This window comes from Marmota flaviventris, chromosome 8 (genome assembly GCF_047511675.1).
Source record: "Marmota flaviventris isolate mMarFla1 chromosome 8, mMarFla1.hap1, whole genome shotgun sequence".
NCBI classification, from domain to species: Eukaryota; Metazoa; Chordata; class Mammalia; order Rodentia; family Sciuridae; genus Marmota; species Marmota flaviventris.
Genome location: NC_092505.1, coordinates 8,061,734 through 8,205,912, shown reverse-complemented (window position 1 = coordinate 8,205,912; position 144,179 = coordinate 8,061,734).

The window sequence follows — 144,179 nt, the reverse complement described above, 5'->3', positions numbered from 1 at the left end:
ACTCTTGAGTCCAAACCTACAGGAAAAGCACACAAGCTTGGCACCCAGGCAGGGTTTCCATGCGGCAGTCCTGAGGAATCCTTGTCCTTCTTTTTTACAAAGCCTCAGTCTCTGCTTAAGGCCTTCAACTGACTGCATGAGGCCCACCCACATTATGTCTGATTTACTTGATAATCAGTCACATGATGTCTGAATTAATTGATTAATTACTGATTTAAATGATAATCACATCTTCCAAATACCTTCACAGCAACATTTAGATTGGAATGAGAAAATAACTGGGCACCACAGTTTAGTCAAGACAACACAAAATTAACTTTCAGTGTATTTCAATTATAACTCAATTTCAAAAAATTCAATAAGGAAACACATTATTCAGTTTTTTAAATGAGCCAAATATTTGGAACATAGCCTTAATCAAAAAGTTGTGTAAGGGTAAAAGAAATTGAAGTTAAAGCGTAAAAATTAAAGGGTAAAAGACCGGGTGTTGTAAAGTTTCTAAGCTGCAAGGTCTGAGTTAAAATGTAAAGGATTAGGTATTGTTAGGTTTCTATGTTACCTGCAAAGCCTGAAATCCCTGTAGCTGTTAGGACAATACTGGAATTGCCCAGTAAATATTCCCACTGATTCCCTGGTTGTCCAATAACTAGGGACTCTGTGTAACTGGTCACGTAGTCCTCTAGGCCCTAAAACCAATCAGTTTGAATGTGCACCCCATTTAGAAATGACCTATCACTCCAGCCTGACCTGTTCCCGTCAATGAATGAACTAGTCATGTTTAGGAGTTGTTGTTTGATTTTCCTGTGGTGTATAATGGTTTGTTAAAGGAGACTGTGATGTATGTAAAACCCCCGCCCTCCCAAAAAAAAGTGTACTTAAGCAGTGCTCAGCCCCTGCTTGGGGCTCTGGGCTGCTTTCCCTTCTTGAGTGGGCACGGAGCCCCAGCATGCTGGTTCAATAAATCCCCTTCTGCCAATTGCATGAGTAGTCACTTGGTGGTCTCTTTCTCCGACGTTTCGCGGGACCCTTACAGTTGTACAAATGGCAAGCAATCACATGAAAAGATATTTAGCATCATTAGGAAAATAAAGACTAAAAAGAATGCTCACGCCACTTTTTTAGAAACCTGAATTCAACCTTAGCTGATCTGAAATGGACTGAACGATGCCCTGTGAGGCAACCCAAGCCACCAGGAACACCCATGTGCTTCTCTCCCTTCAGGCCTTAACACAACCCCAGCAAATAGAAGCTTCTTGACAGTGAGTATGGATCCTGGTTTTCACTGTTGTCTTCCAGTACAGAACCAACATCACCACCCGCTGAGTCAGCTTCATGATGAGCAGAACCCTTCCCACTGAAGCCTCTCATTTACCAGCTTCCGTTTGGGTTGAAGGTTTGGTTTTGGATTGTCAGTTTCAAATGTCTCTTGTCTTCCAATTGTTGGTCATCTGTGGTGCTGCTGGTCCTTGTAAACCCTGTGCTGATAAGGAGACCAGTCATGTTGGATTAGAGCACACCCTAAGGACCGCATCTTAACTGTAAAAAGCTGCACAGCAGATGTTTCCGGTTTTCCTTCAGCTATTCACCTCTGCCCATGACGACACCAAAGCCAGCACAGACGAGGTGTAAACATCCAGGTCTGGCTGTTCTAATAAAGCTTTATTATATGTGGTGTATTTGGTGCACATGCCTTAACTTATTGATGCCCCTATTCATACAACAATCCTATTTGGTTTTACTTTCCTCATTAGAAATTAAAAGGGTGACATGATGTGTTTGTATTTGCAAGATGCCTGATCATTGTCAATTTAGTGGAAAAGGTACAGTTTGGGCTTTAAGGAAGACACAGAAGACCCGCAAAACCAGAGCCAGTGGTCCTCTCACAGAGTCATTCCACACGATCACTAATGACACTGCCAACAGGGCCTGAGTGCCTGGCAGAGAGGAGATGCTCAAATAAATATGGGTATTGTTGTTATTGGGCTAGATTAGTACAGTGTGTGTTGCTGAAGTTGTTTCAAATATCATGATTAAAGACAGATACAAATATTTTTTAATTCAGCTTATCTCATTCATTTATGGAACATGAATTGCCAACTCCCTTTTCAAGAGGAAATCTGGTTAAAAACAACCTCAGAAACCAGGGATTCCCCGTAAAATGAGAAAATGGCACAAAGTTTCAACCCTCACCAAGTATGGGCATGTGATGGGCCCTGTTATGGCTGTTCAGCTATTTTGCCCAATAACCACTCCTTTTATTACAGCAACATGGAACCCAAGTCATCCCTAAACTTAAAATTTCTCCTAGTTCACCTAAAATTTCTCCTAGTTCATAAATTTTATATGGTTTTTATACCCACATTTTAACAGAAACTACAGGCACTGGGGAGCCCCAGAGGTTTGGGGGATCCCCAGTGCCTGTCCTTGCTTTGCTACCTGCTGCTGTGCTGTCTGGGTGAGTCATTTGGATGCTCTGGGTTTCAGTTCACTCATCTATGAGTAGATAACAATACCTATCATGTAGAAGTATTTAAATGCTATGGACTGAATTGCATCCACCAAAAAAGATAAGTAGAAACCCTAACCCCCAACACCTGTGAATGGGACCTAATTGGGAGATGGGGTCCTCATAGAAGTACTTAAGTTAAGATGCGGTCCTTGGGGGTGTGCTCTAATCCAACATGACTAGTCTCCTTATAAAAAGGTGGACCTAGAAACAGACATGCACCCAGGGAAGACTGTGTGAAGTCAGAGGTAGAGATTGGAATTAAGCTGCCACAAACCCAGGAATGTCTGGGACTACCAGAAAAGCTGGAAAAGGCAAACTAGGGATCCTTCCTCTACAGGTTTCACAGAGAGCATGACCCTGCCACTACCTGGATTTCAGACTTCCAGACTCCAAAACTGGGAGACAATTAATTTACATTATTCCAAGTCACCGGTGTCTGTGGCATTGTGTCCCAGCAGGTCTAGCAAATTTGTACAGTGAAAATTCAAGTAAAATAATGGAAAGAAAGTGCATATCCCAATGCCTGACACGTCAGATGCTCCAAAGTGTTTGTGGAAGACATAAATGTTCTTTTAAAAGTCTAAATGTCATTTATTGTACACCTTGTATGTCATCTATTAGGATGTTTCGAACATGTTCTCGTCTGTAACTCTCACCATGGTGCAGTCATATACAGAGAATGACCAGTCTCACCCACATTATAGACAAGGGAACTGGAGTCCAAGGAAGTAATTTGCTCTTGCAAGGGACCCTGTTTGGAAGTAGACACTGAATATAGCAATGACATTGGAAGAATCAAGGAGTCAGAGTTGTTTAAGAGTTTTCCCTATAAATGTAGTGTCAGGGCTCTGTGTCACCCTCACACCATGACAAATATTCCCTGACCCTGTGCTAAGAGCCATAGCCAAGTAGTATGATGCATGGCATTTTTGGTTGAAAGGTGACGCCAGCAAGCCATTGAGATGATATGATTATGTTAAGATCTGCATTCATATGGATATTAGACCCCTGCTGTCCACCTCGGGCCAGCTAGGGACTCCTGGAGAGTTCCCATTGGTTGGGGAAGTGCGGTAGGAGGGAATTCTGGAGGAGGGATTTCCTGTTGCGATCCAGGAGAAGGCTGCGTGTGTCCGTTGGCATTTTTTCCCCCGGGAGCGTGTGGGGCATTGGCGGGAAGTTTCAAAATAAAGTTTGTTCCTGTTTGAGTGGCTCCTGATTTTGTGCCCAGCCAGACTGCGGCACCCTGTAGTGGCATACTTTGCACCACAGATTTCTAGAGGTGTTCTACAAGTTAATTTCACCGAAAGGATCTGGAGATGTGCTGTCACCCAGATCTTCCTTCCAAGGAGGGCTTGTGGCCACAGCTGTCAACTCCTTTATTGTTGCCTGAGCTACAGAAAGCCCTGAGCCACATCATTCCTGCAGGGCAGTCAATATCCAATGGCTCAGCAAGAGGGCTGGCCATTTCAGGCCACAGCCAATCCAATAGAGGACACTCCTTGCTCCCCCTCCCCGGTGGCTGAGGTGTTGTCAGGCCTCATCTTATGTAGCTATAACAAGGTTAAGACACCAAAATTGAGTGTATGGTGAGGATCTCCTTCCTGCACCTCACATGGCAGAAGCTGAAGGGCAACAGAGCTGAGGGCTGCGTGAAGCCTCTTTCTAAGGGTCTTTATCCCACTCAAAGGGAGGAGATCTTGTAGCCTAATCACCTCTTAAAGGCTCCACTTCCTAACACCATTATGTTAGTATCACCTGAGTTTTGGAAGGGACACATTTAAACTGCAGCAACTGGTATACAAGTGGGCATCTCCTCCCCAATCCTACATCCCCCTGCCCTTCTCCTTTTCTTAGGCATTGTCTCTTAAACGTACACTGCACCTCAAACTCCATCTGTGGGTCTGCTTCCTGAGAACCCTCTGAGCTCTGCCTCTTCCTTAAGCTGTCAGAGGCCATACTGGTCAGACAAACCAGGAGCAATAGGACTCTGATTTCCAGAAGGAGGAAATGGAGTGAGGTGCAGAGCCAGGATTTAAATGTCTAAAAATTCTTCACCCCGTCTATGAACAGATTTGAGGTCAATTGACTTAAAATGCAGAAGAAGGGATCTCCATCAATTAAAGCTAAAATGTAAGAGCTCACCTTCCAGGAGTGTTCAGAAGAGATCCCTCTGCTCTACTGTATGTTTTAAAGGAATGTAAGATAAGAACACAGAAGCTCAAAATTTCAAATCATATGGATCAATTCCACAAAATATACATGTTTAGCTAAGAATAGCCTTCAAATGGCACTTTAAATTCATATGGTCATTGGGGGGAAAAGACATCAAAAGTCTCGTGATTGTACAAAAACTTCTTGGAAGGTGGTAATTGTTTCCTAAGAAGATATCCACATTTCCACCGAAGGTCAAGGACAAAAGAAGATATGTAAGGGGAGGGGGAAGGAATAAGTGTTCCATAAAAATTTTTGAGCTGATCAAAAATGTAGAGAAAATGCTCCATTTCCAACACAGGCACCCCTCAATTTTAGACCTAACCCCGCCTTTCAGGCTATCTGATTACCCTTTATCAGGGGCCATTAGAGTCTGATAACAGCAATCAATCCAGTGCTCCGTCTTAATACCTTAAAGAAAGACCCCCTCCTTTGGATGAAATTTTCCACCTTGTTTATACAATGTACTGATGCGAGGAATAAAGACAGACTTACAGCTCTGGCACCAGACGTGAGATTGCCCCCTATCGATCCACAAATCCACCATTCAGTGTCTCTATCACAAAGCAATGGCAACTTCTTGCCCCAAGCTTTGCTGACCAGAAAAAAAAAAAAAAAAAAAGATGAACTGGTGTGTAATATTTATCATGATAATTACAAACTGGGTGGAATGCCACAGGCAACAGAGCTGTGGAGATCTCTGGGCCCAGGCTCTTCCTTCCGCAAATCAGGAAACAGCCATCGTCACAGAGGGAAGCAGAGGTCCAGTCTAGGTTTCTAATTGACACACGAAGTTTATTTCTGCTACAGGAGATCACCACCCACATTGTGTCGATTTTCCCCACAAAATGACTTGGGAAGAAAACTGAACCATTCAGCCTGGTTCACTCCAGAAAGTTCATCTTGCCTTTGCCATTTTATGCCTCATGACATTTATAGCCATTTTAAAAATAATTATGACTAATTGGGACCCATCACCAAAAAAACAGTATCAAATGGGGTAAAAATCCACCCTGAATTTTAAATTCTGAAGACATCGTTGTCGATTCTTTCTCTGGTTTCCATTAAAGAGGAAAAATGATACAGAAAAAAAAAGATATAGTAAAGCAGGGAACCTCACAAGATTAGTGTAACTAGGACTGGCAGACAAATATGTACCAGAATACGGAAAGAGAAGCCACTAATTACAAAGGTAAATCCAATACCTGTCCCTGGAGCTCTGACTCTCACCTGCCTCCACCCTTGGAAATGCAGGTCTCTGTGCAGCAGAAGGCAGCTCAGCCATGCTCAAGTTGGTGGGTGCAGGTGTTAGGCAGTTATAATCCCTTCAGAGCCTCCCTGTATACTTTTATCTCAAGGAGGAAACTAATTAAGTGACTCAGGGGGTGGGAAAGTGGGGTGAACAGGATGGGGCACTGCAGGCTGGGAGAGGCAGCTCCAGGCTATGGCAGTGAGCCAAAAGATGCCACAGGAGATGCTACGTGGATGCAGGACATTCTCCTGGACTTGAGCAGCTCAGTGTATCAGGAAAGCAAATGACAAAGAGAGTGTGTCCCCTGAGCAAAGGGCTCAGGGAAAGAGCAGGGGTAAGTGCAAATTAAGTGGCAAAAATTTAAAGGTTGCTAGTGAGACCAGGAAGAATGCAAAAAAATAACATTGGCCATCTTAATTAAAACTCTGCTTTGTGTTTTGTAAGAAGCGGACTAGATCACATAAAAGAGAGAAAGGGGATTTGGAGGGAAAACTGGGTATTCAGGATGAATGAGAGAGAAGATCTGAACCATCAGAGAGAAGATGGAGGCTGCCCAGATCAACTCCACCAACCCTAACATGAAATTTAGAAGTTGAAAAAACAGTTCTGACATTTGTGAAAACTTAAGAGAGTTCAAAAACACTTGAGTTAGTGGAGGAAAAGGTTCATTCAGCACCTTCTAGCCCTAATGAAGAGAGCACGAGACCCATGCTGAATGACCACCACCATAGGACTGGCTTCAGCTGGCCCACATTCAGCCAGAGGAACAAAAAGAGGGGACCCACAGCAGAACAAGGGGAAAGCAGCTGCAATCATCTCTCTGCTAACACTGGAAACGAAGAGAAAACACAACCACAAATTTAGCTAAATTTAAGCTAAAAATAGTTTATTAACAGACATGTTCCAAATGGTCAAGAGAAACCTTTAATAACAGACTTTTGTTATATAAAAGGACTGATGGTAGGTGGTCAAAACAATGTTATACAAAAGCTGACCAAACTAAATATACATGCAAAATGCCTGAAAAACGTAGTCTGTAAAAAAAAAAAAAAAAAATCTAATAACAATAATCTGAATATAAAAACCACTTTACATTTTTTAAATGTCACAAATGAGAAAGAAGAGTAAAAACATATTAAACCTCTTACTTGATATAGAAAATTCTCTAAAATTATTTTGTTATTATAAAAATATACATTTTAATGTTTTTAAAAATTTAAAGACCCACTAATAAAATTAAAACTAAAATACATCAACTCAATCTCAAGAGAATGAAGAGGTTTAAAAGAAGTACTCACAGAGAAAAAAAAATAGAAAATATTAGAGGAAGAAAAATTTTTCTTGAAAAGCAAAAATATTTTGGCAAAAAAAAATTAAAATATCTTTTAGGAGATGATCAAATTAGATTTTTAAATTAAATATATTTTGCTCCCAAGAAAGAATGTTGAAAATAAAATGACCAGGAACAGATTTTTTTAAATGAGCAGAGATTTATTAGACAAATATTAAAAAATGAGAAAGAAGAAATATTAAAAGTGATTAAAACTAGAAAAGTATAGAGATATTTATTTCTGACAAAGTTGACTTCTCAGTAGAATATTAAGCAGGACAAAGACAGAAATATTATATCAATAAAGATATAATCCATGAACCCATAATCATATTAAATATTTGCTAAATGCTTAGCAGCAAATAATATGAAGCATAGGTTATTACAAATACACAGTATTTAAAATAATAGAAGTTATTACATAGAAATTTATATACATTCCCCTACACAACTTCTAATTAAAAATCAAAACAAACTAATAAACAAACTAATTTTTAAATGTGTAAAATTTTAAAACTATATTATTAAAACTTTTGAGATAGGCTCAAATAAGCTCTTATAGGAAAGTTTACATCTAAATTCTCTTCAAATTAAAAAGAAAAGAATAAAACTAAATGAACTGAGCCCTCGATTTTAAGAGCAAATAAATCTGAAAAAGGAAGAAACACTTTTTACTTACTTACTAGATAAGTCCTGGACCAGAGTTTTTGGAAAACATACACACTAATACATATCTCTAATCACTCAAAGTAAGAAAATAAAATCAGAAAATAAAAACACACCCATGTAAATTAAAAAGTAGAAATGATCACAAATAAAAAGAAGGTTAAAAGATATTTTTACAAAAACATTTTGCATATGTCTTTGCTAATGAGATCATCTCCAGATGGCAGATTCTTCTGAGAAAATGTTTCTTATCAAAACAAAAGCAAGAGCATCTCACTTGGAAAAGCCAAAAACTAAAAAAAAAAAAAAAAATGGAAAAGTTACCCAGAATTCACCCCCCTAAGGCTGCACTGCACAACAGGGCTGTAGTCAACTTTTTAAAATAAGGAATCAATTATTTTTATGATATATAAACCACATGAGAATGCAGAAAGTGGAGAAAGCCTGCCAGCAGTTTACATAACTGTTTTAATCCTGAAACCAAAACCAGATAAGAGAAGAAAAAGGGAAACTGAAGAAAAGAAAAAGGAAAGACCAATCTTGTAACTATAGACACAAAAATTCTATGTCATATGCCACAAAATACCTTTCATGTTATTTTAGAAGAATAAAAGATTTACCGGGGGAACTCATGGACCATTCAATATGAAGCACTGTATTACTATAACATGACACATCAATGACAATTAGAACATGGCACTCAACTATGCCAAGAAAGTCCCTAACATCAGCTATTCACATCCTATCTAGAAAGATATTAAGTAGTAAAAAATAAATGTCCAGTAATCCCAGTGGCTCTGAAGGCTGAGACAGGAGGAGTCAAAGTTCAAAGCCAGCCTCAGCAATGGCGAGGCACTTCGCAACTCAGTGACACCCTGTCTCTAAATAAATAACAAAGTAGGGCTGAGAATGTGGCTCAGTGGTCAAGTTCCCCTGAGTTCAATCCCTGGTACCAAAAAAAAAAAGTCCTGATATTAAGAAAATTCTTTAAGAAAAAAAAAAAGGTCAAAGTCTAAACTATAGAGACTAAAATATTCATTAATTCAATAGACTATCATCTGAGAAAGAGAAACAGAACACTACAGACCATTCCCTCACTATTATGAGCAACAGAAACTCCCAGTTCCACCCAACACAGCCCCCAAGAGCTCCATTCTCACTGTCACTGGTCATGGGCCATTGCCCCTCTGTTAGGCCATGGATTCACGCTCAAATCCCACTCACACCCTCCTAGAAGTTCTTACTAATACCCTTTCTTCTTCTTTCTGCATGACCCTCAGGCAGAGGTCTCTCAGAATACTCTGTCCTGATAATTATTTCCTTGTCTGTCTCCCCAGACCACAAGCTCCTAGGGCCCTGGTTTGTGTCATATAATTTCATTATTCCACCCTGCAACACAGAGCAAGCACTCAATTAGTGTTGATCCTTTGTTTAATTAATCAATATACCAAAAATTTACAAGTACATATCTGTATTGATTTCTACGCAGCAAAACTGTTCTAAATTAATAATTGAGTTATAGTTTCCTCCAACAAACTCATCCAGAACACTAACACACCCATATGCATACATACACATGGAGCAAGTTTTAAGGGATTTCCTGATTCCAGCTTTTAAGACTTGAATCTGAGGAACAAAAGCTAAAAAGCATTCCACTGTCATTTTTCTTCCTGGTTCAGTTTCATCTGGGTAGACAATGAAAAAAAAATGCAACTAGGCTTATCTGGGTTTCCCATTTCAGTTACCTGCTGCCGAGGAAAAGTCTTCAAATGAAACTTAACCCAGAGAAATCACCTTACTCAGCCAATAGCCAGAATATCTCTTGGAAAATCCCAAGTAAATTCCCTTCTCTTTTAAGAGGTAACTTTCTGGGTTTTTTTTGTTTGTTTGTTTTCTTTTTCTGAACCAGATTTACAAACCAAGATCCAACTAACATGGCCACTTTGCGCTCATTAACCAAGTCTTCATGGGAGTAAAAAAAAAAAAAAAAAAAACTCTAAGAATCCTAACTACTTCACATATTAATTGCCATGGTGAGGAAGAGACTGTTCTGCTTCATTTTTCTCACACTGAAATTACAACATAGATAAAACCCCTGGAATCCACCAAGAAATTGACTGAAATAAATATTCAAGAAAATTGCAATGGAAAATTATTTAGTGCCTCAATGCATCCTCTGTTCTCTTGTTGGGTTTTGAAATCGATTCTCTTAAAGAATCAGACTAGTCTTAAAAGTTCAGTTAAACAGAAGGGAGGGAGATGCAACATAGGAGGATAAGACTGGATTGTCTAAAGAAAAGGTGGAGCAGACAGACAAGATTAGCATTAACAGTGAGACCGCATCATGCAAAGGGAAGAGGAGGCTGGCACGGATCCAGGAAACCTGAGCTACGAAGTCAGCAAATCCAAATTATTCAGTACAAATCCCCATTTGTAAAAGATGGGCCAGGTCCATAAATATATCCACAAGTCCGCTGGCTCAATTTGTAGACACATGCCTAAATATTTAGATTTGGAAGTGGAACATCTACTAAGTGAAAAAGCCATTTTTTAACCCATCTTTTTATATCACAAAGGAATTATTGTTCAGTCACCACTTTAATTTGTACTGACAACCTAATGTCAGATACTACTAAAGAAAACAAATGAAAAATAGAAAGAATAGTTAGTCTCCTGTATGATATATGTTTATGCCAAAAAAAGATTAGTTAAGGATCCATCTTCCTCCACCTGAATCCAGGGTATGTTTGAAGGAACTGTCAGTAAAATCATTACTAATGAAGTACCAGAATATGTGAAACAATGGCTAGAAAGGAAATTTAAAAGATAAATTCAATTGCAGCTGTCACAAATTTTTCATTAGTGGAGGAAGATGTTGGGAAACTTCACTTTTTTTGCAACAGCCTGGAATAATTGCAAGTAACCAAAGCATCGACTCTTATCCAGCCCTGTGATCCTGTCCAACTCTCAGCCTTCTCCCAGCCCTAAACTCCTCCTCCTATGTTTTTGCACTAGACCATTCCTATAAAAATTGGAAAGGAAGCAATTGTGATCTTCTATTCCTACCAAACCTACTTTTTGTCTAACATTGTCTCCAGTATTAATAAACCATCTGTCTTTGAATGACTCATGAAATGACCTGTAATTGTGCAGACCCTCATAAATCACCTGGTTATTGGAAGCATCCCCAAATCCCACCACAAGGTCCATAAGAAGATTATGAAAAGGATGGGACTTGATCTAGAGATGTACAACCACCTAACTCTCCAGCCACTGGGTTCTGGTGTGGGGCCCTGAGAGCAGTGAGCATCCAAAGACAGCATGGAAGAAAAGGAGCAGGAGTGGGGGGCAGAGTGTGGTAGTTTGTAGAGTGTGTCTGAATGATTCTGTCTGCACACAGACCTTCCCATCATGCTCTTTGTCTAGCAACTTGATCTTTGTAACCAGAGAAGGAGTCTGGCTCTTCTTCCAAGGAATAGTGGAGAGATGTCTCCATGAGAAGAAGAGAGCCAGAGTTCATTGTTCCCTGGACATCTCGTGAAACACTTTCATCTCAGTTTCTGTTCACTGCCATGTCAACTTGAGAAGCCAAATGAACTTCCAGCAGCTTAGTAGGCCCTCAACTCTCCTTTCACCTGACGTTCAGAGAGTGGCCAATGTTGCCCTTGCCCATTTGCTTGTAGTTAAAGAGAAGAGCAATTACTTATGATGCTCAGACTGATGAACGAATGAGTGACTGGGAATTGGTTTGCTCCATGTATACAATTCCTGAAAAGTATTCTTAAAAAATAAAACTCAACAAAGGAGCTGGTGAGCCTATAGTAAGGGACTATAAATCTGCAAACCAGCTCAAGGGCTCTGATTTCCTTTATCAGATACAAAAAAAAAAAAAAAAACACCAAGAACCAAAATTGCTACAGTTGAGATTGATTAGTGAAACCCTGAAGATGGACCAGCTTACAGGTTGGACTTCACCTCTGAATCCATGTGAAAAATATTCCTGTTGTATAAAGTACATTTTCAGTTAGTGGTACACTTTTTGTTTCAAATGATGGGAAATTGGGATTTTGCTTTGACCCAAAACTTATAAAGCTAAAAAGTCATTTTACTTGAGAACAGGGCAGAGAAATCTGCCAAGTACCAAGACCTAGACCTGGACCTGAGGGTTGTCCAGGAAGCAAGAAGAGAACCAAGGCTCTTGACCACAAACTCCTCCAGTAATTCTACCTGTGCCAGTTTCCAAGAGCCCATGGAGACAGGAGGATGCAAAACTCAGGGATACAATTTCCATGGGACGTTAGCAGACAAATCAGGAGCCAAGGAAGAAGTCTTACAAAGGTACTGCTCCCCCAGGGTCTGAGGAGAAATATGGGGAAAATAAAGCTGAAGATGAGTTTTCAGATGAGTCAGGCAGGATAGAGCAGTAAAGGATGGAAGTCATTGTAGGCCACTCGCCAGTGGAAACTGGCTGCTCAACACACTGTGAGGACAGGCTGAAGAACTGAGGATGACTGAGCCTGCAGACCCTGGGCTTTTAGCACCCACAGCTGAGCCAGGCTGGGATGGACAAAATCATGAGTCAGAAACCTAGAGGCAAGGCAGACAGCAGCCCGGGTCCACTTCACATCCAGGAGGAAGCTCTGCAGCCTTTCAGCCTGGAAGCAGCACCTTAACTATAGGAGCTACCAAGGGGCTGAATCCCAGGTTAAATGACGCATCTGCCTTCGACTAGAAATCACTACAGAAACACACTCCCTTCCTCAAACACCTACTGAACATGTGCAAATGGCTGGCCTCTGAAGTTGAGCTGGTGGTAAACACATCAACCCCCACAACACTCTAAAGGAGCACAGAGTCTGAGGCCCCACTCACAAGCTTCTTTACAAGGGAATCGTGGCTTGGGCGTCAAGGCTTACAGTGACAACAGCCTTTCCCAGTTTGGGGGTTCTGTTTTTAACCAAGTTTTATTTCCATGGTTTTTTTTTAAACTAAATTCATTTTACATGTAGTTTTTCCACTTAGCAGATTTTATAATATATTTCATACCAACTATAACAAGGATGTGTGGCAGGGTGCAGGATCTGATTTTCTTTTATAACTTAGCACTTTGGAAACTATACATAATTAATAAGGAAATTATATAATAAATGAGGATTTTGGTTGTACTTAGCATGTGGTGCCATATGATAAACAAGTACACTTTTACTTCAAACGTTGTCCTTGTTCATATAAGGCATGAGATGCATGACTTATCTATATAGTCCGATACAGGGAGTTTTATCCCCCTGAAGTTTGTGAACCACTGAAACAGACTTCTATAGGCTGAAAGCTTGTTTCCCCATTTTAGTCACTTTTTTTGCTGCCTTGACTAAAAGGACCCAAAGAGAACAATTATAGAGAAGGAAAAGTTTATTATTTTTTTAAAGAAGTGGGGTTTTTGTTTTTTGTGTTTTTTTAAGTTGTAGTTGGACACAATATCTTTCTTCCCTTCCCTTCCCTTCCCTTCCCTTCCCTTCCCTTCCCTTCCCTTCCCTTCCCTTCCCTTCCCTTCCCTTCCCTTCCCTTCCCTTCCCTTCCCTTCCCTTCCCTTCCCTTCCCTTCCCTTCCCTTCCCTTCCCTTCCCTTCCCTTCCCTTCCCTTCCCTTCCCTTCCCTTCCCTTCCCTTCCCTTCCCTTCCCTTCCCTTCCCTTCCCTTCCCTTCCCTTCCCTTCCCTTCCCTTCCCTTCCCTTCCCTTCCCTTCCCTTCCCTTCCCTTCCCTTCCCTTCCCTTCCCTTCCCTTCCCTTCCCTTCCCTTCCCTTCCCTTCCCTTCCCTTCCCTTCCCTTCCCTTCCCTTCCCTTCCCTTCCCTTCCCTTCCCTTCCCTTCCCTTCCCTTCCCTTCTCTTTTTCTTTTCTTTTCTTTCTTTCTTGTGCTGAGGACCGAACCCAGTGTCTCACACCTGCTAGGCGAGTGCTCTTTTCTGAGCCACAACTCTAGCCCAGAAACTAGTTTATTTGAGGGCTCAGGTTTCAGAGGTCTTGATTCATAGACTCCATTGCTTGGGGCTCAAGGTGAGGCAGAACATCATGGTGGAGGGAAGCAGCTCATGTCATAATGAGGAAGAAGACAGAGAGATTCCACTTGCCAGATACAAATATATACCTCAAAGCCACGCCTCCCCATGCCCAACTCCTCCAGCCACACCCCACCACTTCACTTACCACTCAGTTAATCTCTATCAGGGGATTAGTTCACTGATTGGGTTAAGACTCTCAATCATTTCTCCTCTCAACCATCTTACATTGCCTTACATGTAAGCTTTTGGGGGACACCTCACATCCAAGCCATAACACTCCCTGAAATTCATGTGTTGCGATCCTAACTCCCAATGCCATTGGGTATTTGGAGGTGGGGCCTTTGAAAGGTGAATAGGTCATGAGAGCAAAGCTCTCATGAATAGGATTAGGGCCCTTCAAAAAGAGACCCAGAGTTTCCTCACCCCTTAAACTATTTGAGGACTCAGTGAGAAGATAGTCATCTATGAGCCAAGAAGCAGGCCTCACCAGACATCAAATCTGCTGGTACCTTGTTTTTGGACTTTGCGGCATCCAGAACCATAAGAAGTAAAATTTCTCTGTTGTTTATAAGCTACCCAATTTGTGGCACTTTGTTATAGCAGCTTAAACATAGACTAAATGAAAGAACAACAAGAAAACCTCTCCACCCAAGTTCTGCACATCCAACTCATCTCACAGCTCAGACAACTGTAATCCTTGGGTTGACCAGGTCATCAGTAAGGAATTTTAAAGTGTTCTTGCTGATAGGAAGAATTTACTCATTCGTTTCTAATACTGAACTTCTAAACTAAACCTGTTAGTTGATATGCCCCTGTTGGGAGGTCTAAACAAGAAAACTGTGGAATCACATCCTGGGACAAGTATATAAAGAAAGCTGTCCAGCTACAAGCATGTTGATCCAATTCTGTGAATTCAGTGTTGAACTACATGCTGAGAGTATTTCCTTGTTTTGCTCATAATTAATATGCAAAAAAATGTTTTCCTAAAAACCCTCTTTTTCAAATAAAGTTAATTTGGTTGAAATAAACCGTTCTAAATATATTTACTGAAGAAAAATCAATCTGTTAAAAATCAAGGAAAGTATTTTGTGACTAAAGAAATCAGTCTATCACTGGTTGAGGATCAGAAGAAATTTATGGTGCACACTAACGGTGTCATGTTACAAGAAAAAGAATGCTTACATGTTAAGATAGAGGGGCTAAAAGTGATAACAGATCTGTCACCCTCAATCAAACCAAACCAACAAGCAGAATATTTGGTTTATGAAATCTTCCCAAAGACATTTTAACACTGTGTACTTGGGTCCTCATAAAGCAATATGACCTCTGTAATTACTCAGTCACAGAATCGAAATGATAAAACAATATAAATTGAGATAATAAAAATATAATAACATAATGACATAAAAATGATTGATTCTGTCAAATTTTTCCCAGGTTCTCCTCACTCAGCTCGGGCCTTCTATCACCAAGGGGAATTCCTTTTCACATATTAACTGCCTTTGTTCCTTCCAAAGCCACTTGGATCTAAGCATCCCACTCCCATCCAAGCTTCACCTGCCTCCGGCAGCTCTGTATCAACATAAAGGCTCCACCTACCCCACTGACCAGGCTGAAAACCTGGACACCATCTACGATGCCTCCTCTCTCCCTCGCCCCACATTCAAGCAGTTACTAGGCCCTGCTACCCTTCCTGTGGGAGAGCCCATTTCTCCAAGAATCACGACCAACCCCACTCTCCTGCCAGGTTCCTTCTTCATGACCCAACTCCTGCCATCCTCTCCCCACTCACTATACAGACCTGCTGAATCCCATGCTCTGTGACCTTGCAGGGGCTTCACATGTCCTTCACATGTCCTCGGCCTGGACTGCCTGGTCCACCCTGCCCATTTAACCAACTCCATCATCCTTAGTGTCATTTGCTCCTAGGAACCCTGAACCCTCCCTGTGCCTCTAAATGACTCCCCTGTTACAGCTTCTCGTGGTGTGTAGGCAGCATCATGGCCCCTCCGAGGATGTCCACACTTAGTCCCCAGAACCTGTAGATATGTGAGCTAACATGACAAGAAGAGTACAGATATGATGAAGAATCTGGAAATGAGGCAGGTCCCTGTATTATCCAGGCAGCCCAGTGTAACCAAACACGTCCTTTAAAGCAGACAACCTTTCTCACCTGTACTCGGAGAGAAGAATGAGGACAGAAGATGAGTCAGAGCAAAGTGACACTGCTGGCTTTGCAGGTAGAATAAGGGGGCCATGAGTCAAGGAATGTGGGTGGCCTCTAGGTGAAAAAGGCAAGGAAATGGATATCCCCCAAGAGCCAGTCAGGCCCATAACCTGGTTTTAGCTTGGAGAGACCCATGTCAGATTTGTAATTTACAAATCTGTAAGATAATAATTGTGTGTTGTTTTAAGCCACCAAGTTTGTGGTAATTTGTTATTCAGCAATAGGAAACTATGCACATGGTACTTGTCATTACCATAATATTCATAATTATTTTTGTCACACAGTGTTAAAAACACAGCTCTGGAGTCACACAATTAGGATCAAGCTTCTCCCAACCTACCACTGGCCACATGACCTTAAGTAAGTTAACCTAACTCACCAAGCTTTGATCTTCAAGAAGGGGATAAGGATGCTGCTCTCCAAGGGCTTTGTTGAGAATTAAATAAAATAATATACAGTATTTGGCACAGGGACTATGTAGTAAACCTTCACTACACATAAGCAACAATAAATACTGTGATTGTTTTTTCTGTGATTATTAGTTTTCCCCATGAGTTTATAAACTGTAAAGACAGACACCATAGCACCATTACTGTTAATTGACAATAGTTATAAAACTGAATGGCGGGATTCCACCTCTTGGGTCCCCTTCTTCCTCCGGGAGAAGTCTTTTCTGCTGTCCTTTAATAAACTTCTAATTTCTACTCTGAAAAAAAAAAAAAAAAAAAAAAACTGAATGGCTCTGTATGCGAACTTTTGGGTAAAGAGAAGCATATCATAGTTGATATTGCAAGTTGAGCAGCTATAAACATTGATGTGCCTTCATCATTGTAGTATGCTGATTTTAAGTCCTTTGGGTACAAACCAGGGAGTGGTATAACTGGGTCAAATGGTGGTTCTGTTACAAGTTTTCTGAGGAATCTCCGTTTCCAGAGTGGTTGCAACAATTTGCAACCCCACCAGCAATGTATGAGTATATCTTTTTTTCCCACACCCTCACCAACACTTATTATTGCTTATATTCTTGATAATTGCCATTCTGACTGGAATAAGATGAAACTTAGTTTTGATTTATATTTCTCTAATTGCTAGAGATGGTAAACATTTTTTCATATTTGCCAAGCGAAATAAGCCAATCCCAAAAAACCAAAGGCTGAATGTTTTCTCTGATATGTAGGCGCTAATTCACAAAAAGGATTGAGGGGGACTAGGGAAGAATAGAGTAACTTCGGATTAGGTAGAGGGGAGTGAAGGGAGGGGAGGGGTACAGGGGTAGGTAGGAAAGTAGAATGAATCTGATATTATTACCCTGTGTGCACATATAACTACACGACTGGTGTGATTCTATATCATGTACAACCAGAAGATTGAGAAATTATATTCCGTGTATGTATGATGTGTCAAAGTACATTCTACTGTCATGTATAACTAATTGGAATAAATTTTTAAAATGAAATAAAATACCAAAAAAATTAAAAATAACCAATGGAAACTATATTCTATTTAAATGAAAAGAAAATCACCAATAGGAACAAATAGTTCATGGTCTTCAATCAGGCCTATTGGGAAGGGAATGAGGCACAGTTCAGCTGGTAAGTAAGATAAGACTTGCCCAGACATTAAGTCCTTAGCCACTCTCTCACTTGGCCCTTTGCTCTACTTATGGAATGTACTTTCACTTTCAATAAATCTACATTGGGTGAGAGAGAGAGAGAGAGAGAGAGAGATCAACAGTGTGCACCAAGCAGCTGCTATGTATGTTAGACACTGTGCTAAGGCAGGGTGGGGGGTATTTTCTATAAGCTTATGGCAGCCCAGGGTTCCCACAGGTATATACAAGGTGACAGCAATTGACAGTGGGGGATGAGTATCATAAAAGTGACAAAGGTGACAAAATGCTGAGAAGTAGGAGGCATGAGCCTTCCAGAATCAGTTTGGACCAGTTTTTAGGTAGCTTCACATAGCGGCTAAAGTCTGTAAAATAACCCCTAAACAGAAAGGAGGGTCAGTGAAGACTTCTGAACTAGGAAACAGCAAAATGAAACAGACAAGAATAGTGACAGGACTGGGCTGGACAAACAGCTATCCTACATCATGTACTGATTGGGGAGAAATGTAAAAAGATTTCTGGAAGATGCTGATCTTTGCTTTCAAAATCTCTTTTTAATTTGTTTCCCGGGCACCATTTGGATACTTGCCCTGGATGGTTTTGACAACATGGTTTTGACATCTGCTTTGTTTGCTAGCCTAGTTAAGATTCATGATGCCCTCACTAGAAGGCTGGGTAGCTCTTCTGTCGGAGGTTTCCACAAGTGAATGTATTCTAATACCTCTCCCTGGGTGTGAGTACTTCAGTCTTGTGACAATACAGTTTGAGACCTCAGTCACACAAGGTGTTGAGAATGAAATGAAAGGTGGTCACGTCCTTAGTCCTAGACAAAAGCCCCAAATTTTTAGTCTGTGGGTGATGACCCTCCCCACAGACAAATACCAGCTGCCCTGCAAAAGTGAGTTTGAGTAGCTGACACAGATGTAGAATCCAAGGCCAACTCTCTCCTGAGAATCTATGCTCTCAAACAGGCAGGTGTAGATCTTTCTCCACTCTTGCTTTGAGATGCCAAACTCTATTCCAAAACATTGACTTAAGAAAGAAAGGTACCACACTGGAATTTATTTCTCTTACAAATAACATTCAAATATTTTCCAAATGGTTTCTGAAATCAATTGTGTGCACTTTTTCAAAGTTTTAAATGTTTCCAAATTCGTTTGAAATTCGAAGTGATTGATACAGGTTTTTAAGTTTAGTATTACTGCTCATGTCACATTTTCACCTGACTTCCAGTCCTTTGTGGTACCCTCGATCGGTAAGTCACTTGATTTTATCTTTTATTGAGGGCCTTTGAATTTAGAAAAATGCTGAAATGATCATCAATCATAATAAAAGACATCAAAGGGATCCAAGTTGAACTTTAGGATTCTGAAACACATATCAGACATTCAACTTCTTGTATTTCAAGTTCAGGACAATGAGTCTAGTGGAGAATTTTGCTAAAAAGACCTAATGAGCATGTTAGTCACATCCAAAAATCATCTGCTGTCCACATGTTCACATCCATATAATAGTAAGTGTGTGAGTTTCATCCAACATCCATTTATTATGGAGAAAGATATGTTTTAGGCTATTCATTTCCACCAATCTATTCTGTGTGCATCCGAGGTCATTATAAAAGAAAAATACGGTGAATTCCTTGAAGAGGGAGCCATGCCTGCTAAAGCCAGAGAAACTGTGTGGTACTTGATTACAGCTTTGTCTGTATGATTTCCAGTTGAAACATAAAATCAAAATCCATTAAATGATTGTTTTAAAATCAACAATTTAGAAACGTTCTTCAATCTTACTTACCTTCATATTTAGATATTTTGAAAACATATTCAACTGCATGTTTCCAAAGTATCTAAATGTTTGACTATCTTAAGTTTTAAAAAATATATTGTGGGTTGAATGCATTAATAATTATTTTATAAATGATAATAGCTTTGGAAACTGCTAAGAAAAGGCACTCTTCTCATAGCTGGGATCTGAAGGGACTTCACATGATGAGTCCATCTAAATTCCATCATAAAAGGTAAGCAGGATTTCACCCCTCAGGAAGGAGCCTCAGTCCAAAACTACATGGCCATACACCAGAGACATGAGACCAGATGGCACAACCTTCAGGTAGCCTGGGGACTGGAATTGAGGGTGTCATGGGGTGTGATAGCACCTGTCACTAAAAATGGTAAGTGTGGGTCAGGTGGTAGTGAGCTCCAAATGACATGCTGGGGAATGAGGTCATTTCTATGCAGGAAATGGGTCCAGAGAAGATTTTGAACAAAGTATTTTAGATAGATGGATCTGATGATACGCTAAAGGACACTGTGAAAGCTGGGGAAAGGAAGAAAGACTCACTGAGAGATTAGTGCACCACTCATGAAAACGAGGTGGGCTTCACCCTGGAGGGCCATGGTGGAGAAAGGAACAAGCAGGCAGAAGTCCATGTTAAATCAACACTTGTGACTGTTACCACGTGGGAAGGGGAAAAGGATTATTCAAAACTTTCTAACTGGGAGAAGGAGAAATAGAGGGATATAATCAAGGTGAAAATCATAGAGAAAATCAGATTTTGAAAACACTTAGGTAACCAATGTTTACTTTTTTAAAAAAAAAAAAAGTGATACTTGGTATGAGTCTTAAAGTTCCCTGGTTAAAAAAATAAATAAGAGGAGAGGGATGCACTCCAACAAGATGGGAAAACATGAGCAAAGCCACCAAGGTGAAATTCAGAAAATGTCAAGACAGGAGAATGGTGGCTGATGAAGTCAGGCACAGGAGCAAGAATGGTGACGAGGAAAGATGGAAAATAGTCAGTAGGCAAAAGCACTCACTCAGATGTGGTGGGTAAGAGAATCAGGGCATCCAGGAAGTCTCTTGTTCCAAGCTGAAGTTACCCCTGAGATTTTGCTCCCACATTTGAATTGGAGAACATATATAGAGAAGTTCACAAATCAGTGAAGATGGCTCGTGCCATTTGGCCATGTTGAGTTCAAGGTACCCGGGAGACAGAGGCAAGATGTACTCCCAGAGATGGGAGTGTGGTGCTGAAGCTAAGGAAATACAGGTGTGGTGTAAAGATAAAAGATGTAAGGGGCATCACTATGTATGCAGCAAATACAGCCCTGAGTAAGTGGTAAGGCTTTGAGAGAGCAAAGAGGAGAGAGCCCACAGTACCTCTCTGAAGACAAAACCACCAAAGACTGAATACCATTTATACTAGAAGAAATAATCTTATAGTGTGTCATAAGAGGTATCAAAAGACTAAACAGAACTAAAGACAATGGGGGCAAAGGACTATCTGCAGGTTCATAAACTTGCATGCTGCTTACTCTCCCACTGACTATCATCTGGTTGAGCAAAAATGTGACTTTCTACTGATGTCATCAATTCCTGCCAATGGAAATGTGTTAACTGTCTTCAGGATCTCTGGAGTGATGCATCCTGCTCTGCAAACCAATGTTCCACCTCCATCTAAGCCTCGGCATGTGGAGCATTCCTAAACGGCACCACAACCTGAGTGGCAGTGCCATGTGTAGACAGATTAGCAATCAGTCTACGTGAAGTTTAAGGGGTCTTGCTCCCAGGATCCTAGTAAAGAAAGCACAAGGGTTTAAGTGTCCTTTATTAACAAAGCCCTTACTTTGGAAAACTAACAATGTCCTTTTTCAACAGAGCCAGTGACACAGCACCAGGCTGACTTATCACCAGGATTTGTCCGTGGGACTCTCATGGGTTCTACCCACGATGCACAAGGAGCTCTCTTTTCAAGACTTGGAGAAACATAGGAAGCAAGCAGGAGACATCACCTCAAGCAGGTGCTCATTGAGGACTGATGTCACCTGTCACAGAAGCTTGTGAACTCAGCAGTTCTCTCTGCTCAACTTGCCAAGCATAGTCACGCGACATGTTCTGTTCCCCTCCTGGAGTTGTATAAAACGAGAGGTGGTAAGATCTTCATGTCATCATTGCTAGACAGAGCCACTTAGGTGACCAAAGTCAAATAACCTCATGGACTTGCTGCCCACCCTTTGTGAAAGACACACCCAATGGTCCATCCAGACCAGTATCACTGCTCGGGACCAGAGGCTAGAGGAGAGAGGGAGGGCGGGCGAGCCAGAGCTCCGCCACAGGCCAACCTCATCACAGGCAAGAACAGCTCATTCACGTTCCGGCTCCAGGTCCTCTATCTCCTCTCCCTGCCTGCCTGCCACCCCAGGGAGGTTGTGTCCTTCTTTCATTTCTTGTGTCGGGTTTCGGGCTGACACGTGGTAATTGATTCCGCTGCTGGTTAGACGGGTGTTAAGTGGGAGGGATGAAGTTTCAGTGAAAACAAATAGCACTTCATGGGTCTGACCTTTCTCTCAGAGCCTCTGTTGTGGTCGACTGGGGGTGTGCAGTTCAAACCTGTGAGCCAGTTGTGTCTATGTCTGCAGTTCCCCTGGTTCACCTTCACAGGCTCTCAACGTGCAATGACAGCTAGGTTGTCTCACTGTCACTTCTGGCTTGATGACAGCCCAGCAGCACGAGGGCTCTGATTCATACCCAAGAATTGGCGTCCAAGAAACAGATATGGTGGACTGTGGCTTTCCAGGATAGCATACCTTCGTGAAAAAGACTTCTTTTCAGGAAACAATAAGAACAAATCTTTGAATGACAGAACCTTGATCCAGGTGCTGCTTCCAGTTTGGGAAACAGCTTCAGCATTCTGCCCCTCCCACCAAAGGAGGGATCGGCACTGACTCTTGGCCCACATGAAGTTCAAAGTTCCCTCAATAAACCTTTGGGCTATAATTATGGCTATCCTCTGCACTCCCCATTCCCTCTTTTAGGACTGAAGGATGCATCTTCCTGGGCCTAGGAGGGATGTTAGGCAACAGCTCTCAGCTACCTATCCCCAGCTGACACTGTCTTTGGCAGAGGGGAGTCACCTTGCCCAAGGTCACACCCTTTCCTAGGATAGCTGATACTGATGACTGATTGGTAAGTCAGGAGCAAGATGGTCAGACCCTCTAGCCCCAACTCAGCATGACTGTGAAGGCCACAGCAGCTTCCAACAAGATGACAGTAGCACTGTCTAATACCTCCTCTGCCATTCCTGCTTCCTTCTTTCCTGATTACTGAGATGCCCCCTAGCAAGCATCCTGCAGGCCAATCCCCCACTCAGTCTGCCTCCTGGAAATGAGGATAGGATTTTGGAGCTGTGTCACTCATTGCCCAACCAGCAATGAAGACAGCATCACAGAGCCCTCAGCCCATCGTAGCAGTCAAATTAATGCTTTGACAGAATGAACTGTGGTGGTCTATCAGGGGCAGGAAGTACACAAGCCCCGGGCTAAGCATCAACTGAGAAATACATATAGGAAAGACTAATGATAAAGTTGGTGAAATTACAGGGCTATTGCTGAGGGCAACTGATGTCTGGGAGAGTAACAAGAAGAGCTGAGGACATTAACCATGCATTAAATGCAGTATGTAAAAATCCAGAGGCCTGGTTTCTACAAGAACCCAATTGACACACCCAGAAATAATATTTTGCCAGATTTCTGGGCGTCCCTTAATCCAGGCAAGTGGACACAGAACTAGTTATTAAACAGATGTTGGCAGAGATGGTTTCGACCTCTCTCCTTGATTTGTAGATGACCATCTTCTCCATTCTTCTTCACATGATCTTCACTGTGTCTGGATCTCCTCTTCTTCTATGGGCCCACCCTAATGACCTCACTTTAACTTAGTTACCTCTTTAGCAACCCTACTTCTCAATTCAGTCACATTCTAAGGTATAGAGCTTCAACATAGAAATTTGAAGTGGGGAGCAACACATCCCAATAAGAATCCAAAGGGGTGGTATTAATGTGCTGCCAAGATGGCTCTTAAAAGCTTGGAGCAGTGATGGTCACATTAAGTTAAGTAGACATGCCAGAACTACAATGGCAGATGGTAGAGGAAGAATCAAAAGACTCAGAGAAGGTACAGCGACAGTGGACATACCAACTAAAGCCAAAATATCCACTAGAGTCTGTTCCATGAGAACGTCAGTGGGTATTTTACTTACTAAAGTAATAATCAATAGGCTGGTAAGAGATACAAGGATGAAAATCTCAATTGTTGCCATCCTCTATAAGGCAGGGCTGATGGTGGGACATGCCCGACAGTGGGGATGATAAATCCCAAAATATTAAGAGACCAATTGGCTATGCTCAGCTACAGAAGCCATATAGACAATAATCCTCAGTATATATTGTGGGGAGCATGCAAGCAAAAATAAAAGATGGTTGTTAGGGAAAAGCATCCCTGAGGGGCCAGAAGAGCAGCATCCAAGGTATCACTCATTCTATGCCATCAGAAGAATTAATGTTGGTGTGATCAGGAGTCTGAAAACCACTGCCCTAATAATGATCCAGGTCTCAACCCAGTTTACAGACTTCTGTCACTTTTCAGACCCCAAAGACCTGAAGTATTCTCATGGCTCACTGTTACATGCCATTACCTCCCAGGTAATGAGCAGCATTCAAGCCCAGGTCTGGTTTGCAGTAGGTCTGCTGGGTGAATGGACCCATTCCACAGTCATTTCCCCAGTTCCCAAATGTGCAGTAGGAATGAACATACTTGGTAGTTACAAATATTCACATAGATAGTTTGGTATGTGGGATATCAGTGAGGAAGGCCAAGGATAAGTTTCTAGAAGTGCCCCCACCCCAGTCAAGATAATAAATCATAAACAATATCACATCCTAGAGTGGGGGCACAGAAGGTCATGATTTTAAAACTTAGAACCATCTTTAAATACCTAAATGATGCAGAGGTATGTCCCCTATCAGGTCAGTATTTAATCAAGTGGGTCCCTGCAGAACCAAATGGGTCCTGGAAGATGATAAACAAGTAGCAGCCACAGCTGGCACTGAAACTTTCCTGCCAGATGTTGTGTCTTCACTGAAGCATGGGCTCAGGTACACGGTATGCATGCAGTCTTTGATCTGGGAACTGTGTTCTTTTCATCTCTATCAAAAAGGACGATCAGAAGCCATTCGTGTTTGCTCAGAACAGACAATGGTATTCACTTACAATGTTGACCCAGGCCTATGTTAATGCTCTATCTGTCATAATGTAGTCTGAGGAGACCAGGACCAGCTGGGCCTCTGCAAAACATCACCCTGGCGATGACATCATGTAAACCAGACCTAAGTGGCAAGTATGCTGGGGGCCTTTGTAAGTCAGACTCTCACAATAAAGAAAATGATGAGCAACCTCTATGAGGATTCAAGAGTCTGCCACATCAGTACACTTTTAAAGATCCAGGATCTGTAACATGTCAGAACATCTAAGGCAAAGAAAAGAACAAATTTTTGTATGTTGCCCCTCCTAAATGAACAATGTCGCATACCTGGTAAGTTCCCTTAGTTCAGGAGACATTAATTCCACAGTTGGAAAATACTGCTTATACTCATATAACAAGTGATACAAAGGCTTCCAGTTTTAAATGGTAGCCAAAATAGGAAAAGGCTCTGCAAAAGGTCCAGGACGCAGTCAAGTAGCCCAATAACCTGACCATATGACCCACCGTCCTTATGATATTGGAGGTTTGGGCAATGGAAAAGATACTGTGGAGTTTCTGGAAATCCACATTTGGAAAGTCACAACTCAGATGACACCATGTCAACAACAGCAAAGAAAAATAGACCTTTAGAAAGAATGCTCATAGCATGCTACTGGACCCTGGAAGGTGAACCACCTGACCACAAGACACCAAGTAACCAGTCATTCATGATGAGCAGGGTTCCATCACACCCACAAAGCCCCACAGTCAGGCAGACTCAACAGCAGCCATTGTAGGATGGAGGTGGTAAGCTTAGTTTGCTTTATGGATAACAAAATACCTGAGACTGATTGACTTATAAAGAACAGAAGCTTATTTCTCTCAGTTCTGAAGACTAGCAAGTCCCAAGGTAAATACATCAACAGGTTTTTATCTGGTGAGTGTCCATCTCTGCTTGACCAGATGGCACTTGGAATGCTGTGTCCTCTAGAGCAGAGAAGTGCTGCAGTCTCACATGGCAGAAAGCAGAAGGGCAAAAGAGCAAGCAACCAAATGCTGCCTGAGCCTCTTTTATATAAGGTCCTTAATCCCATGCTCAATGGGAGGAGCCCTCTGGGGACATCACTCTTGATGGCTCTACCTCTTAAAACTATCACTTGTCCATCAAGTTTCAATGCCTGAATTTTGGAGGGAATACACTGAACAACAGCATGGTACATCTGGGTCAAGGGTATGAGTAAGCTACACAAGCAGCATCCCAGACTCTCCCATTAGTCACCACTGTTGCCTAGTGGCTCTCCTTAGCTCAGGTCTGTGTTCACATGGGAGGTCCCTTATGAACATCCACTGGAAGAGAAGAGAAAAGCCCAAGTTTGCTTTATCATGAGTCATCTGAGTTTAAGGATAAAGCCAAAACTATCCAGTGACTGCACTATAGCCTCACTTATTCAGGGGGTAACTTGAAAGACAAAAAAAAAAAAAATCCTTCCTGTGGACAGAGCTTTAGACAGAACACACTTTATGCTAAAGGGGAACTGAAGTTGCTGGTGTGCAAATATTGTTAACTTCTCACACTTTGACTAGTCTTGGATAGACAACAACATCCATGGGGAGTCTATGTCCTCAAATCTAACTGAGCACTAAAATCACCTGAGAAGCTTTTAAAGAACTCAGACTCCCTAAGTCCAACACCAAAATTAGTGAAATAAATGCCCCAGATATGGACCTCAGAAATCTACGTCTCAAATGAGATTCTTAAGTGATCTTGATATTGAACTGATATTTAGTCTAATGATTAGCAATGCCATAATGAAGGGAAAAAACATTAATGATAAATGCAAACACATATAACACTACATGCTGTAATAAAGCTTTACTTTCTAAATCTCATAACCACCCTATGATATGTATTACTATTAATCTCAGTGTGTGGATGAGAAAACTGAAGTTTAGTGACTTACCCAAGGTCATACTACAAGTGAATGATGTGCTCTAGAGACATTCTGTAATAACCATGACACCACAGTGGACAAGGAAGTGAAGGAAAGAGAAGGGAGATGACCAATCAGCTAAGCAAGAAACATACACTTTGTAGGGCCTGTCTCTATATTTACCTAAAATGAAGACAAAGTGTTTTTCCAAATAGTTTGACTTCAATACCAGATTCCACTGACAGTAGCATATGAGCACCACCTAGTGGCTACACGGGACTGCCTTTGTATTAACTTCTCTCTCAGATAAGCAGAATCAACTCACAAGAAAGGAAAAGTCGTTATGAAAATTTAACAGATCCAAGTTCCAATTCTAGGAGGTTGTATTCTTTGATTTCTGGGGTAAGTTTTAAAAATATAATGATCTAAAAATGAAAAATATCAGGGCTGGGGTTGTGGCTCAGTGGTAGAGCATGTGCCTTGCATGTGTGAGGCCCTGGGTTCGAGCCTTAGCACCACATAAAAATATATAAAGGTATTGTGTCCATCTACAACTAAAAAATATTTTTTAAAAAATGAAAATATCAAAACAAGTGAATGCAATAATAGAAGTAAGAATGATAACAGGTTTTTGAAATGAAGAAAACAGTAATAAAACATGAAAAAGAAAAAGCCATATGCAAGCCATTTTTAAATTTATATTCTTATGATGAATTTATTACAGTCATACATTAGAAATATTTTCATGGCTAAATACCTTTTCCAGGAATTATCCAAATTCAGCATCCTCTTCCTTCCAGGTGTTAAGACACCCTCTGCTCCAACCACTATCCATGAGAACTCATGGCCACTCAACAAGACGAAAAGTGCTGGAGGTTTAGAAGGTCCTTCTTCCTTATTTCAGTGAGAGCTGTTTTCTTTCAAGATCTACTGAACCCAAGTGTGCAAAGGCAAAGGGTGGCAGCCCAGGGAGGCGGAGAGTCAGTCCTGAGAGCACAGTGGGAGCCAGGCAGGGTGCAGAACAGGGGTGGAAGGAAGGAGCTGGAGTGGCTAGCAGAAGGCATGCAAACACCCAGGAATCCTAATTCAGGGCTGGAGCCTGAAGAGGCCTCAGAGTGGAAGACAAAAGGGTGGTTCCAGGAACAGAGGTTGGCCCAGCTGCCCAGGGTCTGCCCAGGCCTCACAGGTATTAGAATTCATCCCATGGTTTCTAAAAGCTCTTACTCAGCCTAACTAGGAGGAAAAATGACTCTTCCACAGGATTTATATGTGGATGGACCTCAAAAACAGGGTGCTAAGTGAAGGAAGCTGGACACAAAAGACCACATATTGATCCCATTTATATAAAATGCCCAGAATAGATAAATCCATCAAGAGAGAAAGCAGAAGGGTGGTTGATAGAGGCAGGAGGGAAGGAGGAGAATCTGCTTGATGGGCTCAGTGTTTACACTCCAGTGATGCAAACATTTCAGATTAGACAGAAGTGTTGTTTACACAACATCGTGGGTGCACCAAGTGCCACAGAATTGTTCGCCCTAAAGGGTTAATATTATTTGACTTCCACAGAGGTGAAATTCAAATTTAAATAAATTATTACATATTATGTATGTGTGTATATATTACGTGTATAATAGTAATTTATATTATGTATGTAATTATTGTATATTATGCATACATATACATACACATATAATTTCCTGCTATGGTCAATCCCAGAAATAGCATAAATAGAACAATTATTCTATCTCTTATCTTAGGTTTTTAGACCAGGATGTTCTAAACCTTAAATATGATGATGGTTGATTTGGGGATCAACTTGATTAGATGAAGGGATGACTGATAGATGGTAGAGCATTCATTACTTTCCGTGCTTCCATACACACTGAGCCAGTCCTTCTTCTGCTGAAAGGAGCCAACATAGTCTGGCATATGATTAATCAGTGGGCTGCCAGGATGTCTGTGAGGGTGTTGCCAGAGGAGATCAGCATGTGAGTTGATGGACTAAGTGGGAAAGATCTGCCCTTAATGTGGATACCTACCAGCTAACCAGCTGGGGGTCCAGGAAGGCTAAAGTCAAGCTCTCGCTTCCAGAGCCAGGACACCCTCTTCTCCTGCCCTTGGACTTCAGAATTCCAGTTTCTATAATCTTTGAACTCTGGGACTCACACGAGTGGCCCCAGGGCTCTTGGGTCTTCCACATGGGTCTGAGAAATTACATCATCAGCTTCCTTGGTTCTCACTACCAACTTGCCCAGCTCTCCAGTTCACAGAGGAATCCTGTGGGATCGCTCGGCCCCCATAATTGATGAGTCAACTCTCCTAATAAATCCCTTCTCAAAGCCCTCTCCCTCTCAAGACAGACAGATACAGACAGGTAGATGACACAGAGAGTTACATCTCGTAGGTAGAACCCTGGTTAAAACAAATAATCTCAGTTAGCCTGAGACCACCCTCCACAGCCAGAAGGTTTCTAGGGCCTTCTCTGAAAACAGGCTTTGACAGTGAGAAGAGGAGAAAGGAAATGAGCCTGGGGCTGTTGGGAAGGGAAAGAGAGCTCATCTTTAAGAGTGAACCTCTTTAAAGAAGCAACTAGAAAACAAGCTACTTCAATTTGAGATCCTTGCTAAGCGAAGCAGAGCAGGGTAGGCTTTCTGACATGAATCAAGAAGATTTGGCCCCCTTCTCTGGGAAGTTTCTAGGTTCTGATCCCAGGGCACCAGAAACCCGAGTCTGGACAAATTCAGGGCTTCGTCTGCAGGCACTTCTCTCAAGCATCAGAGGGAAATCAGCCCTCGGCCCACAAGCACGCATTCCAAACACACACCCAGTTAATGAAAACCACACTCAGGAAAAGGACCTTCTACCTGCCTGTGACAATCCGGACTGGGAAAAGCAGATGGAAAATCGCCTCAAGGACTTTATTCCGAATATGCTCCATCTAAGGGGGAATTGAGTTTCTCAAAAATAAAGCCTTTCTGTTTACAAACATACTGTTTTTGCCAAAGAGAATTCTTTATTTTAGGTGCTTTGGGAAAACTGCAGAGTCCTTGGGTCTGGGGCCAAAGACGCCCAAATGTTGCAATCCTAAACCTTTGGCAGTGACAAAACATGTTTGCAAGTGGAAAGTTTCTGGTGTGGGGCTTCTCATGCTGTTTTGTTTGGGTGTGTGTTTGTTGGCTTGGTTGGTGCCAAAGGATTTCCTCCACTTCTTCCCAGAACCAGGGAGTGGGGTCAGCACTCCTCTTGGGATGTTGGCCCCAAACCACCTGCACCCCTCCTCAGACAGCCTGTAGAGTTTGAGGCCCAAAACACAACAGCCTTCGAGTTTAGGGAGCCATCTTTTCCCCACTTCAAATCCTAAGTGAAGCCTTTGGAGAGGGCTAACCCCAGTCAACATTCGGGTCACTGTTTGGCTGTTCCTTACCTCATGCCCAAGCAGGCCACATTTCTAACCTCGCCTACTCCCTGTGCCCAGGTAACAGTTTGATACATTCGCAGTGACTTCCCACCTATCAAAACTAGTCATTCAGAGAAGATCCGCCCTGAAGAATGTAAAGACAAAAAGAAGTGAACTTTCCAGATAGCTCTTTACATTTTTAAAAAACAGGGACAATAGTTTGGAAAACCAAGATTTCGAATGAACAAAACTATGGCTAAGCCTGGTCCCTGGGTCTAAAGTTTTGGACATAAGAGAACAGAGGAGGGTCCAAGTACCACCTGACACTGGACAAGGACAGGTGGAGGGAGGAGGAAACACCTTCTGGATGAGGCCTGGGCCAATTTAAGAACCCAGAGGGATAGCACAGAGGGCCATCGGCACTCCAGCCCATCTGTCACCAACCCCAGACAGGAAGCTAGGAAAGAACACAACTGCACCCTGATTCAGCCCTGAGAGTCCAAGCTCTGCGTTCCAGGACCACCTTGGCTGCCTGGATAGTAGGACTCCCTCATGACTGAGACTGCACTTGGTCCACCCTTCTCCAATTCTTTTCAGCACCTCACACTCAGGAAACCCCAAACTGATGACTGTCACTTCTGCCCTCCCCTCTCCCACTCGGCCGACCCATTCCTCCCTCCCTCCTGTCTTTTCAGGATAAGCGCATGTAGCATCAGCTTTGCTGTCCCTTTCTTCCTCCCTAGCTCATCTCTTACCGAATACCACAGGCTCTGCCTCCTGGTGTCGGTTCCATCCATCCCTGGCTTTCATAACAGTATCACCTCCTGACTGAGGAATTTCACCCTGTCTCCATGGAACCAGTTTAATATTCACCTAATAAACACCCCTTCTGCCTCCCCCACGAGAATCCTCGTAAACTTCCACCCTCATTTCTAATCTAGTTGTTTATCTCTCTGGTCGTAGCCCTCTCTGCTCTCCTCCTTCCTTCCCATCGGTACCCCAGGTCTGTGCCAGAAAGATCACATTTTTCAGTGTCTCAAATGCAAGGGCGACAGGCTCAGCCCTTAGAGCTGTCACACAAACTGTTCTCTCTGCCCAGGAGGCTCTCTCCCATTTCACCCACTTATAGTCTACTCATCTTTCAGGTGGCCTGGATGTCACTTCCTCCAAGAAGGCTGCCAAGCTTTCATCTGAGTGGTAAAAACATTGATTCCCTCTGACTGAAACAATAAGGAAACAGAATAATGGAACCTTAAAGGCAAGGTGGGGTTAGTAGTATCATGGTGTCATCAAGGACCCTGTCTCATCCCTCCTGTTTCCTTGCTGTGTCTTTTGTCATCTTCGGGCTGGTGACAAGATGCCTGCACCAGGTCTAGACATTAAATGTCCAAATGAAGGAGGAGGCTTCCCTTTTGGACCTTCTGTAGAGACGGGGGAGACTTCCATGCACCCCTGCCTTCCCTGCCCCGCACCAAACTTCCCCTTAACTTCATTGGCCAAAAAGAGCCCACGTGTCTGTGGCTCTGCCTATCACTGGCAAGGAGAACTGTGGCCCTCTCCGCTGAGGGGCACAGCTGTGATGAGGGCGGGGCGGTGTGATCAATGCAGGGTTCCAACTGGAAAGAAGGGAACAACCGTGGCAAGCGGTGTCCTCTGCCCTCTGCCTTGGCTCTGTGTTCCCAGAAGAGTCTGGTCTTGCCTTCCCCCACCTCCCGAGCTTTTGATCACTTGTGAAAATGTGCCCCTCCCCCTCACCTTCACGTAGGCTCTCCCCTTCCCATCCTCTCTTCACAATGAAATTTCATGTCTTAGAATCCAGCCCCAAAGGCCTATCCCAAAATGAGCCTTTCTTGACCCTTCCAGCCAATTACTTATTCTGAGTAATGATACCATCTTATAACTTTTTTTTTTTTTTTTTGAGTACATGACTTCTCTGGGAATCCCTTAATGGCAGAACTGATAGGCCCCACTTCTGCCTCCCTTTGGCACCTGTCCCCTTGCTTTATATATATATGAGCTCTGAATGGGTGGACAGAACTCTGAACTCAGAGTCCGCAGTGGAGCATTTCTGTCTGGACTTAGCTATGCACCTACTGTATCCTGGACAAGTCACTGAGTCTCTCAAAAACAAAATGAGACTTTTAGATCAGACAGAGTCTTCAAGACCTTTTACAAGTCTATTTTTGTTTCTGTGGGCTACTGCTAAACAAATTGCCACAAACTGGGCAACTTAAAACAACACAAATCTATTTCTCCCTATTCTAGAGGCCAGAAGTCAAGGGGTGGCAGACCGGGTTCCTTCTGAAGGCTCTGAGCATCTGCTCCAGCCTCTTGCCCTGCTTCTGGTGGCAGCTGGCATTCCTCGGCTTGTAGACACATCACCTCTTACACAGTCTCCACTGTGTGTCTCTGTGTCTCGAACCTCCTTCCCTTTCTCTAATAAGGACACCAGTCAGCAGATTTAAGGCTCACACTAAATCTAGGACAGTCACACCTGAGATCTTGATGACATCTTCAAAGACCCCATTTCCTAATAAATTCATCATCTCAGTTACCAGGGGTTAGACCTGCAGCACATCTTTTGGAGGGAGATAATTCTACACATGGCAAGCTATATAGTCCTATTAGCAATTCAAGCCTGACTAGATATTGTATAGAAAACACAACTAAAGACTACTCAAAGCTGAAATGTTTCCTTCCTTCTTCTTGTTGTTTTAATCACCTATACCTCTACATTGTGGATTATTCACCAACCCTTAATCTGAAGGCTGACAGTTTTAAAGATTATTTTTTCTTTTCATCTCTTAAAATATTAGCAGTGAGTCATCTCCAATACTCAGGTGCTGATCTTGAACACCAGCTCTGTGCTACAAGAGCAGTCACTTTGGGTTCCATTACTGATCCACAGCTTAGAAGTCCCCAGCAGCACTGCCTCAGAAGATGTGTATGGGTCCCAGATGGCTCTTCATTTCCCAGTGCCTTAAAGTCCCTGACAATGAAGACAAGGACCCTCAAAAGGATCATCTGGAGACCTCATGTTTGATGAGCCCTGTTTAAGAGGAAGTGAATCAGTATCACATAGGCCACCAGAAGACTAGGAGTACCACTGTGGACACAGATAACATGATGCACCCAGCTCATCCCAGATGAGCACCATGTTTTAAATGCATCCACAATAGGAAAGTTCTATACCGAGCCACACGGAATGATGCCATTGATAGATGAGGTGGTTCATTCATCAACGAACAAAAGCAATCATTTTTCTTTCTTGGGGAATGTAGGCTGCAGGCTTCCTGGCTGGCAAACCAATCCTATAGAACCAGAATCCTCACAGGCAATGCTCCACCAGCAGACAAAGCCAAGCTCTGTGCGGCTCTTACGTTATGTCTATTTTAAAAGTTGACTTTGGCAGAGGTGTTGACCACTCACACAATATATCCACTCCCAGAAAAGATAAGGGGGGAAAATCAAACACTGAATTTTCTTTAAATTCTCACTTGGAAGCAAATACCTTGGCTTTTAAGAAGGAGTATAATACTTGCTTCAATGATGAACTAGTTGGAACACATTATAAAGAAAATATTGAAGCTATAAATAATTTATTTTTAAAGGATCTGTGTGCTAAAGTATCTTTTGACTAGCAAATTCTAAAGAATGTAAATCTTCAGATTATATTCTATCTGAGGCAATGTTTTTCTAGAACTATTGGAATGTGTCTAAGTCATGAAACAAACTCAATAATCATTTAAAGAGACCACTATTAAGAGGCTGAGTTCAAATGGCAAATGGTTGATCCAGCACTCACAGAGGAACTTTGGGCAAAGGAGACTGAGAAGTAGTTAGCCTAAGCCATCCAACGGGAGGGAGCTCTGTGGCCAGAATGCTCTGGTTTAAAAAATTAGGAATGCTGTGGTCCAGTGCCAGCTTTCTCCCTTACAATAATGAATGGAGTAAAAGGGTAAATTCAAAAGGGCTCTCCACAACCCTTTCTAGTGTCTATTCTGTCCTACCCTAATACACCTTAAAGCTCCACTGAAGCCCTTTTTCCTACCCCCTAGAATAAAAAAAAGGATTAAACTTTATAAAGTTGATGAAAGAAACCTGTTCTTAAGGTTCAACAATGTATTTTTAAACCAATAACGTGAATTTTTCCATGCTGAAGAATCATGTAATTAGGTCACCAAATAAAAAAAGACACAGCTGTAATAGAAACCATTTCTGGGGGGAAAAAATCCCTGACTAATCATAAAGTGATGCAAATTTGAAAGGAAATACTTAGATTGTATTTTTACCCAGCTGAGCAGTCAGATGTTTGGAAATGCCCTGGATTTTTCTAAATATTTCCTGCTGTTAATAGCAAAACAGCTCAGATGCTTCAGAAACAAAGGACAGACTTCAAAACTTTTTTTCTGTGTTCTCTCCTTAATTACAGCTGCTCATTCCAGTTGCAATAGGAGGTCTAACTGTAAAGACTCAAGCTAACATGTTTGCCCTGAGCTGCCACACAGAGTTATTTTTGTGATAATTATTAAGAAGTGTGAGTTAGGGAATATGCAGAGATCTTCACATGAGAGGCTGGGGAAAGGAGGAGGTGACAAAGGACTTCACACATTTTCAGTTTGTTTCTCATACAACCTGTGAGAGGACCCAGACAGTTGGTAGACTCCAGGAGAGACTCGGATGGCTGTACTCCAGGGAGTTTGGCAAGGCCCCTGGGGTAGGCCCAGAGACCTGTGGTGAGCTGGCCCGCCAGGGGGAGAAGGTGGTGACAACAGCAGCAGCCAGTTACATAGCAAAGGAGCCAGGAGGACAAGCTCTGGCAGCCCCTGAGCAGTCCCCTCTGGGCTTTTCTTCAAAAGTAAAGATGGAGGTGTCTGGTCAACCACAGGTGTGGTGGCAGTTCAGGGTGAGGCCTGTGAACTGTCAACTCTAATGAGGACCAGATACCCAGCAGTATTTGCAGACTCTGCAGGAGTGGGAGTGAGAAGCAGAGCAGCTGTCCTCAAACCACCACTGCTTCTCTGGGCTGCTGGGTCAGGGTGGCGGGTGCACATATCCCCTGGGACTCCCAGGGCAACACACAACATTAGAGATGCAAATTCAGAACAGGCTGTGGGGGCTTGTGCCAGGTTTTGCCCTGGGTGACTGCTTGGCTCTGTTTCCAAAATAGCATATGAGACCTGTGAAAAATGTACTCTGGCCCCTTTTAGACCCTGGCCCCGAGGACATGAGGGTGAGAACTAGTGGATGTGCAATGGCCTTATCACCATTTACTGGCATTTGTTCCCTGGCTTAAGGCCTAGGCCTTCAAAATGGAGGTGGGGCAGTGGGAAAACAGCCTCTAGCATGGAACCCAGAGTTCCATCCTGGGACCCTGAGGCCAGAACCCCTGTTGAGGACACAACAAGCAGAGGAGGGACCTACAGGACTCGTGTCCTGCCCAACAAGAGGACGACTTTCCAAAGATTTCACACTCAGCTCTTCCTGAAGAGTATTTTTGTAGATAGCTAAATGCATCCATCTTCTAGTTGAAAATGCTATAATCAAACTCGGCAACATAATTTTCCACAGCATCCTATAAAAACACTAGTGTTGGGGGCAGTTGGAATCCCTTTTACTTCTTTAGAGGGAGGGAAGAGAACTTGTAAACACAGATAACTGTACACCATGTGACTCCCTCATTGTTCCCACTTCAACAGGGCTGCTGGCTAGCAAGGAGGAGAGGAGCAGGGACAGCTCAGGAGCCCAGGGTCACTGGTAGAGGTTGAAGTCCTAACCCCCGGCACCTCAGGATGTGGCCTTATTTGGAAATATAGTCACTGTCAATGGGATTAGTTAAGATGAGGTCATGCTGGAGTAGGGTGGGCCCCTAATAGCAATATGACTGGAGTCCTTGCAAAAAGAGATGTCATGGGAAGAGACAGGCAAGTACAGAGAGGAAATGATGTGAAGACTCAGGAAGAAGCGGGCCATATGCAAGCCAGCAGATGCCCAAGAGTACCAAAAACTAGGAGAGAGGCCTGGAACATTCTCCCTCGTGGTTCTCAGAAGGAACCAGCCCTGCCAACAACTTGATCTTGGATTTCTGGCCTCCAAAGCTATGAGACAATAAATACTATTGTTCAAGTCACCCAGTCTGTGTGACTTTGTTATGGACGCTAACACAGACACATATGACTTTTCTGGGCCCTAGGCCTTTGGCCTTCAAGGGCCCCTTTGTCCATAACAAATATTCAACTGTGTTGATATAATGACATAAAATCCAGGCTGAATCTCAATTCATTTTTATCTCTTATTTTAAAAGAAACGAAAACACCTTAATGGGTCTCAAAAGATCTCATGGTCCTGAGCACTGTACCTCCTGCATTTCCTATAGAAACAGTCACTAAAGTTCTCAGAATTAGTCAGGTACCTTCCTGTGCTTCCCCTGTCTTGGTGCCATATGGAAATTACCCATTATGGTACCTCATGACGCCCTCTGTCCCTGGCTCAGCTTACTCAAGCAACGAGACTCTGTCTCATTTACCTTTGCAGCCCTGACATGGGCTGGCAAGTAGTAAGTGCTCACTAAATAACTGCTGAACCATCTTGAACTGAATGGATAGGAACCTAGGGTTACTCAAGGTCATTACTGAAACATAAAGCAAGAAGAGTAAAAGAGGGAAGTATTGGCAAGAACAGAGCCTTAACAGCTGGAGCCTCGGCTCCTGGTAGCAGGGTGATGATCTGGGAGCTCAGCCCAGGAAAGTTCTTGAATCTGAAATGAGTGTTTTATAATCATCCATTCCAGTCCCCCCCACCACCACCACTCTTCAGCTTTGAATTTTGCTTTTCCCTCTAGCGGGCTTGGGGGGTTATTTGCTTTCTTCTCATGAGGGTTTCTGCCAGTCAATCTGGCCCTCCTAGACCTAGTCTCACAGCTCCGGACAAGTTTACACTGTAGGTTGTTCTCACAATTTCCCCTCTTCCTGATGACCATTCTTGACCTGTGCCATATATCAGCAAGACAAAAGTTATTTTCTCCACCAGGGACCCACACTGACAAACAAGCAAGCTTTCTTTAATCCTCTTGCCACCACATAAAATTTTTAAAAATAAAGAAACATTCCACTGAACACGGGGAGAGATTAAAAAAAAAAAAAAAACAAAAATCTAAAGACAAGACTTCTAAATTTCTAAATTCCTAATGGTGTGTCATGAACTCCTAGAAGAACATTCCCCCCTAAAAATTGAAAAGGATGATAGTAGTATCATGTAAGTGAACGGTTCTAAGGACATAAATTTGAGAGGTTCATGATTAAAAAAGCAAGTCCAGTTTCTCTACAGAACTTCTCACAACCTTTAGCGCATGAGCATACCAGTCTCCACAAGGCAAAAAGAACAGTGGGCTCTTCATACATCAATGGCCACAGAATCGCTCCAGCCAAGGAATGGAGTACAGGAATGGAGTTCAAGAGACAGACACATGCTCAGAAATACTCTTGGCCACACTAGCATAGCAATGATTAGTTGAGTTTACATAACAGACTTTTGCATAAGGACTAGTCACTTGACTATCTGCATAAGACTGTTAAATGTAGACTGGTGGAGTGTCTTAAAAAATAGTATGATTCCTAGGGCTGGGGTTGTGGCTCAGCAGTAGAGTGCTCGCCTAGCACATGTGAAGCCCTGGGTTGGATCCTCAGCACTTCATAAAAATAAATTAATAAAAAATAGGTATTGTGTCCAACTACAAAAAAAAAATAAAATATTTTAAAATATATATATACTATGATTCTAGCTGAAATTGCACTTGTAATCTCAGCTCAGAGGCTGGGCAGGAAGATCACCCTATGGAATGATCATAAAAGTCAAAAGAGCAGGAGCTGGTCATATAACTCAGTGACCGGGCACCCTGGGTTCAATCCTCAGTACCTCCTCCCCCACCACACACACACACACACACACACAGAATGATTCCTATTAAAGCTCAAAACACAGCCAGATAGGCCTTGCTTTGAGTAAGAGGGAAGAAAGTGAGTGGAGGGTGTTTGGGCTAGGAAAACAGCACCACAAAGGGAAAACCTGTTAGCTGCATGGGAAGGACACCAGAAGACGGGCAGAGAAGGTGTCGTGTGGACTGCACCATGAAACTTGGGAGGAGAGGTGGAAGTGGTGGGAAGGAGCATGAGAAGCCAAACTTGATGAAGAACCTCATCTCTGGAATGGATGGCAGGCAAGAACTCAATTGCAAGGCAAAAGCACAGACCTTGGTTGCTGGAAGAGGATAACTGAATGGGGCTTCAGCTGCTAAAGATACTGCCCCGTCCAATTGCCAGGGAGGGAAGGGGATGCCAATGAGCAGAGCTATGCATACAGCACATGGTGGAGCCACTGTCTCCTAGGGCTAGAGTCCCACATGCCAGGAAACTCCAACTCTGCACTCATAGCTCCTTGGCTTTGGACATGCAATTCCTCATCTGTAAAATAAGAGGAGCTGATGGCATCCTTAGGTCTTCCCACTCCAACACCCTGATAGTGTATGATATTGTGAAATTCACATCTATCCAGAGCCAAGCAGGGCTAGAGCGAATGGGGCATTTTGAGGTCAAACATGACACTCCCTTCTCCTGCTATGAGCTTATGGACGGTGACCATTGATAACTCTCTCCAAAGGAGAGCCTGGTCCCAGTCTGGGCAGCTAGGAGGCTGGACACAGCTGCCTGTATCACCTGGGCGAGAGGTGAAGCCTCCTTTGCACCCACAAGGCACAAGTTCTGAGAGAATCAACAGGTCATTTATTACAGGGACAAGAGGACAGAGGAATTCCAAGTGTATATTCTTCCGTTTTGAAATCAAGCAGTTGCCTTCCCAGCCTGAATTTTAAATTATGGGATCAATCAGGCTCACATTATCTAATCCCCCAGCTAACCAAATTAACTAAGAATCAGTTAATGGTTCCTGAGTTTTTAAAATTTAAAAAAAAAATGGTAATAGCTTCATAGAGTTTCAGAGTAGACTAGATGGCATGGGTTATATAAAACACAAAAGCCCATGCCTGGCCCAGGGAGACAAATCAAGAAGTGTTCATGGCTTTTCAGTACATGTCTGTTCTCAAACCTAATGATTTCCCAGGATCCGTCACTGATGTATTGCTCCCTCCATCTGACAACCACCTTTCACACCCCTAACTCCTTCCCTGTCTGCCTGTGGAACCTGGATCTAGCCACCCATGGATCCCTTCACCCCAATGCTGCAATGAACAAATGGAGGACCAAGAAAACATAGGCCCCCTCGAGCACGTCCAACTCCTTTTTACTTACAGTCGGCATTGTAATCTTAGCTAAAATGTTGGGATAATTTTGTTTTCCATTATTAGCATGATTCTTACTTACAGAGATGAAATATGATTTCCTTTGGTTTAAAAAAAATACCCAATATGTCATAAAAGATGAAGTAATGGCTAGTTACCTTGGTTGTTTTTTAAACTCCTTCCTATCGACTGCTTAAAGGATGGGTTGTAATGTTGATCCATGCCATGATATATTTGCTTCATTTCCTGCTTCTGGCTGACCCTTGAATAAGAAAATTAATTGGGTAACATGAGTCAGTTAATCAGAATGCATAGTTATTTTTATGAACTCTATCTACTGCCAGTGCATTAACATATGACATGTGGTTCAAAAATTGGAAAAATGGCTAAAATGTAAGTATAGATTGTTTCATGATATATGATTTTGAAAGTAAGACAGTGAATAATTAATTAATTAATTAATTCACTCACTCACTCAAAGAACTGTTAATTAAGTACCTACAAAGAGCCAGTCAGGATTCCAAGCCTGAAGATAACCAATGAATCAAGTCAAGGAGGGAAAACCAGCATGCAAACAAATCCTCTCACACACACTTATGAAGCAGGTGTCCACAGGCTAGACAGTACAAAAATCAGGGCCCATGCCCCAGCCAGAAGGTCAGCTAAGGTCCCAGAGGCAAAGCTGCAGCTAGAAGAACGATAAGGGACTCACTTGATGGATTTATGGGGAGAAAGGCTATAGTGGTAGAAATGCATTCATGGTCATGGAAATTTCTTATGAAAAACAATGCTCTAAGACACCAGGGAGCAGAGTAATTCTCAAAGGCTATAAGTGAGGTCCAGGGAGGGACAAAGTTGAAGAATAACTGCCAGATCTTAGAAGACCTGAGCATCACACTAAGAAACTTGGGCTTTATCCTAAAGGCAATGCATAATTTCTGGCCACGCAGAGTTAAGCAGGAGGAGCATTAGGGTCAAATGTTTAAAAGACCACTATAGTTAGTTTGTTTTCTACTACTATAACAAAATACTTGAGGCTGAGTATTTTGTAAAGAAATAAAGTATATTTAGATCACAGTTTTGTGGGTAAAAATATAAACAAATTTTGTAAAGCCCCCCTGGGTGCATCACATCACGACAGCTGGCATGGTGACTGGGACGCATGTGAGGAGGAGAGAGCTAGAGCTCATGGTGAACAGGAAGCCAAAGATCACAAAGGGGTGAGGGCCACTCTCTTATAACAATCCTCTTGTAAGAACTAATCAGGATCCTGCAAGAACTACATCTATTCCTTCCTAGGACAGAACTCAATGACCCAGTCAATTTGCTCTAAGGCCCACCTCCTGAAGGTTCCATACCACCTCCCAATATTAACAGGCTAGGGACCAAGTTTTTCACACATGAACCCTGAAGGACAAACCACACACACACATTGAAAGCACTCTGGAGGCAATGAGGTTGACAGTAGAAGGCAAGACTAGTAAAAGGACACATCACCAGGAAACTGGCATCAGGACCAGGTGAAGGTTGGGAGGTTCGGGGTTGAGGCAGTGGCATTAAGGAGAGCAAAAAGGGAGAAGATTTCAGGTCTACTTCACAGCATGGGTCAGCAGGGTTTGCTCATATATAGAGATGAAGTGATAAGAAAGAGTCTGGGGTGGAAATAAATGAAAAGCAGTACCACCAACACAAGTTCAGGAGGGAGAAGAACAGTGCCGCTGGGGAAAGACTTTGAGCTCCATTCAGCCGTGTGAACCTGAGGGGTCCATTTGACAGTCAAAGTGCAGGTACTTGCATATGTGGGTCTGAAGCTCAGGAAAAACATCTGGGTTGGTGAAAGGCTCTTGGAAATCATCACTGCATCCCACAAGAGAGGGCATGCAATTGATTCCCCAGGAGGGGCAGGTAAAGGGAAAGGAGTCCAGCAGAGAGAAGGATGGTCCAAGAATGACACAGAGGAAGCTAAAGAGAGAGAGGTTTGCACATGGAAATCATGAGAGCAGAGCATTCCTAGAATGTGCAGTCAACAGTGTCAGAGGAAACAAGAGGAAGTCGTGGTGAACACTGCAAATGTCAGCATTTGCAAATTTCAACTCCAGTGAGTTCAACACATGGTACTGCGCATCTACCAAGAACAAAGAGGTGGCAGTTAGTATGAAAACAGAGAAACCAGTGGTTCTCAAATGTCCATGTTGTCAGAAATACTGAGGGCTTAATTAAATATAGATTCATGGACCCACTCTCAGAGGCTCTGACACCAGGGATCACTGAGAAATCCAAGGAGTCTGCATGTTTCACCAGCGCCCACATGCTTCTGTGTGCAGTCATCAAATCCACTCTTGGAAATACTGTGCCTCCCTGTAAATCAAAGTGGGGACTTTTCTAAACAAACGTCTTTTAATAATGTAAGTATTTTCTGGGGGTTTCTACTAGCAGTTTCTCTTCCATTTTTCCAAACATCCATATTGGTTTTATATCCCAAGTGACTTCAACCTGCTAGCCCTCAGTGTCCTCAAAATGAGATCAGCAGTTCTCACGAGAAGGATAACCTGGGTTTTAAGAAAATGCATCTACAATATCCTGCTCTTGCCCTGCCTCCTGAATCAGGCTCCAGAGTTGGAACTTGGAAGTCCAGAAACTTTGAAAATCTTCCCGATAGATTCTGTGGTTCAACCAGGTGTGGAAACAATTGTATAGATCACCTCTAATCCAGTGTCAATCCTTAATAGCTCAGAATTCAATGAGCATCTGCAATAGGAATTGCAGTGGGGCTGCCAATGTAAGGCCTCATAAAGCTCCCTGTCAAACAGGAAGTTTAAGATTTCTTGATGTCAGCAGAGTCTGCAGCAGAGACTTTAGTCCAACTGTGAGTTTTCAGAGTAAATATTATTACAATGATGTACAACTTTAGCTGGCCTGATTAATTATGCGTTGAAGCACTTCAATAGATGGTGGGTGCCTTGATGTAAGCATTCAGCTCTGCAATTGTTACTATTGAGCTCAGTGGCCCCCTCAGATCAGTCAGCAAGGATTTACCATTGTTGCTGTAACAAGAAGAGCAGCTCAAGAAGAATGAGTCCTTTCATCAGCTCTAAAATAGAAAAATTCCATAACCATCTATTTAAGTCAGTGCCAAATAGCAGATTGTCTGGCTAATCAGGATTATTAAGGGAAATGAGATGTCTAATAAGTAACATACATGGCTGGTAATCACTATCATTTCAAAAATCCCATATCCCCAGAGGTAAAGGTGGCAAATTCTTTCAAATGTGTGGGTTACTCTGCCTAATCTTTTCTTCTCTCCTGCTGGCTGTGGTGAGCTCCATCCAATACTAGCAATGGCCTGTGTCCCTGGAAGAGGGTTTGCTAAAAGAGAAGAGGATTGTAGCAGGGAAGCACAGAGCAGATTAGCACTAGAGGTCCAGAACTTCCTGTTAGGAGAGCCCTATCTGTTTCCTACAAAACAGAGGAGAGAAGAATGCCCTGCTTAAAAATCCTCAGTAAGCTCCCACTATCTGCACAATAAAATCCTAATTGTTTGGAAAGGCAACAAAAGCACTTTCTACCTGGCCTTCACACCCTGCATTTCCTCCTACCCACCCTTCCCTGCCCTCATTCCTCCACACCCATATCCCATATACACCCTCCATGCCATGAACAGTAAACTTCTTATTTCCACAACTCAGGGTCTTTCTCACTTGCATTGAACCCTCCCATTCACCATCCTTTCTGCGCCCCTCTCACCTGGCAAACGCTTCCATCTCTGAAGTCTCAGTTTAAATAGGACATTGATGGGGATGCTGTCTTCCATGACTCGAGACATGCAAACTCAGCCCATCCTTGGTACTACAGAGCCCTTTGTTTAAACACCTTTAATATGAAACATTGTGCAAAGCTACTGTTTATCTAATTTCCCACCCAAGTCTTCCACTGAAGTAAGAGGAGATTCTCAAAGATGTCTTCTCAAAGACATCTATTGGATGGATTTAATGAATGAATGATGAATTAATAGGGAGAGGAAGAGATGATAGAAGGAGGGAAGATCAGGGAAAGGAAAGAAAGGAAGAGAAAAGAAAATCAAACTAGAGTCACAAGACCACTATTTCTTCTATTAACATAACAAATGTGTATTAGAAGTAACCATTAAGTCCTAGCATTGTGTTAGGAATACTGACAGGAACACATTTTTCACCCCCACTAAGATCCAGGAAAGAACAAATGAAATGCACAAATAGACAACTACATCAAAGTCTGTAAAGCCCAGTGGAGGTCCAGGCAGGGTGCTCTGAGACCACACTGTGGACTTAGCCAAGCAGTCCAGGGGAGTCAAATTGAAAGCTTGATCCTGAAGTGTGAGTGTGGCTGAAAGCGACTGGCATTCCAGTAGGAGAGCAGCACATGTAAAGAAGATGAAGAAAAGCTCAGACAGAGAATCAAATAAGGCTTGAGGTGGGTGTTCAAGGAGAGGTGAGGCTGGAGAGACAAGCACAGTATGGCCACCAAGGTGTCTAGAGTCAGTGTGGACATGAGAAGAGCCAGAGAGTACTCGCAGCCTCCTCATGTGCCCTTCCTACTACCTGGAATACGCTTAGGCTCCTCCAGCCCACTCCTGGCATCCTTTAGGTAGAGAGGTTCCAGTGACTCTACACTCCCCATCCCAATGCTCATCAAAATCAATTGAACTGTTCTGTCCTCTGGCTGCCCCAGAAAACTGGAAGGTTCCCCAGGGCGGGCACTGTATCTGTCTGTCTTGTCATTTTATCCCAACACCTAGAAAACACCTGGCCTAGAGTGAGCCTCTATAAACACTGGTTAAATGGAAGCAAGGGATGCACACTCTTATGACCAAATATTCCCATCACAGAATCTATGAAATAGTGAACAGGCCCCACCTGGAAAAATGTTTGAGAAAAATCTGTGAAGCAGAAAGGATCCCCATGAAGAGCTGGGTCTCATCCAGCCTCAGAATTACGGATCCACATGACATCTTCCCCAACAAGACAGGTCAGCTCATACAGCCTTGGTTTCTTGTCATCAGATGGGGATGTTGGGCTGGATTAACTTCAAAGATGCCTCCAACTCAAGAGCTGACAGTTTTTACACTGCAAGAGCTCCAGAGCTGGGGACCCATGGAAGGAAAATCCTTGGTGATATGAAGATATAGGCAAGAACTCAGCACCATCCACTTCCAGGACTGTGGTCTCATTGTTTTTGCCCTGAGGAAAGCAGGTGCCAAGGCCCCTCTTGACTTTATTAGCTGTAAAAACAAAATCAGAGGATAAAGAGATGTCACCCCCTTCTGGGCAAATAAACTTTCTTTCAGGGAGTCCCCAGGAGATGGATATGGAGAGCCCGACAATTTCCACTTTTGAGTTTCACGTACCCAGAAAGATTCATGATCCCTAAAGCCAAGCCAGGAGAAGTGATCAAGGTGCCTTACATGGCAAAGGGCCAGATCGTCTGCTCTATGCCCAGGAGATTCAGAGAGTTGGAAACAAATGAAAGCCATGATTAAAGTAATTTCATCTATGTGTTTCCAGAGATTAATTATATTTATTGCATCTGACACCAGTCAGGGATAGAAAGCATCTTTTGTGAGCCTTATAACAAAAGTTTAAAAGCATTACTCCTAATGGTTGATTTTGTTTTATTATATCTGACTCAAAGCCAAAGGTACACAGCACTTAGAGCTGTCTGTAGACATTAATGTTTGAAAGCAGCACACACAGCGCCCCTCTCTGGCTTCCTACCAGCACCTGCACCTGCTACCCACCACCCTCAGTATACATGTGAGTGGAGTCAGATAGGGAGGCAGTTCAACACCTCCTGAATTTGTTGTGCAACTGCCACATCCAGTTTTGTTTTGTTTTTTGTTTGTTTGTTTTTGTGATGCTGTGGGGATTAGGGATTGAACCCAGAGCCTTGTGCATGCAAGACAAGCACTCCACCAACTGAGCTAAATCCCCAGCCTTGCAACTGCCACATCCAGCTAGGCATGGCTGGATCCTCTGAGGCAGGTAAGACAAGGGTCCCTGCCCTCCAGTGATACACCGGAATGGATAATAGTCTACCAAAAATTATTCCATAAATATAATTTATGTGCCATAAGACAGATAAGATAACCATGGAATGAGAATATATCTAAAGAAAAGGTGGTTCCTTTTATGTGGTGAAATCATAAAAGGAGTTGGCATACGAGATGAGCCAGAAAAGAAGAGGTATCTCTTAGGCAGACACAAAGGGGAAGTCGTTCCAGATGCCAAGAAGAGTCAAGAGAGGTAGGAAACTGAATAAGGGCAGGCCATGTTTTGTTACAGCTTTATGTGGCATGTGTTCATGTGGGGAACAGCGTACAGTGGGATAGGGGAGAGGAATCGTGTGCTCGAAGGCCTGGAATGGTGCCTAAAGAGTGGCATGTATTCGACTGTTGGTGAGGAGCATGTATGACCTTGGGCACAGGAACAAAGTGAGAAGAGCTACACTGAGGGGATATTAACACGGGGGGGGCATCAGCAAGCCTTGTCAAAACTACCTCTGATGTCCACTCGTGAACCACTGCTTCTAGAGAGTCATGCCGGGCACAGGGTCTGTGGCATTGCTTTAGTACCATAGAAACTAACAGGAAGGTTGGTGATTCTATTCAGCTAGGCTGAGAATGTAAGGATCACGTGCCCATAGATAAATGCCATTTTTCACTTCAAGCCAGTGCCTTAGAAACAACCTCTGTAGAAAATCCATTTGTGAGTTATGGACTACCCTCTAAACGACAAAGATTTGCTTCACACCTTTAAGAGGTCCTTCCATTTTTAAAGAGAACCGGCAATCTACTGGAAAAGATGAAAACATTTAGACAAAGAATCCAGGAGCTGCCGCCATGAAGGCATTTACATCCACTTGTCCCATGACATCAAGACAAGAACATAACCCACCAGGAAGGTCTCCACCAGTTAATAATGGCCTGAATGTATAAGCCGTCAACATACACAAGCAGTATGGCTTCAAATTCATAAAATCTACACAGAGTTAATTTTACTGGAAAATTCTTCTCCCTTCTCAGAATATAAGTCCCTCAGGGCAGAAAATAAGGGGAAAAACTGTTTTTAAGAACTTGCCTAAGAAAATTATTACCCCCGAAAGGCCATTATTGTTATAAAATTCCACTGCATCTGTCTCTTATTTATTTGCTTCATAATTATCACTCTAAATCCACTTGGGACATTCAATGCAAAATTATAATAGTTCGATTTATTTTCATTTGACTTTAAAGAAAAAAGTGGAAGAAGAGAGACAATGTCTCAATTAATTATCAGGACAATATGGCAGAGTTAGTATTTATGTGAAATGAGTTGTAATCAAATCTTTGTATCTCCATTGTCAATGATTCCTTTCTTCTTCCCAAACAAGACAACTATGTATTCCTCCCAGCATGTTTTCTAGATATATAATCAATATCCCATATTTTACAGCATCAAATCTAAATCCTTAAACATCAAAAGAATTTTCTGCTTATTTGAAAAAAATATAACTCAAAGTAGACTAAAAAGAATTACCATAAAATTAAGAGTAGTAGCATTAATAGGAACATACATACATTTATGTCTAGTGGGAACTACATATCCATGTAGATATTTTTAACTTTTAGTTCAACATCATTTAAAATGAAAAATATAAAGAATCCAGCATTCCCATGTACCTTTCACCTCAATTCCCCCCAAACTTACATATATTGTGTGTGCACACGAGTGTGTGTGTAGATAAATATGGATGTTGCAGAAACAACACCCTTTTATCCCTAAACATTGAAGGTTATATCTCTAAAAAACGAGAACACGCTCTAACATAACCACAATGTAAGTATCGTAGTAAGAAAATTAACAATGCTATTGTTCATACCTCTTATACAGATTGTTCAAACTTCATCAATTGTCTAAATAGTTCTCTTTAAAGCAAGAGAAAACCCCAGATCATCTTTGTATTCATTTATTATATATTCAAGAAAAATAACTTTCACATTTAGAGAGCAGAAATAAACTATTACATCAGATAGCAATTCAAAAACATTCTCTTCAGCTCTGAGGAATCTACTAGAATTCATGCTTCAAATGCCCAAAATGACTCAAGAATCATTACATACTAGGACAGGCAATGAGTATTTTAACATATACATGATGATAAAAGTAAGAATAAATGAAGGCAAAAAAGGAGATTTTATAGTATAGATAACTCTATTTATGTAAATCTGACAATGTGGACATAGTACAAGCCATGAAAAATGGAAGGAGAAAGAAGATAATAGAGTCATCCCTCAATATACATCAAGCATTGGTCCCAGGATCCACATGAATACTGAAATCCACAAATGATCAAGTCCCTTATATAAAATGGTGTAACATTTACATATAACCTATACAAATCCTCCCATATACTTTAAATCTTCTCTAGATTACTTATAACAGCTAATAAAGTTATAAGTAACTGTAAACACTTTGTAAATAGTGTAAATTAGTGTAAACATTTTGCAAATAGTTGTTATGTTGTATTGTTTAGAAAAATGACAAGGAAAAAAGTCTGTAACATGTTGAATACAAATGCAATTTTTTTCAAATATTTTTGATCCACAGTTGGTCAAATACACTGATGTGGAACTTGCAGACAATAGAGTGCCAACTGTATATGCAAAAAAATTAATTGGACTGGAAATACATATGTAACAGAATGAAATTAAACCCCTATCTTGCACCCTGCACAAAACTCAACTCTAAGTGGATCAAGGACCTACACATTATATCAGAGACCCTGCACCTACTAGAAGAAAAGGAGGCCCAACTCTCCCTCATTTAGCTTAGGAAACAACTTCCTCAACAAGTCTCCTAAAACGCAAGAAGTAAAATCAAGAATCAAGAAATGGGATTTTGGGGCTGGGGATGTGGCTCAAGGGGTAACGCTCTCGCCTGGCATGCGCGGGGTGCTAGGTTTGATCCTCAGCACCACATAAAATAAAATAAAGATGTTGTGTCCACTGAAAACTGAAAAATAAATATTAAAAAATTCTCTCTCTCTCTCTCTCTCTCTCTCTCTCTCTCTCAAAAAAAAAAAAAAGGAAATGGGATTTTATCAAACTAAGAAGATTCTTCACAGCAAAGGAAACAATCAAGAACATGAAGAGCGAGCCTACAAAATGGGAGAAATTTTTTTCCACCTGCAACTCAGAGCATTAATCTCCAGGATGTATAAAGAACTCAAAAAACTTAACACCAAAAATCAAATAACCCAATCAAAAAATGGGCTAAGGAATTGAACAGACACTTCACAGAAGAAGAAACACAATCAACATATACATGAAAAAATGTTTAACTTCTCTAGAAATTAAAGAACTGTAATTTAAAACTACATTGATATTCCATCTCTCTCCAGTCGGGATGACAATTATCGAGAATACAAGTAACAATAAATGTTGGCGAGGATCTGAGGGAAAAGGTTCACTCGTATATTGCTGGTAGGACTGCAAACTGATGCAACCACTATTGAAAGCAGTATAAAGATTCCTCAGAAAACTTGAAATGGAACCACCATTTGACCCAGTTACCCTAGTCCTTAATATATGTCCAAAGGATTTAAAATCAGCATACTACAGTGATTGTTTTGGTTTGAATGTGAGATGAAGCAAAAAGATTCAGAGAAGAAATTATTGGTTTATGAGAGCCTTAGCCCAATCAGTGAATTAATCACCTTATGGTGATAATTGAGTGATAACTGAAGGCAGGGAGGGTGAGGCTGGAGGACATAGGGCACTAGTGCATGGTTTGGGGGTATATATTTGGGGGTATATATCTGGGAAGTGGAGTCTCTCTCTCTCTGCTTTCTGATCATCATGTGAGCTGCTTCCCTCCACTATGCTTTTCCACCATGATGTCCTGCCTCACCTTGAGCCCTGAGGAATGAAGCCTGCTGTCTGTGGATTGAGACCTCTGAAACCATGAGCCCCTAAATAACCTTTTCATCCCTTAAAATTGTTCTGGTCATATCTGTTAGTCAGAACAGTGAAAAGGCTAACTAAAACAGTGACACGTCAATGTTTATAGCAACTCAATTCACAATAGCTAAGCTATGGACCCAACCTAGGTTGGTCCATAGCTATAAGAGATGAATGGATAAAAAAAAAATGTGGTATATATACACAATGGAATATTACTCAGCCATAAAGAAAGAATAACTTTATGACTGTTGCTGGTAAATGGGTGGAACTGGAGGCTATCGTGCTAACTAAAATAAGCCAATCCCCAAAAAACAAATGTCGAATGTTCTCTCTAATATGCAGATGCTAACACACAATAAGTGGGGAGATAGAAGTTCACTGGATTAGACAAAGGGAATGAAGGGAAGGGAGGGAGGATGGGAATAGGAATAATAGCAGAATTAATCTGACATAACTTTCTTATGTTCTTATATGAATACATGATCCATGTAACTCCACATCAAGTACAACCACAGAATGGGAAGTTGTACTCCATGTACATATAATAAATACAACTCTAGTGTAATGTATATTTAAAAAGAACAAATTAAGAAGATAATAATAAAAAATTAAGTTGACTGTTTTCAGCAGTCATGATTGGTGATAGGAGTATCATAGTTATTCTCAGACTGCCATGTATATTATGGGAAATGAATAATTATGGCATATTCAAATTCAAATATTCCAATTATGTATGCCTGATAAATAGGATTCTTGGTATAAAAGAAGATATACAGATATATAATAGAGAAAGTAAAGTTAAAGCTCTGTAATCTTGAATTCAAATTATAAATGAGTATGACACAATGGAATATTACTCATCCATAAAGAAGAATGAAATTATGGCATTTGCTGAAAAATGGATGGATTTGGAGACTATCATGCTAAGCGAAATAAGTCAATCCAAAAAAAAAAAAAAAAAACGAAGGCCAAGTGTTCTCTTTGATATATAGAGGCTAATACACAATGCAGGGTCGGGGAGAAATTCATTGGATTAGACAAAGGATAATGATGGGAAGGAAGCAGGGACAGGAATAGGAAAGACAGTAAATGAATGGGACATAATTTTCCTATGTTCATATATGAATATACAGCCATATATTCATAACTGTAACTCCACATCATGTACTACCAGAATGAAAAGTTACTCCATGTATGTATAATATGTCAAAATACATTCTACTGTCATGTATATCTAAAAAGAACAAATTAAAAAAGAAATGAGTATGAATTCACCAGATATTTTCTCTTTATAAGGAGAGATAATAGATAGGCAGACCGGTAGGTAATAGGTAAATAGGTAGATAGGTAGACAGATGACATATGTGTGGATATTTTCTTAGCTCTTTGCACTGGAAAGGCCAGAACAGTGACTAACCCCATAGTTACAAACATCCCTAGCACCTAGATAAGTGGTTTTGAAAACCATTTCTCATTTAAGAAAATAGGACTTCTTGGAGAAATGGCAGGTTCCAAGTCTGGGGCAAAAGTAAATGTGTAAGAGGAGTTGCAACTTTAGATGTAACATGAAGCAAAGCAGCTACCAAAGGTTTTTAGGGTCATGTCAGGAAGACTCAAGAATCATTGGTCAAAGTGGCTCAATTTGAAAGAGAAGACAAAGGTCAAAAGGATGATAACTGCAAAGGATTTAAATACATCTAATATGTACTTAAATACATGAGTTTATAACAATATTTTAAACACTTGAGGATGACAGGGAATCAACACATTATGTTGGAACTAAGGCAATAGAAGGAAGGAATCAAGCATTTACCTTAGTTTCCAATATAAACTATGCCACTAGATAAACAATTAGTAGATGGAAAGTTGTATCTCCTTTTAAAATCATTCCAGCTAATAAATGAAAGGAAAATGATAAAATCAGAACATTTGAATCTTCACCCCCCAATGATGAATGGATCTAGGCAAGATGTATGATATCACCCATCATGAAAAACAAGAGGCAATGAGGCATGTGAAAGAACACAGCCCCACCTACCAACAGGGGACTGAAAAGCTAGAGAGCCACTGGAGCTAGCTGTCAAATCACAGGAGAACAAAGACCAGAGAATATGTTGAAGTGCACCTAAAGCAAAATCCAGACTATGGGACACTCCAGTGGCTCAGAGGGGAAAATCCATAGGCTAAGAGAGAGTTGAAGTTTATACACACAAACACCATGGTATTTCAGGCTATGTACTTTCAATTAATTCATAAAGATGCAAAGAATTTATTAATATAAATTATATATTAGTGATTACTTTTGACAGGAAGAAGGAAGTTTCTGGAATAACTGGCAATATTCTAGTGTAATAAAAATTAAAACAGTTATTTCTAAAATATTTCCAGAAAAAGGAATCTATTATGATTATGGATATGACATGGGGAAACCCTTATTATATACATCAGTAAATAAAAATGTCTACAGACTAGATATGGAACCACCATATGACCCATCTATTACACTCCTCAGTATTTACCCTAAATAATTAAAATGAGCATACTATAGTGAAATGCATATCCACGTTTATAGTAGCACAATTCACATTAGCCAAACGATGAACCCAGCCTAGGTGTCTGTCAACTGATGAATTAATCAAGAAAAATGTGATAACAGAAAAGGCCCAGTGGCCCGCGGCGGGACAGAGCTTCCAATCACTCCTGCAAGGTAGGCGGGCCTGCGACCCACCGGCAGAAGAGGAGCAGCCGCCTGCTGAGAGGCTGAGCCGCCCCCTCCCCCTGCGCCGGCATAGTAGAGGGAACTGGGACCAAACACAGAGCAGGCCCAGCGGCCTGCTGAGGGGCAGAGCCGCCCCCCACCCCCCTCGCCTGCCAGGTAGGGGAAGGGTGACCACCGACAGAAAAGGCCCAGTGGCCCGCGGCGGGACAGAGCTTCCAATCACTCCTGCAAGGTAGGCGGGCCTGCGACCCACCGGCAGAAGAGGAGCAGCCACCTGCTGAGAGGCTGAGCTGCCCCCTCCCCCTGCGCCGGCATAGTAGAGGGAACTGGGACCAAACACAGAGCAGGCCCAGCGGCCTGCTGAGGGGCAGAGCCGCCCCCCACCCCCCGCGCCTGCCAGGTAGGGGAACTGTGACCACCGACAGAAAAGGCCCAGTGGCCCACGGCGGGACAGAGCTTCCAATCACTCCTGCAAGGTAGGCGGGCCTGCGACCCACCGGCAGAAGAGGAGCAGCGGCCTGCTGAGAGGCAGAGCCGCCCACTCCCCCCCGCGCCTGCAAGGTAGTCGGAACTGAGACCACCATCAGAACAGGTCAGACCTGCAACCGAGAGACAGAACAGGCCCAGTGGCCTGAGGAAGGGTAGAGCCGCCCCCCCCACGCCTGCAAAGTAGGCGGACCTGCGACCTACTGGCAGTACAGCCCCAGAGGCCTGCAGAGGGGCAGTGCCGCTGCCTGCGCCTGCAAAGTAGGTAGAACTGCGACCACCGACAGAACAAGCCTAGCGGCCCGCAGAGGGACAGAGCCGCCGCCCGCGCCTGCAAGGTCGGCGGACCTGCTACCGACTGGCAGAGCAGGCCCAGCGGCCTGCCGGTGTGGTAGGCACATTGCCCCAATTGGAGGAGGGGCAGAGCCGCCGCCCGCGCCTGCGAGGGAGACTTTGCAACTATACAAGACCAATATAAATATATAGGGGGAAAATTCAATAGCACAACAGTTTCACCAAGAAGAAAGGAACGCGAACAGTATGAAGAGACAAGGAAAGAAAGGACCACAAGCATTGCAGGTCAACTCAACGTTAGAAGAGGTAATAGCTGCAGCTGATGGAATGTCAGATAAAGAATTCAGGATATACATGCTTCAGATGATCTGGAGTCTCAAGGAAGACATCAGACAACAAAATCAGACAATGAAAGATCACTTCAACAATGAATTACATAAACAAATCCAAGAAGCAAAAGATCAACTATACAGGGAAATAGAGGTTATAAAAAACAAACAAACAGAAATCCTAGAAATGCAGGAAGCAATAAGCCAACTTAAAAACTCAATTGAGAATACTACCAGCAGAGTAGAACACTTAGAAGACAGAACATCAGACAATGAAGATAAAGTATTTCAACTTGAAAAGAACATAGACACCTCAGCAAGACTGTTAAGAAACCATGAGCAGAACATCCAAGAAATATGGGATAACATCAAGAGACCAAATTTAAGAGTCATTGGGATACAGGAAGGAACAGAGTTTCAAACCAAAGGAATGAGCAATCTATTCAATGAAATAATTCGAGAAAACATCCCAGACTTGAAGAATGAGACAGAACCCCAAATCCTAGAAGCCTACAGGACGCCGAATGTGCAAAATCATAAGAGACCCACACCTAGACACACTATAATGAAGATGCCCAACATACAGAATAAGGAGAGAATTTTAAAAGCTACAAGAGAAAGGAAGCAGATCACATTTAGGGGTAAGCCAATCAGGATAACAGCTGATCTTTCAACACAGACTCTGAAAGCTAGAAGATCCTGGAATAACATATTTCAAACACTGAAAGAAAATGGGTTCCAACCAAGAATTGTGTTTCCAGCGAAATTAAGCTTCAGGATGGAAGATGAAATTAAAACCTTCCACGATAAACAAAAGTTAAAAGAATTTGCAGCTAGAAAACCATCTCTTCAAAACATCCTTGGCAAAACATTACAGGAAGAGGAAATGGAAAATAACAATGAAAACCAACAGTGGGAGGTAGGACACTAAAGGGAGGAAAATAATCAAAGTGGAAAACAAACCATGTTTAGTAACATAAATAAACAAATATGGCTGGAAGAACAACCCATATCTCAATAATAACCCTAAATGTTAATGGCTTAAACTCACCAATCAAGAGACACAGGCTAGTAGAATGGATCACAAAACAAGACCCAACAATATGCTGCCTACAGGAGACGCATTTGATAGGAAAAGACATACATAGGCTGAAGGTGAAAGGTTGGGAAAAATCATATCACTCATATGGACTTCGGAAACAAGCAGGAGTATCCATACTCATATCAAATAAAATAGATTTTAAGCCAAAGTTAATCAAAAGGGATAAAGAGGGACACTACATACTGCTCAAGGGAACCATACACCAACAAGACATAACAATCATAAATATATATGCCCCAAACAATGGTGCAGCTATGTTCATCAAACAAACTCTTCTCAAGTTCAAGAGTCTAATAGACCACCATACAATAATCATGGGAGACTTCAACACACCTCTATCACCACTGGACAGATCTTCCAAACAAAAGTTGAATAAGGAAACTATAGAACTCAATAACACAATTAATAACCTAGACTTAATTGACATATATAGAATATACCACCCAACATCAAGCAGTTACACTTTTTTCTCAGCAGCACATGGATCCTTCTCAAAAATAGATCATATATTATGTCACAGGGAAACTCTTAGACAATACAAAGGAGTAGAGATAATACCATGCATCCTATCTGATCATAATGGAATGGAACTGAAAATCAACGATAAAAGAAGGAAGGAAAAAGAATACATCACTTGGAGAATGAACAATAGGTTACTGAATGATCAATGGGTTATAGAAGACATCAAGGAGGAAATTAAAAAATTCTTAGAGATTAATGAAAACACAGACACAACATATCGGAATCTATGGGACACATTGAAAGCAGTTCTAAGAGGAAAATTCATTGCTTGGAGTTCATTCCTTAAAAAAAGAAAAAACCAACAAATAAATGATCTCATACTTCATCTCAAAATCCTAGAAAAAGAAGAGCAAAACAACAGCAAAAGAAGTAGAAGGCAAGAAATAATTAAAATCAGAGCTGAAATTAATGAAATCGAAACAAAAGAAACAATTGAAAAAATTGACAAAACTAAAAGTTGGTTCTTTGAAAAAATAAATAAAATCGACAGACCCTTAGCCATGCTAGCGAAGAGAAGAAGAGAGAGAACTCAAATCACTAACATACGGGATGAAAGAGGCAATATCACAACAGACACTTCAGAAATACAGAAGATAATCAAAAATTATTTTGAATCCTTATACTCCAATAAATTAGAAGATAGTGAAGGCATAGATAAATTTCTTAAGTCATATGATCTGCCCAGATTGAGTCAGGAGGATATAGACAACCTAAACAGACCAATATCAATTGAGGAAATAGAAGAAACCATCAAAAGACTACCAACTAAGAAAAGCCCAGGACCGGATGGGTATACAGCAGAGTTTTACAAAACCTTTAAAGAGGAACTAATACCAATACTTTTCAAGCTACTTCGGGAAATAGAAAAAGAGGGAGAACTTCCAAATTCATTCTACGAGGCCAACATCACCCTGATACCTAAACCAGACAAAGACACTTCAAAGAAAGAAAACTACAGACCAATATCTCTAATGAACCTAGATGCAAAAATCCTCAATAAAATTCTGGCGAATCGGATACAAAAACATATCAAAAAAATTGTGCACCATGATCAAGTAGGATTCATCCCTGGGATGCAAGGATGGTTCAATATACGGAAATCAATAAATGTTATTCACCACATCAATAGACTTAAAAATAAGAACCATATGATCATCTCGATAGATGCGGAAAAAGCATTCGACAAAGTACAGCATCCCTTTATGTTCAAAACTCTAGAAAAACTAGGGATAACAGGAACATACCTCAATATTGTAAAAGCAATCTATGCTAAGCCTCAGGCTAGCATCATTCTGAATGGAGAAAAATCGAAGGCATTCCCTCTAAAATCTGGAACAAGACAGGGATGCCCTCTCTCACCACTTCTGTTCAACATAGTTCTCGAAACACTGGCCAGAGCAATTAGACAGACGAAAGAAATTAAAGGCATCAAAATAGGAAAAGAAGAACTTAAATTATCACTATTTGCAGATGATATGATTCTATACCTAGCAGACCCAAAAGGCTCTACAAAGAAACTATTAGAGCTAATAAATGAATTCAGCAAAGTGGCAGGATATAAAATCAACACGCATAAATCAAAGGCATTCCTGTATATCAGCGACAAATCCTCTGAAATGGAAATGAGGACAACCACTCCATTCACAATATCTTCAAAAAAAATAAAATACTTGGGAATCAACCTAACAAAAGAGGTGAAAGACTTATACAATGAAAACTACAGAACCCTAAAGAGAGAAATAGAAGAAGATCTTAGAAGATGGAAAAATATACCCTGTTCATGGATAGGCAGAACTAACATCATCAAAATGGTGATATTACCAAAAGTTCTCTATAGGTTTAATGCAATGCCAATCAAAATCCCAACGGCATTTCTTGTAGAAATAGAGAAAGCAATCATGAAATTCATATGGAAAAATAAAAGACCCAGAATAGCAAAAACAATGCTAAGCAGGAAATGTGAATCAGGCGGTATAGCGATACCAGACTTCAAACTATATTACAGAGCAATAGTAACAAAAACAGCATGGTACTGGTACCAAAACAGGCGGGTGGACCAATGGTACAGAATAGAGGACACAGAAACCAATCCACAAAACTACAACTATCTTATATTTGATAAAGGGTCTAAAAGCATGCAATGGAGGAAGGATAGCATCTTCAACAAATGGTGCTGGGAAAACTGGAAATCCATATGCAACAAAATGAAACTGAATCCCTTTCTCTCGCCATGCACAAAAGTTAATTCAAAATGGATCAAGGAGCTTGATATCAAATCAGAGACACGCCGTCTGATAGAAGAAAAAGTTGGCTACGATCTACATACGGTGGGGTCGGGCTCCAAATTCCTCAATAGGACACCCATAGCACAAAAGTTAATAACTAGAATCAACAAATGGGACTTACTCAAACTAAAAAGTTTTTTCTCTGCAAAAGATACAATAAGAGAGGTAAATAGAGAGCCTACATCCTGGGAACAAATCTTTACTCCTCACACTTCAGATAGAGCCCTAATATCCAGAGTATACAAAGAACTCAAAAAATTAGACAATAAGAGAACAAACAACCCAATCAACAAATGGGCCAAGGACCTGAACAGACACTTCTCAGAGGAGGACATACAATCAATCAACAAGTACATGAAAAAATGCTCACCATCTCTAGCAGTCAGAGAAATGCAAATCAAAACCACCCTAAGATACCATCTCACTCCAGTTAGATTGGCAGCCATTATGAAGTCAAACAACAACAAGTGCTGGCGAGGATGTGGGGAAAAGGGTACACTTGTACATTGCTGGTGGGACTGCAAATTGGTGCAGCCAATTTGGAAAGCAGTATGGAGATTTCTTGGAAAGCTGGGAATGGAGCCACCATTTGACCCAGCTATTCCCCTTCTCGGTCTATTCCCTAAAGACCTAAAAAGAACATGCTACAGGGACACTGCTACATCGATGTTCATAGCAGCACAATTCACAATAGCTAGACTGTGGAACCAACCTAGATGCCCTTCAATGGATGAATGGATAAAAAAAATGTGGCATTTATACACAATGGAGTATTACTCTGCATTAAAAAATGACAAAATCATAGAATTTACAGGGAAATGGATGGCATTAGAGCAGATTATGCTAAGTGAAGCTAGCCAATCCCTAAAAAACAAATGCCAAATGTCTTCTTTGATATAAGGAGAGTAACTAAGAACAGAGTAAGGTCGAAGAGCATGAGAAGAAGATTAACATTAAACAGGGATGAGAGGTGGGAGGGGAAGGGAGAGAGAAGGGAAAAAGCATGGAAACGGAAGGAGACCCTCAGAGTTATACAAAAGTACATACAAGAGGAAGTGAGGGGAAGGGGAAAAATAATACAAGGGGGACAAACGAATGTCAGTAGAGGGGGCAGAGAGAGAAGAGGGGAGGGGAGGGGAGGGGAGGGGGGATAGTAGAGGATAGGAAAGGCAGCAGAACACAACAGACACTAGTATGGCAATATGTAAATCAATGGATGTGTAACTGATGTGATTCTGCAATCTGTATATGGGGTAAAAATGGGAGCTCATAACCCACTTGAATCAAAGTGTGAAATATGATATATCAGGAACTATGTAATGTTTTGAACAGCCAACAATAAAAAATTAAAAAAAAAAAAAGAAAAATGTGATATATATAGATAGATAGATAGATAGATAGATAGATATAGATATATAGATATAGATACATACACACACACACACACACACACACATATACAATGGAGTTTTATTCAGCCATAAAGAAAAATTAAATGGAAAAAAACAAATGGAATGGCATAATATTAAGATTGTTTCTGCACAGCAAAGGAAACAATAATGTCAAGAGAGAACCTACAGAATGAAAGAAAATCTTTTCTTGCTATTCTTCTGACAGAGATTAATATCATTATAAAGAACTTAAAGTACACAATCAGAGATATGAAAAATTGTGCTCTATATGTGTAATAAGAATTGTACTACATTCCACTGTCATATATAAATTTAAAAAAGAACTTAAAAAACTTTACACACAAACATATCAAATAGCCCAATTAACAAATGGGCAAATGAATTAAACAGACACTTCAAAAAGAAGAAATACAGGGGCTGGGGGTGTGGTTCAGTAGCAGAGTGCTTGCCTAGTATGTATGAGGCACTGGATTCAATTCTCAGCACCATATATAAACATAAATAAAATAAAGGTCCACTGACAACTTAAAAATATACAAAAGGCCAACAAATATATGAAATAATGTTCAACATCATTAGCAATTAGGAAGATGCAAATCCAAACTACACTGATATTTCATCTCATAATAGTAAGAATGGCAGTCATCAAGAATACAGACAATAATAAATGCTAAAGAGGATGTGGAGAATAAGGAACACCATTACACTGTTGATGGGATTGCAAATCAGCACAACCACTATGGAAATCACTAGGAAGGTTCTTCAAAAGACTAGGCATGAAGCCAGCTATATGACCCACCTATACCACTTCTTGGTATTTATCCTAAAGAACTAAAGTCAGCATACTATAGTGATATACACGTGCCCATGTTTATAGCAGCACAGTTCACTATAGTCAAACTATGGAACCAGCCTAGGTGTCTGTCAGTGGATGAATGGCATATATACACAATGGAGTTTTATTCAGCCACAAAGAAAAATAAAATTATGGCAGTTCCAGGAAAATAGATGGAATTAGAGACCATCATTATGTTGACAAAATAAGTCAAACTCAGGCTATGTGGAAGCTAGAGAGTAAAAAGGAAAAGAAAGATGAGGGATGGATCTCATGAAAATCAAAGGAGATAGTAGAGGAAAGGGACCAAGGAGTGGGAGCCAGGGAAGGAGGGGGAGTGCGGGGGAGTGATACTGGCCAAATCATGTTGTTCTATTGTGTGCATGTACAAATACGTAACAACAAATCCCATCATTATATACAACCACAATGGATAGGTAAAAAAAAAAGTGGGAAAAATCAGGCAAATAAATGTTAATTAATCATACCCATTAAAAAAGGGGGGAAAGAAAGAAAGTATTGTTATGAGTTTTCACATCAGTAGAGACAGTTGCCAAGAGTAAGGATAGGTCTTTTGATAATGCTGTTCCTGGTCAGTCCTATTCCTCCTGGTGCAAGATCGTGTGCACTCAACAAAGCCAGCATGTTCACATTTAAAAAAAAAAAAAAAAAGTCTACAGAAAGTCTCAAAGCTTGCATATCTAACTACAGCTATGGATGGTGGGGTGGAACAAAGGATGGGGAATAAGGGGAAAGGCAACCAGGAAGGGGGCTAGAACAAGAGCACATTCACTTTTTGCTCAATGTATTTCTGTACCATGTGCATTTTTATAAGGAACTTTTCATGTATTATTGATACAGATTAAAAGACTCCATCAGTGAGTGAGTAACTCATGAGCACCTAAGCAAATGTGTAAGTGAAAGTGTGTAAGTGAATGAATGAGGAGAGAGTGAGCAAATAAATAGAGGGAAAAAGAGCACTCCAAGTACACTCAACAGGTCATAACAGAACAGTCACCATAAAATCATGTGACTTCAGTGAGCCACAGGGAAAGAAACAGATTATGCAAAATATGGTCAGCCCAGATATTTTAGAGTCTGTTTTTTGTTGATGTTTTTTGTTTGTTTGTTACCAGGAATTGAACTTTAAACTCAGGGGAACCACATCTATAGCCCATTTTTTTTATTTTGTTTTGTTTTGCAGTTTATTTAGAGACAGGATCTCACTGGGTTGCTTAGTGCCTCACTTTTGCTGGGGCTGGCTTTGAACTCACAATCCTCCTGCCTCAGCCTTCTGAGCTGCTGGGATTACAGGCCTGCGCCACTGCACCTGGCTAGAGTCTGCATATTTGAAGATACTTAACCCTTGATGAGATGACATGCTAAAATTTTTTAAATGAAAAATGACAAGAAAATTAAATGAAAAAAACAGTCAAATATTAATTCAGAACCAGACAGCTCCTTGAATGATCCCTGTGACCACCCTTACACTATATTGCCTGGCCACCAAGAATCCTCCAATCATGAGATCCCATTGAGATGTCTTACTGTTCCTTTAAATTTCATAATCCCTAAAGTATTTGAAAGTACATTTCTGCATCCACCCAGAACAAGTTCTTTGCAAACATTCCTTTTAAAAACAGAACCACAGCCTCTAAATAACTCACCACCCAGTGTCCAAATTCAGAGTACTGCAGCATTCTTTCAAAATTAAACCAACTGAAAAAACTCTATTTCAAATCAAAAATCACCCTATGTAACTCTGGGAATCCAAGATTCCAGAATGTTTGTCAGAAGCAGAATGTGTCACTTAACATCTCTTGACCTGAGTCAGTGCCCTCATTATAGGCAATCTCCCGCCCCATCAAGGAGCTATGTGGTGAAATGGAATTACATTAAACGCTTAGCGTGGAGCTTGGCATATAGAAGTGTGCTCAGAGGTGTTTGCTGTAGTTTTAATTTTTTCTCATTGAGGTGTGTTTTTAAGTATATTCCCTTGGGTAAACTCTGGCAAGGCCTGATGCACATCAGGAGAAAGAAACTGGAAAGAGTTTTAGAGTTTGTTTCTCCCAGATCCCTGGGGAAAACACAATATGCTGTGCAGAGCCACATGGGAAGCACTGGGGTTGTTCAGGAGGAGGGAGACAGGGAAGAAACCAAGTGAGCACCTGTCTTGTGGTTTCTGCGGGAAGGAATGGGCGAGTCTGGGCAAGCTGATTTAGGATTGGCTAGCTTGACTAATTTCAGCAGGCTCTGGGGCATGGGAGCCATTCTGAGTCATCTGGTACCTGGCTCTAGGTGATTAGGGCAGGTGGAGAGTGACCCACAGTGTGAGAGCCTAATACGGGAGGTGGCTAGGGGACTGGACTTAATCAGCTACTCAAGAAGGGGAACTGACTGACTTCTAGCTAACGTTGCAAAACAAGGCCAATGGCCAAGGAGGTAGCTCAGTGGTAGAGTATTCGAGTAGCCATCCCCCAGCACCACAAAAAAAAAAAGAAAGAAAAGAAAGAAAAACCACCGGGTCAGGATAGCATTTTTAAAAACTGTATTACAAGGTAAAAATCACATAACATATAACTGTTTAAGATATTTAAAATTCAATGGCATTTAGTATATATACAATGTTATACAACCATCACCTCTGCTTAGTTCTAAAACATTTTCATCAAAAAGAAATCTTGTACTCATTAAAGCAGTTACTCCCCACCACCCATTACCACCAACCCACTCCCCAATACCCTGCCAGCCTGTGGCAAATACCAATCTACTTTCTGTCTCTACTGAGCTACCTATTCTTGATGTATTCCATAAATGGACTCATACAATATGTGGCTATTATTAATAGAATTATGTCTCCCCAAATTTCAAATGTTGAAGACCTAAATCCCCAGTGGAATTTGCAGATCGTGCCTTTCAGCAGACCATCAGCATTAAATAAGGTCATTAGGATGGAGCGCTAATCCAATATCACTTTTGCCCTCAGAAGAAAAGGAACAGACACCTATCACCTGAGTACAGAGGAAAGGCCACGCGAGGACACAAGAAGGCTGCCATCTGCAAGCCAGGAGATGCCAGGGGAGAAACCAAACCCACCCACACCTTGATCTTGGACTTACCCCTAGGACTCTAGAGAGACGTTTCTAATGCTAAGCCCCCCAGTCTATGATATTTTGTCTGAGCAAACCTTGACAGTGAGCTTTCCTGTCACTTAGCACAAAGTTGTCAACACACGGCACCATGTATCTGTTCTTCATTCCTTTCTATGACTACATAACTTCCCATCATATGTTATTCCACAATTTATTTTTCCATTCCATTGATGGATATTTGGGTTGTTTCCACCTCCTGGCTATTGTGAATAATGCTGCCATGAACATTCACAAATGTGTATTTAGTTTTGAGTTCTTGCCTTAGATTTTTTAAATTACATACCTAGTAATGAAAATTCTGGGTCATGAGGTAATTCTATATTTAACTTTTTGAGAAACCACCAAACTATTATTTTTAAAGCATTCTTTCAGTGCCTACTAAGTACAGGTCATGTTCCACAGGGTGGTGTAAATATCCATGAGCTGTCATCCCTGCTCCATAGCTTACTGTCTGTGAGAACCATTCCTCCAAAAGGAAAGAAGTAATTACAATTTTCATAATGTTTGGTTTTATTCAAAATGAGTATCTAGGCAAACCCACAACAACTGAATCCCAAATTTCAAAACAGCCTTTATCCTCCAAATATTCATATTCAAAATGTTTATATGTAAGTAAACCTATTATTAATTAATGCTGATAACTTCCATGTAGGCTGACTTCTAGTCAAGGTTGCAAAACAAGGCCAATAACACAAGTTAATAAAATATATTTCGAAGTCTTAAATTATACATATCCACGTAGGCATGCATGCAAAATGGCAGAAAGTTTATCTGGCATAAGTGCTCACAAGAACCCAGAGCTAAGGAAGGCAGGTTAGAAAAACAAAGATTAGCAAACTGGGGGAGGGGTGGAACAGCTAGCAGAGTTCATAGAAACACAGATGGGAAGAAAGCATAATGGGCTTCAGAAAAACCAAGCCAGAGCAGAGATGCAAGGAGCAGAACACCACAAGAATGCCAGGATGTGGAGATTTGCCAGTTATGGAAGGAGACAGGGTTAAGAGATGAGAGAGGAATGTAGTTTCATGCCTTTGCCAATATCTTTCATGGCTAATTACACCCTGACAGCCTATAAATTCCTCTAATAGTTTTCAATGGAGAAACTATTCTTCCACCCACCCCTGCAAACATTAAGTGGTGTAGCTGGTTTCGACTAGCTTCCAGAATCACCCAAGTGGAGTTGATTATCAATGGTGGGTGTGGACAAGGGAAAAACAAGAATGCATTCTTCTGAGAGCCTTCTGGGCAAAAACCACCATGTATGGTAAATATCAGATTCCACACCTCAAATGTCCCTATTTCTCAACTGAAACTAATATCTGGAGATTACCCCCTCCTCCCTTTACTTCCTCCCCCATCCCTGAGACTAGGATCCTGCACAGCAACAAACCTCTCTAATCACTCCTCGAGTCCATTTTTCAGAATCAATAGGTTATCTTTCTCACTAGGAAGGGTTCTGCTTTCACAGGTGCCAGCTAAGAAACAAAAATTGAATGTTTCAGAGAAAAGAGCTCACTTGTCCCCAACCTGCAGCATCTTTCATGGTTTCAGATGAATACCATAATATTATGTGGAACATTTTGTCTCCAAGGTACTTTTTAAATAGATCAAGAAAGCTGGGGGGGGAGGGGGGAGGGACAGTAGTATGTTGACCCTAGACCATTATTTTTCAGTCTATACCTTCACTGTTTAAATCAAGCAAAAAACAAATAAAGGTCCAGGTTCTAAAGAGTGAGTGAACTATCTATGGAAGGAAAACAGTAATACAATGTCCATCAAGTCCCCAAAAGTAAGGCCTATATCTGCTAATGATCACTGACTTTGAAGTCAAGCACATATCACTTAAAATTTCTTAACCTACCAGTTTCTCATTCTATATCCTCTGAAACCATCAATATTCTCATTGGAAATGGCAAACATAACACTACCTACCAAACAGGTTTGAGTTATGTCCAGCCTAATAGTCAGTAATAGTGTTGGTAGTAATAGTAATATGTCCCATATTGATAATCCAACTTTTAGAGCATAATTTATTATGTTACAGGACTATTTCCAAAATATTAAATAATTTATGGATCCTTGAAAATGTAGAAAAAGCAATAATCATTTTGCATTTTTTAGCAACTTGAAGGAAGGTTATAATAGGTTTTAAAGCCTTTGCAGCTAATAATGGGATGTTATTGATGTAAGATGGGAGGGCAAGCCAGAGCCATTCAAGCCTCTTGTGTGAGAATGTCTGGGTGGGAGAAATGTGACATGGTAAACCCACACAGGCTTCTTCTCTGACCCATCGCCACATTTGCCACCATGAATTTTCCTGTGGGGCATGGACTGGGGAAGTGGCAACACAGGTGGAAGGAATTTCTCCAAGATTCAGGAAGCTTGCTGAGAAGGGCTGATTTAAGGCTGAAAGTTGTTTGTTACTAATGTAGCTGAAGATGGGGTGAAGAACATGGAAGACACAATTGTTCTCCCTAAGCAGCACTTGGACAAGTGAAGTAACTTTTTACCTTTTAGATTTAGAAGAATATCCCTACTTAAAGACACCAATTAAACAGGACCTTGCGAGAAAATCTGAATGTCCACCTAAGTATCTACTAATGACTTCAAATTTCTGTATTTCCAGCTCATATCTTACCTATGAATTACCAAATAAATTCCACGTTCCTAAAATTACCAAATCCCAAATTCCACAAGTCTAAATCTCACCTTACAATTTTTTCTACCCAGATGCTCTTCTTCCAATTCTCCTCTGTTATCTCTTTCAGTGCATCTGGTTTTTCTGGCTAGAAGTGCAGAAGTCTCACCTGGCACCATCTTCTCTATCTTGCCAATGCACATCTCAGCCAATCCATCATCAATTCTTGTCCATAATTAGGTCTCCACTTCTCTCCAATTTCATGGCCACCAACCTACAAACCCAGGGGACCAATATTTATTACATGAACCAGTCCCCCAACACCCTCCCTGGCCCATTCCTACTCTCTTCTTCTCAGACATAAGAATGATCCTTTTAAAACTCATAGTTACACCTTCAGTCCCACCTAGGTTTCCCATTGTTCTCAGGCACAGGACAAGACCCTAAGCAGGGCCTAGAACAGCCAAGCCTCCCTTCACTTTCAAGCCCACTCATGTCAAGGGTCCCTTACTCTTTTGGAGGCTCTCTTTCCCTTAACTCCCCCTCAATCTGTACTCTTCCTACTTGCCTTCCAAATCTACATGCCAAAATCTTTCCCCCAAGAAACTATGTTTGTCAGATTCATTGGTTCGCATGGTTCCCTATGTTCTTGGAAGCATATCTTCCCTTCATTATTGTGACTGCATGTCATAACATGGCCGGTGCTGCTGCCATTGTGACTGCAGGCTGTAACACTGTAGACCTCCTACTAGACTGTGAGCTAAATTAGAATGAGGACCATGTCTGATTTTCCTGGCATTATATAAACTCACTAGGCAGCCCAGTGCATGGTAAAAATTGGGCACATGGTAAAATAGGTGTTCTGTGAATGAGGATAGATGAATGGATGTGGGAAGGCACAACAGGAGAAGGGAAATGTCACTGTAACCCTAAGCATGGTTCTGTGGGATAAAATCCCAGAGTGTGGCAAAGGAAGGGCACAGGAGATCTCGTTTACCCAGGTGCTTATCTCAGGAATGCAATAAAGATACTGTCTTTGTTTGTAGCAAGTTCTATAGGAAGAGAGAGAGCAAAAATGTGGGCATCTTTTCCTCAAATCACTACTCTGAGAATCTCAGCTTTAAAAATGCAGGGTCAACAGTGCGGGTTGGAAATGATGGGTGGAAAGGAGAAAAGTGTCATTGCAAAACATTCTAAGGCTGACAGGACAAAATATAAATATGGCAGGGAAAGCCAGAGAGAAATTTGAGTGATCAATAGTCTTTAAAAATAAAAAAGGAGATTTCATAAATGCCCATGTGTTTTATATCCCTTACAAATTATAATAGTCCTCTTCCATCTTAATAACTGTTGGAAATTTCCAGTTAATGAGGAAAAATAGTCCTCAGCCTTACTTTAAGATATTCAAGGAAGTGAGACTAGACAGAGGTTTCTGACATTGTTGCGAAAACCATGGGGTATTTCAAAAGGAAGATGGGGAGCCTACAATTCAGAATGGCTCAGCTGAGTAGAGCTACCAAATCTGCTTCCTGGCTGAGATCCTCTGAAGGATGTTCTTTTGGGTTCTGAAAGGATCTATCATGAGCCTTTTCTGCTTTGATAATTACTTATTCATTTAAAAATAAAAAGAAAGACATGAAAATGAAATTTTCTCTCACATGTGCACCTATATTTAAAATAGAGCTTTCATAAGATATCTTGATGGAACTGAAACTCTCAGCAACAAGAGGGGAAATCATCCCTCAGAAAAACTGGCACTGCCCCAACAGGCTCTTCTTTTCTAGCACTGGAGGAGAAAATTTGTTTCTTTGTCTTTATGACTTAACTTTAAATCAATATATATGACAATTGGACACTGCATTTCATGTAGAACAACAGCATCTAAACTTTAGTTTTATATAAAAGAAAAAGTGGCTATGTGTCTGGTTTCTCTGTCCTAGCTCATGAGACTGAGAAAATGTTAGAAGACCCAATCCCATGATACAGGGGTATTGTCACACATCCAGCTTTCTCCCATCCCTACTGAATCAATCGCTCCACATCTGGATACCCCACATGCTCTTGTGTCCCTTCTACCTAAACCTCCTCCAAGCCAACACAGACCACTCTTCTTCTAAGTTTATCAACTTTCATATTTACCCCTCTGACATTTTCTTGCCTTGGCAGAAGCCCTAAAGCTTTCAGGGTGGTGAGCAAACAGTAGGTGTCGGCCTAAGGGTTAAGAATTCACACTCCCAGATGATAATCATCAGTATATTGTTCTGGAAAATTAAATACACCTGGGCCAAGTTCCTTGAGGCTGTACTCTTTGGAAACATTTCAATTTTTTGAAAAAAGAAGAAACAATCCAAGAATGTGAACTTCATTTCTCACATATATTTTCCTAGGTTTCTTTTTTAGTATTTTATTATATGCTTTGGGTTTTCCCCAGATTTTTACCAACCCTGTGCTCTTTGACATGTAAAAACTGTTCTTGCATCCTGCCATCTTAGCAAGGATGTCAAATGACAAAAGTAACTGCTTATTTAAGAAGTCCTGACTAATGGGGTGCAGTGTAATCCCAGTGGCTTGGGAGGCTGAGGCAGGAGGATCACAAGTTCAGAGTCAGCCTCAGCAGTGTAGCAAAGTCCTAAGCAACTTTTTTTTTTAAAGAGAGAGAATTTTAATATTTATTTTTTAGTATTTGGCGGACACAACATCTTTGTTTGTATGTGGTGCTGAGGATCGAACCCGGGCCGCACACATGCCAGGCGAGCGCGCTACCGCTTGAGCCACATCCCCAGCCCCCTAAGCAACTTTTTAAAATAAAATAGGGCTGGGGATGTAGCTCAGTCATTAAATGCCTCTGGGTTCAACCCCTGGTACCAGAAAAAGAAAAAAAAGAAAGAAAGAGAGAGAAAGAAAGAAAATGTCCTGACTCTACTACATTGTTAGGCTTAAACTTAGATAATGCACAGACCTCTGGAGGTGAGGATGAACGATACTTGGCCAACTCAATAGGTGAGTACATTTATGCCAAAAATGCTTATTAAATTCCTTCTCTGCACCAAAGGCGGTGCTTGTGTTACAGCTCCAAGAAACTGATCAGGACACCCAGTTATGGAGGAACTGACATCTTTTGGGAATGAAGTTCCAGTACATAAGTAGGCCGGGGCTGTACCAGAGGAGAGGACACATGTTATAATGAAGACCAGGAAACATTCTCGTGATGTGCCCTTTCCCTCACTAGACGCTGAAAGGTGCATGACAGACCTTCTAAGGGAGACACCAGCAGAGACAAAGGCACAGAGATCTGAAAGTACATAGTGTCATTGGAGACACAGGCATTTCAAGGTGGGTGGACTGGGCTGTGAGGAAGAGTGATAAAAATGAAGCCAAGAAATATCTGTTGAGAATAGATTATGGGGGAGATACAAGATGGTGAACTAAAGGGAGGCTACATTACTTGTCACTCTGTGACTCCCAGGATTCAAGCAGAGGAAATTCTGTTTCTCTGTGAGACAGCCATCGCCTGCTCTTTACCCTCATCCGTGCCTCTGCTGGGATGGCCCACCGTCTCAGCATATGGCCTACTTTTTGAGCACATACAGCTCACTGACCTCCACCTACCATCCGCCATTTGCACATTTGCCTGCCTCATGCCTGCCATTGCCCACCTTTTACCTAACCATTGTCCACTGCCCCACGTCCACCCACCCATTGCCCACCATTAGCCTGCAGACCACCTCCAGCAAATCACCCACTGCCCACTGCTTTCTGGTGTTCCACTGTCACAGTACCCACAGGTTTGGTTACATGAGGCCACCACCATCTTGGGACACCGGCCAGGGCCTTCAGGCTTGCCACCACCACTGTTGCCATCTCAGGCCTCAGCTACCTCAGCTGAGGACACCAGCTGGGACCTGGAGATATATTGTCAGGTACCTGTGGGTCTGGTTGCACCTGAGGCAACTGGGTAGGCTAGTGGCCACCATCTGGCTGCCTCTTTGCAGGGTCACTCCTTTGTGTGAGCGCATCCCAGGTGGTCTCTCTTCAAGTTGAAACAGCATTGAGATCTTGAGACTGCAGCAAGGCAGAGCCTAGGGAAGCTGAAGCCTAGGTCCGTCAGACTGCAGCTGGGTTTGTGTGGGCCAGTCTGGACCGGGCAAGCCCGTGGAAAGCCAGAAACTGGGAGCAGTTCCCCAGGGGGAGCTCAGGTTGGACAAGCTGGAGAAGACCAGGCTCTCTCTAGCTCAGTGAGTTCTGAAGTGTGTGGGGACAGAAGGGGCCTACCACAATGGGTGGGGAGACTAGAAGAGGGAGTGAGACCATCCTTGCTATCATCGCCCCACCCAACTGGTCTGGCACCCACCAGACTGAAGCTACCATCAAACCTCAGACAACAGCAGAAAAGGGAAGCCAAGAAAATTTTTGAAAGCCAATGGAAGCAATCATTCAATTTTCCACTGAGACTTACCTTTTTCTATTTTGGGGGGTTTTTGTTTATTTGTTCGGCTGTTAGTTTGGATTGTTTGTTTTTTGCCTTCTCTCACACATCTCTACCCTCTTTGAATCCAAATATTTTTCATGCATCAATTTTTGAGGAATGGAATGGGATGTCTCAATACTATATCAAAGTTTTTTGTGTATTCTTGTATTTTTATTTTTTTTAAATCTGTATATATTTTTTTCTCTCACCTATCTCCCTGGATTCTCTTTCTCACTTCTCTCATACTAACAGCCAACTTGTAATAATTCCTCCCTCACTCTTACTATAAATTTTTAACCTCTATTTTCTCTCCTCCCTCATAAATATCAGATCTTACACTACTTCTGTTCCCTCACTGTCCATTATTTGGAATGGTAAACCCTTTTAGCAAACTTACTATTTATATTATAGACAAAAATTGAACATATAATTTCTGTTTATTGAAACAAAACTGTAGACACCTTAATAGGAGCTATTTGGTTTAAGGTTGTATTTAGTTTGCATTGGGTGATGTTAATATTGATCTCCCCCTTAAAGGTGAGGTACTGGAAGCCTTCAGGGACACTATAAGACTACAGGATAGAACTACACTGCCTCAGATCCATAGAGCTAGATGGGAAGACACACAACAACGTGAAAACACAAGGGAACAAAGTGCCTCAAACAAACCAAGACATTCCAACAATAGAATCTATAGACAAAACAGTAGAAGAAATGTCTGAGAAGGAGTTTAGAACTTACATACTTGAACTGATCTTCTAAATAAAGGATGGTATTGAAGAGAAAATATAGGAAGTGAAAGATCACTTCAATTAAGAGGCAGAGATTATAAAAAAGGAATCAAGCAGAAATTCTCAAAGTGAAGGAAACAATAAACCAAATTAAAAATTCAATGGAAAGTAACACCAGCAGACTAGACCACTCAGAAGACAGACACTCAAACAGTGAAAACAAAATATATACTCTTGAAAATAAAGTCAACCACACAGAGAAGATGGTAAGAAACCATGAATAGAACTTCCAAGACATATGGGATAACATGAAAAGACCAAATTTAAGATTTATCAGAACAGATGCAGGCATAGAGGTACAAACCAAAGGAATGCACAATTCTTACAAACTGTTGGTGGAAATAGAACCTTGTACAACCACTATGGCAAACAGCTGGAGAGGTTTCCCCAAGAAAGAAAACTGTAACTGGCATATAATCCAGCAACCCCATCACTAACTACCAATCCAAAGAAAATAGAATCAGTTTGTAAAAAGATGGCTACCCACCCTGTTAATTGCAGCACTATTAACAATAGCCAATAAATGGAAATGACCTAAACATCCATCAACTGATGAATGGATGAAAAGAAATGTGGTGTGTATTTACAATGGAAGACTATCCCGTTGTAAAAAGGATGATATCCTATTATTTACAGCAACACAGATAGAACCAAGGACAAGTGAAATAAGCCAGCACAGAAAGATGAACACCACGTGACTTCACTCATATATGGAGTTTTGAAAAATTAATTTTGTAGAAGTTTGGAGTACAATGGTAGTTACCAGAGGAGTGGGAAGGAAGGACAGGGAAAGGCTGTAACTAAGTTACAGTTAAATGATCAGAAATAAGATCTGGTGTTCATTGCACAGTAGGGTGACTATCGATAAGGATTATACATTGTACTTCGTTTTTTTTTTTAATTTAGAAGGATTTTCAACGTTTGTACCACAAATAAATGATAAATACTTGAGGAGATGAACAAGCTTACCCTGATTTGAACTTTACACACTCTCTATATATATTGAAACATCACATGTACATCACATAAATATGTACAAGTTTTATGTGTGTCTAAAACAAAAAAATATTCCAGCTCTGTCATGTATTAGCATAGCAAGAAAATTCCTGTTTTCCTCCTGGTAAAAATGGTTACTTTTGCCCTTGAGCGTGGTTGTGAGGAGTAAATGGAGTAACACAGTCACCAGCCCCACTCACAGAGCTGTATGTGGTATTATTGTATGCCACTCCTTTAAAAATGGCAACAAGAGCTGGGTTTATTGAATTATTCTGAGTGGGCTACCTGATTCACCCACTAGGAATAGGAACATCCCAAGGCAGGTACTATCACTTTTGTCCATTATAGAGACGAGGAAACTGAGACCACAGAGGTTAAGTAACTCACTCAAGGTCACATGGCTAATGCCAAAGCTGGGCTACTGCCCCAGCAGCCAGAGTGCGGCTGGCAGAATGTTCCCTGATAGCATGGCACATCCATGGCAGGGTGCTCACCCTAACAAGGCAGTACTTCTGGAATCACAATGGCCCTCTTCCTCCCCAGGCTTTTCCTCAGCCCTGGCCTAGGAAGCATCTCCAGGGGCTGTAAGCCCTTGCTCACTGTTTGTATGGAGCATTTCACTGGGATGCTGATGGTTCTCAGCAGGTTCTAAGTAGATATAAGAACAATGACTCATTTTTACAGAGTAGTTTCACAATAACAGGGAAAAGTCAAGAATTCCAGAGAAGTGAACGCCGATGGGACAAGACAATAATTCTGGGGGTCTGTTTATATGACACTTTAATTTCTCAAAGCATGTGCACATGTGGGGCATTCCCACCAAAGGGGATTGGGCACAGGCCACTCACGGGTTCAGGGTGGGGGCAACTGTAGAACGCTGGCAGGGAACGTGTCCGTCGTCACTCCTGAAAGGCTGTCCACCCCTCTGTCCCTTCTCTTTCTCAGCCTAGACTGTGAGGGGAGAGTGTTATGGGAGAGGGCAGAAGGGGTCTTTTGGCTGCTCAGTCTCCATGTGTGCTGCACCTACCCTACCCACCCCCGGAATAGCCCTGTAGAAGGGGCCTCCCAGGGCTGTAGCTGCTGTGGTTCCCAGGGTTGTCTGTCCTCTAGGCTGCCACACTGCACTTTCACTCCAGGGGACAAGGCTGTATAAAAGCAGAGGTCCCTGAATAGTAAAGCACCAAAAGGCTGAAACCAAAGCGCAGGATGATGCCTGGAAAGCGTCCAAGGCGGGGACAGCTCAGACAACAGAGGGCTGCTCGGTGTGTGGATTCCCAGAAGGCCCACGAGGCTGCGCTCCATGCATTCAAGCAGGGGCTGCACGGCCACCTGGCTGTCAGGCCAGATTTCTACCTGAGTGGAGAGTTGGCCAGTGGGGGGCACTTAAGGAGGATCCAAAGCATAACAGGGTGTGGGATTTGGGGTAAGAGCTAAGGATCCATCTGGGTTTAAACCTCATCTCTGTCCTTTCCAAGCTGGGTGACCTGGGCAAAGTAACTAACCTCTCTGTGCCCCACTGTGAACTATGATAGAAGGGGATCACTGTCAGTACCTACGTCACAACATTAGGACTAAATGACTTCACCCCTTAGACATGATCGACATTTGGTAAGTGTTGGTCACTGTTCTTATTCTGACAGTGTTATTATTATGGCTCCAACTCCTCCTCATCCACTGTCCAGCATCACTCGAGCTCTGAGTACCTGCCAGTGACGTGGGCTCCACACACAGCACAATGCTGGTGCACAAGACGGCGTCCTCAGCAGCTCATTGTTTCTTTTTCCTTTTCTCACCAAATTTAAGCATAAGACTTTTAAAAAAAGAAAAAAGATGTGAATTTTAAAATTTGATATCTTCATAACTGTTCTCCAAAACGGATTAATCAATAATCAAATTAATTAGTTGCAATGATACATATACAGAAGGGTAGGTCCTGTTACATATGCATCTATCTTCTTAGAGCTCAAACATGTTTCCACCCTCCACTCTGTGAAGACTTCTGCTGGGGGAGAGGGGAGTCAGACAAGGGACCCTTCCTGCCTTTCCCCTCTGGCTCAGAAAAGTCTGCCTTGAACTTCCATGCACCTACTCCCATCCCCTGCAAATTTACACACAGAGCACCTTTGTGAGCGGGGACTGGGGCACAGGCAGAGCACAGAGAGGGCTTGTCAAGCCAAACAAGTTGATTCATGTGCAAAAATCCCCCAGTTGCATTTACAGATTAAATTGGAAAAACTTCCAGCTGCTTCTGGTTGAAAATTCCACTCAAACACTTCATCGGGTTCCCATACCTTCGGCACACAGAGTTCCAGGACTTGCACAACAGACGACACGTGCAGACACACATGAATGGCATGTGGCTTCAAGATGTCCTCAGCCAATGGTTTCCTGCATATTTGTTGTGTAAACAAAGCCCTGTCCGCTGATTACTGAACCCTGATGTGCCTACCAAGCTTAACCAAGTTCGGATGGCAGGGCTCTTTGGTCTTGAACTTTATAACACCAGATGCTTGAATGAGTCTAGCAACAGGGAGTGCATTACTTTGTTGGCAGCACATGCCTTCTTATGAAAAGATCCACTGACTGGGAAGGAACAGCTGTACATTGGCACTTGTCCCCTATTATAGTGCCACTGGCCAGTGTGTGTTTGAACACTTGAAATCTGACACAAATTACAGTGTGCTACAAAATACACATCAAATTTGAAGATGTAGTATCCCAAAAAAAGTCAAATAATTCATTAATAAATTTTTACATAGATCATATGTTAAAATGAAAATGTGGCTATATTGGATTAAATAAAATATATTATTAAAATTTCACTTTTTGTATAAATAATTAAAATTGCAATGGCTCCATTATGTTTTCATTGTATAATGCTGACTCCGAATGTTTATGAAAATCAGAATCTCAAAGAGATGCCCAGGAATCTGCCTCATCAACAAGCATCCAGGATCACTGCCATTGGGGAACCCCTGAAGATGCAGACAATGACCTTAACCATGAATCCGAACTCCTGAACTCTAAACATCACTCAGTTCTTCTGTCTACCTGGTCCCCAGTCTCCTCATTAACAGAAAATAGGCTTGGATTCAACTTGGAAAGTCATTTAAGGCTTCTACTCAGGTCACCCACAGATTGTGTGTCCATTGAGCACCCCATCCAGCAGAGATCCCCAGAGACCACCGAAGCCAGATGGATTCAGGACCATAACCCAAGAGGCATCCCTGGCCTTCAACCACAGTTCTCCAGAGGACTCTGAGAGGACAGACCACTGGGGGCTTCCAGGGAAGTGCAGCTAGGACCTCCAGCTAAGACCCACAGAGCCTTATCTGCAGCAGGAGCAACAGCAGCACCAGCTCACTTGGACCAGCTATGGCAAAGCTCAGCCCCTCACAAATCCAGAACAGTTTCCTTAAAAGTGGCCAAGTACACATAGACTAAACAGGGGCCGGAGCCCGCCCACACTCTTGAAGGCCACTGGCCTCACCCACCTGCCTGTTCAGCTAAAAGAAGCCCTTTTCAGACTCTCAGAGGGAGAGTCAATGTTTTCTGTTTTTCTTATTTTTCTTTAACCTTATGGAACTATCAGTTTGGCCTTTCCAAGAGGGCTCTAGCAAAAGTTGTTTTGAAATCAAGCTTTAGAATATTTGACATTCATCTTTCTATTTGAAAAAGGTTTTCCACTGAAAGAAAATGGCTTCTTCAAAACACACAAATTTTTCTAAAAATAGCCATATATATTTTTCTAAATGGCTTTAGAAAGCAATGCTACATGGTTCTTAGATGAGGGAAGTTGGAAGCAAAAAAGAAGTGGATAAGATCTATCCCAATTCAGAGAGACTCCCAGAGAGCAGCAGCAGGCATGAGCTGACCGGGGACAACAGGATTGCAAATACATGTTTGTTGATATGAGCACAAGGAGAAAACTCACCAGACTGCCTCAAAGGAAAAAGTTCCTGGCCCCAGCCTTTTCCTTATCAGTGCAAGAATGCCCACTTTCCCATTACTTTATTGACACGCAAAGAAAGCAGCAGAGAGCCAGCTGGTAGCAGCCAATCTGCACCCACTTAGGTATCAATGCTTGGATATTCCATAGCCCGGCCTCTACGCTGCACATGAAAAGGGATTTTTCCCCCCTTTAAATCATAAGGACCTATCACACAGGGCTGTAACATGAAAAGATACTAGTCCCTATATGTAGCTTTGCTAAAGACTCCCAAAGTTAAGCCCCAGGTCTTCCTAGATTACATTTTAATGTAGTTCTTGTCTTCATGTTTGACCTAAATGTTGGCTTCTGGCCAAGCCCTTTAATCCATCAAGTCCCAAGTTTTTAATTCTGTGAATATTTCAATGAAATTGACATGGGTGCATGTCATTTAGATTAGAAATCATAATCTAGAGCTCATATATTATTACATTAACTAACAATATTATAATTATACTAATATTATCACCATAATCATACCATATTATATACTATAGATTATATTACATATTATATACCATATATGAGGTTTTGGGGTATTTGCAGTACTGGGTATTAAACCCAGTGACTCACGCATGGTATGTAAGTGTTCTACTCCCGAAGTCCTATATGTAAGTTCTCATATATGTTCCATGTCTGAGACAATGGGATAAAATTGGCTAAACAGACTCTTCCCCCAAAGACCTTATCATATTGGCTAGACAATTTTTGCCAGTGGGAAAAAGGAGGAAGACAAACTCATAAGAAGTATACGCACCAGAACTGGGACCCAAACAAAGAGTCAGGGCCATGAATAAACACATATAGGGATTCCTGGGAAACTGGAACTCTGTTTACAGTGGAACGGCGTGTTCTTCCTGGGACTTCTCCTCCTAGCTTATCTGATCATCAGCTCCTCGGCTCATATGATCTCCCTCTCAAAGTTCTCCATCAGCACATGTACAGAGGATAAGCTGCGCTAAACAGAGCAGGATGATCAAGGTGATCAGCACATACATTACCACATATGACCTCCAGTGATATGAGCACCTGCAATGGTCTCCAACAATTATGGCCACACTTCTCCGCTGCACAGAAAACAATGAATGTTTTTGTTTTGTTTTGTTTTGTGTTTGCTATTTATGGAATATGATTAAAGGGGACAGAGGTACTGGGTCTCCAGGAATCTATGAGCAACCAAATAGATTTCTAGAAGAGGATGATCCAATGAACCCTTTCAGTCATCAGTGCAGAAGTGGCTCTATATACACCTTGGTGCTTGATCAGTCTCCTAACCCAGCTCAGCCCAACCCAGCCTGCCAAGAACAAAGACCAAAACAGAGATTGTTTTTCACTAAAGAAAATGAAGGGCTTAAGGAAGGACAACACTGCTTCAGTTATCCTTCATGAAGAATGCAATTAGGTGAAAAGAAGACTTTGCTCCACAGAAGACCACACACTGGGCTCCTTAGGGCTCACACTCAGCAGCAGCAGTAGTAGAGGACATGCACCTAAGGGAGGCATCCTGGGAGTGGAGATATCTATTCCCAGGACTGACAGAGGCTCCCCTGTAGACTTTGGTGATGATGGAGAGGTCCCTACAGGCAACTTGACAGGCATCAGAGAAATAAAAAGGCTCTAGCACTTGGTAATGAAGCCTAAGAATAAATATTATTTTTTTTAATCTTTTTTTTAATTTTTTTATTTTTTTTTATTTTTATTTTTATTTTTTTTTTTAATTTTTTATTGTTGGTTGTTCAAAACATTACATAGTTCTTGATATATCACATTTCACACTTTGATTCAAGTGGGTTATGAACTCCCATTTTTACCCCATATACAGATTGCAGAATCACATCAGTTACACATCCATTGATTTACATATTGCCATACTAGTGTCTGTTGTATTCTGCTGCCTTTCCTATCCTCTACTATCCCCCCTCCCCTCCCCTCTTCTCTCTCTACCCCCTCTACTGTCATTCATTTCTCCCCCTTGTATTATTTTTCCCTTTCCCCTCACTTCCTCTTGTATGTAATTTTGTATAACCCTGAGGGTCTCCTTCCATTTCCATGCAATTTCCCTTCTCTCTCCCTTTCCCTCCCACCTCTCATCCCTTTTTAATATTAATCTTCTTCTCATGCTCTTCATCCCTACTCTGTTCTTAGTTACTCTCCTTATATCAAAGAAGACATTTGGCATTTGTTTTTTAGGGATTGGCTAGCTTCACTTAGCATAATCTGCTCTAATGCCATCCATTTCCCTGCAAATTCTACGATTTTGTCATTTTTTAATGCAGAGTAATACTCCATTGTGTATAAATGCCACATTTTTTTTATCCATTCATCCATTGAAGGGCATCTAGGTTGGTTCCACAGTCTAGCTATTGTGAATTGTGCTGCTATGAACATCGATGTAGCAGTGTCCCTGTAGCATGCTCTTTATAGGTCTTTAGGGAATAGACCAAGAAGGGGAATAGCTGGGTCAAATGGTGGTTCCATTCCCAGCTTTCCAAGAAATCTCCATACTGCTTTCCAAATTGGCTGCACCAATTTGCAGTCCCACCAGCAATGTACAAGTGTACCCTTTTCCCCACATCCTCGCTAGCACTTGTTGTTGTTTGACTTCATAATGGCTGCCAAACTTACTGGAGTGAGATGGTATCTTAGGGTGGTTTTGATTTGCATTTCTCTGACTGCTAGAGATGGTGAGCATTTTTTCATACACTTGTTGATTGATTGTATGTCCTCCTCTGAGAAGTGTCTGTTCAGGTCCTTGGCCCATTTGTTGATTGGGTTGTTTGTTATCTTATTGTCTAATTTTTTGAGTTCTTTGTATACTCTGGATATTAGGGCTCTATCTGAAGTGTGAGGAGTAAAGATTTGTTCCCAGGATGTAGGCTCCCTATTTACCTCTCTCATTGTTTCTTTTGCTGAGAAAAAACTTTTTAGTTTGAGTAAGTCCCATTTGTTGATTCTAGTTATTAACTTTTGTGCTATGGGTGTCCTATTGAGGAATTTGGAGCCCGACCTCACAGTATGTAGATCGTAGCCAACTTTTTATTCTATCAGACGGCGTGTCTCTGATTTGATATCAAGCTCCTTGATCCATTTTGAATTAACTTTTGTGCATGGCGAGAGAAAGGGATTCAGTTTCATTTTGTTGCATATGGATTTCCAGTTTTCCCAGCACCATTTGTTGAAGATGCTATCCTTCCTCCATTGCATGCTTTTAGCCCCTTTATCAAATATAAGGTAGTTGTAGTTTTGTGGATTGGTTTCTGTGTCCTCTATTCTGTACCATTGGTCCACCCGCCTGTTTTGGTACCAGTACCATGCTGTTTTTGTTACTATTGCTCTGTAGTATAGTTTGAAGTCTGGTATCGCTATACCGCCTGATTCACACTTCCTGCTTAGCATTGTTTTTGCTATTCTGGGTCGTTTATTTTTCCATATGAATTTCATGATTGCTTTCTCTATTTCTACAAGAAATGCCGTTGGGATTTTGATTGGCATTGCATTAAACCTATAGAGAACTTTTGGTAATATCACCATTTTGATGATGTTAGTTCTGCCTATCCATGAACAGGGTATATTTTTCCATCTTCTAAGATCTTCTTCTATTTCTCTCTTTAGGGTTCTGTAGTTTTCATTGTATAAGTCTTTCACCTCTTTTGTTAGGTTGATTCCCAAGTATTTTATTTTTTTTGAGGATATTGTGAATGGAGTGGTTGTCCTCATTTCCATTCCAGAGGATTTGTCGCTGATATACAGGAATGCCTTTGATTTATGCGTGTTGATTTTATATCCTGCCACTTTGCTGAATTCATTTATTAGCTCTAATAGTTTCTTTGTAGACCCTTTTGGGTCTGCTAGATATAGAACCATGTCATCTGCAAATAGTGATAATTTAAGTTCTTCTTTTCCTATTTTTATGCCTTTAAATTCTTTCGTCTGTCTAATTGCTCTGGCCAGTGTTTCGAGAACTATGTTGAACAGAAGTGGTGAGAGAGGGCATCCCTGTCTTGTTCCAGATTTTAGAGGGAATGCCTTCAATTTTTCTCCATTCAGAATGATGCTAGCCTGAGGCTTAGCATAGATTGCTTTTACAATATTGAGGTATGTTCCTGTTATCCCTAGTTTTTCTAGAGTTTTGAACATAAAGGGATGCTGTACTTTGTCGAATGCTTTTTCTGCATCTATCGAGATGATCATATGGTTCTTATTTTTAAGTCTATTGATGTGGTGAATAACATTTATTGATTTCCGTATATTGAACCAGCCTTGCATCCCAGGGATGAATCCTACTTGATCATGGTGCACAATTTTTTGGATATGTTTTTGTATCCGATTCGCCAGAATTTTATTGAGGATTTTTGCATCTAGGTTCATTAGAGATATTGGTCTGTAGTTTTCTTTCTTTGAAGTGTCTTTGTCTGGTTTAGGAATCAGGGTGATGTTGGCCTCATAGAATGAATTTGGAAGTTCTCCCTCTTTTTCTATTTCCTGAAATAGCTTGAAAAGTATTGGTATTAGTTCCTCTTTAAAGGTTTTGTAAAACTCTGCTGTATACCCATCCAGTCCTGGGCTTTTCTTAGTTGGTAGTCTTTTGATGGTTTCTTCTATTTCCTCAATTGATATTGGTCTGTTTAGGTTGTCTATATCCTCCTGACTCAATCTGGGCAGATCATATGACTTAAGAAATTTATCGATGCCTTCACTATCTTCTATTTTATTGGAGTATAAGGATTCAAAATAATTTCTGATTATCTTCTGTATTTCTGAAGTGTCTGTTGTGATATTGCCTTTTTCATCCCGTATGCTAGTAATTTGAGTTCTCTCTCCTCTTCGTTAGCATGGCTAAGGGTCTGTCGATTTTATTTATTTTTTCAAAGAACCAACTTTTAGTTTTGTCAATTTTTTCAATTGTTTCTTTTGTTTCGATTTCATTAATTTCAGCTCTGATTTTAATTATTTCTTGCCTTCTACTTCTTTTGCTGTTGTTTTGCTCTTCTTTTTCTAGGATTTTGAGATGAAGTATGAGATCATTTATTTGTTGGTTTTTTCTTTTTTTAAGGAATGAACTCCAAGCAATGAATTTTCCTCTTAGAACTGCTTTCAATGTGTCCCATAGATTCCGATATGTTGTGTCTGTGTTTTCATTTATCTCTAAGAATTTTTTAATTTCCTCCTTGATGTCTTCTATAACCCATTGATCATTCAGTAACCTATTGTTCATTCTCCAAGTGATGCATGCTTTTTCCTTCCTTCTTTTATCGTTGATTTTCAGTTTCATTCCATTATGATCAGATAAGATGCATGGTATTATCTCCACTCCTTTATATTGTCTAAGAGTTGCCCTGTGACATAATATATGATCTATTTTTGAGAAGGATCCATGTGCTGCTGAGAAAAAAGTGTAACTGCTTGATGTTGGGTGGTATATTCTATATATGTCAATTAAGTCTAGGTTATTAATTGTGTTATTGAGTTCTATAGTTTCCTTATTCAACTTTTGTTTGGAAGATCTGTCCAGTGGTGAGAGAGGTGTGTTGAAGTCTCCCATGATTATTGTATGGTGGTCTATTAGACTCTTGAACTTGAGAAGAGTTTGTTTGATGAACATAGCTGCACCATTGTTTGGGGCATATATATTTATGATTGTTACGTCTTGTTGGTGTATGGTTCCCTTAAGCAGTATGTAGTGTCCCTCTTTATCCCTTTTGATTAACTTTGGCTTGAAATCTACTTTATTTGATATGAGTATGGACACTCCTGCTTGTTTCCGAAGTCCATATGAGTGATATGATTTTTCCCAACCTTTCACCTTCAGCCTATGTATGTCTTTTCCTATCAAATGCATCTCCTGTAGGCAGCATATTGTTGGGTCTTGTTTTGTGATCCATTTTACTAGCCTGTGTCTCTTAATTGGTGAGTTTAAGCCATTAACATTTAGGGTTATTATTGAGATATGGGTTGTTCTTCCAGCCATATTTGTTTATTTCTGTTACTAAACATGGTTTGTTTTCCTCTTTGATTATTTTCCCCCCCTTTACTGTCCTACCTCCCACTGTTGGTTTTCATTGTTATTTTCCATTTCCTCTTCCTGTAATGTTTTGCCGAGGATGTTTTGAAGAGATGGTTTTCTAGCTGCAAATTCTTTTAACTTTTGTTTATCGTGGAAGGTTTTAATTTCATCTTCCATCCTGAAGCTTAATTTCGCTGGAAACACAATTCTTGGTTGGAACCCATTTTCTTTCAGTGTTTGAAATATGTTATTCCAGGATCTTCTAGCTTTCAGAGTCTGTGTTGAAAGATCAGCTGTTATCCTGATTGGCTTACCCCTAAATGTAATCTGCTTCCTTTCTCTTGTAGCTTTTAAAATTCTCTCCTTATTCTGTATGTTGGGCATCTTCATTATAATGTGTCTAGGTGTGGATCTCTTATGATTTTGCACATTCGGCGTCCTGTAGGCTTCTAGGATTTGGGATTCTGTCTCATTCTTCAAGTCTGGGAATTTTTCTCGTATTATTTCATTGAATAGATTGCTCATTCCTTTGGTTTGGAGCTCTATACCTTCCTGTATCCCAATGACTCTTAAGTTTGGTCTCTTTATGTTATCCCATATTTCTTGGATGTTCTGCTCATGGTTTCTTAACAGTCTTGCTGAGCTGTCTATGTTCTTTTCAAGTTGAAATACTTTGTCTTCATTGTCTGATGTTCTATCTTCTAAGTGTTCTACTCTTCTGGTAGTATTCTCAATTGAGTTTTTAAGTTGGTTTATTGCTTCCTGCATTTCTAGGATTTCTGTGTGTTTGTTTTTTATAACCTCTATCTCCCTGTATAGTTGATCTTTTGCTTCCTGGATTTGTTTGTGTAATTCATTGTCGAAATGATCTTTCATTGTCTGATTTTGCTGTCTAATGTCTTCCTTGATACTCCAGATCATCTGAAGCATGTATATCCTGAATTCTTTATCTGACATTCCATCTGCTGCAGCTGTTACCTCTTCTAAAGTTGAGTTGACCTGCATTGCTTGTGGTCCTTTCTTTCCTTGTCTTTTCATACTGCTTGCGTTTCTTTCTGCTTGGTGAAACTGTTGTGTTTTTGAAAATTTTTCCCCCTATATATTTATATTGCTCTTGTATAGTTGAAAAGTCTCCCTTGCAGGGTCGGGCGGCAGTCTGCCTACCTTGCAGGCGCGGGCGGCGGCTCTGCTCTGCCCCTCCTCCAACTGGTGTGAGGTGTCTACCACGCCCGCGGACCCCTGGGCCTGTTCTGCCGGTCGGTTGCAGGTCTGCCTACCTTGCAGGCACGGGCGGGCCCAAGAATAATTAAAAGAACAGATTCTGGAGGGCCAAGTTCCCAAAGCAGCAAAAGTAATGGTCATCTAGACTCTTACACCCTATGAGTTGGGTACTCTTAACTATAGTTTACAAATTCACACTTTTATTGGATGCAAAAATTGCAGTCACACTGAAGGCTGTGGGTTCCTCCCAGGACAGCTGGGCAATCTTTTCTGCTCCGATCTCTCTTCAGAATCAGGTATCTTCACTGGCTTAATCAAAAACCTAAAGAAGCTAAAAAATGAGACCTCTCAGTGAGTAACTAGGACTGCAGAAAGGTGATTATCAGCTACCATCAGAATCCAGCACCAAAGAGGTCAGTCCTGTCGGTTGCACTTGTCTGATAAAGTGTCCTCTTCACTAACAAAATGGCCACCTGAAAATTATGGCCCCCTCAATGCCTCAGAGCAGAAGAGTACAAAGAACATCAGCTTTGAAATCATGAAGACATGAGTTCAAATCCCAGCTCCATTTATCTTATAAATTAATTAATTAGATGGTTTTTCTGCATCATAAATGCCTCAATTCTCAAATGGGGATTCTAATAAATACCTTTTTTGAGAATTAAATTAAATATGTAAAGCTCCTAATGGAATGCCTGGCATATAGTAATACAGTAGCTGCTTTTAAAAATAAAAAAGTAGTTTCTATTAACTAGTCAATTCTAAATAGCTTGACTTATACATAAAGAAAGCATAAAACAAATTATAGATGGATACTACTAATGGAGGGTCAAGAAGAGTAAATGTGTTTGAAAAATCACAGAATTTGAGAGAGAAATTTTCACAGATCACATAGACCAGCCATCTCATTTTTTAGATTTAGATCTGGGGCTAAGTACCAAAATGAGGTTACACGGTCAATGAGGGACAGAATAGAAATCTAATCTATGCTTGCTACTGTGGTAAGTCAAATTTTATCCCCCCCAAATAAGATATGTTTGAATCCTACAGTGCTTCTGAATGTGGCCTTATTTGAAGATAGGGTCTTTACAGAGAGAATCAAGTTAAAACAAGGCATTGAGAGCAGGGGGCAGTGATGTAACATGACCAGTGTCCTTATAAAAGGATAAAATTTGGATGTAGAGACATGAACCCAGGGAGAACACCATATAAAGATTGTAGTCATACTACTCAAAAGTCAAGGGACTACCAGGAGCTGTGACAGAGGTCTAAAACAGATCCTTCCCGAGAATTTGCAGAGGGAACATGGCTCTGTAGGGACATCTTAACTTCAGACTGCCATCCTTCAGGACTGGGAGACAACAAACTTCTGTTATTTCAACCATTCAGGTTTTGGTACAGACTCTCTTCAACTTACAATGGAGTCGTATCCTGCTAAAGCCAACATAAATTCAAAGTATCATGTCAAATGCCTTTAATACACCTCCCCTACCACACCACACACTGTAAAGTGTGAGTAGTTCTCCCTGGAGCTTACATGGCTGACTGGGAGCTGGGGCTCATTGCCAGTGTCCATCATCACAAGAGTTCCATACCACATATCAGTAGCCTGGAAAAAGGTCAAAATTTACAGTACAGTTTCTACTAAATGTGTATCACTTATACATCATTATAAAGTAAAAATTATCTTAAGTTGAACCACCTCAAGTCAGAGACCATTTGTCCTTCATTTGGTAGCCCTCAAAAACTAATACAACTACTTCCTAATGTACTAAGACACCAAACTAGTAGTTGGCAACTCTGTTCCACAGGACCTAGGGTCCCTGGCAGATGTATTAGTAGTTGTTTAATAAGCAGGTCTCACAAGCTTGTGTAGGGAGAACTAATGTGTAGTATCTACCAATTATCCCCACCATGCTACCAGTGTAAAGTTACTCAACACAGGGATGGGAACTGCTGCACACAATCACTGTTATGAGCCAGTATGGCCCATTAGGAGGCACACCAGGAGGAGTGTCTATGGCAAAGGGGGAAGAACAAAGAAGCAGTATTCCAGCATCACCACAAGCCCAAAATAAGTACTGTCTACATGAAAGCAATTCCACCTAGAATGCGGAACTCCATTGCTGTGGGCTATGACCCTCAGGCGAACAGATCTACTTATTTTTTTAAGTATATAGTTTCAGCAGAATCTATTACCTACACACACAACTGGAACCCCACATAACTGTCTGTGAAGATTAAATGGCTTATGAGGTCACCCCAAGGTACTCTTTGCAGAGGTCATGCTCCTCATTTCTGGCCTCTACTTCATGACCACTAAAGGTCATGCAGCTTTTCACTCACTAGAAATGAATTTCAAAGAAATATCTTTCTCTTACAGTCATCAGAGGACCAAATTCTTGGGCAAAAAATTTCCAGAAGAAACTCCTCACAGGTTCTAAGTCCTTAGCTCTCCAAGGTGACCAGAGTTCAGACACTGCCAGAAGGTTTTCTCTTGACTGGGCCTGTTCTCTGGGTCTATATTTTTAATTATAATTTTGATATCTTGGGTTTTCACAGACAAATTCAGCTATAGGATCAGTGTTTATAATTGTATTTAAGTTTACTTGCCAAATGATAGAGACAGTTAAATGGTAGGATGAGTCTGACACACTAAATTGATAGATGAAGTACATCAAATGCAAAATTGGTAAAAGAGGGATTAGTGCAAGTGGTTCCCAACAGGGAATTCTGCTCCTGGAGACATTGGGCAATGTTTAGACACATTTTTGGTGGTCACTACTGAGAAGTAGGCATTGTTGACATCTAATGGGTAGAAGCCAACACTGTGACTACACAACTTGTGTTAATAGATGAATGGATGAAGAAACTGTGGTATATATACACAATGGAATATTACTCCACATTAAAAGAGAATAAAATCATGGCATTTGCAGGTAAATGGATGGAGTTGGAGAATATCATGCTAAGTGAAGTAAGCCAATCCCAAAAAACCAAAGGCCAAATATTTTCTCTCATATAAGGATGCTGATTCATAATGAAGGTGGTGAGGGAGCATGAGAGGAATGGAGGAACTTTAGATAGGGCAAAGGGGAGGGAAGGGAAGCGAGGGGGCATAGGGGTAGGAAAGATTGTGGAATGAGATGGACATCATTACCCTAAGTACATGTATGAAGACATGAATGGTGTAATTCTGTGTACAACCAGAGACATGAAAAATTGTGCTCTATGTGTACTATGAATTGAAATGCATTCTGCTGTCATGTATAACAAATTAGAATAAATAAAAAATTCTAAAAATTTTTTTAAAAAGGTACAGGACAAAATGGCCATACTACCAAAAGCACAAATTTAATGCAATTCCTATTAAAATTCCAATGATGTTCTTCATAGAAACAGAAAAAGCAATCATGAAACTCACTGGGAAAAATAAGAGGCCCAGAATAGCCAAAGCAATCCTAAGCAAGAAAAGTAAAGCAGGAGGCATCACAATACCAGACCTTAAGTTATACTACAGAGCTATAGTAACAAAAACAGCATGGTATTGGCCCAAAGCAGACATGTAGATCAATGGTATAGAATAGAAGACACAGAAACAAATCCACATAAATACAATTATCTCATACTAGACAAAGGCATCAGAAACAAACATTGTAAAAAAGATAGCCTCTTCAACAAATGGTGCTAGGAAAACTGGAAATCCATGCACCTAAATAAAATTAAACTCCTATCTCTCCCCCTAAACAAAAAATCAACTCTAAGTGGATCAAGGACCTAGGAATTAGAACAGAGACTCTGTACCTAAAAGAAGAAAAAGTAGGCCCAAATCTCTATCATGTCAGCTTAGAAACTGACTTCCTCAACAAGACTCCTAAAGTGCAAGAAGTAAAATCAAGAATCAATAAATGGGATGGTATCACCTAAACCAGACAAAGACACTTCAAAGAAAGAAAACTACAGACCAATATCTCTAATGAACCTAGATGCAAAAATCCTCAATAAAATTCTGGCGAATCGGATACAAAAACATATCAAAAAAATTGTGCACCATGATCAAGTAGGATTCATCCCTGGGATGCAAGGCTGGTTCAATATACGGAAATCAATAAATGTTATTCACCACATCAATAGACTTAAAAATAAGAACCATATGATCATCTCGATAGATGCGGAAAAAGCATTCGACAAAGTACAGCATCCCTTTATGTTCAAAACTCTAGAAAAACTAGGGATAACAGGAACATACCTCAATATTGTAAAAACAATCTATGCTAAGCCTCAGGCTAGCATCATTCTGAATGGAGAAAAATCGAAGGCATTCCCTCTAAAATCTGGAACAAGACAGGGATGCCCTCTCTCACCACTTCTGTTCAACATAGTTCTCGAAACACTGGCCAGAGCAATTAGACAGACGAAAGAAATTAAAGGCATCAAAATAGGAAAAGAAGAACTTAAATTACCACTATTTGCAGATGACATGATTCTATACCTAGCAGACCCAAAAGGGTCTACAAAGAAACTATTAGAGCTAATAAAGGAATTCAGCAAAGTGGCAGGATATAAAATCAACACGCATAAATCAAAGGCATTCCTGTATATCAGCGACAAATCCTCTGAAATGGAAATGAGGACAACCACTCCATTCACAATATCTTCAAAAAAAATAAAATACTTGGGAATCAACCTAACAAAAGAGGTGAAAGACTTATACAATGAAAACTACAGAACCCTAAAGAGAGAAATAGAAGAAGATCTTAGAAGATGGAAAAATATGCCCTGTTCATGGATAGGCAGAACTAACATCATCAAAATGGCGATATTACCAAAAGTTCTCTATAGGTTTAATGCAATGCCAATCAAAATCCCAACGGCATTTCTTGTAGAAATAGAGAAAGCAATCATGAAATTCATATGGAAAAATAAAAGACCCAGAATAGCAAAAACAATGCTAAGCAGGAAATGTGAATCAGGCGGTATAGCGATACCAGACTTCAAACTATATTACAGAGCAATAGTAACAAAAACAGCATGGTACTGGTACCAAAACAGGCGGGTGGACCAATGGTACAGAATAGAGGACACAGAAACCAATCCACAAAACTACAACTATCTTATATTTGATAAAGGGTCTAAAAGCATGCAATGGAGGAAGGATAGCATCTTCAACAAATGGTGCTGGGAAAACTGGAAATCCATATGCAACAAAATGAAACTGAATCCCTTTCTCTCGCCATGCACAAAAGTGAATTCAAAATGGATCAAGGAGCTTGATATCAAATCAGAGACACGCCGTCTGATAGAAGAAAAAGTTGGCTACGATCTACAGTCGGTGGGGTCGGGCTCCAAATTCCTCAATAGGACACCCATAGCACAAAAGTTAATAACTAGAATCAACAAATGGGACTTACTCAAACTAAAAAGTTTTTTCTCAGCAAAAGATACAATAAGAGAGGTAAATAGAGAGCCTACATCCTGGGAACAAATCTTTACTCCTCACACTTCAGATAGAGCCCTAATATCCAGAGTATACAAAGAACTCAAAAAATTAGACCATAAGAGAACAAACAACCCAATCAACAAATGGGCCAAGGACCTGAACAGACACTTCTCAGAGGAGGACATACAATCAATCAACAAGTACATGAAAAAATGCTCACCATCTCTAGCAGTCAGAGAAATGCAAATCAAAACCACCCTAAGATACCATCTCACTCCAGTTAGATTGGCAGCCATTATGAAGTCAAACAACAACAAGTGCTGGCGAGGATGTGGGGAAAAGGGTACACTTGTACATTGCTGGTGGGACTGCAAATTGGTGCAGCCAATTTGGAAAGCAGTATGGAGATTTCTTGGAAAGCTGGGAATGGAGCCACCATTTGACCCAGCTATTCCCCTTCTCGGTCTATTCCCTAAAGACCTAAAAAGAGCATGCTACAGGGACACTGCTACATCGATGTTCATAGCAGCACAATTCACAATAGCTAGACTGTGGAACCAACCTAGATGCCCTTCAATGGATGAATGGATAAAAAAAATGTGGCATTTATACACAATGGAGTATTACTCTGCATTAAAAAATGACAAAATCATAGAATTTACAGGGAAATGGATGGCATTAGAGCAGATTATGCTAAGTGAAGCTAGCCAATCCCTAAAAAACAAATGCCAAATGTCTTCTTTGATATAAGGAGAGTAACTAAGAACAGAGTAGGGTCGAAGAGCATGAGAAGAAGATTAACATTAAACAGGGATGAGAGGTGGGAGGGAAAGGGAGAGAGAAGGGAAAAAGCATGGAAACGGAAGGAGACCCTCAGAGTTATACAAAAGTACATACAAGAGGAAGTGAGGGGAAGGGGAAAAATAATACAAGGGGGACAAACGAATGTCAGTAGAGGGGGCAGAGAGAGAAGAGGGAAGGGGAGGGGAGGGGAGGGGTGATAGTAGAGGATAGGAAAGGCAGCAGAATACAACAGACACTAGTATGGCAATATGTAAATCAATGGATGTGTAACTGATGTGATTCTGCAATCTGTATATGGGGTAAAAATGGGAGCTCATAACCCACTTGAATCAAATTGTGAAATATGACATATCAAGAACTATGTAATGTTTTGAACAGCCAACAATAAAAAATTAAAAAAAAAATAAAATAAATGGGATGGTATCAAACTAAAAATCTTCTTCACAACAAAGGAAACAATCAAGAACATGAAAAGAGAGCCTATAGAGTGGGAGAAAAATCTTTGCCACCTGTATCTCAGAGCATTAATCTCCAGGATATACAAAGAACTCAAAAAACTTAACACCATAAAAGCAAACACTCCAATTAATCAGTGGGCAAAGGAACTGAACAGGCACGTCACAGAAGAATACAATCGGTCAATAAATATATGAAAAAATGTTCACTATCTCTAGCAATTAGAGAAATGCAAATCAAAACTGCACTGAGATTTCATCTCAGAATGGCAATTATCAAAAATACAAGTAACAATAAATGTTGGTTTATTGTTAATTATGAGGTACACTCATACATTGCTGGTGGGGCTGCAAATTGGTTCAACCACTATGGAAAGCACATGGAGATATCTCAGAAAACTTGGGATGGAACCACCATTTGAACCAGGTATCCCACTCCTTGGCTTTTACCCAAAGGACTTAAAATCAGCATACTATAGTGACACAGTCACATCAATGTTTATAGCAGCTCAATTCTCTATAATAGCTAAGCCATGGAACCAACCTAGATGCCCTACAACAGATGAATTGGTAAAGAAAATGTGGTCTATATACACAATGAAATATTACCCATCCATAAAGAAGAATTAAATTATGGCATTTGCAGGTAAATGGATGGAACATGAGACTATCATTCTAAGTTAAATAAGCCAATCCAAAAAACCAGAGGTCAATGTTCTCTCTGATATGCAGATGCTAACACACAATAAGGTAAGGGGAGAATAGAAGTTCATTGGATTAGGCAAAGGGGAATGAAAGGAAGCTGGGTATGGGAATAAATACATTCTACTATCATGTATAACTAAAAAGAACAAATTTTTCTGAAAAGGTACAGAACAGTCCCCCAAGAGAATTATCTGGCCTAAAGTCATTAGTGGGAAGTTAAGAATCCCTGAGTCAGTGAAATGAATGGCTTTGAATACAGTAGGACAGATTTGGTCATTGTCCCATTGCTGAATTAAAGCACTGGCCAACAAGATTGTCTGAAAATAGTGACATCTTTTATGTATTTGGGACCCAGAGAACTGTGTCTATACAACTAACTTATTTTCAATAATTATGCAATAATAAGTAATAACCATGGTTTTCTTAACTCATTCTTTAATTGTAAAAAAAAAAGTTAAGAATATATTTTGGGGGCTGGGAATATAGCTCAGCTTTGGTAGAATGCTTGCCTAGCATGACAAGGCCTTGGGTTCAATCCCTGGTCCCACAAAAAAAATTTTACCTTGCAACTCTGTTTCATTTTAAAATTCATAGTAAGTTTTAAACTCAAAAACTCTAAATAGTCACATCAAATAACAGTATTAGAGTATTTTTCTTCCTCTTTGTAATCACTGTATTAGCCTTGTTTATGTCAAATCTGCTGTTTAAAGGTAGGAATGTGTGGTACTATAGAGCTATAGGCACAAACTATACCGCAAGTGGGTCCAAATGGCTCTGAATCTTTAAACTTAATCCCAGAAAGAACACATACAGCTAAGTCCATATATGTGGGGGATTCCCTGTATAACTGACAGTTCTTCAAATTAACTTCCATGCAGAATAGTTTACTTACCAGTCTTAGAGCCAAATATCATCACTTTCTCTATATTCTGTGGGTCATACAAGCCAGCCCCTTCAAGATGACAAGAACATGAATACCACAAGAAGATGAAGATCACTGAAGACCATGTTGGAGACTTTGCTACCATATTTAGTAATTTGTTATTGGTTATCAGCTTTGCTGAGTGGGGACCCAACTACATAACAACAAGAGAAATATTTGTTTCTCAACTTTAAAGAATAAATAATGCATGGGGAAGACTGCCTTATCACAACACTAAAATTTTTTAATACCCTACTTATATTACTGTTCTTTCACTAACAGACAGCGCTGTTCATACAAGAGTAAAGCTGAGTTACCAAACAGACCAAACATGGTTATTATGAACAATATATTATGACCATCTCAGACAGCAAGAAATATGAACAACAAATGGTTCTGAATTGGACCAAATGCTTAGAAGTGTTATTTTGATAAATGACCAACCTGTTAAATCTTAAACTCACTGACTGAAATAACTCAGGACTACATTATGCCACATCCTTCTATCTTTGCACAAGCACTTAGGAAATTTGCAAATACTCATTAAATAAATAATACTACCAACAAGTAAAGGCTTACAGTAATCTAATGTTTCATCCTAAATTTTGCACAGAAAGAAGTTAAATACCAAAACATCCACCTAATAAAAAATTATATAATCTCAAATTTTATGTTGGTGAAGATTAAATAACATGAGGAAATAACTGACAAAGCAGAAAATTAAAGGTTGTTCTCATAGTATTTTTTGAAACTGAAAAAATATCTATTATAGTTAATGTATCATGGATAAATATATAGTAATTTTACATGCTGGTTGTATTTTAATATTGGGACTAGATTGACATATTTTCCTTTTCCCACTTTTCTATTTCTATTTTTAATATAGTTTTCAATGGTATGATTTTTATACAAGAAATCTTTAGTTAATACTGTACAACTAAATAATATAAGAAGTAAAGTAGCATAGCAGAATGACCACTGGCCTAGGGATGAAAATTCCTAAGAATGTGTACCAGCTCTATTGCTAATGAACAAAATCAAAACTTTTCACATCTAACTATGTAATAGGCAAAAGGCAAGAATAAGAAATCCTAATCACTTTGTAGATATGTTGTATGAGTCAAATGTGATACTAAACACATTGATCCTATTATTCTTAAGGAATTTGCTTTGTTCTAGTGATAAAAATAAAAGAGTTTATATGGTTGGTTAATACGAGACTAATTTTCAGGTAAGTTTGTAAAATATATAAGGCACTCCTACAACTCAATAGAAAAAAAGACAGCCCCATTTAAAAATGAGCAAAAATCTTAAACAGGTATTCTTTTAAAGAATACATACATTCAGCATTTGGTTTGGTGGGATTGGCTAAATTAACTTAGCATTATCTTCTCCAATGCCATCCATTTACCTGCAAATGCATGATTTTATTCTCTTTTATTGCTTAGTAATATTCCATTATGTATATATGCCACATTTTTTAAATCCATTCATCTATTGAAGGGCATCTAGGTTGGTTCCATAGTTAAGCTACTGTGAATTGTGCTGCTATAAACATTGATGTGGCTGTGTCCCTGTAGTATGCTGTTTTTAAGTCCTTTGGTTATAGAGCAAGGAGAGGGATAGCTGGGTCAAATGCTGGTTCCATTCCTAATTTTCCAAGAATTTGCCAAACTGCTTTCCATATTGGCTGCACCAATTTGCAGTCCCACCAGCAGTGTATGAGTGTAACTTTTCCCCCACATCCTCGCCAACACTTATTGTTGTTTGTATTCTTGATTGCTGCCATTCTGACTGGAGTGAGATGAAATTTTAGGGTAGTTTTGATTTGCATTTCTCTAATTGCTAGCGATGATAAACATTTTCCATATATTTGTTGAGTGATTATATATCATCTTCTGAGAAGTGTCTATTCATATTCAGTTCCTTGGCCCATTTATTGATTGGGTTATTTGGTTTTTTTGGTGCTTAGCCATTTTCCTCTGATATAAGCAGGCTGATTCATAGTAGGGTAGGGAGAGGAAATATGGGAGAAATACACAAACTCTAGTTAAGGCAGAGGCATGGGAGGGGAAGGGAGGGACCATGGGGTTAGAAATGATGGTGGAATGTGATGGACTTTATTATCCAAAGCACATGTATGAAGACACAAATTGGTGTGAATATACTTTGTATATATAACACATATATAAAAAATTGAGCTCTATATCTGTAATATGAATTGTAATGCATTCTGCTGTCAAGTATAAAAAATTAATTTAAAAAAATAAATAAAATACAATATAAAATTCAAAAATAAAAAAATGAACAGACTGCTGCAGGCTAAATAAATAAATTATTACAGAAATTATTTTTTCCTGATGAACAAAAAATAAGTACTAAGTGAATAGATGTATTTGTAATATGCAAGGAAAGAAAGAGGAACCCGGGTATTAGAAAAAGAAGATAATGATGATGATAAAATCAACATATAATAAAAATAGCCCCACATCAGTCAGCAACACAGGTATTATGAATAAATTATAGGAGGCAACACCAACAAAAAAAAGAATACATACAAATGACCAACAGGTATATAAAGAGATGCTTATTATCATTAATTAGGAAGGAAATGAAAATCAAAATTTCAATGAGATATCACCTCACACCTCTTAGGAGGATATTATCAAAAAGCAAGAGATAACAAGGATTGGCAAGAAGCAGTGATGATACTTCTGATACTCATATAATATAGCAATCCACTTGGGTTTAGCTAAAGAATTAAATACAGGATCAAGAAGAGATATCTGAATGCCCATGATATTGCAGCAATATCCCCAGCCAAGATATGAAAAATACCCAGGTGTCCACTGAGAGATAAATAAAATATGGTATGGACATACAATGGAATTGTTTATAATTCAGCCTTTACAAAGAAGGAAATCTTGCCATTTGCAACAGCACAAATAAAAAAGAAATCAAATGAAAGAGTTCAAGTTTCCCTGTTGGAGGTAATGGAGGAATAACAAAAACAAAGTGATAGTGAAAAAGAAGAGTTGGTTCCAGAAAACACTAACATTCCTCTCCTGTTTAAAATTGGAAATACCAAACAGGAGTATTACTGAGGTAGGGCAGCAGGTTTTCAAGTTGTATGCTTAGAGCTGCATGTGATTTCATCAAAAGAGTTAAGGCTGTGATTCTAGAAGACATGTTAAGGGGCCTATGATAGAAGAAAGAGGAGAAACAATCAGAGAAAAAAAAAAAACATCATGGGTATCCTCAGGCACAGACACCAAGGAGGGAAATGGGAGAAGGAATTCCCAGCAAAAGAAGGTGTTCTAAGAAAGAATGGATGGTCAGCTGTTCCAAGTGTCAGGGGAAAAAGTGAGAAAGAGAAAAAGAAAACTGAGACACAGCCAAGAATCTTCTCAAGAGGTAGTCATTGATCTCTTCGGGAAACATATTTATAGTAACAGCGGAGAAAGGAGCAGTAACCAGGGAAGGGACAATCATCAACAATTATACTTCATATCACCTTCAAAATACACACCACAAAGGAAAAATCACATATGGAGACACACTAGCAAGACTAGGGTAGAGAAATTATACGATGGGAAGAATTGAATCAAGACAAATGGGAACACTGGGGACAGGAAATGTATGAACAATGATGGTTGGTTAACTGCAATAGGACAGAAAAGATGTGAAGGCTCCCAACCTAGACCATGGAGAACTCACTAGGGTAGGGATAGGCAGACTCTGTCTTGGAATCTAATCCAGTGAGTCAGGCCTCATATCCACAGGGTTTGGCAACAACTAACCAACCATCTTCCAGGGAGCACTGAGCAGGGGGAGGGGCTGGGAAGGAGTACGCGTGTTAACACAGTGAACCATGAAGTCTTCCAACAAGTAAACTGAAGCAGGAACAGGAACAGGAATATTGTAGGAAATAAGCTGAAAGACAGCCACATAGCATCAGAGGAGTGGAGTAGTAACACAGATCCTGCTAATGGACTCTGGTTCAGGGGCAAGACTCCAGTCCCTGGGTAGAACTGGCAAAGGCAAGTAGAAAGTACTATAGTGCCAGAGGAATAAGGAGACAGAGTGCCTGGCAGGCTTTCAAGAAGCGATAAGGTGCCCAAGATGGTGTGGAAGCTAGTGAGCAGATCTGAGGTGCAAAATAGAGCCAAAGGGGCCAAAAAGTGATTTCCTGCAGCCCAGAACACTAGGCCAGAGCTCCTCAGCCCCTCCTAGCAAGACAGAAAAAGCCTAGCATAAACAAGTCTGGTTGCAAGGATCCCCATGGAAGAAGACTGCCAAGACTAAGAATCAGGCAAAAGTCAAAGCAGGAGTGCTTCAAGATAAAGGGGGATTTTAAAACATAAAAAGAAGTCAGAGTAAGGGGAAGTTCAGAGAGAAGGTAGTGAGAAGCATTTTGTGGGGAGAAGACCAAGAAAGAAGGGAAAGGAGGCTGGGTTTGTGGCTCAGTGGTAGAGCACTTGTCTGGCATGTACGAGGAACTGGGTTCAATCCTCAGCACCACATAGAGATAAAAGGTATTATCCATCCATAACTAAAAAATGTTTTTAAAAAAGAATGTAAAGGAATAAATTTCCCAAGGAATGCCTGACCTTTCTCTCACCAGACCTAACCAGTCGCAGACCCAGTGCTTTACTGTAAAGTAAAGTAAATGTACCAAATCAGAGGACCTGAGATTCATCTGCTGTGTGAGGGCCAATGAAGAATTTCTTCATTATGAAAAATGATAAATACACAGACGTAAGTCCACGAAGACGTAAATACTTTCTCATGATGCAGACTCACATGTCCAGAGTAGTATCTTGAGTACTATTCTAACTGAAGACCAACAATGAGCTAGAGAACTTTGCACAGAATTTGGTAGTTCCATTGCTTTTCTTCTGATCTTGCCAATCTCCTCCTGGCAATTGGTTTGCAGCTTTACAGCTTTTGAAGTTCAGGTCAATAGTCCAGGTTCCCTTTTAGTGGAGATCACTGAAAAGACGTATTTTTTTCTTAGCCTTTGAAATCATCACTTCCAAGTTTAAACTTTTTAAATGCCTCAAAATTTAAACTCCTGTCTAAAAAAATTATATCCTTGGTTTTTCAGTAGGAGGAGGACATTTTAGATTTTCTTGTGTTGGCCTAATGGATGCTGAGGAACCATTCAGAGAGATCTTTCAGAGGAGAAGCAGAAAGAGGCAGCCTCCCATTTCTTTCTAGAGATTAAATCACAAGGCCGCCAGGCAACTCTAGTGGCCTTGATACAAGATCTCAGTAAAGAAATGAGAGGACATCCTGACCCAACAACACTGTGACCACAATGCAGGATTATGGCAAGGGAGGGCTGCATTAGGTAGGGAGTCCAAGTAACAAGGCCCCCTACTCTCTACATCCAGTTCCTACCCACCCAAAGTCAGGAACCTGAATTAGACAACAAGCCAAATTTAAACGTCAGCTCGGAACTATGGTTGCTATGTCATTTTTAACTAAATGTAGAACATCATCCATTTTCAAATTCCAGTTAAAAAAATCAAACACATAGCTCCTGAGAGTTGGCTACCAGGTCATGATACACATACTGTGTACGAGGTGCCTCAACATGGGGGTAGGGAGCTCTGCAGAAATACAGTACCCATTGCTGTCTGTTTTGGTGGCTGATAACCCCCACACTGCTGCAGACCAGGAGTCACACTCGGCAATCTACCTCTTCTTTTACCACCTCACAGAATTTTCGTGCAAAAGATCTTCAGGGGATAATGAAAGGGCCAATGAACTTAGCAGGGGAAGCACATGAGCAAGTCACAGTTGTTCTGCATCATAATGTGTAGAAGGTGTCATGTGACATTACCTGGCAAGACAAAGCTTGCAAGACAGCAAGAAGGTGAGAGCAAAAAGGCAAAGAAAGCCAAACTGTCTTTATAATAATTCACTTTTGGGATAACTAACCTACTCCTGCAATAACGACTTTAATCCATCAAAAGGGCAGAGTTCTCATGACCCAAACACCTGTTAAATGTCCCATCTCCCATATAAACTCAGTGGCAATTGAATTTCAACATGAGTTTGAAAAGCGTATTCAAACCATATCATGAAGTAACTGAGCCCACCAAGCTAGTCCACCTCAATATCTTTAAAATTAATCACATCCACTATGTTCTTTCTGCCATACAATAAAACAGATTCATAGGTTCTGGGGACTGGGATGTCACCTCGTCTGAGAGTCTCATTATGCCAACCAAGGTTGGTATACATTATGTCCTTGATACTTAGAAATTGTGCTGACAGTAGGGAGGGGGAGCAGGAGAGAGGAGAAGTAGTAGTGGCCTACTGATTAATATTCATTGCCTGAACATTCATTGCCTGAATATTAAACACATGGAAAAGTTAGTTCAATGAATCCACAGATAGCACATTCAAAACAGTCTACAAAGGAAAGCTAAGGAATATCTGTGCCACCATCAACTTTTGAAAGTATTCCAGGTAATAGGCAACTCCTCTTTAGTAAATATGATGGTGTTATTTAAAATCATGAGAATCTTAGTATATTTTTTAATTGAGAATGACATTTTTAACAAGAAACCCAAGCAGTCTATGAGCAACAGAATAAAGAACCCTGGGCTGATGAACCAGTGTGGGAACATTCCAGGTGTGCCCTTGAAGCAGGAGATGGTACAGGCACAATCTCACATCAGAGCAGCAGGGAGCAGTATTTCGGGGGCTGAAGCAGGAGAGGTGTGGGTCTGGCGCTCTCAGCTTGAGACGCAGCTATGGAACCCTGGGGACACGATGATCAGCCAACCACATCTGAAGTCTGGACTCCCAGTCCCAAGCCAGCTATTGACCAGCCAGAATATGGGTACTAACAAGTGGCCAAAGGGCAAGCTGTCCATCTTCTGTCCTAAGTAAAAAGAGATCCAAGCCAGCTATGGTACAACAGGCCCATAATCCCAGCTACTTGGGAGGATGAGGCAGAAGGATTCCAAGTTCTAGCTCACCCTGAGCAACTTAGCAAAATCCCATCTCAAAACAAAAATATAGAAATAAAAATATAAAGGGCTGGGGATGTAACTCAATGGAAAGCACTTGTCTAGCACATGCAAGGCCCTAGGTTCAATCCCCAGTGCCACAAAACACACACACACACACACACACACACACACACACACACTTACACAATACAATACACATGCTGGATTCCCAAAACACAAGTATACAGTTAACTTTTAAAGATTTCCAAGGATCAACTCTCTTGCTCACAGGGCTATGTCCTGCGGTACTCGGTGCAGATACAAAATGGCTCTTGGGTCTGATGTTGGGTTTATTTGGGTCCCAGGAATGGATCTCCAATGCAATACCCAAGGCTGTCTTATGAAGATGTGGGAAGGGGAGATCTTAATTTTTCTTAAACTACATACAGTAGCATCACTAGCTTCTACTACAATGCTGCTTTATTTTCACCCCTCCCTCTAAAAAACCCTGACTTGATGAGTCCTAGAAACCCTTCTCCCAAATAAGCCAGGGGCCAGTGTTCCCCAATAAACAAAATGCCTTGATGTGTTGCATGGAAGCAACTAATAATGAATCTCTCTTAATCCTAAGGAAGCCCTGCTAAGAATTACGTTGATTATTTTTTAACATTCATTTATGAAGAAAGATTATTTTTATTACCAATAAAAACTGCTATTAGTTACTGAATACTTACGTTCTGCCTGCACTAATATTGTATATATTAACTCACTTAATTCTCAACAATCTAATCCAACAATAGTTCTATTATTTTGCATCCTACATAACTGAGGGACTCAAAGGTCAAATCTCTTACTCAAAATCTTTTAAGTGGCAAAACAAACATTCAAATCCAAGTACTCTGGGTCCTGGACCTAAAATCTTAACAACTCACCATTCTTCCTCTCAACAATTAACAGAGTCCTTCACAGTGGTCTTGCCTATATTTTTAAGCATAAATATGTTTGTCCTAAGACATTCTGACCTCATTAAAGGCAACAGTGCCATGGAATAGGAGTTCTTGGTTCACCTTTAAAAGCAAAGACAGGGGCTCATCCAGTGTTTTCAAGTACTGCTACAAAAAAATGAGAGTAATATGACCTTGTTTATTTTAACAAAAGACAATGCTTCACAATAGAAATAATCACTGCCTCACCCATTAGTCGCATCACCAACACCACACCTTTAGCCATAACCTGGTGACTTAGCTAAGAATTCAGAGACAGTGTCTTTATCTTCTACATTCTCTCCAGTAGCTCAGGCTAACCTTCTCCACAATATGCATGTTATAAATGTTTCAGACACCTCCTTGGTAGTGTGACTGGTATTAAAAGGGAGCTTTCATCCCAGAACATGCCCCACCCCACACCCCAAAAAAGCGTAATCTAAATCTCAGTTACAACACTACTAAAGACAAAGAGGTGAAGGGCTCCTTCTCTCAATGCTAACCAAATATAGGTTACTGGAAAAACAATTCTGAGATGCAAGTCTAGACCCTGAAACTAGATTGATCTGGCACCAATTTATAGGAAGGATTACATAAACCTTTTGGGACTGGCTTAAAACTGTTTTGCCCTAAATTTAACTATCCAGCATCTAATTCCGTTTCCATTCTTTGGAGACATCTCCCCACACATACTGGCAAGGGCATCTCTACAGAAGCTGAACCTGCAGGGACCCACTAGCTCCTGTTTGGAGAGGAGGCTGTCACATGGCCTCTCATCACCATTCAGATGCTCTGGCTGGGACCTTGACTCTAAACTAGGTGACTTGGTTTACTTTCCTCTCTCTGTTACACTTACATTTGTCAGTTCATTTGGTGTATTTTCACATGCCAATGGAAGGTTCCACGAGGACAGTAATAAGTCTTGTCCACTGCTACATTTCTGGTGCCTAAAATAATGCCTGGCTTATAAGAAGAATGCAAAATAAATATTTCTTGAATGAATCGATATATGGAAGGATTGATGGCTACATATGCCAAGAAAAGGCTAATTTACTAGAAACTTCTTCACAGAATCATGTATAATAAAGAAGTTTAAACTCCTGCAAGGTAGGCGGGCCTGCGACCCACCGGCAGAAGAGGAGCAGCGGCCTGCTGACAGGCAGAGCCGCCCCCTCCCCCTGCGCCGGCAAGGTAGAGGGAACTGTGACCACCCACAGAACAGGCCCAGTAGCCTGCTGAGGGGCAGAGCCGCCCCCCACCCCCCGCGCCTGCCAGGTAGGCGGAACTGTGACCACCGACAGAAAAGGCCAAGTGGCCCGCGGAGGGGCAGAGCTTCCAATCACTCCTGCAAGGTAGGCGGGCCTGCGACCCACCGGCAGAAGAGGAGCAGCGGCCTGCTGAGAGGCAGAGCCGCCCCCTCCCCCCCGCGCCTGCAAGGTAGACGGAACTGTGACCACCATCAGAACAGGTCAGACCTGCAACCGACAGACAGAACAGGCCCAGTGGCCTGAGGAAGGGTAGAGCCCCCCCCCCCGCGCCTGCAAGGTAGGCGGACCTGCGACCCACTGGCAGTACAGCCCCAGAGGCCTGCAGAGGGGCAGTGCCGCTGCCTGCGCCTGCAAAGTAGGCAGAACTGCGACCACCGACAGAACAAGCCTAGCGGCCCGCAGAGGACAGAGCCGCCGCCCACGCCTGCAAGGTCGGCGGACCTGCTACCGACCGGCAGAGCAGGCCCAGCGACCTGCCGGCGTGGTAGGCACATTGCCCCAATTGGAGGAGGGGCAGAGCCGCCGCCCGCGCCTGCGAGGGAGACTTTGCAACTATACAAGACCAATATAAATATATAGGGGGAAAATTCAATAGCACAACAGTTTCACCAAGTAGAAAGGAACGCGAACAGTATGAAGAGACAAGGAAAGAAAGGACCACAAGCATTGCAGGTCAACTCAACATTAGAAGAGGTAATAGCTGCAGCAGATGGAATGTCAGATAAAGAATTCAGGATATACATGCTTCAGATGATCTGGAGTCTCAAGGAAGACATCAGACAGCAAAATCAGACAATGAAAGATCACTTCAACAATGAATTACATAAACAAACCCAAGAAGCAAAAGATCAACTATACAGGGAAATAGAGGTTATAAAAAACAAACAAACAGAAATCCTAGAAATGCAGGAAGCAATAAGCCAACTTAAAAACTCAATTGAGAATACTACCAGCAGAGTAGAACACTTAGAAGACAGAACATCAGACAATGAAGATGAAGTATTTCAACTTGAAAAGAACATAGACAGCTCAGCAAGACTGTTAAGAAACCATGAGCAGAACATCCAAGAAATATGGGATAACATCAAGAGACCAAATTTAAGAGTCATTGGGATACAGGAAGGGACAGAGTTTCAAACCAAAGGAATGAGCAATCTATTCAATGAAATAATACGAGAAAACTTCCCAGACTTGAAGAATGAGACAGAACCCCAAATCCTAGAAGCCTACAGGACGCCGAATGTGCAAAATCATAAGAGACCCACACCTAGACACATTATAATGAAGATGCCCAACATACAGAATAAGGAGAGAATTTTAAAAGCTACAAGAGAAAGGAAGCAGATCACATTTAGGGGTAAGCCAATCAGGATAACAGCTGATCTTTCAACACAGACTCTGAAAGCTAGAAGATCCTGGAATAACATATTTCAAACACTGAAAGAAAATGGGTTCCAACCAAGAATTGTGTTTCCAGCGAAATTAAGCTTCAGGATGGAAGATGAAATTAAAACCTTCCACGATAAACAAAAGTTAAAAGAATTTGCAGCTAGAAAACCATCTCTTCAAAACATCCTCGGCAAAACATTACAGGAAGAGGAAATGGAAAACAACAATGAAAACCAACAGTGGGAGGTAGGACACTAAAGGGGGGAAAATAATCAAAGTGGAAAACAAACAATGTTTAGTAACATAAATAAACAAATATGGCTGGAAGAACAACCCATATCTCAATAATAACCCTAAATGTTAATGGCTTAAACTCACCAATCAAGAGACACAGGCTAGTAGAATGGATCACAAAACAAGACCCAACAATATGCTGCCTACAGGAGACGCATTTGATAGGAAAAGACATACATAGGCTGAAGGTGAAAGGTTGGGAAAAATCATATCACTCATATGGACTTCGGAAACAAGCAGAAGTATCCATACTCATATCAAATATAATAGATTTCAAGCCAAAGTTAATCAAAAGGGATAAAGAGGGACACTACATACTGCTCAAGGGAACCATACACCAACAAGACATAACAATCATAAATATATATGCCCCAAACAATAGTGCAGCTATGTTCATCAAACAAACTCTTCTCAAGTTCAAGAGTCTAATAGACCACCATACAATAATCATGGGAGACTTCAACACACCTCTCTCACCAATGGACAGATCTTCCAAACAAAAGTTGAATAAGGAAACTATAGAACTCAATAACACAATTAATAACCTAGACTTAATTGACATATATAGAATATACCACCCAACATCAAGCAGTTACACTTTTTTCTCAGCAGCACATGGATCCTTCTCAAAAATAGATCATATATTATGTCACAGGGAAACTCTTAGACAATATAAAGGAGTAGAGATAATACCATGCATCCTATCTGATCATAATGGAATGGAACTGAAAATCAACGATAAAAGAAGGAAGGAAAAAGAATACATCACTTGGAGAATGAACAATAGGTTACTGAATGATCAATGGGTTATAGAAGACATCAAGGAGGAAATTAAAAAATTCTTAGAGATAAATGAAAACACAGACACAACATATCGGAATCTATGGGACACATTGAAAGCAGTTCTAAGAGGAAAATTCATTGCTTGGAGTTCATTCCTTAAAAAAAGAAAAAACCAACAAATAAATGATCTCATACTTCATCTCAAAATCCTAGAAAAAGAAGAGCAAAACAACAGCAAAAGAAGTAGAAGGCAAGAAATAATTAAAATCAGAGCTGAAATTAATGAAATCGAAACAAAAGAAACAATTGAAAAAATTGACAAAACTAAAAGTTGGTTCTTTGAAAAAATAAACAAAATCGACAGACCCTTAACCATGCTAGCGAAGAGAAGAAGAGAGAGAACTCAAATCACTAACATACGGGATGAAAGAGGCAATATCACAACAGACACTTCAGAAATACAGAAGATAATCAAAAATTATTTTGAATCCTTATACTCCAATAAATTAGAAGATAGTGAAGGCATAGATAAATTTCTTAAGTCATATGATCTGCCCAGATTGAGTCAGGAGGATATAGACAACCTAAACAGACCAATATCAATTGAGGAAATAGAAGAAACCATCAAAAGAATACCAACTAAGAAAAGCCCAGGACCGGATGGGTATACAGCAGAGTTTTACAAAACCTTTAAAGAGGAACTAATACCAATACTTTTCAAGCTATTTCAGGAAATAGAAAAAGAGGGAGAACTTCCAAATTCATTCTACGAGGCCAACATCACCCTGATTCCTAAACCAGACAAAGACACTTCAAAGAAAGAAAACTACAGACCAATATCTCTAATGAACCTAGATGCAAAAATCCTCAATAAAATTCTGGCGGATACAAAAACATATCAAAAAAATTGTGCACCATGATCAAGTAGGATTCATCCCTGGGATGCAAGGCTGGTTCAATATACGGAAATCAATAAATGTTATTCACCACATCAATAGACTTAAAAATAAGAACCATATGATCATCTCGATAGATGCAGAAAAAGCATTCGACAAAGTACAGCATCCCTTTATGTTCAAAACTCTAGAAAAACTAGGGATAACAGGAACATACCTCAATATTGTAAAAGCAATCTATGCTAAGCCTCAGGCTAGCATCATTCTGAATGGAGAAAAATTGAAGGCATTCCCTCTAAAATCTGGAACAAGACAGGGATGCCCTCTCTCACCACTTCTGTTCAACATAGTTCTCGAAACACTGGCCAGAGCAATTAGACAGACGAAAGAATTTAAAGGCATAAAAATAGGAAAAGAAGAACTTAAATTATCACTATTTGCAGATGACATGATTCTATACCTAGCAGACCCAAAAGGGTCTACAAAGAAACTATTAGAGCTAATAAAGGAATTCAGCAAAGTGGCAGGATATAAAATCAACACGCATAAATCAAAGGCATTCCTGTATATCAGCGACAAATCCTCTGAAATGGAAATGAGGACAACCACTCCATTCACAATATCTTCAAAAAAAATAAAATACTTGGGAATCAACCTAACAAAAGAGGTGAAAGACTTATACAATGAAAACTACAGAACCCTAAAGAGAGAAATAGAAGAAGATCTTAGAAGATGGAAAAATATACCCTGTTCATGGATAGGCAGAACTAACATCATCAAAATGGTGATATTACCAAAAGTTCTCTATAGGTTTAATGCAATGCCAATCAAAATCCCAACGGCATTTCTTGTAGAAATAGAGAAAGCAATCATGAAATTCATATGGAAAAATAAAAGACCCAGAATAGCAAAAACAATGCTAAGCAGGAAGTGTGACTCAGGCGGTATAGCGATACCAGACTTCAAACTATACTACAGAGCAATAGTAACAAAAACAGCATGGTACTGGTACCAAAACAGGCGGGTGGACCAATGGTACAGAATAGAGGACACAGAAACCAATCCACAAAACTACAACTATCTTATATTTGATAAAGGGTCTAAAAGCATGCAATGGAGGAAGGATAGCATCTTCAACAAATGGTGCTGGGAAAACTGGAAATCCATATGCAACAAAATGAAACTGAATCCCTTTCTCTCGCCATGCACAAAAGTGAATTCAAAATGGATCAAGGAGCTTGATATCAAATCAGAGACACGCCGTCTGATAGAAGAAAAAGTTGGCTACGATCTACAGTCGGTGGGGTCGGGCTCCAAATTCCTCAATAGGACACCCATAGCACAAAAGTTAATAACTAGAATCAACAAATGGGACTTACTCAAACTAAAAAGTTTTTTCTCAGCAAAAGATACAATAAGAGAGGTAAATAGAGAGCCTACATCCTGGGAACAAATCTTTACTCCTCACACTTCAGATAGAGCCCTAATATCCAGAGTATACAAAGAACTCAAAAAATTAGACCATAAGAGAACAAACAACCCAATCAACAAATGGGCCAAGGACCTGAACAGACACTTCTCAGAGGAGGACATACAATCAATCAACAAGTACATGAAAAAATGCTCACCATCTCTAGCAGTCAGAGAAATGCAAATCAAAACCACCCTAAGATACCATCTCACTCCAGTTAGATTGGCAGCCATTATGAAGTCAAACAACAACAAGTGCTGGCGAGGATGTGGGGAAAAGGGTACACTTGTACATTGCTGGTGGGACTGCAAATTGGTGCAGCCAATTTGGAAAGCAGTATGGAGATTTCTTGGAAAGCTGGGAATGGAGCCACCATTTGACCCAGCTATTCCCCTTCTCGGTCTATTCCCTAAAGACCTAAAAAGAGCATGCTACAGGGACACTGCTACATCGATGTTCATAGCAGCACAATTCACAATAGCTAGACTGTGGAACCAACCTAGATGCCCTTCAATGGATGAATGGATAAAAAAAAATGTGGCATTTATACACAATGGAGTATTACTCTGCATTAAAAAAATGACAAAATCATAGAATTTACAGGGAAATGGATGGCATTAGAGCAGATTATGCTAAGTGAAGCTAGCCAATCCCTAAAAAACAAATGCCAAATGTCTTCTTTGATATAAGTAGAGTAACTAAGAACAGAGTAGGGTCGAAGAGCATGAGTAGAAGATTAACATTAAACAGGGATGAGAGGTGGGAGGGAAAGGGAGAGAGAAGGGAAAATGCATGGAAATGGAAGGAGACCCTCAGAGTTATACAAAAGTACATACAAGAGGAAGTGAGGGGAAGAGGAAAAATAATACAAGGGGGACAAACGAATGTCAGTAGAGGGGGCAGAGAGAGAAGAGGGGAGGGGAGGGGAGGGGGGGGATAGTAGAGGATAGGAAAGGCAGCAGAATACAACAGACACTAGTATGGCAATATGTAAATCAATGGATATGTAACTGATGTGATTCTGCAATCTGTATATGGGGTAAAAATGGGAGCTCATAACCCACTTGAATCAAATTGTGAAATATGATATATCAAGAACTATGTAATGTTTTGAACAGCCAACAATAAAAAATTAAAAAAAAAAAAAAGAAGTTTATCCATGCATTTACCAGTGTTACCCAAAGACCACACAGGGCAAACAAGGTAATTTTGTGTTGTAGAAGGCTCTGCTCTCGAGACTCCAAGATGGCCGCGAATAGAGTGCATCACACCCCGTGTACAGCGTCACTGCGCAGGTGAATAACGAGTTAGAGCGACAAAAACTATCTTGTTAGGAATTTACAGCAAAATAGGGGTGCACCGAAACCTAGAGGAAGGATTTCCAGCACCGAGGACCGGTTATTGAATCACTAACACGAGCCTACTGTGCGACTGGAGCTCCAGGCTGACTGATCCGCTGCCCGTCGCGCGGCCCGCCCCGCAGCTACAGACGGCGGGGCGCCGCCGAGAAGCGACCAGCAAGCAGAGAGAAACAGTGCTACAGATTCTGTGGAATCCTGCCGGCTGTGCCCTCACTGAGCTTCAGGCTGAGTTCAGGATTTGAGACAGGGAAGGAAGCGGTCCAGTTCTATCTCCCACAAAGGAAAGTCCACCAAGGAAGCCAGCGGCCACCATCTTGGAGAGCTGACATCACCACCACCACTCTCCGACAGATTGCAACAATAAAACGGGTGTGTTTTACTCAGCCCATCTCCCATACAGCGGGGAATTCGCATAAAATCTCTCCCAGGCTTTCCGGGGGAGGGATTATCAGAACGAGCCTCCATAGAGATGCGGGGAAAGGTAGAGACACCTGACCTTCAACTCCCCCCTCCCATCAGTGGCAAAAACGAAACCTGTCTAGCCAGCGCTGGGGGAGGGGCAAGTGGAAAAAATCAAAACAATAGGGTGCCGATTCCCAATAGCCACCCTCCACACCCAGCAAACTGCAGGCCCAGAGGACAGTTTGAACTGCCGAGAGGCATCACACAGGGGAAGGCCGGGCTAGCAGGAGAAACCAGGGCTAGCAGGAGAAGCCAGGGGACTAGAGGCCAGGCCCTCGCGACTGGGCGGCTAGAGATCGCCCGCCCGACAGCGACCGACCGCCCGCCTGCCCGATGCCCACACGACTGGGCGGCTGGAGTCCGCCCACCCGCAGGTGACCATTTGCCCGCCCGCTGCCCGTGTGACTCGGCGGCTGGAGACTGCCCGCCCGCCGGCGACCGCCCGCGCGACTGGGCGGCTAGTGACAACCCGCCCGCCGGCGACAGCCCGCCCGCTGCCTGCGTGACTGGGCGGCTAGAGACCGCCCGCCCGCTGGCGACCGATCGCCCACCCGCTGCCCACGTGACTGGGCGGCTAGAGACCGCCTGCCCACAGGCAACCGCCCGTGGCCCCCACAACTGGGCGGCTGGAGACCGCCCGCCCGCCAGCAACCGCGCGGCTAGACCCTGAGGTGCGGCCCAGCAGGTACGGCGCAGAGACTCTAGGAAGAGGTCTATAGCCAGGCCTTCATGAAGTAGCTAACCGGGAGCTAAAACCAACCAGAGACAGACCAGTCCCACCCCTCCCTTCGGACACCCCGGCAAGGAGCCTAGGGCCCGCCATAGCAGAGAGGTGACGTCACCGGAGTTCTGCCGTCGGAATTCCTTCCCAGCGGAATCCACTTTAGCAGCATAGTCTAACACCACAAAGGAGAGACAACCGAGATATACAAAACCAAAACAAATTTATAGGAGAGAGCAGAAACACAGCAATCAAACAGAGCTGGAAACTAACGTGAACAACATGTAAAAACAAGGGAAAAAAGGATTACAAACAATGCAGGACAACTTAAATCTACAGGAGGACCTAGAAGCATCAGAAACATGGATAGGGAAAGAACTCAAGGCATACCTAACTCAGAGGGAATGGAATATTAGAGAAGACATGAGACAGCAAGTCCAAGCAATGAAAGTATATTTTGAAAACGAATAAAACAAACAAATTCAAATGGCAAAGAATGAGCCTTACCAGGAGATAGAGATTTAAAAAAAAATCAAACAGTAATCCTAGAAATGCAGGAAACTATAAACCAAATTAAAAACTCAAACGAGAATATTACAAATAGACTAGATCAAGTAGAAGTCAGAACATCAGATAATGAAGACAAAGTTTATAAACTTGAAAAGAATATAGTCAACACAGAAAAGATGCTTAAATCTCACGAGCAATCTATTCAAGAGATATGGGATGTCATAAAAAAACAAATTTGAGAGTCATCAGGATAGAAGAAGGCATGGAGGTTCAAACCAAAGGAATGGACAACCTATTAAATGAAATAATTCTAGAAAACTTCCCAGAGATGAAAGATGGAATGGATTGCCAAATCCTGGAAGCCTACAGGACCCCAAACAATCAAAACCGTAATAGACCAACTCCAAGACATATAATTATGAAGACAGCCAACATACAGAACAAGGAGAGAATATTAAAAGCTATGAGAGAAAGGAGGCAGATTACAATCAGGGGTAAAACAATTAGGTTAACGACTGATTTTTCATCATAGACTTTGAAAGCGAGAAGATCCTGGAACAATGTATTTCAAACGCTGAAAAATAATGGATTCCAACCAAGAATACTGTATCCAGCAAAATTAAGCTTCAAATTTGACAATGAAATTAAAATATTTCACAATAAACAAAAGCTAAAAGAATTTGCAGCCAGAAAACCAGCACTGCAAAGCATTTTGAGCAAAATACTACAAGAAGAGGAATTGAAAAATAGTGCCCAAAACTAACAGTGGGAGGTATCTTAGTAAAGGGGGAGGAAAATAACCAAAGAGTAAAAACTAGCCTAACTAAAATAAATAAATAAATAAACATGACTGGAAGTACAAACCATATTTCAATTGTAACCTTAAATGTTAATGGCCTAGGGCTGGGGATGTGGCTCAAGCGGTAGCGCGCTCGCCTGGCATGCGTGCGGCCCGGGTTCGATCCTCAGCACCACATACAAACAAAGATGTTGTGTCCGCCGAAAACTAAAAAATAAATATTAAAAAAAAAATGTTAATGGCCTAAATTCACCAATCAAGAGACATAGGCTAGTAACCTGGATCAAAAAAACAAATCCAACAATATGCTGCCTTCAGGAGACTCATATGATAGGAAAATACATACACAGGCTGAAGGTGAAAGGTTGGGAAAAATCATACCACTCACATGGCCCTCGGAAGCAATTAGGAGTGGCCATACTCATATCGAATAAAATCAACTTCAAACCTAAGTTAATCAAAAGGGATAAAGAAGGACACTATATACTGTTAAAAGGAACCATCCACCAACAAGACATAACAATTATCAATTTGTATGCACCAAACAATGGTGCTGCAACATTCATAAAACAAACTCTCCTCTAGTTCAAGAGTCAAATAGACCACAACACAATAATTATGGGTGACTTCAACACACCGCTCTCGCCATTAGACAGATCCTCTAGACAAAAGCTGAATAAAGAAACTATAGAACTCAATAGCACAATCAATAACCTAGACTTAACTGACATATATAGAATATATCAACCATCATCAAGTGGATACACGTTCTTCTCAGCAGCACATGGATCCTACTCAAAGATAGACCATATATTATGCCATAGGGCAACTCTTAGTAAATATAAAGGTGTGGAGATAATACCATGCACCATATCTGATCATAATGGAATGAAACTGGAAATCAATGATAAAAGAAGGAAGGAAAAATCCTACATCACATGGAAAATGAACAATATGTTACTGAATGATCAATGGGTTACAGAAGACATAAAGGAGGAGATAAAAAAAAATCTTAGAGATAAATGACAATACAGACACAACATACCGGAATCTATGGGACACAATGAAAGCAGTTTTAAGAGGGAAATTCATTTCCTGGAGTTCTTTCCTCAAAAAAAGAAAAAACCAACAAATAAATGAACTCACACAACACCTCAAAACCCTAGAAAAGGAAGAGCAAAATAACAGCAAATGAGTAGAAGACAAGAAATAATTAAAATCAGAGCAGAAATCAACGAAATTGAAACAAAAAAAAAACATTGAAAAAATTGATAAAACTAAAAGTTGGTTCTTTGAAAAAATAAATAAGCTAGACAGGCCCTTAGCCATGCTAACAAAGAGAAGAAGAGAGAGAACTCAAATTACTAACATATGGGATGAAAAAGGTAATATCACAACAGACAATACAGAAATACAGAAGATAATTAGAAAGTATTTTGAAACCCTATATTCCAATAAAATAGAAGATAGTGAAGATATCAATAAATTTCTTAAGTCATACGATCTGCCCAGATCGAGTCAGGAAGACACACACAATTTAAACAGACCAATAACAAAGGAAGAAATAGAAGAATCCATCAAAAGACTACCAACCAAGAAAAGCCCTGGACCGGATGGGTATACAGCAGAGTTTTACAAAACCTTCAAAGAATTAATACCAATACTTTTCAAGCTATTTCAAGAAATATAAAAAGAAGGAGCTCTTCCAAATTCATTCTATGAGGCCAACATCACCCTGATCCCGAAACCAGACAAAGATACTCCAAAGAAAGAAAACTACAGACCAATATCTCTAATGAACTTGGATGCAAAAATTCTCAATAAAATCCTGGCGAATCGAATACAAAAGCATATCAAAAAAATTGTGCACCATGATCAAGTAGGATTCATCCCTGGGATGCAAGGCTGGTTCAATATATGGAAATCAATAAATGCTATTCACCACATCAATAGACTTAAAGATAAGAACCATATGATCATCTCGATAGATGCAGAAAAAGCATTCGATAAAGTACAGCATCCCTCTATGTTCAAAACACTAGAAAAACTAGGGATAACAGGAACTTACCTCAACATTGTAAAAGCTATATATGCTAAACCTCAGGCTAGCATCATCCTAAATGGAGAAAAACTGAAGGCATTCCTTCTAAAATCTGGAACAAGACAGGGATGCCCTCTCTTACCAATTCTATTCAATTTAGTTCTTGAAATACTAGCCAGAGCAATTAGACAGACAAAAGAAATTAAAGGCATAAAAATAGGAAAAGAAGAACTTAAATTATCACTATTTGCGGATGACATGATAATATATTTAACAGACCCAAAAGGGTCTACAAAGAAACTGCTAGAGTTAATAAATGAATTCAGCAAAGTGGCAGGATATAAAATCAACACGCATAAATCAAAGGCAATCCTATATATCAGCAACAAAACTTCTGAAATGGAAATGAGGAAAACCACTCCATTCACAATATCCTCAAAGAAAATAAGATACTTGGGAATCAACCTAACAAAAGAGGTGAAAGATTTATACAATGAAAACTACAGAACCCTAAAGAGAGAGATAGAAGAAGATCTTAGAAGATGGAAAAATGTATCCTGTTCATGGATAGGCAGAACTAACATCATCAAAATGGCGATATTACCAAAAGTTCTCTACAGGTTTAATGTGATGCCAATCAAAATCCCAACGGCATTTCTTGTAGAAATAGATAAAGCAATCATGAAATTCATATGGAAAAACAAAAGACCCAGAAGAGCAAAAGCAATTCTAAGCAGGAAGTGTGAATCTGGAGGTATAGTGATACCAGATTTCAAACTGTACTACAGAGCAATAGTAACAAAAACAGCATGGTACTGGTACCAAAACAGGCAGGTAGACCAATGGTACAGAATAGAGGACACAGAGACCAATCCACAAAATTACAACTTTCTTATATTTGATAAAGGGGCTAAAAGCATGCAATGGAGGAAGGATAGCATCTTCAACAAATGGTGCTGGGAAAACTGGAAATCCATATGCAACAAAATGAAACTGAATCCCTTTCTCTCGTCATGCACAAAAGTTAACTCAAAATGGATCAAGGAGCTTGATATCAAATCAGAGACACGCCGTCTGATAGAATAAAAAGCTGGCTACGATCTACATACTGTGGGGTCGGGCTCCAAATTCCTTAATAGGACGCCCATAGCCCAAGAGTTAATAACAAGAATAAACAAATGGGACTTAGTTAAACTAAAAAGTTTTTTCTCAGCAAGAGAAACAATAAGACAGGTAAATAGAGAGCCTACATCCTAGGAACAAATTTTTACCCCTCACACTTCAGACAGAGCCCTAATATCCAGAATATACAAAGAACTCAAAAAATTAAACAATAAGATAACAAATAACCCAATCAACAAATGGGCCAAGGACTTGAACAGACACTTCTCAGAAGAGGACATACAATCAATCAACAAGTACATGAAAAAATGCTCACCTTCTCTAGCAGTCAGAGAAATGCAAATCAAGATCACCCTAAGATACCATCTTACTCCAGTAAGATTGGCAGCCATTATGAAGTCAAACAACAATAAGTGCTGGTGAGGATGTGGGGAAAAGGGTACACTTGTACATTGCTGGTGGGACTGCAAATTGGTGAGGCCAATTTGGAAAGCAGTATGGAGATTTCTTGGAAAGCTGGGAATGGATCCACCATTTGACCCAGCTATCACCCTTCTCGGACTACTCCCTGAGGATCTTAAAAGAGCATACTATAGGGATACTGCCACATCAATGATCATAGCAGCACAATTCACAATAGCTAGACTGTGGAACCAACCTAGATGCCCTTCAATAGATGAATGGATTAAATAATGTGGCATTTATACACAATGGAGTATTACGCAGCACTAAAAAATGACAAAATCATGGAATTCGCAGGAAAATGGATGGCATTAGAGCAGATTATGCTAAGCGAAGCTAGCCAATCCTTAAAAAACAAATGCCAAATGTCTTCCTTGATATAAAGAGAGCAACTAAGAACAGAACAGGGAGGATGAGCATGAGGAAAAGATTAACATTAAACAGAGATGAGTGGGGGGAGAGAAAGGGAGAGAGAAGGGAAATCATATGGAAATGGTAGGAGACCCTCAATGTTACACAAAATTACATATAAGAGGTTGTGAGGGGAAAGGCGGGGGAACAAGGGAGTGAACTGAACAACAGCAGATGAGGTAGAGAGGGAAGATGGGAGGGGAGGGGAGGGTGGATAGTAGGGGATAGGAAAGGTAGCAGAATACAACAGTCACTAATATGCCATTATGAAAAAATGTGAATGTGTAACCGATGTGATTCTGCAATTTGTATTTGGGGTAAAAATGGAAGTTCATAACCCACTTGAGTCAAATGTATGAAAGATGATATGTCATGAGCTTTGTAATGTTTTGAACAACCAATAAAAAAAAGGTAAGAAAGAAAACTCTCAAAATGACAGAAATTAAAATAGAACTAAAAAATGGGGTAGAGAGAGAAGATGGGAGGGGAGGGGAGGGGAGGGGGAATAGTAGAGGATAGGAAGGGCAGCAGAATACAACATACACTAGTGTGGCAGTATGTGAAAAAGTGGATGTGTAACCGATGTGATTCTGCAATCTGTATACGGGGTAAAAATGGGAGTTCATAATCCGCTTGAATCAAATGTATGAAATATGATATGTCAAGTGCTTTGTAATATTTTGAACTAATAATAAAAAAATGTTTTTAAAAATTAAAAAAAAAAGAAGAAGGCTCTGCTCTCTCCTTCCACTTTCAGCTTGTTCTCCTGAGCCAAACTCTGCACACTCTTCCCCACGGCAGTGCAACTTCAAAGGATATTTTAAAAACAGTACATTTTCACCATTTTGATGGTCGGAAGTTCCAAAACTCAGGAAGAGGAATGTATTACGAAATCTTCTAAGTAAATTACTGGCCACTGTTGATCACCCTAGGGACTAGGAGAAGATTTTAGGAATAGAGTTAGGCAAATATTGCCTCAAATTTAAAAGGGGTACAAGTGATTCATAACAGAGACCACAATACTTAATATCAAGTCCCTTAAAATCTAGAGCAAATTAATGAACAGCATAAAACCTGGCACTCTTGACACACACACCCCTTCCCACTTTACATGCTACTCTCCATGCAAAATATCCCTGGTTGCTTCTACAATCACCTATGAATCTGCCAGAATAATCACCTTCACAGATGTCTTCGAACTGATAAACTCCATTTTGTCAATATCCATACCTAGAAGTAGTGTTCCAGGTAATAGGAGAGTATAGAATCATTCCAAATCATTTTGGTATCAATACATATCTATCAACAAAAAGCCTTTCTTGTAGCAAGCCTTTCACCCAGCACATTAGAACTACTCCATGCCAGTCATTCCATCCGCCACACAGATCACAAAAAGGAGAAGACGTTGACTCAAGTGGCAAATGTGGGATATTCACTTACTTCCTCTCCTTCTCTATATTCTTAGAAATGGCAGAAGAGAAGGTTTAAAACTATGTCACACAAGGAATAGTACTGCCCCTGACCCACTCGTGTGAATTTCCAGGGACACCAAATAAAACACAGACACACACTTTACCTTTAAACAAGCTTCAGGACGGCTTCTCTTTTCTGGGCCTCAGGCTCCCCAAATAGGAGAGCAAGAGAAAGTCACGAGAGGCTGGCGAGAGATAGCAAGCACACTCAGAAGTGGGCTTTTATTGGAGGGACCCTTGTTCTTGGAAAGTTCCATCCAAAAAAAGGCCAGAAGGGGCAGGGTTACAACGGACAGGTGAGAGTAAGTGGGGACCAACAGCAACACAGTGAACAGGCTAACTTGAGAGGCTGGGATACTTGGGCCTAAAAGGCATCATTCCACCTGAAGATACGGCAGAAAGTGGTCAGATGCTCATTGTGCCCATCTTCCTTTCCTGGGCACACAGAATACTATATTTGCCAGTTACCTTTCAGTTCTGAGATCAGGTACTAGTTTCTAGCCAATGTTTAGCAAGGAAATGTACCCCTTCCAGGCCTGGTCATAAGTGTCCCAGACAATCCTCCTCATTCTTTCCTCACTAAAAATAAAAGATCCAATTACTATCTATAAGGAGTCCCTGGATGGGGACAATGCCCCAAAATGGAAGGGGAAAAAAACAGGGCCCTTTGAGAAAGAAAAAAAAAAACAAATCTTTATTGAACTACTAAGATTCTTGGGTTATTTATTACAGTTGACATGAGTTATACAATTAATACCATGGCCAACGATGACCCAAGAGAATATGGTCACACAATAAAATATCTTCCCAGCATCTCCAATCATCTCAGTCAAGGTACTGAAAGGAAATGGATGGCCAGCCCAAAGGTCTAGTTAAAGAAAAATTCATAAATGGACTATCTTAAGAGGTCAAAATAGGACTGAGAGAAGTTCTCAGACATTAAGCACAGTGGAAAACAACACCCCCAGCTCTGAAGTGGGAGAGGATAGAGTAGTTACCTGAAACCAGGGAGAGCAGAAGACACACTAGAGAGTACTCGCATTCTGACAACAGGAGTTCTGACAACAGACTGAAAAACACCACCACTGCAGAACCAGAGACACAGAGGAAGGTGTCCTCTGCACTCAGCTGGATTCACCCTTTGGCTGCAGTAACTGGAAGGCAGCAGGCCACAGAACCCACCAATGCAGGGATCTGCCTCTTGGGCCTAGAGCAAGGTAAGTTAGGATGCAGCATGGATCTGGAAGAGAAACTAAGAAAAGCTGCAACCTCCTTCCAAAAGTTCAGCATGCCCAACCCCAGGCTCAAGACAAAAGCAAGCAACTGTGATCAGAACTGGCACCCACAGAGGCAAATAAGACTCACAAAACAAAGATGAGCAGACAACAGAGAATCAAAGATTGAAGGAAAGAGAGGCACAAAAGCCACTGCAAAAAAGAAATGGTATCAAAGGAACCACAACTCCCAGAGCCAACAGGATTAATGTAAGTGATGTATTTTGGAAATAGAGAGCAGCTATCACATCCATAAATTAGGAATCAGCTATGATATAGGAAAGTTTGATCTTAGAATTTTTTAAAACTGATTCAGATAATAGAACACCTGTTAGATGAACAGAATTGCAGAAAGTTCACAAATAGTAATTTATTGATCTGGAAAATTGAGCCAATAGATTATTTAAGATTATGTCACCAAAAGGGAAAAAAATTGAAGACCTTTTATTTAAAAAAAAAAAAAAAAGCACAACTACCAATATCCATCTAACAAAAATTCTAGACAAGAGAAAAATTTCGACATGGAAAAGAACAAATAATTAGAAAACAATAGAAAATTTTCTAGGACCAAAGTAAAATATGACTTTTAAAAGCCTATCACTTGAAAAAGATCTGCCCTCTGTTGTAAAATTGGGAAGTTCACAGATCAAGAGAAAATCCTAACTGCTGCATGAAAGGACAAACAGACTACCTAAAATAATAAATAAAAAATCTAGCCAGCATCAAATTTCTTCTTGACAACACTTGATGCTAAGGGACAATAGAGTAATACCTTAAATCTTCTGAGAAGGAAATACTTGAATGGAGAATCTGAATCCTGTCCAAATTAGCACTCAAAAGGAAAAACAAATTAAGGCATTTTCAGATGTTGAAAGATTCTGAATGCTAAACCTTCCCCCATAGACCTTCTCCAATAGATTTAATCAAGCACAAAGAGAAAAAATTCAAAAAGGGGCACATGAGAGACCCAGGAATCAAAAGTATACAGAGAAACCAATAGAATATAATGTGGAAATATATTTAAAGTCTTTTTTAACAACATTCTGCAACTTAAATCCCAGAAGATCTCCACATGGGAGATGTTAGGGTTGGAAGTATAATGGAAATGAAGCAAAAACATGGTAAGCTTCTGGTTTTGTTTGGGGCATGAAGTCAAAATGCCTGATTATAAATAGTAACTAACCACCTAACAATGAGGAAAAAAAATGTTCTAGATATGGAATTTTAAATAAATGGAAAGAACACTACATAAAAATGAATTTGACCATCTCAACAATATCATGTTTAATAGTGAAAGATTAGACAGTTAAGGTTAGGAACAAGACAACCACACTGGCTATCACAATTATCATCTGCCACTGTTCTATACATTCTATCTAAAAAGACAGAAAAGAGAAATAAAGAAGAAATATAAATTAAAACAATAAAGTTTCCAATTTCTCTACTTATGATTTTAAAAATAATAAGTTCAGATACAAAATCAACAGCTTTCTGACAAGTAATAGCAAACTGAATACCTCTCATATTATATTCTAATACTTAAGTTTTATTTTCTGTTATTTAGTTCTTTTATCTATATGGTATAATCCTTAAGATATAAAGTAGGATTCTAATATTTTTGGATTATAATTAATCATAAATAGATAATAATAGACCTTGGAATAAATCTAATGAAAAACGTGTGTGAACTAATTTAAAAAAAAATAATAACACACACACACACACACACATACATGAATGGTTTTATTCCCTGGATACATATTGAAATCACTAAAAAACTAATTAAACCAAAGTCTCCCAGGGGAGTCCATGCCATTAATATGTATAACTGGGATTAAAACTCTATTATAAAATGTAATCCTGTTGTTTTTAATAATGCAAATATAGCCTTTTGGGTGGGAAATTAAAAATCATAGATTATCAGTTCTTCCCAAATTATTCTATAAATTCAATGCAATCTGAATCAATACCCAACAAATTTTTAAAAAAATTTTGGTAGATTTTATTGAGAATACATATTCATTCATTTATTGTTTACCCATAGGACCAATTCCAAGGACTTTAAATGGTAGTTTTGTCATTTTAATTTTTTCCTTTTTTACTGATTTTATTATTTTTTAAATACACCACAACAGTGGAATGCATTACAATTCTTATTACACATATATAGCACAATTTTTCGTATCTCTACATATAAAGTATGTTCAAGCCAATTTATGCCATTATACATGTACTTTAGTTTTTTGTTGTTGTTTTTGGTGGGGGTTTTTTTCATTACAATTTTTATTACACATATGTACCACAACTTTTCATATCTATGTTTGTATATAAGGTATGTTGATACCCAATTCAAGTCTTCATTCATGTTCTTTGTATAATAATGACCATCAGATTCCACCATCCTTGCTAATCCCGGGCCCGCACTTTCCCTCCCACCACTCTTCCCTATCTAGAATTAATCTAATTCTCCCATGCTCTCCCTCCCTACCCCACTATGAGTCATCCCCCCTTATATCAGAGAAAACATTTGGCATTTGTTTTGGGGGGGATTGGCTAACTTCACTTGGAATTATCTTCTCCAACACCATCCATTTACCTGCAAATGCCATGATTTTGTTCTTTCTTAATGCTGAGTAAAATTCCATTGTGTATATATGCCACATTTTTTTATCCATTCATCCACTGAAGGACATCTAGGTTGGCTCCACAGTTTAGCTATTGTGAATTGAAGCATGTTTTGATACTCAATGGGAGTTCTCTTTAATTTTTTTCAAAATATTTGACTGTTTGACATATTCTCTCTCCCTGATGTAGAGGGACACAGCCACACCAATAAAATTTTTTATGGAGCCAGAAAGTTAACTGGTTGGTTAAAGCTATCTAGGTTGGTTTCACAGTTTAGCTATTGTGAATTATGTTCATAATAGGGAGAGAAAATATGTCAAACAGTCCAATATTTTTTAAAAAATTAAAGTGAACTCCCATTGAGTATCAAGACATGCTTCAAATCTGCATTAATGAAAATAGTACACTGTTAGAACAGAACAGACAAGTCAACAAAAGTAAACAGTTTACAAACATATTTCATTTGTGTAGAGCTTCCATTCATTGGGAAAAGGATATGGATCATATCACTAAACAAATAGTATTCAAATAATTACATGTTTATTAAGAGAAACTAAGTTATACTTCCCTCCCTCATAGCATACTCTAAGACAAATACTGGATAGATTAAAGAACTAAAAATTTAAAAATATAAACATTAGGAGGAAATCCAGAAAGTCTATAATCTATGGATGAGATGTTCCTAACCAAGTCAAAACCAGCAAGAACTGAGAAATATATTCTCATGAAAATTTAATCCCTCTGATGGATTCAAACTAAAAAGTTTCCTTTCAGCAAAAGATGCAATCTGTGAGGTAACTAGAGAGTCTATATCTTAGGAGAAAATCTCTACCCCTCACACATCAGATAGAGCATTAATCTCTAGGGTATATAAAGAACTCAAAAAGCTAAACACCAAAAAAAAAAAAAACAAAAAACACACACCAAAAAAATAAAATAAAATAACCCAATCAATAAATGGGACAAGGACCTGAAGAAACACTTCTCAGAAGATGATATACAATCAACCAACCAATATATGAAAAAGTGTTCATCATCGCTAGCAATTAGAGAAATGCAAATCAAAAGTACTCAAAGATTCCATCTCACTCCAGTCAGAATGGCAGCTATCAAGAATACAAACAATAGTAAGTTTTGGCGAGGATGTGGGGGGAAAGGTACACTCATACACTGCTGGTGGAACTGCAAATTGATGCAGCCAATATGGAAAACAGTATGGAGATTCTTTGGAAAATTGGGAATGGAACCACCATTTGACCCAGCTATCTCACTCTTTGGTCTATACCCAAAGTACTTAAAAACAGCATACTACAGGGACACAGCCACATCAATGTTTATAGCAGCACAATTCACAATAGCTAAACTGTGGAACCAACCTAGATGCCCTTCAGTAGATGAATGGATTTAAAAAATGTGGCATTTATACACAATGGAATATTACTTAGCAATAAAAGAGAATAAAATCATGGCGTTTGCAGGTAAATGGATGGAGTTGGAGGAGATAATGCTAAGTGAAGTTAGCCAATCCCAAAAAACCAAATGCCAAATGTTTTCTCTGATATAAGAAGGCTGATTCATAGTGGGGTAGGGAGTGGGAGCATGGGAGGAATAGATGAACTCTAGATAGGGCAGAGGGGTAGAAGGGGAAGAGAGAGGATATGGGGTTAGAAATGATGGTGGTATGTGATGGTCATCATTATCCAAAGTACAAGTATGAAGACACAAATTGGTGTGAATATACTTTGTATACAACCAGAAATGTGAAAATTGTGCTCTATATGTGTAATATGAATTGTAATGCATTCTGTTGTCATATATAAATTTAAAAAAATAAAAAAAATGTAATCTCTCCATTAAAAAATAAAAATTCTCCTAAGCAAAATCAAAATGTAAACAACAAGCTTGGAGAAAGTCTTACAGTGGTTAACCAGAGTAATATACAGAATATTTAAAGAACTTGTCCAAATCCATTTAAAAAATAAATTTTAGAGAAAAAAAAAAGATAGCAGGGAAAGATGTTTACCAGGAATTCTCAAATACATGGGGCAGGGTGGGGGGGAAACCAAAAGTAAATGAATGAACTAATAAAACTGGAAAGTACTAATTAAAATAAGAACACTATTTTTCCACCAAAATGACAAAAACTGAGACTGATAAAAAGCTGTGTTCATAGGTATGGGGGCTGTTGGCCCTCTTATGAGTTTTTGGTAAAGTTCAAATTAGTAAAGCTATTTTTTTAATTAGAGTAGGAAAGACTTTTTCTTTTTTTTAATTCATTTATTTATTTGATCTAATTAGTTATACATGAAAGCAGAATGCATTTTGATTTATAGTACACAAGTGGAGCACAATTTTTCATTTCTCTGGTTGTACATGAAGTAGAGTCACAAAATTGTGTCCTCATACATGTACTAGGGTAATGATGTCCATCTCATTCTACCATCTTTCCTATCCCCAGACCTCCTCCCTTCCCTTGGCCCTATCCAAAGTTCCTTCATTCCTTCCATGCCCCTCCCCCATTATGGATCAGTATCCACTTATCAGAGAAAATATTTGGCCTTTGGTTTTGGGGATTGGCTTATTTCACTTAGCATGATATTCTCCAGCTCCATCCATTTACCTGCAAATACCATGATTTTATTCTCTTTTAATGCTGAGTAATATGCCATTGTGTATACACACCACAGTTTCTTTATCCATTCATCTATTGAAGGGCATCTAGTTTGGTTCCATAGTTTAGCTATTGTGAATTTAGCTGCTGTAAACATTGATGTGGCTGTATCACTGTAGAATGCTGTTTTTAAGTCATTTGGGTATGGACGGAGGAGAGGTCATATGGTGGTTCCATTCCAAGTTTTCTAATGAATCTCCATACTGCTTTCCAGATTGGTTGCACCAATTTGCAGTCCCACCAGCAATGTAAGAGTGTGCCTTTTTCCCCACATCCTTGCCATCACTTATTGTTGCTAATTTCCATTCTTGATAATTTCCATTCTGAGTGAGATGAAATCTTAAAGAGTAGTTTTGATTTCCATTTATCTAATTACTAGAAATGTTGAACATTTTTTCATATATTTGTTGATCAATTATAGATCTTCTTCTATGAAGTGTTCAGTTCCTTAGTGTATTTATTGATTAGGTTATTTGGGGGTTATTTGTTTTTGTTTGTTTGTTTATTTGTTTTTTTTTTTTTTTTGGTGTTAAGTTTTTGGAGTTCCATATACATCCTGAAGATTAGTGCTCTATCTGATGAACATGTGGTAAAATATTTGTCCCATTCTGTAGGCTCTCTCTTCACCTCATTGTTTGTTTCTTTTGCTAAGAAGAAACTTTTTAGTGTGAATCCATCCCCATTTATTGATCCTTGATCAATAAATGCACCTTAGGAGTCTTGTTAAGGAAGTCAGGGTCTATTCCAACACAATGAAGATTTGTGCCTACTTTTTCTTCTATTAAGTGCAGGGTCTCTGGTCTAATTCCTAGGTCCTTGATCCACTTCTGAGTTTTGTGCATGGTGAGAGATAGGGGCTTTAATTTCATTTTGCTGCAAATGGATTTCCAGTTTTCGCAGTACCATTTTTTGAAGAGGCTCTCATTTCTCCAATATATGTTTTTCGCGCCTTTGTCTAATATGAGATAACAGTATTTATGTGGGTTTGTCTCTATGTCTTCTACTCTGTACCACTGGTCTACAAGTCTATTTTGGTGCCAATACCATGCCATTTTTCTTACTATTGCTCTCTAATAGAGTTTAAGGTCTGTTATTGTGATGACTCCTGCATTACTTTTCTTGCTAAGGATTGTTTTGGCTATTCTGGGTCTCTTATTTTTCCTGATAAATTTCATGATTGCTTTTTCTGTTTCTATAAGGAATATCATTGGGATTTTGATTGGAATTGCATTAAATCTGTATAACACTTTTGGTAGTATAGTCATTTTGACAATATTAATTCTGCTTATCCAAGAACAAGGGAAATCTTTCCATCTTCTAAGGTCTTCTTTAACTTCTTTCTTTAACATTCTGTAGTTCTCATTGTAGAGGTCTTTCATCTCTTTTTGTTAGGTTGATTCCCAAGCATTTTTTTAGGCTATTGTAAATGGGATAGTTTTCCTAATTTCTCTTTCAGAGGATTTTGTCACTAATGTACAGAAATGCATTTGATTTATGCATGTTGATTTTATATCCTGCTTCTTTGCTGGATTCATTTATTAGTTCTGGAAGGATTCTGGTGGAATTCTTTGGATTCTCTAAGTATAGAATCATGTCATCAGCAAATAGTGATATTTTGAGTTCTTCTTTTCCTATTTGAATCCCTTTAATTTCATTGTCTGTCTAATTGCTCTGGCTAGAGTTTCAAAGACTATGTTAAATAGAAGTAGTGAAAGAGGGCATCCCTGTCTTGTTCCAGTTTTTAGAGGGAATGCTTTCAATTTTTCTCCATTTAGAATGATGTCAGCCTTGGGCTTAGCATAGATAGCTTTTACAATGTTGAGATATGTTCCTATTATCCCTAATTTTTCTAGTGTTTTGAACATGAAGTGGTACTGTATTTTGTCAAATGCTTTTTCTGCAACTATCGAGATGATCATATGATTCTTATCTTTAAGACAATTGATGTGATGAATTACATTTACTGATTTACATATGTTGAACCAATCTTGCATCCCTGGGATGAACCCCACTTGATTTTGTTGCACTATCTTTTTAACATGTTTTTATATGTGATTTGCCAGAATTTTATTGAGAATTTTTGCATCTATGTTCATTTGAGATACTGGTCTGAAGTTTTCATTCCTTGATGGGTTTTTTTCTGGTTTTAGAATCAGAGTGATACTGACTTCATAGAATGAGTCTGGAAGTTTTCCCTCTTTTTCTATTTCATAGAATAATTTGAGGAGTATTAGTATGAGTTCTTTGAAGGTCTTGTAGAATTCAGCTGTGTATCCATCTAGTCCTGGGCTTTTCTTGGTTGGTAGGCTTTTGATTGTGTCTTCTTTCATTGCTTGAAATTGATCTGTTTAATTTGTGTATATCATCCTGATTCAGATTGGGTAGATCATATGTTTCTAGAAATTTATCAATGTCTTTGGTATTTTCTATTTTATTGGAGTATAAAATTTCAAAATGGTTTCTCATTATCTTCTGTATTTCAGTAGTGTCCATCATGAAATTTCCTTATTAATAATGGATTTTAATAATGCAAGTTTTCTCTCTTTTTCTCTTTGTTAGTATGGCTAAGGAGCACAGCCAATCTAGTAGGTTCTGGCCAGGGGCAAAGGCAGATAAGAAAAATAAAGACTCATGGACCTGGATTTTGAAGATAACAGCTGGGGTCAGGTCTAGCACTGCCCTCTAACAGAGAAACATGTCTAAAGAATTATGCCAGCAATCTTTATTTATATATGTCTCATTATCAGATTAAAGACTATGCAGGCGTTATTCTTTATATTCATGAAAGTAACAGAGTTAGCAATATTATGCAGCATATTTCACAGTTACATTCTACATCTGCAATGTATTATGTTAGGAGCTTTCTGTAACTCTCAAGAAAGTCCAGTTACTGCTATGTAGGCAGGTTCAGAAGCAGTGGAACTTGGTGAAACATTGCTGTTGTCTAACAAGAAAGTTCCTCTATTCCCAGGAGCTGTATGCCTGAGATAAAGGTCAAGGTTGATAAGACTCTAGAACAGAGCCTCCTCATGGAGGGCATTACCACAGCAGCTAGGCATCCTGCACCTTTGCACAGAAACATTCCCAGGCACAAGGCATGCCACAGCCATGAGGTCATTAGAGACCCCAATCTCAGACACTGCTTTCCCATTCACTGTCACCACTTTCAACAGGATTTATCAATTTTATTAATTTTTTTCAAAGAACCAACTTTTCATTTTTTCAGTTTTTTCAGTTGTTTCTTTTATTTCAATTTCATTGATTTCAGCTCTAATTTTAGTTATTTCCTTATTATAATTCTACTACTTTTTTGGTGTTGATTTGTTCTTTTTCTATGGCTTTGCGATGTACTGTTAAGTCATTTATTCATTCACTTTTTCTTCTTTTAAGGAATGAACTCCATGCCATGAACTTTCCTTTTAGTATTGCCTTCATAGTGACCCAGAGATTTTGATATGTTGTATCAGTGTTCTCATTCACCTCTAAGAATTTTTTAATCTCTTTGATGTCTTTTGCAACCCATTGTTCATTCAATAGCATATTATTTAGTCTCCAGGTATTGGAGCAGCTTCTATTTTTTATTTTATCATTGATTTTTAATTTCATTCCATTATGATCTGATAGAATGCAGGGTAGTATCTCTACTTTTTTATTTGCTAAGACTTGCTTTGTGGCATAATATATGGTCTATTTAGAGAAGGATCCATGTACTGCTGAGAAGAAAGTGTATTCATTCATTGACGAAAGAAATATCCCATATCTGTTAAGTCTAAATTATTGATTGAATTATAGAGTTCTATAGTTTCTTTGTTTAGTTTTTGTTTAGAAGATCTATCCAATGGTGAAAGAGATGTGTTAAAGTCATCCAGTGTAATTGCCTTGTGGTTTATTTGATTCTTGAAATTGAGAAGGGTTTGTTTGATGTACGTAGATACTCCATTGTTTGGGGCATATATAGTTATGATTGTTATGTCTTGTTGATGTATGATTCCCTTAAGCAGTATGAAATGTCCTTCTTTAACCCTTCTGACTAACTTTGGTTTGAAGTCCACTTTGTCTGATATGAAGATGGAAATCCCTGCTTGTTTATGTAGTCCATATGAGTGGTATGTTTTTTCCCAACTTTCACCTTCAGTCTGTGGATGTCTTTTCCCATGATATGAGTCCCTTGAAGAAAGACTATTATTGGGTCTTTTTTTTTTTTTCAATCAAATCTGCCTGTCTCTGTCTTTTGATTGATGAGTTTAGGCCACTAACATTCAGGGTTATTATTGAGACATGGTTTGTATTCCCTGTCATTTTGGTTTATTTTCGCTTATTTGGTTTTTAACATGACTTGGTTTCTCCTTTGATTGGCTTTTCCTTTAGTGTAGTTCCTCCCTTTGCTAATTTTCATTTTTGTTCTTCATTTCCTACTAGAATATTTTGCTGAGAATGTTCAGTAGTGCAGGCTTTCCAATTGTAAATTCTTTTTTAACTTTTGTTTATTATGAAATAATCATGATTATTATTATTATTTCATCATCAAATCTAAAGCTTAATTTTGCTGGATATAAGATTCTTGGTAAACATCCACTTTCTTTCAGAGCTTGGCACATATTGTTCCAGAACCTACTAACATTGAGGGTCTAGGTTGAGAAATCTGCAGAGATCCTAATTAGTTTCTCCCATATGTTATCTGATTCCTTTCTCTTATGGCTTTTAAAATTCTCTTCTTACTCTGTATTCTAGGCATTTTCATTATAATGTGCCTTGGTGTACATCTGTTGTGATTTTGTACATTTGGTGTCCTGTAAACCTCTTGCATTTGATTTTCCATTTCATGTTTCAGGTTTGAAAAATTTTCTGATATCATTCCATTGAAGAGATTGTGCATTCCTTTGGTTTGAATTTCTGTGCCTTCCTATATCCCAATAATTCTTAGATTTGATCTTCTCATGTTATCCCATAATTCTTGGAGGTTCTGCTCATGGTTTCTTACCATCTTCATTGTGTGGTCAACTTTTTTTTAAGGTTATATATTTTGTCTTCATTGTCTTGAGGTTCTGTCTTCCAAGTGATCTAGTCTGTTGGTGATGTGTTCTACTGAGTTTTTAACTTGGTTTATTGTTTTCTTTATTTCAAGGATTTCTGGGTTTTGTTTTCAGAATCTCTACCTCCTTACTGAAATAATCTTTTGCTTCTTGTATTTGCTTATATAGCTCTTCATCAAAATGATCTTTTGTTGCCTTCTTTGCTCTTATATCATCCTTTAATTTGCAGAAGTTTTTAATTTTGTACATCTTGAACTCCTTCTCTGACATTTCTTCTGCTGTGCTGGCCACAGATTCTAATAATGTAGTATCTTGGTTTGTTTGGGGCACTGTCTTCCCTTTTTTTTTTAAATATTGTTCTTGTGTTTCCCCTCTCGCAATGCAGATCTGAGGTATTACAGTTTTTACCCTATAGACTTATAGTGTCCCTGCATGATTCCAATATCTCTCCTTTAAAGGGGAGATCAATATTAACAGATCCCAATGCAAACAATATGCAGCCTTAAACCAAATAGCTCTTTTTAAATATATATATATATATATATATATATATATATATATATATATATATATATATATTTAGTTGCAGTTGGACATAATACCTTACCTTTATTTTATTTATCTATTTTAATGTGGTGCTGAGGATCAAACGCAAAACCTCACACGTGCTAGGTGAATGCTCTACTGCTGAGCCACAACCCTACCCCCCCAAATAGCTCTTAAGATGTTTACAATTTTGATGCACAGGAATGGTGAGTTTAATTATTATCTATAATATAATCAGTAGGTTTGCAAAAGGGTCTACAGTTTCTAATGGTGGGCAAAGAGAGAATGGGGGGATATAGGATGAGATGTTAAGGAGGTAGGAGATGAGGATATAGCATCATTAGATCTTAGAAAGCAGGAAAGAGGAATCAAAAGAGAAAGAGACTCTGAGAAGAGAGGTAAGTTGAAACAAAATATACAGAGAGAGAGAGAGTACAAAAAAAAACAAATAAACAAATTATCAAGAGAAAGAAAAAATGTAAAAAAAAAGATAAGAGAATATACACACAACTGTAATATACTATTCAGACATCCCAGTCCTTCGTAGCCTAATGCATGAAAAGTACTTGGTTTCACAAATGTTGGAAATGTGAGGGTGGGAAAAGAGAGAGAGAAAAAAATCTTGAAGGAAAATTAAAGGAATATTTCTGTTGGAATTCAGTATCTTTCCTGCTTCCCTTCTCATCTGGTAGATGGGGTTGTCTGATGTTTGCTGGTATCTCCACCCTCAGGATGGTAAAGGTTATTAGGGTAGAAGGGGTGGTCTTGGAGGTGAAAATCCTGGAGGTGGGATATAGCATTTGCTGGTCCCATTGGAAGACTGCACCCCAAGGATCTCCTTTGGGGCTCTGCTTCTGTGATGTGGGAGCCTGGTCTTATCCCCTTATATTGCCTGTCGACCCCACAATTACTGGTCTCTAATTTAGTCTCTAAGCTGTATCTCACTCATCCCCTCCCTTTCTAATTCCCAATCAGGAATCTCTCTCTCCGGAGGTCCTGTGAGCTGCACTCTGGGGGCTTGCACACTTGTCACAGAGAGCTCTTTTGTATCAGACAGATCAGGACCAGCTTTGCGGGCTACTGACTGGCCATGTAGCTGCAAGCACTGTGCCAGGTCAGTGTCCCAAGATGGGAGTTACCCCAACTTAAAGATGGTGGTAGCAGTAGCAAGATTAACCCAAGATGGCAACAAAGGTGTCCAAAGATGGAGGTGGCTGCTTTCAGAGATAGGACATCAGGGCGGGCCAGACATTGGTGTTGGGTGACATGTTCGGAGATGCAGCTCTATGGAATGCAGTGCTGCATTGGGCAGCTGTCTCCAGACCCTGTCCGGTGTTCCCAGGTGCACGCTACCACATGGAGGTATGGCAGTGGTTGAAGTATCCCAAGATGGAGGTGACCGGGGGAGCCCACGCTGGTAGATGAGGGTCCACACAGGCACGGCCACCAGGGGTCCTATGCTGGCACAGCTGTCAGAGGTCCTTTAATAATTCACAGAGAAACAGTGCTCCCATTGCTTGAATCCCAGGTCACAGGGCAACAAGAAATGCAGCCTCCCTCTAGCCCATCATCTTGAATCTCCCTAGTAAAGCTTTTTGGGAAATATATTTTAAAAAACACACACATAACTTTTGACCAACAATTCCTAAAGAAATACTCACATATATGTGCTGTATATAATAAGACACCTGACATAATAGCATGTGCAACAGCAAAAAGTTATAAACATTTAATAAGAAAATAATTTAATAACTTACGGACATCAATTTAAAATACTATCAATGTACACATAGTAGACAAAAGTGAATCACAGAATATACATGGTGCACTATCTTTTTATTAAATCTATCTTTTTTATGTACAATCTATATCTTCAGGTTCATCTGTAGTTGTGTCCCCTCACTTTGGCTCTGACAGGACATATACAACAGCTTTGGCACACATTACACTGAACTGTAATTTATTTGCTTTCGTTTCAGTCTCTTCCTCTAAGATATCACTTATGAAATAAAACTATAAAAAATTAAAAACTATAAAATAAGACTGTTTTCTCTTCTCTCCACAGAAAGTGGATAAGGTACTCTATAGATATCTGTTAAATGGCTGCATGGCTCTCTTGTCCTTGGCCCTGTCCTATTCAACCTTTTAAAGGTTTAAACAAATGATACATTGCCTAGTTTGAATCCCATTATTGCCATTTACTACTTGTATGACCTTGTGTCTATTACTTAAAGAGCCTTAGTTCTCTCCTCAGAAGACCATGCCTGTGTCATGGAGTCATTTGGAAGATTCAATAATAAAATACATGAAAAGTTACTAGCACAGTGCCTGGTGCTATTTCCCATGGCTTCAAAACAAACCACTCCAAACTAAGTGTCTTCAAACAATAATGATGTACTATGTATATGAATCTGGTTTTGAGCAGGGCTCATCAGGAATAGCTCATCTCTCCTACTGGTACAAATTAAGACTGAAGGATCATCATTCCAAAGCAAGTTGCTCTGGCTACTGAAATATGAGAACCTCTCCACAGGGCAGCTTGGGCTTCCTGTCAATGTGGTGGCTGAAGTCCAAGAATAGCCTCTCAAGAGATAGGAAGTAGAAGCTGTCAGTTCCTTAAGGCCAACACCTGGAATTACAGCACAGAGACACTTCACCACATTCTCTTAGTCAAACAGTTCCAGAACCCAAATCCAATCTTCCTCTGGACACAAATCATTGTACACATGCGAAATATACTCATCTCTCCCAAGATCCCCAAAAGTTTCATTCCTCTAAATCATGTCCAAGTGGAAATGAAGTTCCCTGCATGTGGCTCTTTGAGCACAACAAATTGAAGACTATGAACTAAGGAGAAAAGTTATACACACACACAAACACACACACCATAGTAGACAACCACAGGATAACTACAGTAGACAGTCTTATGCCAACGGGGGAAAACAGGAGGCACCCAGACAGCACTGATCCAAATTTTGCAATCCAGCTACATGGATGTTGCAAGTTTCTTTCGAAAGCCCAATTTGTGCCAGTGCTCTTGGTTATGTCCTCTGGTGTCTTAGTTCTTCCCCCAGAGTATCCTTCCTTTTCTATAAGAATACTGAGCTGGAGATTTTGTGGACTCTCCCATAGAGATTAGGACTCTTTCTCTGTTTTGACCCAATCTGATGGTATTTCCAGTCAATAAAGTGCTCACAGTCAATAAGTAGAGGCAACTGTGGTTACTCTTATTAATAACATGGATAAAGATATAAAGGTGCCTTACCAAACAGTTAATACTTATTGTATTAGTTTGCTTCCTATCACTGTGACAAAGTACTTGAGCTAATCAATTAAACAAGAGAAAAGACTTATTTTGGATGAAGGTTTCAGAAGCTTCAGTCCATGGTAGCTCAGCTCCAGTACTTTTGGGCCTGTGGTAAGGCAGAACATCATGATGACCTCATTGTGGCCAGAAAGTGAAAGAAATAGGAAGAGACTGAGGTCTCAATATTCCCTCAAGGACATGCCCCCATTGACCTAACTTCCTCCAACTAATCTGCTCTTCTTAAGGGTTCTGTAGCCTCCCACTCATGCCACAGACTGGGGACCAAATCTTTAACACATGGGCCTCTGGGAACATTCCAGATCCAAACTATAGCACTTACCCATACTTTTGAAGGACATAATTAAATAGGTTAAACTCCATAAGATGAAATTTAGGAAGGGTAAATGTAAGTCCTACCTTTAGATGTTATAATTACAGGTTGGGGAACCTTTAGCTGGTATGTTTATCTCCCTGAGATGATTAATCTGAATTGTCAACTTCATTGGATTAAGAGATGCCTAAGATTAAGATGCTTCTGGGTGTGCCAATAAGGATGTTTCTAAGAATGACTGGCATGCTGGACAGCAACCTGAGAGGGAGACCCACTCTAAGTGTGGGCAGTACAGTCCAATAGGTTGGGGACCTGGACAGAACAAAAAGTTGGAATAAAAAGTAGCAGACACAAACTTGATTCTTCTTGAGTGGGTGCTTCAATTGCTGCTGCATTACCCTGAGGACATAGACTCCAGCTCATTCACTCTTCCAAAGCAGACTCTTACCAACAATTCTCCAGGGAGTTGCTAGGCCTTTGGTCCCAGACTAGGGTTGCATCATTAATCCCTCTTGGTCTGAGGCTCAAGCTTCTTGGACTGAGCAACTACTGGTTTCTCCAGTTCTCCAGCCTGCAGACGGTCACTGTGGGACTATCCAGCTTCTGGTCATGTAAGCCAATCTAATAAATCCCTTTTTATAATGATATATAGCTCCTGTTGGTTCTGTTCCTCTAAAAACCCTGACCAATACACTAACAAGCTATAAGCTTGTTAACGGGTGAAAATTGGGGGTGTTTGGCTGACAGCAATCCCCAAATAAAACAAAAGCATAAAGAGACACACTATCAGAAGTGCCCTGACAAAGCTAATAATCAAGATGTGAAGGGAATAAAATCCCATCACAGGAGAAAACAAGTGACTCCGCCTGGAGAAGAAAAAGCCTTAGAGAAGTGTTGGGGCAGGTTGTCAACTTCACGCAGTTGATAGGGTGTCAGGCAAAAGAGGAGATGGACTTACCTGCAGAGGACAGAACAAGAATGGATGGGTGGTGGTTCCAGGAGAGCTGCTTCTGTCAGAATCAAGCATTTCCTAATACCTATAGCCACTGCTCTCAACCTGAGCCACTGGCATCACCTGAAGTTTAAATAACAATGATGCCAACACTCTCCCCAGGACAACTCTGCTACAGTCACTAACCATGGGCCCCAAGCAATACAGAGTTGTAAGATTCACCACATGATTATATTGTACCTCCATGAGTGTGTGTATTGCACTGACCTCAAGCAAATATAGATGAATGAGCTAACTCACAAAGAACTGACCTGCACAATACCAAAAGTGTTCAAACAAGAGTCTGAGTGAAAATCCAGCCTCAGCAACTCAGGAGACCTTCTCTCTCTATAAAATACCAAAAAGGACTAGGGATGTAGCTCTGTGGTTAAGCACTTCTGGGTTCAATCCCTGATACCAAAAAAAAAAAAAAAAGAATCTGAGGCACTGTCAGTATTTTCATAGAAATGTCTTGTATCAAGTAAGAGAGCAAATGGGCTTTAAGACCCAATTCCGGGACTTCAGATCAAGAGAAGAGAATGATTCAGTTCCACTGAACCACAGAAAAGGTCTGGGAGATTCCTAAGTGCTGAAATTCAGAGCTGAGCCCACATGTTCAGACGATAGGTCTTTTCCACTCCAGCCTCCTAGACAGGAAGCTGGATCCAGTCCTCGGAGAGAACTTCCTTGCCCAAGTGGATCATTTGAGTCAGGAATGATTCAGAAAATTAGAATTTTAAGGTAGAGAGGGGAAAAAAGATCAATTAAACCCATGATGTATATTTTAATTTCAATTTCCATGACATCAATTCCACAAGGAATCTATCCTACCTCCAGTAACTTCTAGCCACTGAATTCCTAACCCAACTCAAGCTCTTTGGCTCATGCCAAAGGAGAATAATTTAATTCTCCTTTTTAGAATTGCACTCTATTCAAGCGTGTGCCACTAGCTAGTGTTTCCTACTACTTGCTATTGCTAAGTCAAAGTCCACATGAAGTATTTAGTTCTTATAAAAAAGAGCCTGGAGCATCAAACATCTGATTCTTTGCCCCTCTCTGATCTCTCTCCAATTCTATTTCTACACCTTCCTATTACAGAAGTGCCACAAATGTATTAAAACATCCCAGCTGTGTTTCCAGCAGCCCAGAACAACAACTAAAACGTATCAGCTCTCCTGGAACCACCACTCACCCATCCTTGTTCTGTCCTCTGCAGCTAAGTCAATCTCCTCTTTTATGGATCTCCTTCACACCAGTTATTGATCAAGATGGGTGATCAACTAAACCATGCTGATCTTACTCCTGAAAAAATCATCTTTCACGAACACAGCTCTTCCTTATTTCTTATAACTCACATCATGAGAGGAGACACAACTGCAGCTCCATGGCCATGAGCCAATGGTGAATATCTATCACACATCAGATGAATACATTCTTATTCCATGTGAAATTGTGTTTCATGTTTTTCTATTTGCAGATATGAGTCTCCTTCACACCAGTTATTGATCAAGAGGGGTGATCAAAAAGAGAGATTTTCTTGACTGAAAACATAGACTAAAGAGGGATTAAACTGTTACAAATTATGGCACCATTTCCTGAAGGCCAAGTGCACATCATAGAGCTCTCCCACTTCAGTCAAGAAACTGTTTAGTTCATCAATGCCTTATTTGTGAAAGCAAATACTTAGCCTTACAAAACATCTATTCAACACCAATGACTCAGAATTCTGGGACTTTCCTGCTCATCTGGGAATCATGTTTATGATACAAATGCCTACTTAATAAAAGCCTGCCTTCAAAACGTCAAAGACCTTTATGATCTTAAAGAAAGAAAGGGAGAGCTGCACTGGCCACTTCTCTTTGTTCTTTCTTTGCTATGTAAATGACATTTGTGAGGTTTGCTAGTACTTGAAATTAGCCAGAATATTTATGAAACAGTGAAACTATTCTGTATGATTCTATAAGGGTGGGTACACATCATTATACATTTGTCCAAACCCACAGAACATTCAACACTAAGAGTGAAGATGTAAACTGTGGACTTGGGGAGTTAGTGAGGCATCAGTGAAAGCTTACCAATTGCAAGAAATAGCACCCACACTTATTTTGTGCCACAGAACCACACCATCATGTCTCCTTGTGTTTCCTGTCTCATACCCAACCCCAACCCCACCCCCAACTAGAAGGGAAATGTCAACAATGGGGGAAGCTATGTACTTAAAGAGGAAGGGAATGTACAGAAAAATGTCTCCACTTTCCACTCAATTTTCCTGTGTATATTAAAACTGCTTTTAAAAATGAATGATCAATCCTGTTGGAACTGGCCCTCTGCAGTTCACAAGCTCTTAAAGAATTTGAAAGGAAAGCATGGGTACAAGATAGAGGTAGGCTCTGGATTCTTCCCAGCAAAGGAAACAATCAAGAGCATGAAGAGAAAGCCCACAGAATGGGATGTAATCTTTACTACATGCACCTCAGATAGAGCACTAATCTCCAGGATATATAAAGAACTCAAAAAACTTAACACCAAAAAAGACAAAAAACCCAATCAATAAATGGGCAAAGGAACTGAACAGGCTCTTCACCAAAGAAGAAATACAAATGGTCAACAAATATATGAAAAAATGTTTAACATCTCTGGCAATTAGAGAAATGTACAGAACTACTTAAGATTTCATCTCATCCAGTCAGAATGGAAATTATCAAAAATACAAGCAACAATAAGTGTTGATGAGGATGTGGAGGAAGAGGTACACTCATACATTGCTGGTGGGACTGCAAATTGAAGCAACCACTCTGGAACGCAGTATGGAGATTCCTCAGAAAACTTGTAATGGAACTACCATTTGACCCAGGTATCTCACTCCTTGGTCTATACCCAAAGGACTTAAAATCAGCATACTACAGTGATGCAGCCATATCAATGTTTACAGCAGCTAAATTCACAATAGCTAAACTATGGAACCAAACTAGATGCCCTTCAATAGATGAATGGATAAAGAAAACATAGTATATATACACAATAGAATATTACTCAGCTTTAAAGAAACATGAAATTATGGAATTTGAAAGTAAATGGATAGAGTTGGAGAATATCATGCTAAGTGAAATAAGCCAATCCCCAAAACCAAAGGCCAAATGTTTTCTCTGATAAGTGGATGCTGATCCATGTTCAGCCAGAGGAGGAAGAAGTTGTACTGCATTTGTGTACAATATATCAAAATGCATTCTAGTATCATGTATCACTAATTAGAACAAATTTTTTTTAAAACGACAAAAAAAAGACAGAAGTAGTCTTTGGAAGCTAGAGGTTTTTAAGAGAGGTTGTTACTTCCTTGGACTATTCTCTGTACCTGATAATTTCTTTTCTTTTATTTTTTAAGCTACAGGTAGGCACAATATCTTTATTTTTTATTATTTTATTTTTATGTGGTGCTGAAGATCAAACTCAGTGCCTCACACATGCTAGGCAAGCGCTCTACCACTAAGCCATGGCCCCAGCCCAGTACCTGGTCATTTCTTTCCCCAGGTTTCTGCATGGTTGATTCCTCCCTCTCCTGAAAAATTCCATTTAAATGTCACTTCCTCAGTGAAGCCACACTACCCTCCTCACCTTATCTGAAATAGCTCTCACACTTATTTTGTGCCACAGAACCACACTATCATGTCTCCTTGTGTTTCCTGTTTCATACCCAAGCCAAACCCCACCCACAACTAGAAACATCTTCCAGTGCTCTATCAATATTTACTGAGTGCCAATAAACTGCTATAAAGTGAGGTATTTGCCTAAATTAGACAGAACACTGCCCAGTTGATTGGCAGAGAAGAATCCACATACCACTATTTCATGGTACAACCAGTCCTCTCCTCACTGCTATTACCAGGAGGGAGGTCAAGGGATAGAGCAATGCAGGTTTTAAAAGCAGACATGGACTCATATGGACTGCGAGAATCAGAGGGGAGGAGATGGGGACAGGAAAGTCATTTGAGAGAGCAAAACTATTTAAAACAATGGACATCTAGAGTCACGGGCCCAGATGTATTATCATTTTTCTATGTGAAAAGAAAGCATACTTACTTTTAAGAGTCTCAAAGAAAGATTCATCTCTGGCTTAAATACTGGTTGGCTCCTCCTGGTTAACCTAGCAGAACTGCACCTGAAAACCCCAGAGGCTTTTAACCCAGGAAGCTGGTTAGGGCATACTAACAGTCAACAAATCAAAAATAAATAGATGACAAGCTTAGGATGTCGTTTGCTTTTTAAGGAAAATCTCCATCCAAAAGCGCATCTTTGAACACTTCAACCATATCAAAGACAGCCAAAAAGAACTTGGAGAAACCCAAATAGGAAAATTCCTAATGAAATCAGATGGATAGACATACAAGTATACATAAATAATCATAGTCCTATATATGGAATCTGTGTTATTAATACTGTAAATATATAATAATATTTATCATTTTTATAAATCATATATATGATTTTATATTTAGATACATAAGCACACACATGCACACACATATATACATGGATGTACACAGAGAGAATGTAGTCAAATGACTGCCCCATCCTAACCCCTCTCCTACATTCACACCCTTGCCCACCCTTGTCATGACAAGAATGCACTTTCTTACCCTTTGATTTGGGGCTCAACTACCTATCCTAGAACTTAAGTGGCCTTGCTTATTTACACTTGCCTCCTACACCGCTGCTGTCACCAGAAGAACATGCCATGACTAGACCCATGATCAAACTCCCAACTCCCATTGGAGGATGAGACATACCTTAAGCAGGACCACCCTAGCCATCTGCCACACCCACAGATGCATAAGAAACCACAATTAACTCTGGATTTCAGTCATACAGTTTTGAGGTCTTATTATGCAGCACTGTGTGGTGAAAGACAACTGATACACGAGGGGATGTAGTTCTCTCTGCATAAAGCCTGAAGGCACACAGCATGCATTTGTCTTTTTGGCATATCTTACCATATACCATATCAGCTTTCCACTCCTATAACTGACATTTTTGTTTTGAAATTACAGATGAGTACAGAGAATAGCTAATAAGTAGCATGTTACCAATATTTGTAATTGTTTCTTATTATAACATCTGTAATATTTACTTATATTTTTATCAATGGGCAAAAAAACATAAGATTACCCATAAAGTTAAAATATGTTCTGAGGTCAGAAACCCCACTGCAACCTACCAGCAAAGTCCATAACTGTCATTTCTCCCTCCACACCTTCCCAACTTCTTGTCATGCTGTCATGGCATTGATCTGCTAGAAGGAGTTTGGCAGAGGCTGGAAAAGAGGTAAAGAGGGCACACAACAAGGAAGAAATCATTCAGAAGCTAAGAAACTGCACTGTCATTTGGTTAGGGATACCATGTCCTGAGATATTTATGAAGATGGCAAAAGGGATCAAACACCATCACCTTTCAGGAAAATGGTCTTAAAACACAATGAGGCAATTTACAAGCTTTGGAGTCTCCTAACCAATTAGTGGAAAATTTCTTGGGCAGTTTCATGATTTGTTTGCCAACTTCCAAGAATATACACACACACACACACACACAGAGAGAGAGAGAGAGAGAGAGAGCGCACTACACCTAGGCCTGTTACATTTCACGGCTCTCAACTTTGTTAGCTAAGACTAACCAAGGCATACTCACAAGTCTCTTGCTGAGACGTTTGACTCACCTCTAATTTCCTTTCCTTACATCCTTCATCTTGCCACCTCCCCTTCCCACCCTCGACTGCTTACCACCAACCTACAAAAACAGTGTGCAGTGGCTACAACCACAACAGAGAAGCCAGAAGACTGGCACATTCCTTGTGGATTTATTTGGTTTGATCGATGCCTAAGACCACACACAGGGGAAAAAAGTTAACAAGTGCAAGGAAAAGGTTTCTTTGATCCTAAATCTGGAAACAAAGTATATTGAAACAAAGTAATGAAATCTAGAAATGGTAAATGAGAAACCACAGCTTGACTCTCAAAATCAAACATTATTATGAAGTTTTTGTATGTCCCCAATGGCACCTAAAAGTTCCATTTAAAAACAAACCAAAACTATGGCTGCAGTTGAAGAGGCTATTGGATCATTACGCCCTCAGCTTGGATGAGATCCACCAAACCTGTGGATCTGCTCTGCTCCTGGCTACTCCCTCACTCAGCAGCATTAACACCTGTGAGCTTCACCATACACAACTCAGCCACTCACTACCTTGGCAGGCTCTGGGAGCTTCTAGCCAAGGTTCTGGGTTCTTTCAGTCAACATGACCAATTCCACATCCTTTTATTAATTACTAACCATTTCCCCTTGTAGTCAGCCCTGAAATCTCTGTTTGATCTGCCTGATGTGTCACCTAATATGTGCTTCTGAACACAACCCCTCTCATGGAGGACTGAGAACTGGCAGGCCTGGCAGACACATACACACGCTGGAAAGACACTTCCTGTAGACACTAGGAAAGGGGAGTACTGCCAGGAAGTTGATGGCCATCATAAGGAACTCATTTTGTTCATTCACTTTATTTATTGATAGCCTGTTAGTATATGCTCAGGATCAAAATAGCAGTCGCTGTCATAAACACCTACATCTTGTCCAATTAGAAGGAACATAACTTACTTAGTTCAAGAAAAGACCATGCTTCTGAAACCAGAAAACTCCAATGAGCTGAATTAGATGCTTAACTGAGAAGACTTATGGATAGGTCTCCTTGAAGCTGCCATTAACCTTTTCCGAAGGTCCAAGGTTATGCTCCAAACCTGACCATAGTCAGAATGGCTGGAGTGATGAGATGCTTGTCTTGTATACAGGGCATAGAACATAAGCAGATGCCCTTCAGACAGCCACTTTCTTCCTTAGACCACGCTTTTATAAACAGCCTTTCTGTGATTTCAAGTGGACATAACCACAAGCCAGACATATTGCCAAGGCCATACTGGTTCATTCCAAGGGTACAAGTCTATTATCTCCCTTCAGCTGATAGCAGATGCTTCCAGAGAAATCTGAAGCTAAGCACTATACTAAATCTAACAAAAATGACTGCATTTTTGCCATCTACCCCGAAGATCAAAAAAGAAAACAGCCAATTCTTGTCTCAAGTCGGCTGATTAGAATCCTGTCTTACATAAACTGAAATTGGTTGTGTGATTTAAAATGTTAAATAACAAATAATATGTCTGCATTGACTATTCATACCACTTCTGTTTAAGAAAAACGTGAACCTTTGTCGCACCATTTATAATGCAGGGAAGCTAAAGACTCTTCTATCTCCCTCTCAGCAGTGCTTGAATAGGACAGTGAGTAATGCCTGGCCCTCTGCAATAGAAACAATACCTTGTCAACTCTTGCTTCTGCTGAAATTGCTGTCTGGGACAAAGATCAAAGGGGCCTTTCCCCAGCAGATTACTCCCCTACCATCCCCTGACCTGTCAGTGTGGTCTCAGAGGCTCTCACTTGTCCGGCACTACTCAAGAATAAGCAACAGCCCACATCTTCCAGCTCTGTGATTGGGCTTATAGTGACAGTAATTGCCAGTCTGCTAAATCACCTCCAATCAAGGAGGAAAATGCCCTCCAGGCACACTTCTCAGACCCACATGGGAAGAATGAATTCATAGAAAATTATCCAGGCCTGCTTATACAATGCCACTAAGACCAACTGACTTTCCCCCCACTCCCTTTTCTTTTTACTAATGGTGTTCCATTGCTGGGCCACAAAATGCAGCAAAGTCCTTATCTGTCTGTTTCCTCAAACCTCCATGTCCTTTCTCTGTTTGACCACCAAAAGCCCACCAAAATGCAGAGGTCCATCCATCCCTCTAGCACTTCCTATTGCTCCAAGGTATTTATTTGTAAAGCTGGGGCTGCTTTGGGGATTATATCTGCCTAGAGTTGAGGCCATCTTGGTTCTTATGAGGTCTAAGCTGAGTTTCATCCCATTTCTTCACTACCTTCTCTGTTTAAATTTAATCCTTTGTGGTTACTATAGGAAACAGGATTGGCATGGTGAAGGGATAGAATGTGTGGAAGTCTAGATCTTGTTTTACCAATAAAGCTAACATCAACATTTTAAAATAATATACCCATTAGTATTCACACAACTTTGGAATTATAAGTTAATGTTAGATTCTAATTTTAAATGAATTCACAAAGATGGGTTTAAAGAGATGATATCATGGATACCAATAAAAAAGATTCATTAAGTCATTTACTCAAAATTTATATGATATTTACTCTAAATTTATATGATGTATTTTTGGAAGCACTTAGGTGTGAGGTGGAGTCTCTTATTTGTAAGTTCTACACTCTCCCTTGTTTTTCTTCCTCTGTGAGCCAGAGTGGGAAACCTGAAAACTACATTTTCCAGATCCCATTGCCAATCAGCCTCTTCTGAGGTTCAACCATGGGAGGAACCAGTAGCAAATTGGATGGAGGAAGGAAGAGAGGTGCTACTTTTCCACCTTCCAGTTATGCCCTCTGGAGACAGTGGTGGTAGCAGCAAAGATTGGCAAGTGTGGCTTCTAGGTTTCTGCTCAGTTAGCTCTGTTCTACTAACAACCACCTTAGCAGCTCAACAGACATCTACTGAGGGTCCCACTGTATTCCCTTTGGCTTCCTCAAGCATAGAAGAAAATGGCTTCCTACAGTTACTAATATTTAGGCAATATTGCCTCCCTCACAAATCATATTCTACTAATTCCTCTATATTAAATTTCTTCTTTGAAATACATACAGTGGTTTTCCAATGGAATAATGCCCTGATTGGACAATGATACTTGTCACACAAGTAATTTATCGCCATAAACTGTGTTTGCAATGAGACAAATTCTAAGCAGGTGATTTAAAATTGATGCTTAAGGTCATTTCATTCAGTCTCCAAATCCATAGCAGAATTAGAAAGAAAAGTTTAATGATATAAAGTCTCTTTCTATGACTATAAAATAGCTACAGGAGTGGTCCATTTGCTTTCTCCAAATATCTTAGGTTTCAGTTTTGTATTTGTTGGTTTGGATAATTTTCTATGAATTCATTCTTCCCATGTGGGTCTGAGAAGTTTCTTGGTTTGGAATTGTGCTATGGTGGGTCTTGTGTTGGTCTGGCAATGTGTCAGGCATTGTCATTGAGTTTGCATGGATGTCCTCTGACCTAACATGGCAGGTATTGGATACCAGCACTTTGATCTATGCACATCCACAGGATATAGACATAAGAGCTTCCCAAACCAACTGGAAGGAGTCCCAGTGGGAATAGTCTGCAACATATTAATCAAAGTCAAACGGCAGAGCAAATTGAACTGGTTCATTAATTATGAAAATTCTCTCACAAAGTGACATCTTGTTAACTATGTGGAAGCTTAGCACATTTTCACATGGCTCTTTCTGTCTACTTGAATTTTAAAATGTCACAATTAGTTAGGAATTGAGATTTTACCTCATTTAGAAAGAAAAAATTTATTCCATGTCTAACCCACATTAAATATATACTTTGAATTTACATATGCCCACTATGTGGATAGAGGTAACCTTATTTGTTGGTAGGATGTTTACTATGCCTGGATTTGTTTTACAGCAATATATAGATGGTATTAGGAAAGTAAAGGTTGATTATTTTTAAACCTTTGAATACATGTCAAGAGCTGGCATCCCCTGAACTAAAAATGGACTAATCTAGCTGTCCTATGGAAATCTAGCCTTACTTCTCTACAAATGTTGGCTAAAATAGTGACAAAATTATGCCTCTCTCCACAAGCACTGAAAAAATAAAAATAAAAACAGTTCCTTCATTGTGGGAACAAGAACTTTAAGAAGCTCACAAAATGTTCCTTTTCTATATTCAGGCCTTTTATGTGAACTGAAATGGTTCTTTTGTACTGTTTGACTTAAAGAACTCCTAACTGTCTCCTTTACCCAATCTGTGGCAATGCATGATCACTGGAAACCTTTTCTGGACCAACAGGGTCACTGTTTGACTATCATACAAAAGGCAAAGAAACAGTAACTTAAATTGATAAAAGCTTACTTCTTTCATACAAAGTCTGTAAATATTCAAAGGCTGTCATATAATCCATAGTGTCAGAGTCTTAGGCTCTTTTTGTCATGTTCTGCCATTTGAGACACATGGTTTCTATTTTTCCAGCCTTTACATGTGCAACAGAGACCAAATGCAATAGAGGCCTCTGCGCATGACCCTCAAGATCCCATCCCACTGACAAGAACTTAGTCACCCAGGTCTCCTCCCTACCAGACAAGTTGGGAAACACAGCCTTTGCCCTGGGTTTCAAGTGCTCAGTGTACTAAAGGAAAAATCAGGGTAACTAGCCACCTCTGCCACCCTCTCATTTTTGTGTAGGTGCAGTGTCTCCCTAAGTATTGATACAGAAGAGTCACAAAATAAGTGAGCAACTAAACCAATGAGTGGATAAAATCTTTAAGAGAATGTTAATCTAAAAATAGATATTAGGACAGATCCCTAGGATGCTCATGGTTGGTTCTTTTCATCAGTCTCTAAGAAGTAAAATTAGATAATGAAGTCAATTTAAAGAAACATATTTGTATGTCAGAACCAGGAATGACAATGTAAATATCCTATTGGTAACTCCATCATATTCTTCCCCAGCATTTCTTAAGCCCAAATGGCCATGAAATCCTTTTGACAGGGAACATCCACAAACAATTCTTGGGACAGTCATAAAAAACACTCTCCTGCCTAAAATTTTAGCAAAAAAAGTAGAATTCAGCCATTCATCCACTCAGATTAGGACCTTAAAGAAATCATTCTATATATTTGTAAAATACATTTTCAGAAGTCTTTTCAGAGCATATTAGTAACAGTTTCACTGTATCTTCCCATGGCTGTGAATAATTCATAGGTTGACTTGCCATCTTACAAAGCTGTCATTTCTCCAGTGACTTCCAGCAATCACAGACGACTAGAAATGGCAGACACCTTGAAATGCCATCAAAGTCATTCATCTGCCTTCAGATCCTGATGTCACTGCACTACTGAGGGAAACAACATCAAAACGAAACCTCATGACATGATCTCATTCTGGGTCTGGATAAAATCACTTCCACTTTAAATAAACACTAAAAAAGGATGATTATCCAGACAGACAATCTTAGATGTGCTATACTGGGGGATGATGGGGTTGTAACCAGGCTTCCCAGGAAATCTGGCATTTGTTCAGAAAACAAGTCTGGATTTTGAAAGGGCCCTGCCTAACATATTCTGTGCTTAGAGGTCTCTGAGGGAGCACCCTCATAAAGAGGGGGTGCCTATTAGAAACTATGGTCCATGCCATATTCATGCTGCAGCTCTTGCTTAAAGGGGAAGTTAAGGCCAGTTCCCCTTTTTAAGATTTCTCAACAGCAGGTGGCTGCCAACCACTTGAAAAACAGGCATATGATGCAGCAGTCTTGAAATGCTACTGTTTTATAATGATTTTCCTTTCATCCATGAGAAGGGTGTGAAAGTGAGGCAGAGAGGGTAGAATTTTTAGTTTTTAATAGTGCCTTGTAATTACAGAATTCAATAGATTATGCAGAGACTGGGTCAATTATCCCATTTTAAACAAATGTCATAAAACATTAATGAAGAACTAAGTATTGGAGACCCTCAGTAAGAAGGTTGATTTGGGGTAGGACTGTTAATCAAGAAAGTCAATAAAGAATAGTGCAGAGGGGCTGGAGTTGTGGCTCAGTGGCAGAGCTCTTGTCCAGCATGCATGAGGCACTGGGCTCAATCCCTAGCACCACATTAAAAAACTAAATGAACAAAATAAAGATACTGTGTCCATCTACAACTAAAAATATTTTTAAATAGCATGGAATAAGCCATTAGCCAACTATCAACATTTTTCCACCATAATTTTCATTATTCCATTAATAAACACTCAATCTCCAGAATTTTTTTTAAAAAAAAACTGTTTCTCCACTTACCCATTATAATGAAGCTAAATATAGAGTCAGTGAGAAGCTAGATAATAATAGAAATAAATATGCTAATTTTCAAAAGAAAAGAAAAAGAGCAAGGGCAAGGTTGATAGCAGTAAATAATAATGAAAGTGTTATTCAATGTAGTCACTAAAAAGATGGAAATTTTTTCAAATGTGATTCATTGCAATGGAAGCAGGAAGGTAAGCAAAGCATCAACATCTAACAAGACAATCAGTTCACTAAGTCAGAGTGATGCTGCTCCTAGCAGGAGGAAATGGCCCTCCTCCCAATGGGCCTGAACCAGCTCACTCCAGCCAGCCACCTTGGGACAAAGTCACTGAATGCCTATCTCTCTCTCTCTCTCTCTCTCTCACACACACACACACACACACACACACACAGGGTCACAAACATACTAAGAACTATGTCAATTTCTAAAGAATCAAGACATATAGTAGATATCATTTAAAAAGGCAAAGAATCAGGTAAGAAGTCAACAGATAATTTAGGTCAAAATCTTGTTGGGAGAGAGCTGATCAGTTGTCTGCATTCAGAAGTCCTGAGAGAAAGAAGAAATGAGCTTAAATATCTTCAGTAGGTACTTCAGGTTTCGAGACCAGAGCTGACCTGGAAGCAAAAGGAAGGAGACTCCACATAAATAATAAAGCAAAAACTAGATCACTTAGAAACACTGCATATGTTCAAATTTGCAGGCCCTGGATATCTGCAACTTGAAAAAAAATGGCCAAAAGTTATTGTTAAAGGCTTGAAAACATGCTTCTAAAAAGTAGGGCTGGGAGTAGAAGGAAGGATTGACCTCGGTTTCTATGAATCTATGTTCCCACTTAACTAGGAAATTTTTAAATACTCTCAAAATCCATAAGCAGACACCTACCTGAGAATAATCAATGCAATTTGTCAGCAAAAAAATACCCCAGAATTTATCTAATTTCCTTGTAAAGGAAGCTATAAGTTCCACATTACAGAATAATG